Source organism: Lepisma saccharinum, chromosome 5 (assembly GCF_977018435.1).
Source record: "Lepisma saccharinum chromosome 5, izLepSacc3.1, whole genome shotgun sequence".
NCBI lineage: Eukaryota > Metazoa > Arthropoda > Insecta > Zygentoma > Lepismatidae > Lepisma > Lepisma saccharinum.
In genome coordinates, this window is record NC_139233.1 from 42,683,413 (window position 1) to 42,827,591 (window position 144,179).

The 144,179-nt window shown below is 39.3% G+C and overlaps 1 protein-coding gene across 1 annotated transcript; it reads right to left on the reverse strand.

The window, feature by feature from the left end:
- Positions 1–6,101: 6,101 nt before the first annotated feature.
- On the reverse strand, positions 6,102–105,121 carry kek2 (leucine-rich repeat, immunoglobulin-like domain-containing kekkon 2 protein). The gene is made up of 3 exons (XM_083123210.1): positions 105,076–105,121; positions 48,176–48,227; positions 6,102–9,983 (listed from the first exon to the last, which is right to left on the reverse strand). The coding sequence occupies exon 3, from the start codon at positions 9,136–9,138 to the stop codon at positions 6,580–6,582; it is 2,559 nt and encodes an 852-aa protein (XP_082979336.1). The 5' UTR covers positions 9,139–9,983; positions 48,176–48,227; positions 105,076–105,121; the 3' UTR covers positions 6,102–6,579.
- Between the last annotated feature and the right edge of the window lie 39,058 nt (positions 105,122–144,179).

Below are 144,179 nucleotides of genomic sequence, written 5' to 3' on the forward strand. Positions count from 1 at the left end.
GCAAGTGTACGCCTCGGCTTTCTATATGACGTCACAGACTCAAGACGAGGAATGCGCGGAAACATTAACGCAACAAATGTAACTAGGCAAACCTATTTCTATGATTAACCGAAGAATCAACCCATAGGTTGTGTAAGTTAGGCCAGTTATGTTTCGTAATGTTCATTATTATGTGTGCCAGAGATTCTCACAACCTTCGCCAGACCACGGACCGGAAAGTTCATTTAGTTAAAATGCAATGTATAGCTTCCAATGATTTTAATCATAAAAACCGTTCTAATCATTCAAAATTTATGTATTCATTAATATCTACCCTTGAAATTTAATGCCAATAAATAAATTATGCTATAATCAAAGAGTAATAGTTCCATTATTTTTAGGTTTGTCGACAAATATAAATATTTATTAATAAAAATTGCTACTCAAACAAAATTACAAATTTCAGGACAACCTCTCGCGGCCTGGTACTGATGCCATGGCCCGGTACCGGGCCGCGGACCGGCGGTTGAGATAAACTGATGAATACGTTTTGAATAGGTTAAGCTAGATGGTATTTCTGTTCTCTTGATCTTTTATGCAACGTTATGCATCGAGGGGCAGAGTTCGTGTAACACTTGCGCGTGTAAAACAAAATTCATGAGAAAGTTTGTTTTGTGTTCACTCTGTGCTCATACAGACTATTCTGGAATAGACATATACAGTGGGAACTACTTTGGAACGCACCTCCACCGAGATAGCTACGCCGATTACAAGGTTTATGTTTATCGTAACGGTGTTACTATTATTTTATTTATCGAACTCAAGGAGGAATACCTGTACGCATGTGTGCCCGTTCCGCTCGCGAAATTTCGTGAGACATGTTGGAGGCTCTTATAAATTTACAATAAAAGACAATCCAAAGAGCATTTTTACAATCAATGCTATACAACGATAACACAAACTTAATTAAAGCACATATTCTATATCACGTTAACTATTCACGTTCACTGAGTACGCCTGACGGAAACACATATACTACTTAACCTTGAAACTAACTACTGTAATACCGGGTGTCTCAGAAGTCTTTCCCTGATTACCAACTTTATTCATATCCGCTATATGCAATGTAGATGTGTGAAAGTGGTGCCAAAATGTTGGAAAACTAACCAAGTTTATTTGTTGCAGGTTTCAGTAATGTGGCTGTAGTGTAGCAGTGTCAGTGCCAAGGAATCCGGAATTAATGCTCTTGACATCGGGTGGCATCTTTCCATGCAATGTTTCTTGGACTTGACAGGATTTGGGAATGAAGATAAATTATATTTTTTAAATATGCACTGTTATTGGTGACCGGATCTCGTGATACCATAGGACATGCTGAGCTTTTCCTGATTTGTGAACATTTCCGGTTTTCTGGGCACTGACACTGCTACACTACAGCCACGCTACTCAAACCTGCAACAAAAAAATTGGTTAGTTTTCCAACATTTTGGCACCACTTTCACATCTCTAACTTGCATATAGCGGATATGAATAAAGTTTGTAATGAGGGAAAGACTTCTGGGACGCCCGGTATTATTGTATGTCTACTTACCCCAAGCGAACTGGCGAAGCAACAGTCAAGAACCTGCATTCAACCGATGAAGCGTCTGCACACGGTATTCATGAAGATAATGAAGTAACCTTCGACAGCAACACTTTCACATTGGCTCCTTCAGAATTCCACGGCCTTGAAATAACTTGACTTTTCTGCTGGTTCAAGTACGAGAACTATAAAGCTGCTGATAAGACTAAACGAACACACTCGCTACGCACATTTTACTTAAACAACAATCTGTGAAAAAAGCATGTTGCCCCTAGCGCCATCTCTTGGGTGTGAATAACCGCAGTAACAAATTAGTCATAATTGTAACGCTCGAGTTATAATATACTCGTACTTGATGATGATACATTCCTGTAGAAAGGATCCAAATTATAGACTTATGAACACATCCCCAGTTTACGTGCAAAAAATTAGCTCAAAAGAAAAGAAGAAATTAAATGAAAGAAAATGAAGAAAATATAGAAAAATGTTAAAAAAAAGATAGTAAATAAGGAAAATTATAAACACACTAAGATAGCGACAAGTAATCGACTTTTGATCATCAGATTCAGGATTCGAATCCTTGTCTGGGCTTGAGTGATCTTTGCAAATTCCACTTTCATTCAATCATTACCCATCTTCATCGTCGCGTTTCGCAAGAAAATGTTGCAGAAAAGCTACCCTAATTAAGAAACATAAATATGAAATAAGTACTTCAAAAACTTGTTATATCACATCGCGCTTCGCGAGTAGCCAAAAGTGGCAGAAAAGTGAAGTCAAATGAACCAAATCAACCAATCAGTCAAACACTTGTTTACATACTATTATTTACTGTACACAGAGGATTTTTACATTTATATCCCTTAAAGTGGTAAAGTTAGTTACATAACCTTTATCAGAGATTGAAGAGGAGGGTATGTGCCCATCTGCAGATGACACACTGTATCCTCCACCCCGACTAAATTATTATGATTTATGTTCATGTTCAGCAATAATTCGTTTCCGTTCAAATAAATAAAACTCATAATTTACTACTAGATGGCAGATGTGCTAATTAAATTACATTAATCAAGTTTTGTACATAAAGGTTCTAATACTCCGTGTGTGTATCTCCACGTAAATTTAGTGAATTAGACTCTAATTAACTGTCGACAAAGATGCAAGAACAATGTTTTGTACTTAGCAATGTCTCGTGTAAGAAGCAGAACACATTATACATCTGCACGAAGAATTACTCTCAATATCTGAAAACAAACTGGAATCATGGCCAAAAAAATAGATAAGATTTGCGATTTGGATCGACTTCCGTGACGGATTGTTTAGCACAGCGAGTAATGACATGAGGGGTCCCTGGTTCGAATCCCGGCCTACGCATGGATGCTCTTCGTTAGTCTACTTTCATCAATTTCATCATATCATCAATCCTTATCATATTTGAGATTAGCTAAAAGTGCAGAAAAACGCAATAAAATAAACCATATCAAAGATGAATTGACATGTATATACTACAGATAATAATCTGTGTTTATACTAACCAAATTATGCACGTCATCAGGTTAATGGCGAACAAACTTAACTTCACAGTGATCGACCTTATGGCCTGACTTAACCACAAGTTTTCAATGACTTGCACCATTCACCACACTGAAATATATTGACACTTCTTCTTCTGTTCTAAATGCCAACAATACTTGACACTTCTCTTACCTAAGTCACACTTTCATTTACCCTTCTAGTGACAATAGCACGAAGGAGCTCCCAAATATCTACCCAAGAGACATCTGGATGCGCTTCATTAACATGACAATCAACACTCCTCACTAAAGGGCACACCCTACATAAGAATATGCCAGTTTTACAAAATTAACTTTTATTAACAAGCGGGGCATTCATTACATTGCATGTGTTGCCTCTCCGATGTCGTAGTAGTAGTGTATCTCGGGTTCGATACCCGGCGGAGGCACATAGAGTTTCGAATCCAACCTTAAACTGTAGGCCCAAACCCGATTGCCATATATGTGAATGAAAGTGGACTTTTGAGGTTTTGTTTTAAGACCACTTTATGTACTTAAAGTAGGATCCAAAGTACTAAGTGCCTCCACTGGGTATCGAACTCGAGTTCTTGATTACAAGGCAACAACGATAAGCAGACTCCAAACTCTTGCTTAATCATTACACTGTGTGGAACTGTCTTCAAACCTTTTAAATGGAATGTACTGTGCTTCATACGTCAATGCACATTTATTCATTTCCTTTGTGATATCCCTATTAGAAAATATCCGTATGGGGGACTCATAACTACGCAATGCAAGTGGCGTGCCCAAAGGGGGGTTGGTGGGGTCATAACTCCCCTTGGTCCTGAAAGAAGAACATCAAAGGCAGGAGAAGTCGGCAACTTGTACAAAGCAAGCAGAATTTGAGCAATAAAGCACAGCTAACAGCTGGTATACACACAACAACTCAGTTATAGTTTCTACAAGTGATGTACTCACGGAGCCTTGTCTTACACTTCCTTTGCATGATATCCGATCCTGTCAATTTCTATATGAGTTTGTTTGTGTACATATATAATTGATTACCATGCAGATTAATTATTAGCCGTTAGATGGTGTGCAAAGTAATATGTATGGAGATTGATGAAATTATTTATTATAGTCACAATCGCGCGGGAAGTGCTGTCAATAAAAATCTATGAGAAGAGACGGAATATATATAATGTCACAAAATAATGCAAATAGATCAAAACAATAGAATACGTGAAAGAAACAATCAATCTCTCTATGGAGAGATTTTTACTATTATTTTCATATCTTGCTTACATTTTTTCAGAGTGTGTGGACTAACTTAACATCTTATACCGAGTGTACACAAATATATATCGGAGTTTTAAACTTGTATATTTTCTATGCTATACACATTACAAATATGAACCATATATGAAATGAGAGTAACTGAACAAGTTTAGATTCTACGCATGAGCAAAATTTGTTTCCTAACTCTGCCGCATGGCGGAGCCATTTGTAACGATGGCGACTCCAGAGCGTAAGTCTTTTTGTGTGTTGGAACTCGTGAGGTCTATTTCAGTTGTTACAGTTCAACGGGCGTATCGGCAAAAATTTGGAAGTGACCCTCATCTGACAACAACATTCGTAGGTGTTATAACCAGTTTTAGACGACAGGATGCCTGTGTATCAGACGAGTGGGTGGAAAGCGTTAGAACGGGTTTCACTCGCAGTCCTAGAAAACCTGTGCGGCGGTCGAGTCAAGAACTAGCAATGCCAACAATGACAGTGTGGAAAGTGTTAAGGAAAATACTCTTACCAAAGACCGCACCGTCTGCAGCTGTTACAGGCACTAAACCTTGCAGATTATTTGGCTAGTTGGAACTTCTGCACACAAATTCTTAATCAAGAAGATAACGATTTTCTTAGTCGTGTGATTGTCAGCGATGAATCCACATTTCATCTAAGTGGAAAAGTGAACACACACAATGTTCGTATATGGGGGTCGCAGAATCCACGGGAAACTCTGCAGCACGTACGGGATTCACTCAAAGTTAATGTCTTTTGTGCAATATCGAAACAACAAATTTATGGGCCGTTCTTTTTTATGGAAGAAACTGTTACTGGAATTCATATCTAGACATGCTACAAAATTGTCTCTTTCCGCAACTGGAGGATAAACAACACGTCATTTGGCAACAAGACGGAGTTCCCCCTTTCATAATGTAGTGTGGGAATGAAGTTTTCCCCCATCGTTGGATCGGTCGTCATGGTGCAGATGACTTGCATCTTCTCCGGTGGCTTCCAAGGTCCCCTGACCTCACCACTATGACTTTTTTCTGTGGTGCTATGTAAAAGGTCGTGTTTATGTACCACCGTGACCTGCCAGCCTACCTGAGTTGACGCGCACGATTGTTGCAGCGGTAGAGTCGATTACCCCAGCTTTGATAAGTTTAGTGTGGGAAGAAATGGACTACCGGCTGGATGTGTGCCGTATCACGAATGGTACCCACATTGAACACTTGTAAGGTAGGTTATGAAAACTTGGTGAGTTACTCTTTCATTTCATATATGGTTCATATTTGTAATGTGTATAGCATAGAAAATATACAAGTTTAAAACTCCGATATTGTGTATCTTGAATTTGTGCTGCTTTTTACACGTATCTGTACAAAAACCTTTAATTTCTCGATGTAACTCATACTTCATAGCAATATCATTTACTTGAAGTATTTCTGTCTTGCTTCTATGCTTGTACTTTCTATTTGATTTGATTGAACGTATCATCTAATTGTTTGCAGAATTGGTATAAAAGGCTTCGTGATAAAATCCTGCATAAGGTATCAATATTCAATATTTATGTCGATATTGGTAGATTAACGACATCCAAATTCATATCAAACTTTCGGTATAACATACGTACTAACCTTGTTCATGATATCAGAATCTGTAAAGAAATGTTCTTATACATCCTTAACCTACCTAAAACAATAAACAATAACTTATTGTGTTTTATTTTATTACCAAATATATCAACACTATTATTTCTTCCTGTACAATAAGACATTCAAAGGTACTGTCACTAACGATTTCTAATAGTCTTTTAGTGACAATTAACAATAGAAAACGAGAATATAGAAAAACCGTCGATGACTACTCTACTGGTTGCTCTCCTCAGTTCTCTGTAAACGGTATCAAGTTTTGTACAAATATTTTTTTTTTTTGGTATAACAACAGTTTTATAGTGTTCTTTATGTTTCAAAATCGATCTCAAAGTGATTTCACAATATGTTCTCAATCAGAAATGCGAGCACTGTTAATGTATATTTTCGTTTGAGCTTGTTAGGTCTAGAACGCACACTATGTTTGAGTAGCTTCGGAACACATGCCAGTTTTCACCGCCTGAACGCCGTCTTTGGATTGTGCCAGCGGCGGTGATTGCGTCGACTCGTCCACACCTACTTTTCTCAACACTGATATGGGAGGCCTCTTTGCGACTGGGGGCTTCCCTCTCTGACGTCATATCTCCGTTCCGTCCCCTCCTTCATCCTCGTAACCCTCGTCGGGACTTTCCTGGTGAGGACCGAGAACTTTAGCTTGGAGCGAGTTCTTTAGGTCACTCTCTAGTTCCGCTTGCGTCGAGGCGTTCTCCGTCACCACGCCACTCCTCTTTGTATCCACCCCGCAGCATGTCGAGACACTAACACCGCCGTCACTGAAACACACAGGGGGGATGTCTTGAGGGATGCCTCCGGGGGTGGAAGGCTTTTTGTAAGTGTGTGCATAACCGGGCCATGGGACCTCACTAACAGGCGGCGGGCTTATCGCACTGTATGGCACAGTCTCCACGGGCGAGGTCGCTGACACTGTCTTCAGACCTTGAGGAGACATTGTAGGTTCACCCTTGTAAGGGGCTGGCGGAGACGGCAGGGTGGTGAAAGGGTCCGCTTCGATATTATCGTTGGAGTACATAGGAGGGGATGGATGGGGTAAGCCGTCAGCCGAGTATCTAATATTTGAAGGGTCGATGTAAGGATCGTAGGAGCTGGGTTCGGGGATGTAGTCAGGGAGCGGTGGTGGAGGGTAGGTGGTTGGCGAAGTGTGGCTTAGGCGACCTCTACTGTGAGGTAAGGTCCTGTAGAAGCCCTGGTGCTCGGGCGGTTGTTGGGAAGGAAGCGGTGGGACTTTAGGAAGCCCAAAGTCCAGAGGATACCCGTCACTGTCTAGAAAACGGCCAGGAGCCAGATGTACGTCGGCAGCATGCTGGTATCGATCTTTGAAGTTGCGTGGAAGAGTAGCGGACGGGAGCGGTATGTCCCTCAAGGAAGAAGGAGGACTAAGGTTGGCAACCCTGATTCTTCCATCTGGAGCAATGGCGAAAGAGTCGTCTCTCCACTGTGGCGCCGGAATCGCAGGTGCCGTAACTTTTGATTCTAACTCATCACAGGTGTGGTATTCGTCGGCGGCATAGTCGTCAATGATGTTCTCCATGGCTTCCTGGTAGCTGTTGGGCCCGCTGTTCTCCTGGTCGTGCTCCACCTCCTCGCCGTCGCCGTCTTCACGGTGGGTGGTCGAGACTCGCTGCCGACGTTCCTTCCCAACACTCTCGGTGTCGTTTATAAGATCTGGATTCTGCTCCTGGAAGTTCCGTGACGGACTGATATACGGAGCGCATCCAGCCAGCGGACCTTCCCTCTCGTTCCTCTCCTGGCGACGTTCGTTTACAAGGGTGCCGTTGAGTTTGGACGGAGCCTGGACTCCTACTTGAATATGCTTCGGCACTCTCGTGATCTTGTTCTCGGAAACGCCCACCGATTTTCCTTGAAGCGCGACCGTCTTGCTCCGTTCTTTCTTCTTCCGACGTCTTCTTTGTCGGCGGCACTTGATAATAAGAAGAATTAAAGTGATGAGAATGAGGACCACAAGAACTGCTATCGCTGAAATGATGGCTATCACGTACTCGTAAGGGAAAACAGGGATCACAATATCTTCCTTCACAACTATACGAACTGTGTAATTCGACTGGGATTTACCAGCCGGATTCTCAGCAACACACACAAAGGTACCATTGTCTTCAGTGTTTGTATTGTAGATGAACAACTCACTTTTCTTCTCCTCGGCTCCCTCCTCCACAAAATAATACAAATGGAGTCCTGGAGCTAGGAGGGAACCGTTCTGGAGAACTCTCCCCTGGAACCACCAAGAGACTTTGGCTTCTGGAATTGAAGATACGCTACACAGCAAGGAGAAGTTCTTCCCTTCCTGGATTTCTAAGTACATTGTTGTCGGAGACACGTCCGGAAGACAAGCAAAGTCCTCCATCTCTATGGTCTTAATAATCTCATCTTCCAGTCTCTCTGGAGTGACGCATCTTGGCTCAATGGAGTATGGGATATTGTAGTTCAGCAACCAAGATCGAAGCTCTACCAGATGGCAGTCGCAATGCCAAGGGTTTTTGTGAAGATCGATACCATGTAGTGATTCGGGTATGATGTGCTTTCCGCCGATTGTAGTGAGCCTATTAGCGTCCAGCTTCAGCCACTCTAAACTGTCCAATCCGCTAAACGCACCATTGTCTATTGTGTCGATCTCGCACCCACTAAGTTCTAATGTGATCAGGTAAGACAGTGGTTCAAATGCACCGGGGAACAGTCGCCTGATAGGATTGTTGCTGATTGTTAACCTCATCAATGTGGGAAAGTCCCTGAATGTCCTGCTGGGAACATTGCTGAGTCTGTTCACACTAAGATCAAGCTCCACAAGGTTCGTAAGACCCCTGAAGGCCCTGTCGTCTATTTCACCTATGTGGCAGTTCGATAAGTATATTCGCTGGAGATTGATCAGATCCAACGTGTAGAACCGCTCGTGAGGAATAATGAGCAGACTGTTCCAGGACAAATCTAGCACCTGGGTCCCATGGTCCAGCCCGTCCGGGATAGTATTGAGGTTCTTCTTGATGCACTCCACCGTCTGCTTACCACCTTTCCATTTACAGTCGCACATCGGCTTGGGGCAAGAAAGGCACAACTGGAGCGACCACTGAAGCGCTACGAACACCACCCACTGACGAAAAGACATCGTCAATAACACTGGCTTCACTATGTAAGTTTTTAATTTAAGTTCCTCACATCTCAGACATTTGTGATTGTCGGTGCTTCTGCTTTGATCGCCTCTTATTTCGCTTGTCTTTTGTTTCGGAGTTGTACTTGCGTTAATGGAGGATTGCAAGTATGTGGCCAGACATTAGGCTTTGCACAGGAATGTGGGGTGACACTCGAAGTTTCATCACACATAATGGTAACAAGTATGCTCTGTTCGTTAAAACATAGATCTTGTTCACGGTACCATAAGATATAAGGAAAGACTTTGATGTGGTAAGGTTTCTTTGCAGAAGTGATTATAACACTATCGACAGTTCCATTACTGCTCCTCCAAGCGCCTTTATTCTTCGGTAGACGCTTCCAAAGAGGAAGACGAAGAAACTGGGCCAAACAAAAATTCGTATTGGTAGCCTGGAGGAACTCGCCAAGAGGACGAAGAACAAGAAAGAAGAAAACAGGGGGGTTGGCTGTGAAAGAGAGTTTTCGATCTTACTTTTCACTCTTGCGGAATACCCTCAGGCTTCTTTTTCTCGAAGAGACCATCCCGTGGTTGGAGGCGATAACAAATGGGCTCTTCAGTGATTAGCCGTGGGATATATCTATCGATCTGGAAGCGTTCTCCCAATGCGGCGCTGGTTGTTCCTTGTTGGTTGACCGATTCGCCGCTCGTCCCTCCCTTGCACTTGTGTTGTCCCGCGAGGCTGCTGACATGCGATGCTCAGAAGACCCCATTCAAAGCGGCTACAGGGCAGCAGTTTCTATGGTTACCAAGCGGAGCAGTTCCGTCCGGCTGGGTACGACAGAGTGGGTGCCTCGTTGTGTCTGCAACGAGAAGGAAAAAAAGTGTCTTTTTATATTCTCCTCTACGTCACTTGATCGAAACATCAATGAAAATCTTGCCGTTAAAGCGGCCTGACAGATACTGAAAATATCAATGCACCGACACGACACATTCTAAATTGGAAAATGCCAAGGAAGGTACATAACAGGTAGATCATTCATACATCATACTGATCCAGTAACAGAAGAGAAACGTTAAGAAAATGTTAAGCTGAAACATCTGTATTCTTGTTTTATGATTAGTAGAAGGTCTTTTACTAATTACTAGAGCCTGGAATTTTCCATAAATACCTATTTTCTTATTGTGGACAGATTCGTAAGGTTACAGTACACATGTATTTTTTTCTGGGAACAACAATCATTACCTATAAATCCTATCATGTCTGAAATGGCTTATGTCGACTGTACAGGACCTATATCCATTATTAGTGTCCACAATGTTGTAAAAAGGGTAAAAAGTAATTTTTCAGGTGTGTTTTAGTTTAGGTTTTCCTCACAGGAAGATTAAGGCTATAGAGAAAGTTCATCTACTTTGATGGATAGAACGTGACGTCATTGTAAGTGTTCATAGGAGGTGACAACTAGGAAAGAAAAGTTCATCGCCTCGCGCCTCAAGAGAAAGCCCAACTGTCACTGCTTGCTACCGTTATGTTCATCGGGAAAGTTTCAAGATAAGAATTCTTTGTTAATTGCAGTGGCATAATAATTGTGTTCTTTCCGAGAGCATATTCACCTGCTATATTCATTGAAATTTTATTGTTATAGATGTCGTAGAGAAGGGCGATCGTTTATTTGAGAAATTTTGAATCTTACGATTTTCATTATTCACAATATTAAAACTTTATGCTTACTATATGCTTGTTTTCATATTTAGAGTCTATTATTTTGCCTTTTTGCTTGACTATTTTTAATATCTAGACATCCAGGCACCACTAACTAACATTATAATTGTTATATGTAATACCGAATTTCGCAGAGTGATTTATTGTTTGCTTCTTTATGATTTAAGTCCACTATTATGCGCAGAGAGGCTAATTGGGAACTGGGCCTACAGTTTAAAGTAGGATTCGGATACTATGGGCCCCCACCGGGTATCGAACCCGGGACCACTTGATTGCAAGGCAACGACGTTACCACTAAGCCATCGGGGAGACCGCAGAGTAATTTTTTGTAAAACACTTAAGCTAATTACTCCACATTATTCAGTATCATAGCACTAGTGGCTCATTCTTAGAAAGTCGGACTGCCAGAGGTAAACTCTGGGTAGATATCTTGAGCGATGAACTGTTGTAGGAATTTTTCTGTTGCTATAAATGGATCTGATGCTCAAGCATCAGCCAACAAAACCTAACCTAATGCTGGAGTAAAGTCAGTGGGTGGTGCTGAGCACGTAATATACACTATAACCGGGATCGAAAATCTGTGGAGCCATATCTATTTCTTTCGTGGGTATAACTAGAGTTTTCTCTTTTTTAATTAACCGCTAATAATATTCAACGAAAATACATTTATTATCTGCGGAACATAATATTTGGATGTTGAAAAACTGTTTCTATGCCAGAATATACACAGAAAAACATTGATGCAACACGTTTAGTTAAGCTTTTTAATAACCACAAAGTAAGTATTTGCTAGCCTTTACTAAATATGATAATTTTAACTAAATTTTGGATAACTGTAAATAAATATGCACGATTCTTAAGGCAAATTGATTCTAGTAAAGAAATGTATTTGTCGCCAACTTAAACAAAGATTTGGTTACCAATACAATTTTTTTGAATACTTCAAACAAACATTTTTCTCTGTGTGAACGTCACGAGAAACAGAATGCATTTTTCATTTGGACTATACAATGGCTATTCCCACACAAACTAAGTTTTTCACACGACTTTGGAAACTACACCACCATGTAACAAGCTGCTTGTGGCAGCTTTAGCAACTTGGAGACATAAAGAGCACCAAATCTGACGGACCTAACCTATTCAGACAAGTATATACTGTCTGGAATAAACAACAATAATAAGTAGATTATCGTTGCGTACAGAGTAGAAGATAAATACATGATATGAGAATAACAACTGCTCAAAATATTCAAATTCTTAAATTGTCACTAGCTGCTCGTTTGATGTTGATTAGTTATAAATAGCACCACCTGATGGCACTAGCTATTAAACTTTCAATTATACCAAAGCTGTAACATTTGTGAACATCCTTTTATCAATTTGTGCAACTTGGAAAAGTATTACAATCCGACTTTCGATATTCGTCTGTTTCTAAATGTTTCAATGTGGTGTTGATATGTAAGGTATAACATTAAAGAAAATCTTGAAGTTAAAAGTACTGTTTATTTCTCTTATATTTATCGTGCTAAATTAACTAGAGTTCAGAATCGATCGCGATGGTATCGCTAGATCGATCGGTTCGAGGATCGCGCCAATGAAGATGAGTGATGATATGGTGAAATTGATGAAGGGACAGTCACAAGGAACACCCGGGTCGGATTTCGAACCGGGGACCCTGGCGTCGTAAGCGCATACTTTTATATTAGATACTGCTCTGTGCCTCACACATCACATCACCAAGAGATCGGTTCGTGGATGGCGAACGAATCGCTAGATCGATCGGTTTCGGGATCGCGATCGATTTGAGGATGGCGGTAAACCCGATCGATCGGATTGAGGATAACGATTAAATCGAAGGACCGATCATCTAGGTGAAAGCGTATTCCGAGATTTATGCGCGCTATTACATCAAACTTAATATTGATATAGGATTTTAATCGGTGCGTATTGAAATTAGATATATTTAGGGTGTCAGTTTTCACTTCCCTTTAACCACATTCATGCGTGTCACATTGCAACAGTCGCCAAGCTGAAAGTTCCAATTAGATGTATAGGATTCAGTTGCAATCATTAGTGAAGCGTTTCCTCCCCCCTATTTTCCATCCTATTCCCAGGCCGTGCAGGATTTACCATTAACTCCGAAATTACCACAGCTGTTACGAGATCAAAGGAGCCTATGGTATAGATTTTTTTTTTGAAGCAGGTATTAAATAGGGGCATGGGCTATTTAAAATTTAAAATTTCCATCAGATTCGTCGAGATTTTACAACGAGTGGAAAGTTCTTTTTCCTTTTTTTTCATTTCTGTCCTCTATGTCTGAAATAAGTATGTTCCCGATGATGTTCTTGATGCATAACGAAGATCTAAGATGATACCAAATCAATCTTGGCTGAATTTCGTCTCGTTTCATGAAAAAATCAGCCAGTTTCGTTGTTGGTATTGCTTGCACATTTGAACGTCAGTCTGGTTCTCAAATCGAAGAACTACTGCGTTTGACTACTTTATCGTAGGGAAAGTGTCGATCTAGTTTCAAAAGAAAAAACTCGAAGGGATGCATGTTTTAATTAGACAAACATTAAGGAGACCAGAAATGTAACATTACACATTGCCATTTGTGAATCAACCAATGTTTTGAATACTTTGACCTGCAAGTGACCACCTTGGCGACATCGATACTCAGCCATCATCCTTTCCATGCTCGAAATAACACCGATATTCTTTTCTAATGTTGACTGCACAATCACCATTTTTATAAAAGTCCCTATATTCCGGGCGCCAAATGCCTAAAAGTCGCATAACGTTCAATTGAGGTATGAATAAAATGTTTTGACTGTTTTTGAAAGCTTATGTTATGTACATGTCAGATCCGATTGATGCCACTCTGTCAATCTTGAGAAATTTGAGAAATTCAAGATGGCGTCCAATATGGCGTACTTCCTAGTTAATAACCTACATCTCAGTAACCGATGGTCGTAAACAGAAAATCTTTTTTTAGTCTTGATCCTCATTAGATGGACTACGAAAAAGATTATGTTTTGTTTTTCGCTAATATCAGTAGTTTTACCGTAATTTAAGAAATAATCTTTAAAATATGCATTTTTTCTAGCACTTTTTGAAGTTTCTGCTTTGTAGCTTTTGAATAAATAAAATAACATGAAATTGTTTGGTATGAAAGTGGTAGCCCAATTCATAAGCTTCAAGACAATAAGTTTAAATGCATTTGAATGAAAAGTTCGCTATAAAATGTGTCCCAAAATGGAGGATAGTGCCAAAAAATGTCTTTATTACAGGCCGGCAGCTAAGTCCAGAATCATTGAGAGGCCTCCCCGATAGTAGTAGGAAAGTATATAATATAAACTCGAGAAAGTATGAGCCCCCCTCAGGCAGATTTGGCTACACTTAAACCTAGCTCAAGATGTGCATATGAGCTTATTGCTCAAGTGTAGTACTCTGTCTAATCCAAGATTTTTGTAAAAATGCCCTCGGGAATTTCCCGTGAAAGTATGAGCCCCCTCAGATTGATTTGCCTACACTTATAAAAGGTACTTCAGTGAGATTGTTGTCCATAAGCTTGTTAAAAATATGGCCCTCTTGATATTGTTTTGGATACACCTAAAACTAAGCCAAGATGCTCATAAGAGCTACCCACACCCACCCACACCCACACATATTTACTTCCGGTCCACTTCCGGTTTAAGTTCAATTGGGCACCAGGCTCAACTTGCATATCTAGTACTAAAACAATGCAATATGCAGAAATCTTCTAGAATTGCTCTGTGACTCTCTCATTTCTTACATCATAAACATATGATTTTTCACCTATAAGAATAACACTACATATGGTGTCATCAGGGAGTGTATCGTGGAATTCACAGATAATTTTAATGTTTGTCCTGTCATTAACCACAACTTGTTTTCTTTTTGAAGTGTTGATGACAAACATGGGTCTTTGTGCTTTGAATTCATCTGGTGTGTAATACATGTCAGTATTGCCAGTAGTGACCCTTTTGTATGCTGTAAATGCCTCATATAATTTAAGAAAATCATCCTTGGACATGTCTAAATTATAATTTTCTCTAGGAAACACCTCATTTCTGCCATTTTTAAGATAAATGTTCTTGATGTTGCAGCTATCAAACTTACTTGAATTTTTTTCTTGATTATTGTGTCTTCCAGTCTGAAACAGTACCACCACAAAATCCGGCATGTCATATTGTATACTGGAGAATGAATTTGTAGCATCAAATTCATAATAGCTACCAGTGGCAGGCTTCTGTACACATTGATATGTATAAAATTGTAAAGGTGCCTGTGGATTTTTTATTATATCTGCTTTGTATTTAAGAGCATAACTGGCTTCATATTCAACAACCGGGATTCTTAGCTCCATAGTCTGAATAATGCATTTGCCTTCATCAGGTAGGGTATTAGGCAGAGCTTCCCCGGTAGAGTTTAATGTACTGTACCTCATCAAAGCATTATTATCATTGGCAGCTCTTCTAAATGTGATTCTTAAACCACCCTTCCACATAATTTCTTTGTAATCCGAGAAGAATCATGGCAACAGGCGCATTGGAAACAGTACTGTGTGGCTTTTAGATAATATTTGATCACCAGCCTCAAATCCACCTATTTTGTAGTAAGAAGCCTCGGTTTTGGATAATTTTAGTGTGGCCAAAGCTGTGGAGGTAATGCCGGGGTAATCTACTCTGTTTATAACAACACCATGTTTTCTGATCTCAATTTCAGAGAACAGATGTGGCACAAAATTGTCTGATTTTTTCAAAAACATGTATAACAGCCAGGAGAGTTCAAATCTTAAACCCCCGTGCTTGTCACATGCATCATTTTTGAGTTATTCAAGCACATAGGTAGAATTACAAGTTTTTTGAAAAAATTATAGAGGCACAAAACATAGAGAATTGTATATGCATGACATCTGAAAAGATTCCAGGTCTCCCTCACTTATAGTTTCTGAGATAATCAAATTCAAAAAATTATCCATTTTTTCAAAAACATGTATAACAGCCAGGAGAGTTCAAATCTCAAACCCCCGTGCTTGTTACATGCATCATTTTTGAGTTATTCAAGCACATAGCAATTGCATGCACCACATGGCATATGAAAACATTACAGGTCCACATCACTTATAGTTTCTGAGATAATCAGAATTCAACAAATTTTGAGTATGTTGTTCAATAGGGTACCACAAGTTTATATCTCCCTGCTGGAGTGGCACAAAATGCATAATTCTCAAAATACTGTTAATGCTGCACTTTTCATAAAATTCTATTTATAGAACAGACATAAATCAGAGATTTACAGCTTAAATATTGCATATATCAGGAAAATTATAGAGACAAAAAATGTAGAGAATCATGCCTAGAATATGCCTACAAAAGTTTAAGTCTCCAGCACTGATAGTTTTTGAAAAAATCACAAATTCAAAAAATTATCGATTTTTTAACAAAACTTCTAAACAGCCTCTAGATTTCAAATATGCAACCCCCATGCCTCTATCTTGAAAAATAGGCAAGTTATTCAAGATCTAGAGAACAACAAGATATTTTGAAAAATTTATAGAGATGAAAAAGTTGCATCTTGAGATGCACATGAGAAATCACCAAGTCCCATGTCTCTAGCATCAATAGTTTCAGAGATATGAGAGAAACAAAATTGTTGATTTTTTTTTCAAAATTTGAGTATGTTGTTCTGTGAGCCATGCCGGGTCATCCCATCGGCCCAGAATGAAATTATTTGTATATGGGCACCTGTGTAAATTCTGAAATTAAAACTGTAGGCCCTAACTGAGTCTCTGGATTGAACATGTGTCAAATTACACAGCAGGCAGGTTATAATATTTTAAGACAGAACTGAGAGTAGAGTATCATGTTTCTGGATTGAACATGTCTCAACATTATTACACAGCAGGCAGGTTATAATATTTTAAGACAAAACTGAGAGTATCATGTCTCTGGATTGAACATGTCTCAACATTATTACACAGCAGGGAGGTTATAATATTTTAAGACAGAACTGAGAGTATCTTGTCTCTGGATTGAACATGTCTCAACATTATTACACAGCAGGCAGGTTATAATATTAGAGAGTATCATGTCTCTGGATTGAACATGGATAAACATTATTACACAGCAGGCAGGTTATAATATTAAAATTATAGGCCCGGACCGAGAGTATCATGTTTCTGGATTGAACATGTGTAAATATTATTACACAGCAGGCAGGTTATAATATTTTAGAACAAAACTGTTTCTGGATTGAACATGCATCAACTTTATTACACAGCAGGCAGGTTATAATATTAAAACTATAGGCCCTAACCGAGAGTATCATGTTTCTGGATTGAACATGTCTCAATATTATTAAACAGCAGGCAGGTTATAATATTTTAAGACAGAACTGTTTCTGGATTGAACATGCATCAACATTATTACTCAGCAGGCAGGTTATAATATTTTAAGACAGAACTGTTTCTGGATTGAACATGCATCAACATTATTACTCAGCAGGCAGATTATAATATTTTAAAACAAAGCTGAGAGAATCTCACTTCTCTGGATTGAACATGTCTCTGGACTGAACATGCATCAATATTATTACTCAGCAGGCAGGTCATAATATTTTAAGACAGAGCTGAGAGTATCATGTCTCTGGATTGAACAGGGGTAAACATTATTACACATCAGGCAGGTTATAATATTTTAAACAGAGCTGAGAGTATCATGTTTCTGGATTGAACATGCATCAACATTATTACACAGCAGGCAGGTTATAATATTTTAAGACATTGAACATGCATCAATATTATTACTCAGCAGGCAGGTTATAAAAACAAAGCTGAGAGTATCACGTCTCTGGATTGACATTATTACTCAGCAGGCAGGTTATAAAAACAAAGCTGAGAGTATCACGTCTCTGGATTGTACATGTCTCAACATTATTACTCAGCAGGCAGGTTATAATATTTTAAGACAGAGCTGAGAGTATCATGTCTCTGGATTGAACATGGGTAAACATTATTACACAGCAGGCAGGTTATAATATTTTAAGACAGAGCTGAGACATGTCTCTGGATTGAACATGTCTCAGCTCTGTCTTAAAATATTATAACCTGCCTGCTGTGTAATAATGTTTACCCATGTTCAATCCAGAGACATGATACTCTCAGCTCTGTCTTAAAATATTATAACCTGCCTGCTGAGTAATAATGTTGAGACATGTTCAATCCAGAGACGTGATACTCTCAGCTTTGTTTTTATAACCTACCTGCTGAGTAATAATGTCAATCCAGAGACGTGATACTCTCAGCTTTGTTTTTATAACCTGCCTGCTGAGTAATAATATTGATGCATGTTCAATGTCTTAAAATGTTATAGCCTGCCTGCTGTGTAATAATGTTGATGCATGTTCAATCCAGAAACATGATACTCTCAGCTCTGTTTAAAATATTATAACCTGCCTGATGTGTAAGAATGTTTACCCCTGTTCAATCCAGAGACATGATACTCTCAGCTCTGTCTTAAAATATTATAACCTGCCTGCTGAGTAATAATATTGATGCATGTTCAGTCCAGAGACATGTTCAATCCAGAGACGTGAGATACTCTCAGCTTTGTTTTAAAATATTATAACCTGCCTGCTGAGTAATAATGTTGATGCATGTTCAATCCAGAAACAGTTCTGTCTTAAAATATTATAACCTGCCTGCTGAGTAATAATGTTGATGCATGTTCAATCCAGAAACAGTTCTGTCTTAAAATATTATAACCTGCCTGCTGTTTAATAATATTGAGACATGTTCAATCCAGAAACATGATACTCTCGGTTAGGGCCTATAGTTTTAATATTATAACCTGCCTGCTGTGTAATAATGCTGATGCATGTTCAATCCAAAAACAGTTTTGTTCTAAAAATATTATAACCTGCCTGCTGTGTAATAATATTTACACATGTTCAATCCAGAAACATGATACTCTCGGTCCGGGCCTATAATTTTAATATTATAACCTGCCTGCTGTGTAATAATGTTTATCCATGTTCAATCCAGAGACATGATACTCTCGGTCCGGGCCTATAGTTTTAATATTATAACCTGCCTGCTGTGTAATAATGTTTATCCATGTTCAATCCAGAGACATGATACTCTCTAATATTATAACCTGCCTGCTGTGTAATAATGTTGAGACATGTTCAATCCAGAGACAAGATACTCTCAGTTCTGTCTTAAAATATTATAACCTCCCTGCTGTGTAATAATGTTGAGACATGTTCAATCCAGAGACATGATACTCTCAGTTTTGTCTTAAAATATTATAACCTGCCTGCTGTGTAATTTGACACATGTTCAATCCAGAGACTCAGTTAGGGCCTACAGTTTTAATTTCAGAATTAACACAGGTGCCCATATACAAATAATTTCATTCTGGGCCGATGGGATGACCCGGCATGGCTCACAGAACAACATACTCAAATTTTGAAAAAAAAATCAACAATTTTGTTTCTCTCATATCTCTGAAACTATTGATGCTAGAGACATGGGACTTGGTGATTTCTCATGTGCATCTCAAGATGCAACTTTTTGATCTCTATAAATTTTTCAAAATATCTTGTTGTTCTCTAGATCTTGAATAACTTGCCTATTTTTCAAGATAGAACCATGGGGGTTGCATATTTGAAATCTAGAGGCTGTTTAGAAGTTTTGTTAAAAAATCGATAATTTTTTGAATTTGTGATTTTTTCAAAAACTATCAGTGCTGGAGACTTAAACTTTTGTAGGCATATTCTAGGCATGATTCTCTACATTTTTTGTCTCTATAATTTTCCTGATAGATGCAATATTTAAGCTGTAAATCTCTGATTTATGTCTGTTCTATAAATAGAATTTTATGAAAAGTGCAGCATTAACAGTATTTTGAGAATTATGCATTTTGTGCCACTCCAGCAGGGAGATATAAACTTGTGGTACCCTATTGAACAACATACTCAAAATTTGTTGAATTCTGATTATCTCAGAAACTATAAGTGATGTGGACCTGTAATGTTTTCATATGCCATGTGGTGCATGCAATTGCTATGTGCTTGAATAACTCAAAAATGATGCATGTAACAAGCACGGGGGTTTGAGATTTGAACTCTCCTGGCTGTTATACATGTTTTTGAAAAAATGGATAATTTTTTGAATTTGATTATCTCAGAAACTATAAGTGAGGGAGACCTGGAATCTTTTCAGATGTCATGCATATACAATTCTCTATGTTTTGTGCCTCTATAATTTTTTCAAAAAACTTGTAATTCTACCTATGTGCTTGAATAACTCAAAAATGATGCATGTGACAAGCACGGGGGTTTAAGATTTGAACTCTCCTGGCTGTTATACATGTTTTTGAAAAAATCAGACAATTTTGTGCCACATCTGTTCTCTGAAATTGAGATCAGAAAACATGGTGTTGTTATAAACAGAGTAGATTACCCCGGCATTACCTCCACAGCTTTGGCCACACTAAAATTATCCAAAACCGAGGCTTCTTACTACAAAATAGGTGGATTTGAGGCTGGTGATCAAATATTATCTAAAAGCCACACAGTGCTGTTCCCCATGCGCCTGTTGCCTGGATTCTTCTCAGATTACAAAGATATTATGTGGAAGGGTGGTTTAAGAATTACATTTAGAAGAGCTGCAAATGATAATAATGCTTTGATGAGGTACAGTACATTAAACTCTACCGGGGAAGCTCTGCCTAATACCCTACCTGATGAAGGCAAGTGCCTTATTCAGACTATGGAGCTAAGAATGCCAGTTGTTGAATATGAAGCCAGTTATGCTCTTAAATTCAAAGCTGATATCCTAAAAAATCCACAGATTCCTTTACAATTTTATACATATCAATGTGTACAGAAGCCTGCCACTGGTAGCTATTATGAATTTGATGCCACAAACTCATTCTCCAGTATACAATATGACATGCCGGATTTTGTGGTGGTACTGTTTCAGACTGGAAGACACAATAATCAAGAAAAAAATTCAAGTAAGTTTGATAGCTGCAACATCAAGAACATTTATCTTAAAAATGGCAGAAATGAGGTGTTTCCTAGAGAAAATTATAATTTAGACATGTCCAAGGATGATTTTCTTAAATTATATGAGGCATTTACAGCATACAAAAGGGTCACTACTGGCAATACTGACATGTATTACACACCAGATGAATTCAAAGCACAAAGACCCATGTTTGTCATCAACACTTCAAAAAGAAAACAAGTTGTGGTTAATGACAGGACAAACATTAAAATTATCTGTGAATTCCACGATACACTCCCTGATGACACCATATGTAGTGTTATTCTTATAGGTGAAAAATCATATGTTTATGATGTAAGAAATGAGAGAGTCACAGAGCAATTCTAGAAGATTTCTGCATATTGCATTGTTTTAGTACTAGATATGCAAGTTGAGCCTGGTGCCCAATTGAACTTAAACCGGAAGTGGACCGGAAGTAAATATGTGTGGGTGTGGGTGGGTGTGGGTAGCTCTTATGAGCATCTTGGCTTAGTTTTAGGTGTATCCAAAAAAAATATCAAGAGAGGCATATTTTTGACAAGCTTATGGACAACTATCTGACAGAAGTGCCTTTTATAAGTGTAGGCAAATCAATCTGAGGGGGCTCATACTTTCACGGGAAATTCCCGAGGGCATTTTTACAAAAATCTTGGATTAGACAGAGTACTACACTTGAGCAATAAGCTCACATGCTCATCTTGAGCTAGGTTTAAGTGTAGCCAAATCTGCCTGAGGGGGGCTCATACTTTCTCGAGTTTATATTATATACTTTCCTACTACTCCCGATGGCACAGCGCTAGCGTTGTCGCCTTGTGATCAAGGGGTTCCGGGTTCGAGACCCGTTGGAGGCACACAGTGGTTCGGATTCCACTTTAAACTTTAGATCCAGTCCCGATTAGCCTTCCTGTGCATAAAGTGGACTTAAAACACCAAATCAACCAACCGACCGAATCATTAACTTTTTGATAATAGCAAGGGACTTAGTAAAATTATTTGTTATATCATTGAATATATTTTCAGTCGAGTAGCCAATCGATATCTGCGCCCTGACGGCCGCTATCTTGAAAATAATCCGCCATATTGGATATTTTTTGATCTGATATACTCGTATTTCGGGAACCGTATCCCCTATCAATCCTATCCTCCATTTTGGGACACATTTTATAGCGACTTTTTAATCAAATGCATTATTAAACCTTGTATTGTTTTAAAAGTTATGAATTGGGCTACCACTTTTATACCAAACAACTTCATGCCATTTCATTTATTCAAAAGTTAGATAGCACTTGAAAAGGTGCTAGAAAAAATACATATTTTAAAGATTATTTCTTAAATTACGGTAAAACTACTGATATTAACGAAAAACTAACCAGAATATCTTTGGTAGCTCATCTAATGAGGATCAAGGCTAAAAAAAGATTTTCTGTTTACGACTATTGGTTATTGAGATATAGGTCATTAAAGGAATGTCTGCCATATTGGACGCCATCTTGAATTGCTCAAATTGCTCAAGATTGACAGAGTGGCATCAATCGGATCTGACATGTACATAACATAAGCTTTCAAAAACAGTCAAAACATTTTATTCATATCTCAAATCAAGCCTTGAGATTTGGCACCCGGTCTACTATAGGAGCTTAACGTCTCGAAACATGTCTGCAAATGCGTAATTTTCCTGAACTGATGACTTGTTGCCGAACTCCACGAGGAACAATTCCCCTCATCAAACAAAAAAGCCTGTTTTATTGAAACACTGTTATCATATAGGGCTACAGGTTGTTATTCACCAATATAAGTAAATGGATTAGTTCCTTATACTAAACGAAAGTTAGTCAGATACCATAAAAGTAACCATGTGCATCGCCTTATAGTGACCTGTTAGTGTTACAACTAGAAGTACCCCGCAACTAAAAGTTAATCGAGTTATAAACTCATCCCACTAACTACGTTACAGTTGCTTCCACCAAACGTAATTGAGTTACTTACTCACCCCATTATGAAACTGTGAGTTACTCATCCTTGTTTGGGACAAATATTATCCTCTTACTTTGAGCTCTTATTTAATATTAGTGCAGGATCAGCTACTATCTATGTCCGTAACGATTCTGTGGCAAAATTCACCAAAGACATCTCCTATTTGGTACGTGTGATTTCTCTGTTTTATGCGTCATTTATAATCCGCCACTACATTCGAAGGATCGTTAATAGTGTTTCTAATGTAAAAACACTGACGAAATTAAATGTATGCTTCAAATGTACCTAATATAATATCAAAACGAAGTTGATTTATTGAACTAAGTTATTTACGTCGCTTTTCTGCCACTTTTGGCTAATCACGACGATGAGGAAAATTGTTGACGGGACATTCACAAAGAACACCCCATGCCGCTGGCCAGGATTCGAACCCGGAACCGGTGGCGTCATAGCGCGCTGCGCTAACCACTCCGCCATGGAGTTTGGCTCAAAACGAAGTGTTTCTTTATGTAGCTTAGCGTTAATAATGACTACGTACAATAAATTTTATGTATCGTAAAGCCTCTACCTTCATAATGTCTTCATGAAAACGCCAAACACAGTTTCCTAATTTTGACCGTCTGTATAATTAAACTACAGTATAAGTAGTTTCTTAGCCTGTTTCCAGGGGCCTGAATGCCCAACCCCTTTGTGGAACGCCCTTGTAAATACATGTGACGAGCGCAAATGTTACAACGTTGAGTTATGATGACTTTACAATGTGAATTTATGAACGTGCATGTCTGAAAACAACTGACAATCGTAGAAGTCAACACTTGGTGAAGCGTTATGCACTGGGTATATTCTAGCGATCAATACAGTCATGTTATTATTAAAATCTACTTTTATATTCATTGAAGTTAATGGCTTTATACATGACAGCAAATTCATTCATTGTTTAAGTTTTGTACACCACGTCATCAGGCTTTAGGAACAAAAAGAACAACCATTTGCCAAGCCTTTGACGATCATCCGCCATGATGGAAAATGAGAGACTCGTTACACACATTTTCAAGAACATAGAACGATAATATTCGTTCGAAGGAATAATTTACGTCGAGTCAAGGTAATGTTGTTAGTTTTAAACTTCTTACTTAAAGGGGGGCGTACAATGAACGAGTACGAGGGGGCTCTATCTCCCACATTAAATATTCACGCAATTTACGCCGGTGGGAGTTGGAAAAGCGCAAGCGGCGTATGAAACTTTCAGTAGGCGAGCCTTTCTGTTTAAGGGAAAGAACGTTTAACCTGTTTTTATGATTTTGTTCTCGACAAGAAACGCGAAAGGGGGAGATGATAATGCCATTTTGCACTTGAAAGTAAGTTACCGTCCTTTTTCAAGGTTTCACCGCGCTAATCAGGAAGGTTGATGGGATGCTCTTGTACAGAGTGATCCTAAAAGGAGCATCTAAAACTTAGAAACATGTGCTACGGCCAGAATCAAGGCAAAGAGTAAGCCTACCTGTGAGGAACATGGCTCCATTACTTGTAAACCCATAATTTTGTATCAAGAGAACCTTTTTGGGAAATTATTGTGTTATTATTGTATGTACAAGTCAATTTACCAGAGAGTAAGAAAACTAAATTTTCTGGTTACCTGGGTAAAGTCTTAATCTCATTACTAATTTCGACTATGTTATTCAGATCGAAATATTGTACTATGTTTGCACTTTCGAATTACAATTTAACATTATTGTACCCATCCAAACAGCATACAGTGTAACTCATAGTTTTGTACCACTAAAATATCTTGCAAAATATTACACTAATTTTGTACTACTTAGTACCACTATTTAAAGTGGCGGGAAAATATCGGTTTGCAAAGTAATGATTGAACATCATAATCGAAATCGCCGAGTACGTTTTGAACAAACATCTTCTAGATATACAAGTATATCTCAATCGTTTGATACTTTCTTGGACCAATGTTGCGTATGAATGAAATCTCCAATGAAAGTACGATTGTAGCATGGTTCAACTAAAATGTTTCAGAGTTGACACGGAAAATTGTGTAATTTATATGAAATTTCGTGCTTTTGCCCTAAGTGGAAAATTTACATAAATATTATTCAGTGTTTCCAGAAACGTTACAAAAAAAATTGTAATTCTAAGAGCAATGTTAGTTTCTTTCGACGTTTATATCATAAATACAATGCCAAAGTATGGTATTACTTATTCGACCTTTGGATGAAATTTCGCTTGTCGTTGTACAGGAAAATCAATATTTTTATATTGAAAAATACCTTGCATTTATGAATATTTAAATTAACTGGTACAGAAAACATGTTCATGATGATATTTTGGTGAATGTGCAATCGCAAATGATAGTATGTTTATCATGAAAAAAATGTTAGAGATGTAAACAATTACACTATAATGACCTGTTAAGTAATGTTCAACGGTTACGAAATATCATCTGAAATGAAATTACAGTTATTAAGTTAATTTTACTCTTTTTTATTTTGTACCAACGTAATTCCTTTATATATTTATCTGATTCGATATCATTCAAACATTATTTCATTCACCAGCGTCATCTTTTATCCCTTGAGGATCATCCTTACTCGCGCCCGTAACATTAAAATGAGACATTTTGGAATTCATTTTTTCAAGGACATTTTTTTTTGTTATTGTAAAGAAAATGTTCCGAACTTAGCAGACAATTTTAAGCAGCAACTGGTTACCGGAGAATTGGCCTACATTGACCTATAACTGTTTTTGTGGCGGAAAAGGTGAGGCCAGTTGCTCCCCTTAACATTTTTACTTGGAACTTTAGTATAGAGTAATTTTATATGCGTTAATAAACATGGATTTTCAAGGAACATGGGTAGCATTATTATTTATGCAATTGGATGTAAAGTACTATGAACCAAGTTTAAGTGTAGGATAGGATATTTTCGTAAGACTGCAGTGTTGGACCAAGAAAGTTCCATATGCAATCCAATGTTTGTAAATATATGTATATTCACCTAATACAAAGTATACACAAATGAATGGTGCGGTTATAAATGTAATTAGAAATTTTATTTTTAAACTTACGTGGTTGCAGCAAACACTGTTATATTTGGAAACTGTCCCAGTTTTTATATGAGTTAAAATTATAGTCTTTTTAATACGCTGATTCAAAATATGGCCTCCATTTTTCGCTATCACGTAAGGATTTCCCACAAAAAAATCACATTCTCCCTTGGTCCCCTCATTCCCCGGATCTTACGCCGTGCGGTTTCTTTCTAAGGGGGTTTATTAATAACAGGGTTTATGCACAACCAATGCTAACTTCCATCCAGCAACTTTGTGATCGGATAATGCATGCTGTGCAGGACATGTTACACCGTGGCTGGAATGAGTTTGATTACCGCGTTGATGTGTCTCGTGTGACCAGGGGAGCCCACATTGACCGCCTCTTAACAGTGTTTGCTGCAACCACGTAAGTTAATATATATATATATATTTTGGCATTTATAACCGCACCATTCATTTGTGTATGCCCTGTATAATTGGGGGCAGGCGTGTGCAGATTTTGGCAGCTTAGGGGAGCCACGACAACAAAAAGTTTGAAAAATCCGTGGCCTAACTCAAGGAAGCTACTGTGCGGGTCAAAAATATTAAGCCTTCGGTTCACGTCCTTCTAGAAGTACACTCCATGGGATGGAAATTGTTAAATATACGTTATTTTAAAGCTTCAAGTATCCATTTCTTAATAACCGTTATATGGAATTTATATACTTCTATTTCATCATGTTATCACCCTTTGTCATCTTCGCGATTATCCAAATGTGGAAGAAAAGCGAAGTAAAATAAACCAATCGAAGACATTTATTTTTCCCATTGGACGTTCCTCTATAAATGGATAGCTAGGGCAGAACTCCCCCAGCAACAATTTTGAAAATCTTATTTTCTTAGAAGCTCTGATGTATTCCCATAATCATTTATTTACCACGTGACCTTGAATTATATATTTTTTAAATTTTCTTACTTCCAACCATATATGTTTACAAATACAACAATGTCAACATCTAGCTAATATTATTACTCTTCTAACATTACCATTATGATGGTTTTAGCTGGTACCACTGCAAATAAATCCTCCAATCAGACGTTTAGGCACCAAATTGTTCTAGGTGACCATTTTGTTCAACGGTAATCAACAAAATGGTGGTTGTCTAGGTTTTATGTCAGGAAACAACCATAAAACCTACATTTTGAATGTTACAGTGTACTGGAAGTTCCTCAAGTGGTAGCCGAAAATAGAAAACGTGAGAAACTTCAGCTGAATAAACAATAGGTCAGAAGAGACTTTCCCCCAAAGTGAAGACCAAGAACGGAGAATGGCGGAAACGCGGTTGGTCCTTGACAAGTTTCCTTCTTCGATTTCGCTTCGCTCATTTCTTGTTCTTGGTACTGACGGGCCGTTCCTTCTACCTGGTCGTTGGCTAATGCCAAAACAAAAACATTGGCTTCGAAACCAGACAGAGATTAATGGGACGCTGGCAGTCGACCAAGAACGGGCTTCTTTTCAGATGCTCTACGGAAGTACCGAGGATAGAGAAAAAGCAGGAACAGTTGGAAGTTTCCCTGAAAATAGGGATAAAACAGAACAGTACACCCTCGTTGCATGTTACCATCTTGGAAATTTTAAAACTAAATTTTCTAAGTCTTTGGAAATATGCAAGAGAATGTTCCAAAAGTTTTCCAGCTTTCCTAATTATTTTACAATTTCTAATACATATCGACCATGTCAAATCAAAAACTGTGGTACGAGGTCTGTTAAAAAAGAAACCGAAAACTTCCAAAATTATTTAACATGTTATACGTCACAATGAGATTGTACCCGTACAAAGTACCCCTGCAGTGTTCGCAGTGTTTCTTCCATATTGGAATGCCATCTGGTATGGGTTTTGTGGAATAGCCAGCAGGTCTCTTATATCGCCTGGGAACGACCTCTTTTCAGAGTGGAATTCATCCTCGGAAACAAAGAAATCCGTAGGAGCCAAATCAGGAGAATAAGGAGGATGGTGTTGCGTTACGTTTCACCAAAAAACTCTTGGAGCTTTTGAATAATGCATCATCCGCGTTTTGTTTACCCACGCTTCAGGCCTCAGAAACTCGAAACGATGACGGAATACGACTCTCACATGTACCCTTGCAGACTCGAAATAAAACAACATAGGGGGACAGAATAATACTTCTAGAAAGTCTCACTAGGTGGAGCCAGAAGCTGAAGTGACACTTTAACGATTTTTTAAAAAATTCTGTTTCTTTCTGGACAGACCTGTAGAATATCAAAGGTAAGTATTATTACAAAAATCCCAAATATTATGATCTCCTTACATACAGTAGTACTTTTTTGCAGAAAAATCCTTCCATAAATCAACAGGTCTCACTACAAAAACATTTAATTTTTGACTTAAAGGAACAAAAGCCCAACCAACTCTAACTTCAAATTGCCTTCTATTGCACACATGAATAAAGTTCGCGGACATTACGAATGGAATGTAAGTTCAAGGGTAGGTAAGTTGTTGAAAGGATAATTCGAGATAAGCTTTTATTTATTATTAAGAACATAAAAGTAAATAAATGCATTAGCTTTGTAATAGAGTGACGTCATTCGTGCCGACCTCAGTGGTGAAGTCGTTATAACACCGCACTACAAAGTCAGGGATCAAGGATTCCAATCCCGGCCTCGGCGTGATGTTCTTTGTGAGTGTCTATTTCATCATATCATCACTCATTCATACCTTCGCGATTACCCAAAGTGTCAGAAAAGTGGCGTGAAATTAAACCAAATCTATCAATCATTTGCACCTTACGTTATAACCGCTGGTATTGGAGATGACTTATGTATTACTAAACATTTTTACACGAATACACGCATATAAAACATATTGTCATCATTAGTATTTTCGTAAGAAGTTAAGTGGGAGGAAATTATTTGCTGCTATTCGCCATATGTAACGTAGAGTAAGAACAGTGGCGGCGATTGGGAGGATTTGAAACCCCAATTTTGGCACCTGATCGCCGATGCTGATTAAGTCCGAAGGCTATAATCCATGAAACAGCTTTAGAAATAATTCTCCGCTTGACAATTGTGCATTTTGTGGCGTGTTCAAAACTTATAATTCAATCCGATCAGTTCGGGAAAGTTTTATTATGAGATGTAAGGTTGCATGATATTTTTACATTGTTTTCCCCTGTCATTTTTAAATATTCTGTAAGGAAACTATTCAAAGATTGATTGATTGATTTGATGTTTTATGTCCACTTTATGTACAGTAAGACTAATCGGGACTGGACCTACAGTTTAAGGTGGGATCCAAATGTTCCTCCAGAAGAAACTATTCAAATGAGAGTAAAGTGTGCAGGAGGGTTTGTCGTAGGTTCTAAACGTCTTGAAAATGAAAATTTATTGAATTATCACACATATACTTTTCCTCTGCTTTCACCATATTCCCCCATGTACCGAAGTAAGGAATCGCACTTAGAGTAGTTCCAAAAGCCCTCAACAGATGACTCGTTACAAAACCTCAACCGAGAATTCATGTTAGCCACAATGTAGTGTTAATGTAGAATGCTTGTGGGTAATATCCACTTGAGCAATTATTTGTTTATAAATAAATTTCAAAGCTTCTGTATTACTCAGAAATTAGCTTTAGAAGCTATTCGCTGTTTGAGAATGATGTAACGTTAGGTACTTAAACGAGGCTATAATTTCTAACTGGTCTACGTAACGTCACACAAAGCACTGGGGAGGGGGTCGAAAACAATAAACAGGGCATCTATCTCTATAGTGAATTAACGCATCGGGTAGCCCAACAAACCGGCTTTCAATAAACGTATCTGATGTTGTTTTGCGTTTGTCGGAAAACCATTGTCCATTATGTCGACATGTGATATGAGAGTAACAAAGAAGAGGACAGCATTTATGGACACTTTGACAGGAGGGACATGATACTGCTTCATTCAACCTTTTGTAAGCCTAGGATGTAGATATTGCTTTTTAAAGAGTCTTCTTATCTATATCTCTGTGCTACCGTCCTGTGAAAACAATTGCGTGGTATTTGTATTCGATAAGGGTGGGAGTGAACTCGAAATAATTGTTTATTGTATAGAATGGGTTCATCAGTAACTAACTGAAATATTTACCATAGTTATATTTTTCTTGTTTTACATTGTTTGTCTGTGTTAGACAAAGTTATATTTTTCTCGCTTTACGTTTTCCTACATTGAGCATAGTTATGTTTTTACATTGTTTTACTGAAAAACTCAATATGCTGACCAAGGCAGAAATTTATTTTATTATAAAACATAAACTAAACGTAACGTTTCAACCTTATAGCAGGGTCTTCTTCAGACTCTGTACCAAGTACAAATGTAACAAGGTACACAACAGGACGATATATATACACAAAAATACTCCCATCCAGACTATTAGAAAGTAGTTCTGGAACAATCTAGCAGCAGAAGAAGAAGACACAATGAACTGGAATGGGGGACTGAAGTTAAACAAAGAATGGAAGAAGGTGTTAGAAAGAGTGGAAAGGACAAGAGAGAAGGAGGAGAGAAGAAGGAAGAAGAATGAAGGAAATATAGCGTGAGATAAAGAGTACAACCACATTCTCTTTCAGGTGAAAGTACAGTTGACAAGGGAAAGCCACCTGCTAGAATGTTCCAGAACTACTTTCTAATAGTCTGGAGGGGAGTATTTTTGTGTATATATATCGTCCTGTTGTGTATCTTGTTACATTTGTACTTGGTTCAGAGTCTGAAGAAGACCTTGCAGAAGGTTGAAACGTTACGTTTAGTTTATCTTTTGTAATAAAATAAATTTCTGCCTTGGTCAACATATTGAGTTTTTCAAATCATGGAAACAAGGCTTAATGGTGTTATAATTGTTTTACTGTATAAAGTATAGTTTTATTTTTGATGTTTTACTTCATTTTTCTATATTGAGCAGTTATATTTTCTTGTTTTACGTCGCTTATCTTTCTAGGTTAACCGTGACGATAAAGATAAATTGTTAATCGAAGTAATTAGCCATCAACTGTTAATGTGGGTTCAGAGGAATCCGCTAGTATTTACTATTTTCTCAGAATTTTGTAGTATCAACACAAACTGATAACTGATATCGCGCTACGACGCCAGGGTTCCTGGTTTCAAATCCCGGCCGGGGCATGGATGTTTGTGAGTGTTTATTCATCAGTCATCCCCATCTTTGCAAATTAGCCAAAAGTGGTGAAAAAAGCAAAGCAAAATTAAGGAAATCAATCAACTAAACTGATAAATCCAGATTCTCTTTTTTGGTGTTAGACCACTTGCGAGTATTTACTTTTTTCAAATTTGCTTTTATACCATCGAAAATACACTATTTCATTCATCAGATCCTACCATGGAAGTCACTTAACTCTGTATACCTTATGTGGATTTTGATAGAGGTAAAATTTTGTGTCATTAGTTACGTTGGTGGATTGTGAAATCCAAGCATGTTTGATCACGATAATAAATCTATAGTTGTAAGAATCGTGCTATCTGTTGGGTTTTTTTGAACTAACTTAAATGGGAATGCTTGTTTGGACCTTGAAGTTTGTATAAAAATGTTGCATTTGTCTCGACGCTATAAACATGCAATGTTGTCATTTACAAGATCAAGCTAATTTTCTTTAACGTCTATTGAAAAAAACCATCCAGTTCCAAAGGGAGACTTCTTAGTTCCACTCGTGACGCAGAACAGAAGCGCCTTGGGCGTTGACCAATGCCCCTCCCTCTTTCATAGTCATCAGTCACCTTCTTCGTTTGACATACAAGCCACAATTTCACTTAAACGACCATGAATATTCATGATGCCTCGTGATGAATCGAGGGTTCCTCTCAGTGTAGAAAAGTCGGTAACAATGTTTGGTCAGCTCTGAGCGATTTGTCCTGATGGACCTAAAAATCGGCAGTGTCGCATCAAATTCATGGAATTCTAATGGCTTCGATCAAAAATACTTCAACTTCTACTTTTCAGCGCACCAGTACTACAAGATTACGTATTAAACGATGTTAAATATAAAATATAAGGAGGTTACGTGGGTCGATTATAGAGGGTAGTAACTAGAAGATAATGTATAGGGAAACTTAGGGTGAATAAGGTCACAGGGTGAATAGAGTCACTTTTGAAATTTTCTCTCCCTACACAAAACCAAAAGAAGTGAAGGACGTTCTTCGATCTGGCAGTGACGTTTGGAACTTCTAGTATCTGCTGAACGTAGAAACTACCAAGAAGTAGTGTATTTGGAACCACGGGTGCCCATCCACCACAAGGCCTATAACGCACTCCCCCCCAAAAAGTAGAACATTCCACTTGCCCCTCCTTTATGTCGAATTATTTACTTAAATTATTTTGGTCAGACATAATTTGCGGAACAATATAATACAGACTTTTTTTTTACTTTAGGTACTGTAGGCTCACTTTCATGTTTGCTAACACAAAACGTACAAAACTGCTCAGGCTCACTGCCATTGTTAGTGTACTGAATAATATTCATAACAGTTTGTCTGATTGATTAACCTTATATTAATGCGAACAGCAAGTTCCCCCCTTCCAAACCGATTCTAAAGGCATGAGAGGTGGTGCTTCATTTCAACCCCATCGTCGAGATCACCCACAGGTAGGTAGAAAAACTGTACATAATAACAATAACTAAAAATTAATAAGAGTCAATCAAAGAAACGATCCCCCCCCATTTTTTGTGTGAAGATATATATGGAATTGGTATAAAATCATGTCCCTTCAAAAAAAAATCCCATGATGCAGGCGCGTCATGAATCCCCTCTGTGGGCACCCCTGTTTGGAACTGACGAGAACTACAAATAATATTCGTGTTAATTGTGAGCAGACGATTAAAATTGTGTTCTAAAAATGGCTATGTGTATTTATTAGTGCTGTACTGCTCAATATGCAATCTCGTATATAAGAATATTTGTGGGTAACATGGTATTTAGTTATCGAGAGATTTCAAGATTTCCCGTCATTGTTACAGTCTATCCAACTGATGAATAGAAAAATGTTGCACTTTTGGGCGAATAGAGTCACGAAAATCGGGTGAATAGTGTCAACACATATGCCCAATGACCTGACCGAGGCCTCTAAATTAAATTGTCTTCCACAGGTGGGCGAATATACAAGGAAATCGTCTCTTCGTGGAATGAGAATGAAATGGAGAAAACGATGAAGGCATTTAGGGAAGGTACCAACGACCAAGAACTGTTTGGTGTTCCCCTTCGTATCTCGAATACAGAGAGCCCAAAACAAACCACTGAGAAAAGGGAGGAGGGCGGGGACTACTTCACCGTAGACAGAATGATGAACTGGTATATTACTTCCTAAAATTCTGTTCGTGTTTTTGGCCTCGACTAGAATAATGTAAGAAAGGTTGCGTTCGAATTTGCGAAGTCCAGTTTCATCGAAAATATTTTAAAGAAAAATTAATGTCTGGAACAGATTGGCTGCATGATTTCAAGAAATAAAACATTTTCAAGTCATCGACTCCAGCGGTTACAGAGAGTGGTTTCGCATGATTTTATGACTCCCACAACACCAGTACTACCAGAAAACAAAAATGGGGATACTGCTCAGTGCATCTTCTGTTCCATCGATATCAAACACGTTCCATAATCGCTGTCGCCTCCAGTAAAGAACATACCACCACCATACCACCTCAGAAAGAAGAAGAAAGCAGTGATTTTGACATCCCCTGAAAACATTCAAGGTATCCAAGCCAAAACGGAGTGTCAGAGGCAGATGAAACAAAGTAACGCATCTAGGAAAAGAAGCGTGGCAAGGGTACGCACGCTGCTATCATCATCATCATGGAAACGATACCGTTTGTTGGTTCTGTAACGTGAATTACTAATACAATGATCCTATTTCTGAAATTGAGTCATTGGGTACAATGCCAAGGAAAATCTAAAGAGTGATATCACGAGAAATTTGTAGGTGGACAAAGGAGAAAAACTTATATTTGTGGAAAATGTGAGAACGAGAGATAAGGTCTGTCTCTGAACGTAAGATTTGTTTTGGTTGATTGATTGATTTGTTTGCCACTTTTGGATAATTTGCGAAGACGGGGATGAGTGATGACATGATGAAATTGATGAATACACTCTCACAAACATCCATGTCCAGACTGGGATTCGAACCCGGGACCCTGGTGTTGTAGAAATTAAAGACTAATATTGAATATTCTAATGTTAAGTAACTGAACCCGTTTCACCCTGTGACCCGGTTCACCCGAACTCTTAAGGGTGAATAGGCACATGCAGAGTTGTAGTTTAAATGCTGTGGGCTAAAAAAGAGAATATAACAAAATTATTAGTTACTGGAAATTATAGTTCAAGGATCGATTTATTACTATATGCCCGGCAATATTACATTTAAATGAAATTATAACAAATATTTACATTCTTTGATTTTTTAACCCGATTCACCTTAATACAGAATTATGGAAAATCATTGAAAACTAAAATAGACACATTAGAGAACAATGAATACGATGGTTAGGACACGTGGATTTGGGGCTGATTCTAGAGAAGATCTAGTCTCATCAAGGTCTTTGTCATGCCAAACGGCGAGAGGGAGAGAGAGAGAAAGAAATAATGAAAGAGAAAGACATACTAACACACACACACAGAGAAAGAAAAATATAAAGACAGAGAGAAAAGTACAGAAAAGGAAAGAGACGCAGAAGAATGACAGACAAGAGAAAGAAGGAGAGACTGAAGGAGAGAGAGAAAGAAAGACACACAGAGAGAAAGAGAAAGACAGAGAGAGAAATCGACAAAAATAGAAAGACATGGAGAGAAATACAGAGAAGGAAAGAGACGCAGTAAACTGACAGACATCACAGAGAGAGAGAGAGAGAGAGAGAAAGAGGGACCAACATTAGTGTTGCCCACGGGACGAGACGGGACAGGCTTTTAAAAATTCGAGACGAGACGAGATTGACCATGTGTCATAAGATAAACGAATATTTTCGAGACGAGACAGCATTTCCACGAGGCTCCACGAGACGAGACAGGCCAAAGTCTCGTCTCGTGGGCAACACTAACCAACATTAGGAGGAGAGTAAGAGATAGGGTGGAGGAGAGTCATTTAGGGAGAGAGATTATGAGTATTACAGAAGAAAGAAGAAGTTTTATACAAATAATGGATTGGAATAGGAAGGTAAATATCAAGTGTAACACGTGCATGTATGTTAAAGACCTAGAGGGAATTCGAAGTACACTCCAACTGAAAATACTAATTGCTTGAAAATATATAAGTATTAGCAGATGATACAAAAACCTCCAGAACTTGCAAACTGGTTGGAATTTAAAGACCTGTGCTTAAAGTAATATCACAACTGCTGTTACACTGTAGCTGTGCTTCCACAATTCGCAAGATTTAGCAGCCCCAATGTCTCTCATGCATTCTCAGGAATAATGGCAAAGGGCGCCGGCATACCAAATAAATTTGAGACAAGCGTGGTCATTTGTCTCCGAGGAGGCAGCGAAAAAAGGAAAACAAAAGACTCAGAAGACCAGAGACTGAGAAAATGGATGTGTCCACTCGCAGTCTCACGCTCCATTTCATTTCGTTTACAAAAGGCAGAAAAGTGGGGTCAAGCAGACGAATTGTTTCATTTATGGGGCACGGCATTCCCTGCTTCAGAACACGAGAACAACCACAGCCTTCCTCTTTGCTTACAGTTTCCAGGTATCATGTTTCCGGATGATGTGGTTTTGTTCTCAGGGAAGTCAGCAGAGTAGAAGCTGTGACGTTCCCACGTGTTTGTGTAACAGATAAAACTCTACGCTCCATTTGGGCAGAGTGTTGAGACTTTGCCAGTCTGTTTTGAGACTTCTCAGAGAGCAGGTTAGGGAAATCTAATGTGACACTCAAGTCAATAGCACAAGTAAAAGATTGGATCACGCCTTATTCCATGAAGATCATTTCTGAGGTAAACTCTTATGAAACTAACGTACAGAACTTATCTATTGCATTTTGATTGCATTCAGTCACTATTTGTACTTCTCTATTTATACACTTGATATTATCAGTTGTTGCATTATTTATATCTGTTTCTGAAACCTTTAGCTGCGATTAAAATCTGATGTATCTATCGCTAATAATCTGGTCCAGCTGGCAGTTGTAGAGGGAATAAAGAAAGTGCGTTCGAAAGTCCCCGCACTCATACTTTAAAAAAATGCTACTAAATTCTACTGAAAATGTTACATTCCTCTGGATGGATAAGTAGGCAAGCCCCCCAATAGGGATTTGTATGACCTTGAAGAACGAGTTTATGTTATATTATAGAGCATATTCGATGTTACAGTCCTCGGTGTGAGACGTACAATCACAGTTTGTCAACATGGACGTCCGTAGGATATTTTCGAGGGAGGGGCAAGCAAGGTATTTTTTTGCCAAAGTATACATATTTTCCTCCAAAATAGTGATGCCCTCTCAAGAAACACTATTTCAATCTGAAATTATCATGTTTAATCAACGAATTTATAATAATTAACATCAATTACTGTGATTGAAATGAAACTATGTGTGAAATATATAATTTTTAGAAACACATTCATTTTCCAGGGGGAAGGGCCGTGCCCCCCTTACCCCCCTTCCGGACGCCCATGTTTGTCAACAATGCCTTTTAAGCACATCGCCCACTGAAACGCGGAGAACCGCGAAAACAGAAAGCTTCTGTTCTCTACTTCTTTTGAAATCTAATGGTGTAACGCCCACTACAGGGAAACACGCAGAACCGAAGAGCGGAATTTCCGTTCCAGAAGTCTGCAGGTTATCTTGACGGTTATTGCCCCCTGAGACGCCAGAAACGCGCACACAACGAATCGCTATGTTGTAAGAATATTTTGAGTATGTCATATGAAAGACGTGTGGAGAAATGGAGATGTCTATTTCCCGATGATCCGGCACCAGCTAAAATCGCAATGGATGATTGTTTCAAATTTAGTTTCAATATTCTTTTTGGGCATTTCAGCGCGCGGTTGCCGTCTTGGCAGTGTGTTACCGACCTCAGAGATTCCAGCATTTCTTACATTTATAATAGTTTACAAATTATTTTTTGTGTATTTCAAGATATAGTTAACAAATGCATGTATTCATTACGTTAACAAGTTCAATAAATGATAAGCAAGAAATTCTTAAACTTTGAGTGCCGGGACTTTTCGAACGCTCTTTAGTTTTACTTTATAGATCCGCTTTATGCACAGGAAGGCTAATCGAGACCGGACCTACAGTTTAAACTGAGATGTGCCTCCAACCTGTATCCCGCCCAGGACCCCCGATTGCAAGGCGACAACGTTTCCTCTACACCATCAGGGAGGCCCCAAGAAATGGTAAGAATACGATAATGAAGTTCGGAAATATTTAATAATTAAATCCAGAAAATAAAAACACTATGATGATGGGGGAGAACACGAACACATATTTTTCCACACGTATATTTCGTTATTACGATTGTATATTCAGTCATTTTATTTCTCCAGTATCTAGCCATGTGCTTTTTTGTAGTTTGTCCTATTAAATGTTGCAACTTCCAATCACGGTGCCCTAAATGTCGAGAATACGAACATTATATATTGAACACACACAAAACAAAAACTTTAAGCTGTTGATATGAAACGTAATATGGTACTCATCTCAGTAAGATATAAATGTAGTATTTAAAATTAGCACATATCATTCGAATTTACTATGAGTATTCCCAGATGGACCTCATTTCATTATTTTTGCTACTTCTCATGCTAGTTCAAGTTTACATTTCTCGATATAAAAGTTCCTGGAATATTAACATTAGGCTTAAGACACAAATCTGTGCTTTTCCCGCGCATTATTATGACATAGAATCGAACACATGATTCAAGTAGCCAATCGTCTTTCGCTGCTCGCTGCTGGAACGATGCTGATTGGCATATTCACGGTAACGTTCATTATTGGTCGTTGTTTTGGCGGGAAGGTGACGTGGCGGAGGCGCAGGAGGGTACTTTTTGTGCAGCCACGCTGGAAGAGACATCGTGCGGTAAACCCGTCAATCGTTTCCGCAAATTGCTGTCCGTTTCCGGGCGATAATGCGACACACATCCGAGAGAGAAAAAAAGGAACGTCGATTGTTGACACACACGCACACACGGGAAGACTCCCGCCAAAAACAGGGCCGCCCAATTATATGGTAACATGTTTGTGGAAGCGGGACACTTTGTTTGGGCACTCTCGGGCTGCGAGAGTGTCAATACCCTGGCAATCAGACGCTTTGTATCCGCTTGCCCCTTGATTGGATGGTCTTGTTGCATGTTGGTCGGAGCGAGTTCCAGCAGAATCGGGAGCTTCCAGCCGATTTCCAGGGGAGGACGCGCTCGGTTGGTCTACCGTGAACGTGTCCCTGCAGCGTGGCCACATTGGTTCGCTGGTCGTTGGGCAGAAGAATTTCAGACGGGCTATCCTGTATTCCCGAGGGACTCTGTCGGGAACAAAATGCCACCGGGACTACATTTTGCCGCGGAATATATCGATTTGTCCCTTACCGCTTGTGTGAATGTAAAAAAGATAATGGCGTGATTTTGTGCTTTTCTTTTTAAGTCCATGAACTGGCAACATTAATTGTTTGTTTTTTAGTAAATTATGCTCAGTTAGGTCACATCTAGATCCCTACACTAATCATTAAAACGGTGATACATTTCAGGCATAATGTTTTCTGAACTCCGCCACATTTCTTTCAGAACATTAGCAATGTATAAGTAACAATGAGAAACAGTGTTGTGGCCGGAAGGGAAAATCCCTTCCCGTGGAATCAAGATATGAACTGAGTATTTTTTTTAAAAAAAAATTACTGATTTAAATGACTTTAAAGAAATAATTTATAGGTTAATGTATATAAGGATTTTGTAGATATCAGAATCACTTTTGGTGAAAGTACATTAATCTCGTAATCATTTAATGATGTTTATTAGGCTCTAAAAAAGGAAATAAAGTAGATGTACTGATGGGGTGAAGCTCATATGAAATGAAATGTAATATAATACTGTAACATCCTTAAAGTTCTCTTGACTTAAAATTCAGTAATTTTTATAGGTAAAAATAGCAAACATTGTGAATAGAATAATATTTAAATAATCATGTTAAACCGTGAATTGTGTCATTATCATTAAGCTGTAAATAAACATGGCAGATAAAAATTTGCAAATTATGATTTAGAAATCGCCAAAATGCAGTTTCAAATACTATAAAATATTTTAAGATCAATTATACAGGGTGACCTGTAATTAGATGTATTCCCTGAAAGGGGTTAAAGTAGAGGCAATTTGCAAAAAATTTGACCATATGATACCCCGTCCGAAAATTAGTAGTTTGCGAGATAATCGAATTTCTATTGTTTTTTTAAATGACAATTTTCCACATAAAAATGCGAGATAATGGAATTTATATTGCTTTTTTAAATGACAATTTTCCACATAAAAATGCGAACTGAGAAAAAACAGCTCATTGTATGGCACATATTTCAGCGCTTTCTGATAGATAAGAAATAAGTGGTTCGTTGGAAAAAAGATTGTCCCAAATAACAATCACATATAAGTAACGGGTGGATCTAAACTTACAAGTGGTGATAAAAAAATCCAATCTTAGTTTACTTGGCAACATACTAATAACAAAAATGGTATGACACGAAGCGTACAAATTACTTAAATTACTTCCTTGCTTCATCAGCTATCCAACAAGGTACAAATGTTGCTAACATTCACATTTGTGTACAAGAAATAATACTTCATTCTTCTTCATGTGAATGGAATCAATGAACAATACAATTAAAGAACATTACACGTCTTGCTCAAAGTGGGCACCTCCGTTACAAATGCCGACAGGTATTTACGAACATTTGGTCTCGTAACTCGTGATGTGATGGTGTACTTGATGTGTTGACCAGCTGTTAAGATCCTCTCCCTGAGCTCTTCTTACGAGTTTACCGGTATCTTGTAAGTCTTTCATGTGGCTCCAAATGTAGAAGTCACAAAGCGACAAATCGGGGGATCGAGCCGGCCAGGGAATCGGGCCGCCTCGGCCAATCCATTTCCTTGGGTAATTTTCATCCAGCCACTGTCGCACGCCCAGGCAGAAGTTTGGATGAGAGTCATCAACAATCATTTGATCGAGCCATTTTTCCTGCCCCAAATCTTAAATGGCATCAATTATAAACATTTTTTGAGGAACGGGATGGCAATGTTGTTGGAGGATATGCCTCTAGCTACAACACGTGGTACGATTTACCAGAATGATGGCTGACCAGCTCGATCCCCCGATCGATTTGACGCTCAATATATAAGTTTCCGTATGCTGTAAAAAATATATATCTTTAAGATACATTACAAAACTATATATACATGTGTAGCAGGACCCTTCCTCACTTCTCCACATAATCCCCATAGAAATTCAGGCATTTGTCCCACCGTTGCACCAATTTGTCCATACCCTTTGCAAGAAAATCTGGGCTATGGCTATTGAGCACTATTCTCACATTCCGCTTCACTTCTTCACCTGTTTCGAAACGGTAACCTTGCAATTCAGACTTTAACACCGGAAAAAGATGGAAATCACTCGGCGCTAAATCAGGACTGTATGGAAGGTGAGGCAGTCGTTCCCACCCCAATTCTTCAATTTTGTGTTGTGTTTCCACTGCTGAGTGGGGGCGAGCGTTATCGTCAAGAAGAATGACACCAGTTGACAAGAGACATGGTCGCTTATATCGAATTGCGTTTTTAAGTTTATCCAATGTTTGACAATAACGGTCAGCATTAATTGTTCTTTCTCGTTCCAAAATGTCCATAAGCAGAACGCCCTTAGCATCCCAGAAAACGGTCACAAGCACCTTCCCAGCTGATCGATCCGTCTTGAATTTCTTCTTCACAGGAGACTGTTTGTGCTTCCACTCCATGGATGTTCTCTTGAATTCGGGAGTGTAATAATGGACAAATGTCTCATACCCTGTCACAATGCGCATGAGGAATGCATTGTCATCTTGCTTGTATCGCATTAAACCTTCAAGGCTGCAGCCCATTCTCATCAGTCGATTACCGCGACTCAGTTGATGAGAAACCCAACGCGCACACACTTTGCAGTATTGAAATTTCTCGTGAATGATGTGATGGGCTGTTCCAACAGAAATGTTCAACCTTTCTGCAACCTCGCGTACCTTCACTCGACGGTTTTCTTGAACAAGTTCATCCACCTTCGCAATGTTCTCATCAGTAGTGGCACTCGAAGATCGCCCGGCTCGAACGTTGTCAAAAATGCACACCCTGCCATCATCAAACAACTTGCACCAACGCCTAAACATTTGCACTGTCATTACGGAATCACCATAAACAGCAACAAGTTTCGTATGAATGGCACCAGGAGATAAGCCATTCAACCATTCATATCGAATGACAGAACGAACTTCTTCTTTACTCCAGCTTTCCAACACCCGTGCACCATCCATGCTTCTGAACTCCTTATGACGCGAGCCCGCGTTTTCCGAACAAGCATTTACTTTTCGCCCTTGAGCGCATGCGCCTTCACGTCTGATAACGAATCGATTGTTGTTCGTTGTAGACGAAGGATGGCGCTTGTCAACCATGTGCTTCTTTTTAATGGCATTGCTTTAAACAATATTTTATAGCACAGGGAAACTTATATATTGAACGTCCCTAGTAATTTAAGTAATTTGTACGCTTCGTGTCATACCATTTTTGTTATTAATAGGTTGCAAAGTAAACTAAGAGTACATCTTTTTATCATCATATGTAAGTTTAGACCCACCCATTACTTACATGTGATTGTTATTTGGGACAAACTTTTTTCCAACCAACCACTTATTTGTTAGTTATCAGAAAACGCTGAAATATGTGCCATACAGTGAGCTGTTTTTTCTAAATTCGCATTTTTATGTGGAAAACTGTCATTTTTTTAAAAAAAACAATAGAAATTCGATTATCTCGCAAACTACTAATTTTCGGACGGAGTATCATATTGTCAAATTTATTGCAAATTGTCTCTACTTTAACCATTTTCAGGGAATACATCTAATTACAGGTCACCCTGTATAGTACATCAAGAATGTTTTATTTTCACTGGAAGAAAAGTTACTGAAATTATTATGGTTTCATTAACACACTCAACAAATATTTCCAGAGTATGTTCATATGTACAGTATCAGAAACATTAAAAAGTAGTATATTAACATATAAGTTTTTATTTGCTTTAATCAAACTGTTCTCTACAAAAAAATATCTATATGTACCCATAAAGCACACAAGCAATTTTATTTTTTAAAAAAATAAAAATCGATTTAAAACAAAACATAACCAAAAATATTTTTATAATAAATTTCATGGTTTTTATCCACCCCTGGCTCTGATAGATTTCGAGTTCTGGGTTCAGGACCACACGTGTGCCAAGCAATTTTTACTGCAGAGAGACCGATTAACGCGTATTCAGCAGTGCTGTTCTTTTCGCGCAATCGTCCTCGGAAGACGAACGAGGGAGGGATTTCGAAGCGGTTAAAGGGAGAATCCCCCGTCGTTTTTCCGAGGCTTCGAGCAGGGATGTACGACGTAATGAGAGTAATCCGTCTTCCTCCCATAAACAGAGTAACAAGCTTAAGCACAGAGCAGATAGCTGAAGGGACGTTTTGAACAAGCGCTTTTTTGTCACGTGACTTAGAAAGAGAACTCTGGCTTGAGAAGCATCTCTAACCACCCATGAACAGCTCATTGTTCTCATACGCAAAGTGTTGGGACATTTTTCATTTGGCCTCCCATTGGTCCATCGTTGCGAGAGCTTCAGGCAACGTGAGGTCACATTTCCCAACAAATAATGCAAAAGGATAAATAATTTCGTGGTTCTCCTCAGAGACCAGGTACGTAAAAACATTCGCGTGAGTACCTTGTCTCTAAGCAGAACGACTAAATTACCCAATTTTTTTTTTTTAAAAATGTAGAACTATTAATAAAATAATGAAAATAATATCCGTGTTGAAAAGTAAGGAATTTTGTTTCATTTGAGATAACCCTCCCTCTCTATCTCTCCAAAACAATGTAATATTGTTTACAATACTCACACAGTAAAGAAGATTTTTTTCAATTTATAAATCGCACAAAGCTCCTTCGCAAATCAACCCACACTTCTCCTTCTCCAGTGGAGGAAGCCAAGGTTTTCAGTACCAGAGACAGAGTGAAAGAAAGGAAGAGAGAGATAGAAGAAAAAGAGAGAAAGAAAAAAGAGAGATAATAATTAGAGAGTGAAGATGATTGGAGGTTTTTGTTGAAGAAAGCCAAGGTTCGTCAAGGTTTGTGAATCCAGAGACACAGAAGAGGAGAAAGAGAATAACAAGTAACATAAGTGACCCACGGTAAGAGTTGGAAGAAGATAAGGATAGTCTGAACGATAAGGGTGAAAGGGAAAGGTAGAAAATGAGAAAAGAGAGAGAAAAATTAGAAATGGAGAGACAAGTAGTGTAAGAGTGGAAAGGGAGAGTAAGAGATATAGGGAGACACTGTGCGAGAGGGAGAAAGAACAGAATAAATTGAGAAATAGAGTTAAAGAAGGAAGTGAAAGATAGAGAGTTAGATTAAATGATAATAGAGGGACACACAAGCTGAGGAAGGAGGTCAGGAAAAAACGGGAAATAGGTAAAGTTAGAGAGACGGGGATGGGGGAGAACAACACAATGTGAAAGGCTGAACGAGAGAAAGAGAGGTAAAAGAACAGCAAGATAATCGGATAACACACACACACACACACATGCACCACACGCACAAACGCGCACAGAGAGATAGAGAGAGAGAGAGAGAGAGGTGCGGGGAGAAGAGGATGAGAGAAAGAGAGATAATAAGACAGTGTAAGAGGAGGATAATGAAATGAAGAGAGCAAGAGGTAGTAAAAATAAGGAAAATATAGAAATACACGTATTGCGATGGAGAAAGGGATATATATCTCGTATGTATATATATATATGTGTGTGTGTGTGTGTGTGTGTGTGTGTGTGTGTGTGTGTGCGTATTTGATAGATACCTCGTGTGGGGGAGAGAGAGAGAGAGAGGAAGAGAGAGAGAGAGAAAGAGAGAGAGAGAGAGAGAGAGAGAGAGAGAGAGAGAGAGAGACACACATATTGGCCAACAATTAATTCTCAAATGAACACAATGTTTCTTCAGGGGAGAACATGCGGTGTAAAATCCACAAATACCAACAATAGTTGAACGAAACCAGCATGGAACTATACACGAGGTTTCATTGGACAAGTATCGCAGTAGAAAATCATCCAACAATAACCTGGGGGATCCAACCTATTCGCAATACAATGCAGCATTGTTAAGAGGACTTCCATTGTTCCCAGTGTTCCTTTGCCAATCTCTAGTCCGAGGTTGGAGATAGTTTAGGAAACATCGGAGCAGTTACTCCTTTCAGTTCATCGCCAATCTTGTCTTCTGGCTCTGCTGAAGGTTTGATGAGCTCCACAGGGAAATTGGATGCAGAGAGAGAGCGCTGATGGGGGGTTCGATGGGGGTCGTACCCCCTAAAAGGAGGAACAGGCAACACAACGAACCTAAGGTTCACAATTTTCAACTCATCATGATTCGGCCCACAGGCCTCCGCTGCACTGTAATTACGGGAGGCGTAGGTCTGAAACTAGTTCCCTACCAGCCCGCCCCCCAGACCCCCTCGCCTTGCTCCCTTTCTCGCAACAAATCGTCAGACGTCTCGTCTTGTGGATAGCTTCTGGGGCTGTGCTGCAGCATCCCAATTCTCCAGCCCATGAAACAGAGCATCTGAAGAGGATGCTTCAGAGTTGCCAAGTGCTTTCTGATTTTTCTTTTTATCATAACAACACCGACTGATTGCGTACACCCTTAGGGTGGAAAGGCATTTCTGTGTCACTGTTAACTAACGAACTGTAGGGTGCTCCAAAAGCATACTTTCTCAGTAAGAAGAAAAGAGTGCGTCGAATCTATCATTACTACATTAGTCACAAAATAATTTAATTCTTTCGAGCAGGAATCGTTCTCCGGGAAGCCACCAAGCCTATGCAAGCCCAGGCACCTGGCAACCTGTCGGATGAAAACGAGAATAGAAGATATCTGAATCCTTTCCTGCTTCCACCAAACATAGTTGCTAGTTAGGCTGAACTGTTTGTAACATTTTTTTGCTTTAATTTATTTGTGATAGTTTTTAAACATACGATGGGAAATGATATAATCTTGGAAAAAATGCTCGACTTTTATCCTAATGATGTTGAGAGGAACATTTGGACGAACAAGCACAAAATTTAACAGAAACAGCATAAAAAGATATATTGTTTTCTTCTCAAAGGTGTTGTTCTTCCAAATGGAATTTCAAGGTATAGAAAAAGCTGCCACCTGTCCGTAAAATATACAACTAATTCCAACCACATTCTGGAAGCTCAGAGCAATATTTTCTCGTCTTAACAAAGGGTCACCTCTTACATTCCAGTTTCTTGGTCATGTGAACACTAGTAACACACTGCTTACATCAAGATATTGGGGTAAGCCCCCAGCTTATAGGTATCTTTGAAGTTTTGGTCATAATTCTTGTGAGACCGGGACACATTATATTAAGCGATGCAATTACGTGTACCCAATATGCCCATAATATTCCTACGAGTCAACTAATAACAAAGGTATTCAATTCAATGCGTACGCATGTCAAGTTCATTCAGATTCACAATGTTTTTTTCACATTACCAACACATTGCTTTATGTTGCACAATAATTCTGCTGATGTTAATTCAGACTCAAAAAAAGGTCACGTGATATATATATATATATATATATATATATATATATATATATATATATATATATATATATATATATATATATATATATATATCCAGATGGCCAATAAGTATCTTGGCGTGTATTCAGATTCATAGTCATTATCTTGACATTTAATCAGCTATAAAGAGAAAGAGAGAGACTAAGCGCCGAGGGAGACTATCTGGTAATATTTCTTCCAACGCCCAACAAATCCATCCACCTATTATCTGTTGGTTATACTTAAGGAACTTATCTGGGACTCAAACTCGGGGCTACTTGATCACAAGGCCGTTAAATAAACCGCCACGTTAACGTTGAGCCCAAAAAGTAACAGCGACAACACATTTGGAACATTAACCAAGTTTGGTTCCACGTTCTTGCAATTGGCAACACTTGCTCCCTTCCTTTTCGTTCTTTTTAAGTTTACCGTTCACTCATTGCTGCTAGAACTCACGTCCGTCCCAAAGAGAAACAATTAGCTACGATTGAGGGTTCCTGCAGTTGCACAACAAGGCCCTATCAACGAAAGAGAACATTAGGCCCGAGTTCCAGAGAACTTCCAAACTGGGAGTGTTCTGGAGTCAACGGAGCAGGCTGGAATTAATGTCCTTTCTGAGGAACCAGGAAAGATCCTGATCTCCCGTGTTCCCGCGAAGATTCGTGGCGGCTCCTGAATGTGAGAATAGGAAAAGTTTCTCGACAGTCATTTGTTCGAAATATTTTCTTCCCCTGAGGTGCGAAAGTGATTGAATGCTGGTTTCATCCCTTACAATGGCTTCTGTCTCTATTTTTGACGTGCTTCTGAAAAACGATGCAGAAAAAGAAATTTGTTCGTGTAAGCTCAAATAAAAATAGAAGCAATTGTAGCATTTTTGTTTGTAGAGTCGATATGGCAAATGTTCCAGAATTCCAGTTAATTATTACATTTGAGACTTTTTTTCAGTTCAATCAAATCACGATCATTACGTTGATGTTTAGTACATAACATTTTTTGTCTTCAAATTCGAAGTCTTTCCTTTGGCGTTAATTTAATTCACAGTCTGTCCTTTGGAGTTTATAAAATTCATAATCATTCTTTTAGCATTTATTCCGATTCTCAGTTATTTACAATTACAGAACTGACGTTCTTCTTGTTTAAAAATTCGCAATAATCCTTTTGGAGTTAATACAGTTACTCATGTAGTCTCCTATAACTTCTTCAGTTCCTCAGTAATCCTCTTAAAGTTTATTCAGATTCGGCCATCCTCTTAAACGTTATTCAGTTTCTCTTTAATCCTCTTGAAGTTTATTCAGAATCTGCCATCTTCTTGAAATTTATTCAGTTCCTTTGTAATCCTCTTTAAGTTTATTCAGAATATGCCATCTTCTTGAAATGTATTCAGTTCCTCTGTAATCCTCTTGAAGTTTATTCAGAATCTGTCATCTTCTTGAAATTTATTCAGTTCCTCAGTAATCCTCTTGAAGTTTGTTCAGATTCAGTCATATTTTCGTAGGATATTAGAATCACCGGTTATCCTCTGAGAGTCTCCAAACAACCCTCTTCAAGTTTATTCAGATCCCAGCAATTCCTTTTGAAGTTTATTCAGAACTTCAGTAATCCACTTGGAATAAATTCAGAATATACGTAATCCTCTTTAACTTTATTCAAATCTCCAGCAATCCTTTGTGTTTATTCAATCTTAGCCATCCTCTTGGAGGATATTAATATCCACAGCCAGCGGTAGAAAAATACATTATATATTTTTGCACTGTTGCAAGCCGAATTTTAAAATCTGCAGCGATATGGTATAGAATCGGCAACATGTTACAATGCATTGCACAGTTATTCATGCTGGTACCTGTTAGTCCATCTTTAGGAAGGCCACTCCGGCGCAAGAATTAAATACTTTTAATCCAATCTTGTATTAATTAATAAATTATACTTTCAAGATCACATTTCACAGCTTATCAGTTATATTCATGGCTTTCTTAGCCAGAAATTTTAAAGAAAATGTTTGTTCTTGAGAAAAGTGGTCTGGCACTGAATTTGTTCCTAGTCCTTTTGAATTTATAGCAGGTTGACTAGGCCTGATTAAAGTAGCTATATTTTCTTTTCCGCTAGTGTATATCTTGGTACAGAAACATATAACGCTCCAAATACATTCCCTATGAAGATTTATTCGCTGAAAATATTCAAATAAGCTAGTTCTGGGGAAACATTTTGGATAAAAATGAACGTTCTTTACAATTATTCTGAAAGGAACCAGTATTTAGTTATTTAAATGCTAGTTCCATCTAGTGTGAAAGAGACAACCTTGTGAAGGGAAATCAAAAAGCCATTTTAAATTAAACCCAGTGGTTCAAAATATAAACTAAATATGAGAAGTGAATCTAACTTACTATCAGTTACTTACATCAAGTTGAAGCCTGGCGTATAAGTATAACGTCTCCTCAGCTCAGTGGGTACTGAAAAATAGAAAATTATCAATCAATGTTTTTGTTATTAACTCATACTAGTTCAGATTTTGAATTAAATAGTTTGTATTGTTACATAAATTGTTAAATGATCTTTTGGGTTCGTGGGGAAAATAACATTTGGCAAATAATAAGTTGAATGTGCTTTTACTTGGATAACCGCGAATTGATCCATGGGTACTAATCAGGACATTGGAGTAGCTAAAGTTTATTGGTTAAAGAATTTGTAACAACTGGCCAATGGGGAGAAGTTATATCTTGACGCAATTGCTTTCTCAGTGATAGGATCTCCTCATAGGGTTATTTACCTAGGCGAGCGTAGGTCACTGTGCGATTGTTGATTTCTTGACTGTTTGACTGTCATAAAGACATGTACATACACTCATATCGAGATGCTTATATCACATAAGATTATCATCACACAGATGTTCCATTCCATTCTTAGTACTTTCTGAGTAATTGGTATTTATTAATTGGTTTCTATTGTTGATTAGAACACTGTAATGGAAGCAGTGGCGGCGATTTCGTTACAAAACTAGGGGGGCAAGGTGACATAAGTAGGGGAAGAGCTGGCAAGGACAGATTACTTTACCTTGTTAGATAAGGTTTAGCATAATGTGGGGGCAAAATGGCAAAAATTTTTGGAGGAGGGGCAAGCCCCTCCCCCCCTAATCGCCTAATAGAAGTGTTAATTAATAACACACGTTGTACAACTTACCAAGATTACTGTATATATAGTTGGGATGATTTCTGACATATCGCAATTCGCATCGTATATGTTGGCTTTCAGCTGTAGACAAAAGGGTGAACCAACTGAAATAATTGTATCGTCTTAAATAAATAAATTTTCCATTGTCGCACTAACTGGTTTTTGAAATATAGGCAAGGAACTTCTTATCTGTTGTTGTCTCTCACGCTCAGATAGACAGGTCGAGTGAGTTAATTTATCCTGCTTTGATCCACTATTTGGTAGGTCTATTAGTACACTAAATTTTGTTTTTGTAAGTCTGGTAGTTTTCGAGGTACCAATAGTAATCACAGACTAATCAAGAAGACTATCGCACCACTTTTGCTGATTAGTGCGCTAAAACCGGAAGAGAAGTATTGAATCAACAACCTCGAAGTAACACAAGTTACTTTCTAAAAGTAATTGAGTTACAGTTACTCGGATCAAAAAGTGAATGAGTTACAGTTACTTGGATCCAAAAGTAACTGAGTTACAGTTACTTGAATCAAAAAGTAACTGAGTTACAGTTAATTGAATAAAAAAGTAACTGATTTACAGTTACTTGGATCAAAAATTGAAAGAGTTACAGTTTATTGGATTCAAAAGTAAATGAGTTACAGTTACTTCAATCAAAAAGTAACTGAGTTAGAGCTACGTGAACCAAAAAGGTAATGTGTTACAGTTACTTCGAACGAAAAGTAACTGAGTTTAGTTACTTGGATCAATAGGTGACAGAGTTAGGGTTACTTAGATCAAAATGTAACTGAGTGACAGTTACTCATTTTTAAAAGTAACTCAGTTACAGTTAGTTACTTTTACAGTTTCTTTGTGCCGGAAATTTTCCTAATGTTTCATCATCGTCATTGGCACGATGCGATTGTGAGATGTGGTAGAGAATAGACGGAAAATAATTAGCTACTTGGTTCACGTCCCAGGAGAGAAAAAATGTGCGGAAATACTAAAACTACCAAACATAACAAAGTACCGAGAACATTGGTATATTTAATTGTAATGTTAAGATCACCAAACCTGATTCACCAAACTCCCATGTAGTAAGCACACAGAAGCATTGCACATAGGAATTTGGGTCCTGAAATTGAGGAATGTGTGTAATTCGCTAATGCTTCTAAGCTGTCTTGTCATCAGCAACTAGATACGAATGTTGAGCATGATAGTTAAGATGTAACATGTATCAAAGGTGTCATGAAGGACAGCAGATCAATTGGTCCCTGTTTGATATCTCTGTATCATGGAAAATTATAAAAAGAGAAAGAACTGTTCATTTACAAAGTGATAGATGTTAATCGGAAGGAAACAAGGGTAATTGCTATTTAAATAGTGGACTGAAGTTTGAACTTTACAACAAAGCCAAGGCACTTTCAATTCAATTTCAATTGTATTATTCGTAACATAATAATAATAAAAGGTAAAATATAAGTTTGCGTGACTGAAGGGCAAGATTTGATATCTTAGACTGCTCTTTTCCCCCCTGAGAAAAAAATAATGCAGGAGCTTTTATTGAAAAAATAATTCTTACAGTTACTTACTTCTAAAAGTAACAATTTACAGTTAGAATTCCTTTATTGTACCACTTACTCTTCCCGATACAAATTGTCTATTCAAATAAATTAAGGTTAATAATACTGTGTAATATCCTTGCTTTTTTTCTACTTTTAGAGTGCTCGTCAGTAAAGGTTCAAAAGAAGAATCCACATTTGAACTGGATATACACAAGATACAACAACCATATACTTCGCAGCACAGTATCGTAAATATTTTTAGTAATTTTATTGTACTTCTGCTATATTTCATACATATAATTTTCAATTATTGTGACACCTTGATACGTTCTTTCAATTACTTCACGCGTATTATTATACTATTAATATTAACTCAATAATACTCAGCGGTGAACGATGAGACTCGGTGAAGTACACAGACTCCTCTCAGGTACAGGGATAGTGTTAGGCAAAGACAATATTCACAGCACAGAGAAATAAAACCACATTACTGCAGTATGTATAAACTGAAAGGTTTTATTCTTTATTTATTGCAATTATAATGCAAATATACTTGAGACGAAGGCGAGGATTTCGCTTTGTCAATGAATTGACTCAATTAAAACGCATAAACTCAATGCGTGGCTATCGGCATGCCTATGATCACATAGACCTAGCTTGCGCCCCGAACTACCACACCAAGAGATATGCAATGATAACTGAGCCAATATTTGCTCTTTAGCCTTTTATTTCCAAATTAATCCTTAGGCTAACTTTTTTATTTGACGTAGAATGGTTGCAGTATTGTGCATATCAGTAATGCATGGCTATCGGCGTACCTATGATCACATAGGCCTAGCTTGCGCCCCGAATTACCATACCAAGATGTATGCACAACACCGAGGAGTTCTTTTTAATTTTTAAAAGCTTCGTCGATCCGTGGCGAAAAAGTGTGTTGATCCTTACGCGATATCCTCGCTTTTATACTATTTTCGAGAACACAGATTAAAGTACAGATGAATCATTCACTATCTACAAAAGGATACTATCAACAAAACTGACATCTATACATCTTTAGAAATACAATAAACATTAAACAAAAGATATACATTACAAACAAGGTGCAATATTACATAAAATAACAAGAAAATTACGCTTTCTTTCACAAAATAAATATATTAGTGACATATTTTCTACTGGTGACGTCACATAAGAATATGGATCATATCATCCTTAAGGAAAATTTAAAGAAAAAATCCAAGCCAAAGTACTGAGTAAACCAAGTCTTAATATTTCCAACATCTAGTTATGGAGTAAACTTGCTTTCGCTAATTGAATGGGCATAATGAGTGTATTTGTTTTCAAGCTAATACAGAGCCATCTAGCGTGCTTCAGAGCAAACCAACGCTCAAATTCCTCGTTAAACCTGTGAAATACCAGTAGTTTCAAATTCCACCTACACGTCGAGCCTTTGCAACACCTCTTTTTCTCCCGTAGTGTCGATGTTGGAGTTTAGTAACGATGAAGCGCGTTGCAAAATGGTGAGTGAGTGAGAGAAAAAAGGGGGCGGGGGGCTTGACTCTCCTGTTCCCCAGTTGCATAATTGGGAGTAATATCCGTATAATAGGGCAACTAGATGAAAGGAACCTGCTACGTGCAGCTTTTAATTCCAGCTTCTCGCTCCAGTAAACCGTAGGGCAGCGTACGTGGCTATTCAAAAACTCGATTCTAAGGCCTTTTTAATTAGTATCCGATCTGTACCCTCAGACCCAACCCCGTAACACCATAGGCGCAGGAAAAATGTCTTTTTTTTCACTATTTCGTCCCTAGAGAGCACCACCGCTGTCTCGTGCACATGTGAACTTGTATGTAGCGTACCGAGTGATAAAATTAGCATCAACAGTCAAATTTAATTAAAATTGCTAAGCTCTTATTTTTCCTCGCTCAGAAATAAAAGGAGAAGGAAACACGGAATTTGGTGACGTCAAGAACGCCGTGTCTTTTGTTGACCAATTATGTCAGCCTACAAATGAAATTGAAGAGCTAAGCTGCATAATTGTGTCTGTAGCGAGAGAGGGTGCTAAGCAAATTGCATTTCGGATCCTTTTTCCCTCAAAGTACAAGGCTGTTTCATACACGTAGGTGTAACTGTTTAGAAGCGTTGCAAATTTTCAAATGTACGGCTCGACACAGAGACAATAGACACGACGCTGGATGCAAATGTAATTTTCTCGCTTTCCTTTACGCAAACCCAGTTCAACAAACATCAGTATGTAAAGACATGAATATCACTGCGGGTATTTGGAATACAGGGGTAATTATCTTGTAGCTTGAATTGGGACTCCCTAATCACGGTTGATGAAAAGGATGTGTCGCGTTCTTTATCAAGAGAATCATGAAGGCGTTCCAAGGACTTGAACACAAGAGTGCCATTATAGCTCTTCTTCAGAACTCACCCGTTCGTTAACCCGAGAGAACTTCTTCACTTCAATCGCTGAAGATAAGGATAGTATTAGCTCTTGAAATTTCACAATCTTCTTCACAACTTACTGGCCGTTAACCCGAGATAACATCTTCACTTCATTTGCTGAAGATGAGAGAGAAATTATCTCCCTGAACTTTTAAATCTCTTTAATTTATTTCGTCGTTCGGAGAATATATTCATTTTGTAAAAGTGATACAACCAGATCAATTTATTTGGGTAGGTAAAATGGTAGACAAGGTACAGTGGTAATGTAGAAGCCAAGATGACCTAAGCTAGATTGTTAAATTACATTTTCTTTATTTGAAATTTTATTATGTGGGCTACTGGAAAGTGGGCTATGACAATTTTACGTGGTTGACAGCTTCCAAAGCCCTCTGGTGACTAATCTTCTGAACTGTCTGAGAATGATTTTTAATTTACATTTGAAGCCAGTAGCTACGATTGGGTGTCGAAACTTGGGGAGGGGGCAAGGACAGTTTACTTTTCGTTCGTAGACAAAGGATTAGCATTAAGAGGTCGTAGTGCCAGGATATAAAACAGCACAAAGTATGGTGCAAAAGGCACCCCACGACCCCCCACCCCGTCGCCGCCACTGTTTGAAATAGACAATACGAAATATGAAGCACCATACATTTTACTGCTTCTTTAAAAAAACAAAAGAAACGTGATCAACCATAAATTATAAATAGAACTATATTCGCACTGCTGATTAATAATCGAAATATACAATTAATATGAATGCTAGATGCGTTTGGGGAATATGTGAAGAGTGAAATGAACAGTGATTAGGAAGAATAAACTATGATATAGAACATGTGACCAAAGTTGACAAATAAAAAAGATAGGGCCAAAAGAAGAAGAAGAATGGTAGAAGCAACAGTGCTCTTAGAGGCCCAATTATCTGTTCGTTGAAGAAAGATGAGCACTTGTTATTCAAAAGCTGCATTACATATGGATGTAACGGTGGGGTTATTATTCTGTGCTACGTTAGACCACAATTCTGGAATATGTAATCCGCATTATAACAAATGGATTTCAGGGATTTGTTTCTAAATAGCAACACTGTAAATATGCATCCTAGATGGCGCTGGTTGTTGAGTAGATATTAATAGGCTGTTAGATCCATCTTCATGCACAAAAATATAAAATTCTGTATGAATTTGATATCAGTATATTTTATAGTACCACCGTAAAGTCAGGCTCACAAAACAGCAGGAAATATGCTTCATAATAACTGAAATAACAGGTAATTACACTTTAAAAATGTGGTAACAAATCCTAAAAAGCACCTATCCTTTCAATGACAATGCTATTTGGAATCTTAAACATTATCAACTTCACGTCTCTGTGATGTCACTTCAGCCGGAAGAGTCCCAAGACCTTCCCTACTCGCCTGACTTGGGAGTTAATCACGATCCATTTGGTAAAATTAAGTAGCCAAATTTGAAGAAATCATTAGCTCATTAGAGATGCGGTTAAAGAAGTGCTTGGAAGACTGGCGCACAGCAACGGTGCCAATGATGTCGATTTGTGTGCGAAATTTTATGAAAATATGTCATCATATTGCGACAGCGTTAGCCACTACGCTATCTGGGAGACAGAAAGGAGGCTGGAAAGGAGCGGTTTAGTTGCCAGGGTTTGATGGGCCTCAAGGTTCGAGGAAATATCATCGGGTGAACTCTACTCCGTCACTATGGTTGCTACATTTCTTTATTTCTATCTTGATCCGTTTTTCTATCCTTATATTTTATATTGTTTTGGATTTCTACTATTGAGTGTCGTTTTTGACTAATCACTATGCAGATTCGAACATGCGACCGAAAGTGGCGAGTTTGTGAGCCCAGCACTCACCACGCTCAGCCGCAAAGGTGACGACTCTTTCTATTATCCAGTTTTCTTCCTGTCCTTCTTTCTCTATCTTTCTTTTTTTCTCCATTTCTTCTATCTTCTTTTATATCTCTCTCCCCACCTCGTTTTTCTTGTTTCCTTTAATCCCTTCTTCCTTTTTTGTCATTACCTCTACTTCTATCTACATTTCTTTCTTTCTTCCATTGATTTGTACATTTTTAATTCTGCCTTTTTATTTCTGCGTGTATTTCCGCCACTTAGGCTATTTGGGTGAGCAACAATGTGGGGTAGAGCAAACAGACACATCCAGTGACATCGCCCCCCCTCCACCTCACACCAGGAAAATGACAACCTCACAGATTATTATTATGGCGCCATAACATCCTTAGCCTGCAAGAACACAGCATCCAGCGTGGGCTTTAAACACACATTAATACTGATCTCAATCATTGCAGGAAAAAAGAACTGTTTTCAAAACCTGGCATTGAAATTCAGTACTCACTGGCGAATTCCGATACAACATCCCAAGGTATATTGACAGATATGGTCGAACAGTAGCGCTGAGCCTCTCCAGAAATTTCTACTAGACCGACCGCAGTGAGGTTTGCTAACAATGCATTATTGTTTGTTCTCGCAATCTCGAAAACAACCGAACCGTGAACCCAGACCGCCAACTGTTGGAACGCCAGAGCCCTCTATGGGGGCGGATTCCGAGAGATCTACAAATCGCATATATACGGGATTGTTTGAACAAGTGGTTTCGATTCAAGGGATTTTGCTCCTGCACGGGCAGGTTCCCACGGTCAACAGGTGAAAGGGTACAGCTGCAATAATTGCTTCTCCGATCCTGACCTTTTGAAAATTTGCAGTTGTGCTGACTCGAACGCTGCATATCCAGGATTTGGGAGGCTGGTTACCCCGTTTTTTGTTGTTTTTGAGAACAGATGAACATCGCACCGCGCACAGGGTTTGCTTGCATAACTCATCATCTCGTATACGTAAACGGGTATGTGGTTATGCAGCATCGTAACTGTGATTGGCCACATGCGCTTCGTGAACTGACCTTTCATTTGGTATTTGCTCGTCCTGTTTGTCCAACGAACAAATTGGATAGTGTCATGTGTCAGTGTGAACTAACCGTAGGTGGACGGACCACGGGTGTGTCAAGGGTCGTCACCAGCATGCAATGTTAATTGGACATTATCCATTGTCTGGTGCTTTAATTAAAACTATACTTACTTTAACACTACGTTTGAAGAGAGCACGCCTTCTCTAGTCTTCAGGTGTAAAAAAACATATTTTACCGGGGTAGGAATCGAACCTACTACTCCACGGCTCCCCCAAGACATCTGCACACATTTCTAGCTCCATTTATGCTACTATTTAAAAAGTTTTGATAGTATTATATATTTGGTTGAACTCTATACTGGGCTTCCTTCATAGTAATTGTCCAAAACACAATAAGTCAAACAAATAAGGCCCTTTCTCCTAAAAAAATAGAAATAGTAGCATAAACGGAGCAAATATTAGTAGTCTAGAGCACCGGATTTGTAATAAAATCACAGGTCTGTTGTAGGTTCGATTCTTACCACCGGCAGAAAAACATTGTTCACCTGAATACGAGAGAAGAGATTCTCTCTCGAGACGGAGTGTTAGTGTATAACTTAAAGCACTACACAATGAATAATGTCCATTTTACATTCCATGCTAATGTAGTGCAATACTGAAGAAAGAAACATGTATTGACTAGAGTGTTGCTGGAAGAAGATATAGATCGAGCGCAAAATAGTTCGCACGGACGACGCTAGATAGCGTACGGAGTCGAGAGCTTCTTCGCTGCAGCGAATAAAACTCGAACGGGCAAAACGAGCGATATAGGCTCGAAGGCTTTGGTAACGCGTATAACTGTAATATCTCTGTGATAGTTGGCCCTCAAATACGGATCGTGAAGTGAAAGACGCAGTTAAATTGAAACTTAAGTGAACGTACTCATTATCTCCATGTTAAAATGTAGTTTAATGAATCTAAACTACATATTTACATATGTAAATGAAAGATGACCGTGGGCTGAATCTGCCAGGATGGATATTTTACATAGTGTATATTCCATTGTATACGCGTCAGCATAGAACGCTCGAACATGGGAACGGGTACGAGGGAGCGGAAGGGGTTCGTTCCATGCAGTACGCTAGCATGGACCCATCGACCCCCCCCCCTCCGGAAACTACGTTGTAGATATAATCATGGGAGTGATAGTGTTTAACTATTTATTTTATGTTGGTTCCATCAATTTTGTTATATTTCCAACACAAACAATTACTAAATATTTAAAATATTAAAAATCAGTACTACTTTTTTTTTAAAAAAAAATACAAGGATTATCGTGTTTTAGAAAGTACCAGACTTACCAATAATAGAATTGTATCTATGAATGAATGAGTTGAATTGTTATTTTCTTGCATCGGCATATAAGGCCATCTCCAACCCTTCCAAATATATGATGAAAATCCCCCTTATCTAAAGTAATTACCTGAGAGTTTCTTTTTAAAAAAAGTGTAAAGAGCCCCTTGACGAAAGTTAGAAGTGCAAGGCAGTAAAGGGACCGGCGCAGGACATCCACAACACGTTAAAGAAGGTAAGTAGGCACTAAAAACATCCTCCGACACAATGTAAAAGGTCCAGTCTTCTCAAAAGCTAAAAACATTATTTTAAACACTGTCATCATCTCCCAACATGGAGCATGAGGAGTTGGGAAGGTTAATTGTTTGTCAGAGAACAGTAAAATGGACACATTCGAGAAGAATATGCTGAACAAACATACATAGCACAGTGGAGGGCCAAGCGCTTGCAGCCAATTCTCAACCGGAGGGACGGTGTGAGGAAGGCCATGCATCTATGGTAGGTTTAAAGCTGCAGAGTTCGTTGACCGTCACCTCATCCCGCTCTTCCTGCCACATGTTTCAAGAAGGCAAGAATTAAACACTTTCTTCAGGTCACTGTCTGGCAAAAGTTGAGGCAGCACATTGTCAATTGCATCAGCAGATTTGGCATCATATTCTACCACTGTTCTTTCTACAGCCAGACACTAACAACTACCCAATTAGGAAGGCGAAAAGCCACTGTGGAATTATACTATTATTTCATAGGTGCTGAATTGGATGTTTAACAATTTGAGCTGTGGATATGTCACTTGATATCGAGTTTCATTCGTCACAGCTAGAGAAACAAATTGAGGAGGTTTCGTTTTTATTAGCAAAATGTATTAGTTCACCAAATTTTAAATTTGAAGGTGAAGCTTTTTCTGAGATACCGACGGAAAGTAGAAAAAATATTAAGCCCATATTATATATCTTTCGATACACCAAATTATATATTTGTAGTTCTATTTGGTTTTGACACGTAGAAGATTCGACAAATATTGATTGTTTACTTGCTATTGTTTGATTGCATAGGGAGACGATCAGCAAGCCAGATGGACATGAACGTATATCACGGTATGTTAGAGTTGTCAGTATATGTTTCTGTAAACCGAATTTTAAGTTTCCTTCTTTAATGGTTTCTGAAAAATTAATACGTATTGAATTGACTTTATTGCTGGGCGATCGATTGGTTTTGATAGTTAACCATAATAGACAAATGACCGAGGCGATCGAGTATATGCATATGGCTAAACAGATAGTAATTCACAGTTATATCAATTTGTTAAATTTCACACTTATGGATTGAATGGTTTCGGAGTTATCCCGGTGTTAAAGTTGTATAGTAGTTGCCTTTCAATTGTTTAATCCCCATGGACAGATGGGAGAACCAATCAAAATAATCCTGTAAACTCTTCTTTCCTCTACCATTCTTTTCACATGGCCTGCCCATCTAAGTCTTCTTCATTTAATTATTCTACGTAATAATATCTGGACATGAATACAAATTATGAAGTTCTAATCTATGAAACATTCTCCACTCACCTATCTCATCCCTTTTAGGCCCAAATATTTGTCAAGGCTTTTATTTTCAAATACTCTTAATTTATGTTCCTATTTCAATGTAAGGAAACAGGTTTCATATCCATATAATACTACAGGCAAAATTACTGTTTTGTATATTTTAACCTTTAGTTTCTTAGATATTATATGATAAGATAAAAAGTTTATGAAGAGAAAAGTAACAAGCATTTCCTGAATTAAGTTACTTCCTCTTTAATACGTACCATTTTCATTTGTGATAGTTCTTAAAGTTCCTGAAATATCTATAGTTGACACGGAGGAACGGACGGACACGACAATCGCAGGAAAAAAACCTTTTCAATCTTTGCCGAATAGTGTTCTAAAATTGATCCGCTCGTAATGGTCACCCCTCGTTTTCTGAATTTTCCACAATAAAATGGTGGTTCTGGGCCAGAGATCCAAGCGATTGTCGGTTTGGCGTATATTGAAACAAGTTCTGTATTCGCTGCGTGAAATGTCGAGAACCTCCGAATCATCTTTGAGCAACTCGACGTTTCGTAATCCCCTTCTAAGTGGATTTAGAGGCAGTGTTGATCTGAGGAGGAGAGTATCATTTTGACAAGCTTAATACCTCCCTCTCGCCCCTCTTCAACCCCTTCGCTCCGTTCTCGAAATCTACCCCTGTAAGCTCCACTTCAAATCAGTGGAGTGGGAAAACTGGCTGGAAATGGCGAGAAAAGAAGAATTCTGCAGAAATTAATATCCCTGAGCTGTCTAGCAAGAAGAGTGGTCAGCAGATGTCCCACTTTCGAACCTTGGTTAAAGCAGGAGCCTACCAAGGGACGAGTTTCTGGAGAATGGCGGAGGGGTGGTTTGGTGGAAATAGGAGGGTATTGAGGTCGGAGTGATCCTTTATTTTTTAAGAAAATCAATTTGATTACCACAGTTAATATGAAAGTCTAAGTCATCTTTTTTATTAACATAAAGCAAGTATTGGCATAACACATATTATGTCTCACAAAAGGAACTGAACAAGTTAAAGAACATATCAGTACTATGACACAGTCTTACATCTAGCTGGAAAAAATCTAAATTTTCTCTAAATGACAAAATCTTCGTAACATTAATCAACTTATCACAATTTGGAGAGGAATGTGAAGAAGGAACTTTTCCGCAGGCACTTAGAAGTTAACCTTACATTAAAGTAGCATTACTGCATTATTGCAGGCCAACGATGCTCTGGCGCCTGAACCGATAATCCTACCTGGCATTTATGATTTAGTGACGAAATCGCGATCGCAGATTTCGGGTTCGAATCCGTACCTGTGCATCGGTGTTCTTTGTGAGTGTCCATTCATAAATTTCATCTAAATATGACTCATCTTCGTAGAAGCTACAGAGTATTACCTGACATTCGTTACGAGACTCGGCGGTAAGCTGCCCGGCATCAGAGCTTGTCTTTCCCGGTGAACGGGTCAGCGACAGTCGCTAGAGTCGGCTATTAAAATTACAGTTTTCATATTGTGTACTAACCTTGACTACAGAATGTGTTGAAAATGATGTCCCTCTGCTGCAACACATTCCTGGCATCTCCGAAGGAAATTGGCAAGTTCGTCTACTGTAATTCTCCCGAGTTTTCGTACAATACTCTCTTTTAACTCACGGATGGTGTGTGGATTGTCTTTATATACTTTATTTCCGCATTTTTCTTTCCACGTTTATTCAGAACTGTCCCTGTTACTGTAAACGTTTTTACGAGGTTTAATATAAGCGACTGTCCCGGACCCGTGCACCGGAAAAGACAAGCGCTTGCCGCCGGGCCGCTTGCCGCCGGGCCGCTTGCCGCCGAGTCTCGTAGCGAATGTCAGGGAATGCTCTGAATTAGCCAGAAGAAATGGGTCGCGAAAATAACAGAAACACGTGTATTGAGGGCAGCGATTGGCATAATTCCAACTCTCTGTGTATGCATAAAATATATCTTCTGTTTATTTGCTTAAGTCCAATTTATGCTAAGATAGGATAATTGTGACTGAAGCTACACTTCAAAGTCGAATTAGAATTAGATATCCAAAAGTGGTCCCCTGGATATCCAAAATTGATATCTAATGGATATTCAACACAGGAGAGCTAAGAAACTGCATAATTGATTGATGGATCGGGTTTATTTTACTTCGCTTTTCTGCTACTTTTGGCTAACCGAGAAGATAAGAATGAGTGATGATATGCCCATGTCCACCCCGGGATTCGAACCCAGGACCTCCGAAGTATATAAAAGGACGTCCAATGGATAGCCTGTACTAGATATCCAAAAGTAGATATGTAATAGACGTCCAATGGATATTCAGTAATGTATATCAAATGCATGTCCATTGAACTAAACAAACTCCAAGCTCAACAGTCCTCTAAGGGCCAAGGTCCGCAAGAGCAGCTTTTTTCATTGGGTGACGCGTGGTCAGCGCCTCGAGTCCCATCGCCGCTGTGTTCTGGCTTTCGAGACCGGAGCCCTCTACTTCTTCTTTTCAAGTAGCTCACCAATTATCTTTACGCCGTAATTTTCGGGTCTTCCACCGGGAATCGTACCCAGGACCGCTTGCACCAAAGGCGATAGCGCTAGCCATTTTGCTACGCGGGAACCCTCTATTGGACGTCCATTGGAAATCAATAATATCCATGGATCTGACCTGAACATTGTGGATGTGAAATGGGTGTCCCTTGGAGATTTGTGCTATATGAGAATGCGCTTACAACAGGGACCAAAGCCGGACCCCTTCAGTAAAAGAGCGTTGCCATATATATCTGTATGTGTACAACGAAGTCGTTATTAATTTAAAGATATTCAAAATAAATTCTCTGAAACTGGGATGGAGAGATTAACCCACTCACGCATTGCAAGTTACGCTAAGGGTGGCAGCTACGTCACTGTTTCTGTAACATTGTTCGCTTCTTATGTTATTACGTTTCCTACGTTAACAACTTTCTTAGAATTGTTGTTTGAGAAAACAACGATGGAGCTTACTTTTAACGCCGAAAGAGGTCTGTTTTTGTTTTATCTCGCGAAACACTTCTCGCAAGGGAAAGGAAGGGGTTGGGGGGGAGAGGAGAGGGATGCGTTTGATATCTGGGTCGTTCGGTCTTTGGAAACTCAACGCCGATGCTGGGGATGCATCTCAGTTGGCAGGAGAAACAAGACGTGAGAGAGAGAGGAACTCTCATATCAGAATATTCCCGGAAGCATCTCTAGACGGGATTGCCCCATCTAGAGATGCGCACGGTGGAGAAGAGCGGGGGATTTCGGAAGATCACGTTCCTGCAGGAACCTAAGAATAAAAGTATCCGAGTTTCTATTGCATGTGTGCGTTTTCTATTCCTCAGGGGCTTAGCAAAAGGAGGACCTCGCATTAACGTTGATGCAGCAGTTTCGATTCTTACTCTTTCCACATCTCGAAGCTGCCTCCAGGCAAACGTATCTAGATCCGCAAGATCATTCCTTTTGTTTCTTTTCATTTTTTATCTCTCTCTCTTTCTCTCTCTCTCTCTCTCTCTCTCTCTCTCTCTCTGATCTGTGCTGTTTTCTTACTCCTTTGTCATCCTATCTTCCTCTCTGCTCGTCTCTTAATATCCTTCCGCGAACTCGGCAACAGCTGGGATATCGATTTATTTCGAGGCTGGATCCCTTCCTTCGGAAATAAATGTGTGTGTTTGCGACTGCCATTACATTGGCTGCTCCGGTAAGGAATCCGGACGCTTCTTGACACGTCTATATTGAAACGTGGAGAATGGAAAGCGTTGGAGCTGTGCTCACGTCCGCGGACACTAATCAACTTTATGACAGGCGCAGGGACCTCCAGTAGCGTCCTCGTTGGACAAGCACGTTCGGTGGCCGACTCACTGTCCCATTAAGATTCGAGTATCGGCCTGGTCAAAGGTGTCCCTTCATCAGCCACATCTAATTATCATAAATTCGTATAGTCCTGATTAGCCACAAGTGATGCAAATAAAAATACAGAAAATATATGGCCTAATATATATTATGAATCTAGTACAAGCGAGTTCGTGCTTCAATATCCTCAAAAGAACACAAAAGTGTAATATTTGAGTCATTTGAAACACCTTAAATATGTTTTGGTAAGAATCTTGCATACGTTTGGTTTACAGTTCTCCACAAATTTCAATTCTAACGAGAATCTGACATATCGCTAGTCGAATTATAGTTTTTTCTATTCAAATTTATCTTATAACTGAAATTGACGATAAATAATATACTCAATAAGATAGTTAATTACGAAAATATTAATATAATGGAAAATATTTCCACAAGCAGGCGAAGCATGATCGAGATCAAGAAGGTGTGGAGCCTTATTTTAACCTTTTCGAATAGGACTCACTCCGGGAAGCTATCACATCTGAGGAAGGCCAGATACTGGCAAAAGCATTGGTCAGAATGAGACAAAGGATATTACTTTAAACTTTTTCTGGCCCTTCCCCACCCCCCGGCAACATCTGGGCTAGGTAGTCTTAGGAATTAACTGATTACACAAAGTCAAGTTCCGGTTCGAAAAAAGAAATCTCCTTGCTCCACATCTGTGTGATTTTCATGGCCAAGTGAAACACTCAATGAGAGGTTTAACGTTTTTTACATTTATTAATATATACACTCAGGAATAATCATAGTTATCATTTTACATAATAAAACAAACGAATGGGTCAGAGTAAAAACAATTGCTTCACCTTTTATGAAAATAACGTACATGACAAGAAAATTCAACAAAAAATATTCGGCTTACACGTGTGTGTTTCATTTCGGCGTCATCCTCCAGGAAAGACAGCTCTCGAAAACAAATGAAGTTAGCATCATGCATTCCAATATCGATCTGACATGCATTATGACAATTTCGCGAACAAATATTGAACCGGGGTTGTTTGGTAACATAAAAGCGATTGGAAAGCAGGGTTATCCCGTCTGTAATCTGCATTTTACTTCCACTGCCCCTCCCCTGCTACTACCCATTTCCATTGGTTGACGGACTGGTTCGGGCATCGTCCAATGCCAAAGACGGATGTGATGTTGCCACAATGTAATGTCCGCAAACATAGCTGATGCATTTGTCCCATTAGTGCGTTGGAAATAGGCCGGTTTTCAAACTGAAACGGATTACCAGTCACTTGGCGGATTTGCCGACAGATGGAGCGATTGTCGCAGGGCGGAGCACATGGCAAGTGCTCGTGGATTACAGCTAATGGTTATGGTTTTCCTTCGGTGTTTTCGTGGAAATGCTTAGCAATCAGGATTTGGCTGTTCTTGCAGAGCACTGGACACTAATGGGCAAATCTTGCAAAATTGCTTTCATAGCGGTCGCATGCATATGTTACAAATTCAATATCTCATGATCCTGTACAATCGTGGACACTTCTGAGCTGTAACAATCTTACTGAAAATCAATAGTATCGTTGCAAACGAGAAGTGTCTGTGACTGTACAGCTGGGCATATCATTGTGTTATTTTGTGTTTAAAGAAAAATACACGAAGAATAACTGTCGCAGCCGCAAGACATTCTAGGAATATTTCCTGTGAATGTGATGTACAGGGAACGAATTTATATAAGTAAATACATTACATATTTATGTATGAAGCTGAAATCAGTTATACTTTATGTTTTCTTTGCACATCATGGTATGTAGACTCGAAAAATTCATTTTAATTTTTCCATATTCGCATATATATATTGCTTTCGGCTCGTGTTTTACATATGTGAGTTATTTTTACATATTATTTCCATATTTCAGAAGATTTATCAACATATATTCCATGTTCGCGCAATAACTACATCTGTTGTACTGTTGTATCAACACGGAAAACTCATCTTCAGGAAAGATTTTATGCAGCCAGTCAGTCATTCTACTATCTTAGAAATTGGTATTTTGTTGAGGTTCAGCCCTATTAGGGGCAATGTCTCATTGTATGAGTAAATTTGGTCAGTCCTTTGTCATGGCGGTATATCTTGGGTCTGCATCTGTCCCCTGCAATTGTTGCAGGGACAGGGATGGGATGTTTGTGTAGATAAAGGTTCAACATGTCGGAGTGGTCAACCTTGACTGGTTAAGGTAATAGGCGAGTTGAAATGCTGTAATTATTTACGGCCAGCTGACTGATTCTTTATTTGACGGTTGTTTCGTGGAGTCCCGCCTTCAACAGGCCTGGGTCCTATTTCTTCCTTTGTCGAGTTAACTATTGACGTGAGTTGGTTGTACTTGTCCTTCTTTTCCTTCTGCAACTGTCGCTTGGTGGATGCATCTGCGTTGTGGTTTGTTTTGGTTCCGTTAGAACCGTTACATTGTGGTCCTTGAAAGGGCCTGAAATGAAAATTCGTTTTTGGTCCTAAGAAGGGCCGTCTTGTTTTTTGATGTCGTATTTGTGATAGTTTTAGAAGTTCCCTGCTGCGACAATGTCTAGGCAGGCTTCCATCAGGAGTGTGGCTTTGTCCTCTTTACTTTGAAGTTGTGACATCTTGTTTCTGGCACTCTTTATCCTCTGTAGGATGTTGCCTCTGCGAAGTTTCAGAAGTAACCACTGGAGTGTTTCTTCATCTTCTTCGCTGTTTAGTTTCTTTGGTTCTTGGTATTCAGATCTTCTCTGTTTTGGAGTTGCTGCTATGGCATATGTAGTGCCTCCGCTGTTCTTTCGTTCAGTCTGTGGTGGTGTTTCTCTTCTTGGCGTTGACTTTTGAAGAGGCTCAGCTGTTGTTGGTTTTGAGGCTGTTTGGAAGCTGGATCTTCTCTCCCGCAGTTGCAGCATTTAGCGTTTAAGCAGCGGTCCTTCTTCTCGCATTCCTTGGTCAGATGACTCTGTGCACATTTTACACATCTAGGCGCCGCTTGGCAATTTCTCTGCGTGTGTCCGACCTTCTGGCACCTATGGCATTGAGATATTCCAGGGGATCTATATGGCGTAACCTTAACTCTGTAGCCTAACAGGTATTCTTTTTGGCGAATGTCTCTAGCTTTCACTGTTCTTCTGATGGCAATCAAAAATAGAGTCATCGGCACTTTGACATGGATGCGTTTGTCTCTCATTGTCATCTGGGAGGCGTCGAGGAAGTCGTAGGTCTCTGCAAGCTCTGCTTTGATGTCTTCTACAGGCGTATCTATTGGCAGTTTTCTGATGACGATCTTCATTGGTCTGTCTCTTTTTGGAGTCGAAGTAGCATACTCCGTGTCGCTCAGCTTGCAGTATTCTGTGACTTGGTCAAAAGCCTTTTTCGTCTTGAGCTGTACCCTTATGCCATCTCGGGTTATCTTCACCGTCGGGTTTTCCTCTGGAACATTGGTGATGGCTGTGGTGAGTGCATATCTATTCTTAGTGTGAGATAAGAATAGTGATGGAGGCCATTTTTTTGTTGTCTCTGAAGGTCGTTCAGTGATGTCTGGCTCATGGATGTTCAGAGGTTGGAAGATATTATTCGTTTCAACCGTAGCAGGTGTTGATGTAGCGTTTCCACTGACATTTGCTATCTTCTTTGGGAAGATGAAGTCTTCATCTGCCGTTTTTTCTACTATTGAAATATCCACGTGAACTTCTTCTTCCATTTTTTCTGCTGTGGGTGTATCTTCATACTCTCTTTTTCTGATTGGTTGTTACCTACTGATAGAGGACTCTGTCTGAATGCTGGATTTTACATCGGTAGTTTCTCCCTGTGCATTGTCATCTGGATTAGCGAGATACCGCATGATGGTATTGCGCCTCGTAGTGTCATCTAAGTTGGGGAAGAATACCTCGCCCATACTGTGCAGGAATGCAAATTGATCGCTTGTCTTCGTCTGGCGTGCCTGGTTGGATTCCGCCGTATCTTGAGGTTTCTGGTTCCTTCCGCCTTGGGCTCCGCTTGCCTGTTGGTTCTGGAGCTGTCTCCTGACGCATACCGTTTTCGGCATCTTTGTATCTCTGGAGGTCGCCAACGTGAACAAGGGTTCTGCTCACCTCGACTTCCCAACGATGGATGACGGCCAGCAGAAATAGACTATCTAAATGCAGGCCAAACTGACACCTCTTACAGGCATTTTCTGTTACATGCACTTTCTCTTCCTAATGTTAGTGCTTTCTACCAATCTTGGTGCCAGCCGCTAAACCTTTCCTAAACAATTTTTTAGACTCCATAAAACAATGAGAAGAAAATTCTAATTGTTTCAAATGGTATGAGCTGTAGGTTAAATTTGCTAACGGAAAATCCAAAATCATAGATATTTGAAAACAGGTATCTTTCGGGAGCTCTGTCAAGTTACTGGTACTCTGTTTCGATTTGAAAATCGCCCTGTTTCCAACGCACGAACGGGACTTATACTAATACTAATACTACCTTCCTTCTTCCCTGGAATTCAAATTTTTGCCTTCTATTGGAACAGGAACACATACTTAGCAATGTAGTGTTGGAGGCTCTTATAAAATTTTTGGTGGTCAAGTGTAAGACTATGGTTACTGTCAGTGGTGGCGATTGGGTAACAAAACTGGGTGGGCAAGGAGAGCTTACTTTCTCTTGACATTAAAAGGCCATAGCGCGGAGGCAAAAAGTAGGATAATCTGCTGCCACTGCTCACTAGTGCAAAATTAGTGAAACGGAAGCCAGAAATGGTCTATCGTCTGCTTGAAGGCCTTGCCAACTGTCACGTGGTAGCTTCCACCCACCACGAGGAGCGCCTGAGGCAGCATGTAATTTGTTCTCATCCAATGAGAGCTCGCTGTTACCTGTGGGAGGGGAATTTGAATACTTGGTTGCCACATTCGCAGCGGAGGGGAGGGGAAGGCCACCGACACACAAGACAAGCAGAAGGTATTTCAGATTGTGAGAGTAAAATATTTTGTCCTCTAAAAATTTGAATAGGTCATTGATATTATTACCTTGCCCCTTCGTAGGACTCATACAACAATCAGTTGTCATGTGGGAACAGCCCGCAGACGGGAGACTACTCAGTGGCGGGAACTGTACTACGATATAATTTAGGACCATTTTTCATGCGCTCTTAGGACCAGGTTAGGAATCCATCGGCACCAACTTCATCTGTGTTCACGGGAAAGGATGACATGAACTATGCCTTACTTGGGCGATCAAAGAGTTTGCATAATAGGAATACTTAAACTTACGGTTTTTGTACAATTTATGAAATAATTTGCCGATATGGACAAGAATTGGAGTCCACAGTTATCCACAACTTGGGTCAGGAAGAACCACGTCGCAGTGCATCTAGAAACTGCATTTCATATCAAGGCAGCCGGCGGGATTTTTTCTCAAAGGCAAAGGGGGGAAGCAGCGGCCATAGTGGGGTGATACTATCCCTCCAGTTAAGAAAATTCTCACAAAACATCCCGAATATGACAATTTGCAAAGTCATCTCCCCCTACTGCATTTACTTCATGTTTATCCTTGCAAGATTCCTTAAACTTTCCACAAACTGGTTTTTCCAGATATCTCAGGGGAGTAAGTGCCCCCTGGCTCCCCTCTGCGGACGCCCTTGCTTCATATCGTTCGAAGTCATCGTCTGCTTACATCCACTAATAGAAATAACTCACCACACTCTTCTTTTGTTCTACATGTCAGCAACAGTTGTCACTGCTGCCATCTGCCTTACACTTTCCTTTGCCCTTCTCCTGAAAGCATCAAAATGGAGCCATTACATATGCACTCAAGCATCATCAGGTTATGCTGCATCAGCACGACAACCACAACCTTAGGTAGCAAGACTTCCACTCGACACTCCTCACCAGGGCGCTCACCGCGACAGGGAGAGCCGAGTAAAGTATACATGCACACAAACTGAATGTCGACACAGACAAACTTTCATATATCTGCCTTGGCCGGGTTTACGAACTGAAACGGATTATAATTATCAGTAACTTCGTAGAGTTCTGGAGAGATGGGGCGAAGTTCTCGGTTTCCAAATACCTACAATTTTTGTTTCCTGTTAGCAAATCTGCCACTCAATGGCCCAAGAAATGTTAGAAAATAATTTTGGGCAAAATTTGGTGAACAACTTTTCTCCAAAAAAAATAATTATGTTCGTAAAGGGCTTACGTTGATCCTACAAGCCCTCGAAGAAAGTATTTTCTATTCTGTATGCATGCAGTCACAGTCAGAATTTAGCACGTAACACATCATACTGGTTATTTGGTATGCTTCATAGGCACGAGAAAACAAACGACTACCAATATGATGTTAGCCTTGATCAAGTTCACCCTGTGGAATAGCCCTTTCTGCTAAATTTCTAATTAAGCTTAGGGGCCTATCTAATTCATCGCTATCACTAATTGACATGTAAGTATAAATATCTATCCAAAATGCAAAAATCGGGGAAAGTCGGAAAATTTTCCACATCATCATTATATGGGTTACGTATTGCTTGCATTTTCCAATTAAATACTAAAACATATTTAGTAGTGATTGTTTCAGAATGGTTCGGGGGTTATTGTTATTTTAAAATAAAGAAGGTAGACATTTGTCCAGTAATGGACGTGAAACCACATTGTACATTGGGGGACGTAAAAATTCGAGTAGCTTGTACAGTCATGTACAAAATCTACAACTAATCCTCCATCTTCACCACGTAGCCTTCATAAAAATAACGAAGGGCAGCGAGAGGTAATTAATGTCGACTAATAGGGGATGAAATAGGTGGATGTTCATCCTTGGCAACGAAGGAACGCCTACGAATTTACGTAGTCGAATTACAAAATACCCATTTATTCCCACATTTCTAATAACTGGTACAACAATAGACAAATTCTCCTGAAATGGATGCTATTTCGTTGCCGACTCTAATCCAACTGCTCTACCCTCGTTTTTCCTATTCCACCAAAACTACGACCATTCACCTCTCTACGTCAACACCCTTCCCACATCTTGCACTCGCACCATTCGGCATTCTACCTCGTGTTGACGCTTAAACTTCCTCGTTCCTCATTCTTTCCAAACACACCACACTATCATACACGTAGAGATAACGTCAGAATAAAGTCTTTTAGTTTCATTCTCCCCCTAACATTATGCATGTGTAGTCACGTAATATGTTTATTGTACCCGCACACTCCATCAAAATATTTATTCATTTTCCTTGGAGGGCAATATGGAACTCTCCCTCGCACCCATTGTTCAAAACCATCTCGTGTAAGATCACAGGATTTTTTTTAAAAAATAAGGCAATTTTGATAGACAAATTTCGTCCACATAATTTTAAATTTCAGTTTGAAAATTCTGTTAGGTGACTGTAATGCACAGATTGGCAAAGAAGAGACATTTAAACCCACAATTGGTAAAGAAAGTCTTCATGAATTAAGTAATGATAATGGTATAAGGTTGATTGTTTTGCAATCTCAAAGAATTTAATTGTGAAAAGTACCACTTTTAAACATAAAGATATCCATAAATATACCTGGTCTTCTCCAGATGGTAAAACTCATAATCAGATAGATCATATTCTCATTGATAAGAGAAGGCATACTAGTATAATTGACGTTCGTACACATAGAGGTGCTGACTGTGCCAGTGACCATTATTTAGTAATTGCTAAATTAAGAGAAAGACTCTCAGTGATAAATCATAAGCAACAAAATCTAAAAGTTCTAAAATTTGATACAGGAAAGTTTACTGATGAAAGAATTAAGAAAGATTACCAAATTAAACTGTCAAATAGATTTGATGATTTGCAGGATTTAAATGATGATGAAAATATAAATGAAACAGACGTAAATAAGAATTGGGAGCACATACGTAATGCAATAGAATCAGCAGCTAAAGAAAGTATAGGATACCATAAACCGAGAAAAAGTAAGCCATGGTTTGATAATGAATGTCATAATCTAATAGAAATAAAAAATCAGGCTAGACTTAGGTGGTTAAATAACTCTGATGATACAAATCTAAATAATTATAATAGAATAAAGCGAGAAGTTAACTGCACGTTTAGAAGTAAAAAAAGAGATTACTTGAAAAGCAAAATTAACGAAATTGAAACAAACAGCAAAAACAAAAATATCAGAGATTTATATAAAGGTGTAAATGAGTTTAGAAAGGGGTGGCAACCTAAAGTAAACTTGATAAAAGATAAAGACGGTGATTTTCTTGCTGGCACAAGCGATATTCTAAATAGATGGAAGAACTACTTTAATGACCTTTTAAATGTCCATGTAGGAGATAAATCAGAAGTGAATGAAGTCCACACAGCAGAACCTTTAGTTCCAGAACCTAACTTCACTGAAGTTGAAGATGCTATTAAAAGGCTAAAGAATAACAAAGCACCTGGCATTGATTTAATACCAGCTGAGTTAATTAAATATGGTGGAAATCATTAATATGTCAAATTCATAAATTAATTTGTTTAATATGGAATAAAGAAGAAATCCCTCAACAGTGGAAAGAATCCATAATTGTTCCTGTGTTTAAAAAAGGTGATAAAATGAACTGCAATAATTACCGTGGAATTTCTCTACTCTCAACAACATATAAAATATTATCTAACATTCTTTTAACAAGACTAACCCCATATGCTAATGAAATTATAGGTGATTATCAATGTGGATTTAAACGCAACAGATCAACTACAGATCAAATTTTTCACATCAGACAGGCACTTGAAAAAAGTGGGAATATAATCAAAATGTCCATCAGCTATTCATTGATTTCAAAAAAGCATACGATTCGGTCAAAAGAGATAAATTATATAATATATTAGTAGAGCTTGGAATACCTAGGAAGCTTGTTAGTATGATAAAAATATGCACCAGTGAAACAGAAAGTAAAATTCGTGTGGGTATAAATATGTCTGACAAATTTACAATTCATGATGGGTTAAAACAAGGAGATGCATTATCTCCATTGCTCTTTAATTTTGCCTTAGTATATGCTGTTAGGAAGGTAAACGAAACTAAATAAGGACTAAAATTAAATGGTGTGACTCAGTTGTTAGCATATGAAGATGATGTAGACTTACTGGGGGATAATGTGAATACAATTAAGAATAATGCTAAAATATTTTTCAAAACTGCTAAAGAGATAGGTTTGGAAGTTAACAAAGAGAAAACTAAATATATGCTTACAGGCCGAAAGCAAGTGTTAGGTAATAATCAAAATCTAATTATTGATAACAACTCGTTTGAAACAGTTTCCAAATTCAAATACTTAGGAGTAATATTAACAAATGAAAATTATATTAAAGAGGAAATAAAAAGTAGGCTTAATTCAGGAAATGCATGTTACTTCTCTCTTCATAAACTTTTGTCTTCTCGTTTAATATCTAAGAAACTGAAAGTTAAAATATACAAAACCGTAATTTTGCCTGTAGTATTATATGGGTGTGAAACTTGGTCCCTTACATTGAAAGAGGAACATAAATTGAGAGTATTTGAAAATAGGATCCTTAGGAAAATCTTTGGACGTAAAAGGGATGAGGAGACAGGTGAGTGGAGAAGGTTACATAATTTAGAACTACATAATTTGTATTCATGTCCAGATATTATTAGAATAATTAAATCAAGAAGACTTAGGTGGGCAGGCCATGTGGCACGAATGGGAGAGGAAAGAGGAGTTTACAGGATTCTTGTTGGGAAACCTGATGGTAAGAGACCAGTAGGAAGACCAAGACGAAGATGGAGGGACAACGTTGAGATGGACCTAAGGGAAATTGGTAGGGATGGAAAAGAGTATATAGATCTTGCTCAAGATAGGGACAGATGGAAGGCCTGTGTTGCTGCAGCCATGAACCTTCGGGTTTAAGAAGGCTAGAGAGTTAGTTAGTTAGTTAGTTAGTTTATCACCATCAATAAACATGTTGCCTGCCTCATTAACTCTTCATGGTTATCTAGCGAATGATGAAGCGACTCCAGAATACATGTGCTTATTTACTTACATCATCTACCTAAGTTTTATGTTCAGCAGCTGTTTCTCTTCTGAGATCATGAATTTAGGCCGCATCTGAACATTTTAATACATACAGGTTTAAGGTCTTTGGTTACATGTTACTTGACCTCAGTACATAATAGTACAGTCTGAGCAAAACGTTTGCCACGTTGGGAAACACACTACTAACCCATTTCGCTGATTTCTCTTTAGGTAAAATTTATCCTTAAACGTTATGCAAAAAGTTTAACCAGTATGCGATTCTGATTATCTACCTTTAATTTTGCTGATTGAACATTTAAAATTTTTGTTTCTATAACCCCTTACCCCAACAAATTCGACTCGATCCAATATTTCCAAACCTTCCAATTGGCAAACCCTATATACGAGGGGACAAAATTGTGTGCGTTCAGGTGTGATAGATCGAAGAAGGTCAATTCCAGCAATCTCTTCCTGCAAAACTAAGTTTATTCGAAGGATACGTTTATTCGTCATTGATCGAAAACGCCATAGATTATCCTCGAAGACTTCATGAATTCCAAATATCCACCATTTCACCCTCCATCCGTATCATACAAAAAAAGGTCCCCCACCCCCTCTTGTCTGGAGCACAGTTTGCAATGGCACTTTCGGTACCAACAGCCCGGAATTAATATCTCTGGATTATTGATCGTCATAAAGCTATATGCTCTCTACTCGAAATTGGAGTGGACTCTTTCCCCCCCCCCATTCCTTTATCGTTCCGTACCCCCTCCCCTCCTCCGCCGGTCTTCTTTTCCCTTGTAATTTGTTTCTTTCTTTGTGATTCGTACCATATCCAGCCCCGAGGAGAAATGGAGAACAGAGATTGCAACAGAACTGAAAAAGTTTTTTTTTCCTTGTAGTTGATAGAAGGGAAGGAGACCCTTTCAATTGCTCTATATCAAATAATCCTAAGAATGACTCGCTTTTTGTTGACAGAATGCTAGAACCCGTTGCGGTTTGCAGAAGTGGCTAGTTCTGCTTTTTGGGAACAAATTACTTGACCTCAGAAAGTAATAGTACAGCCTGAGCAAAAAGTTCGAGAAGTTTGGAAACATGTAAAAAACCATTGCTACAACTATATTTACCCTTGCTACTTTCACTATAGGAAAAACCTATCCTTGAACCGTATGCAATACGTTTCACTTATAGGCCTATATAGATCTCATTGTCTACTTATAAGAATGCTGAAAGAGTGTTAAAATTTTGTTCTTTGTGACTTGTCCCAGGGTCCTCCTTCGTGGCCGTGCGGGCTAAGGCGCTGTGCTTTGGACTCCGACTGCGGGACGGCATAGGTTCGAGTCCGCCTGGATTCAGTCTCTGGGTGCTCGGCCTCTGTATAGTACCGGTGGCAACCAACCATCATGAGGAAATTAGGGATCTATGAGTGAGTATCGTAACCCGGTCTCGGAAATCTCCTATAACGGTTGTAACTTGTAGCAGTGTTCACGTTACAAATATGTATATAAACTTAAAAATTTTCTTTGTTTTGTACTTATAATTATATATGTTAATGGTTAATTACCAAGGAATGTGGAACACACCTCGTATAAAAAAAACCCTATACATCCTGGTGTTAGATATAAGTTCCAAGAGTTTGTTTCTTTCTGGAAGTTTATTATCGGTGACAACAATGCAGGAAAGCTAACGCTGTTGTGTAAGAGCCAGGCAGACTCTACCTTATGAAAACGTTGTCCCAGAGAAAAGACGAAAGATTAGTCTGTCTTTCCCACTATGTATCTGTCGTGTCCCTTGGCGGACAATAATTAGACTTATATCATAATAATCCCTGATTCTTTAGCTGAAAGACAGTAATTTCAGAATTTAGTTACGTTAACGCAAAAGAAAGTTATGCCCGTGCAAAACAAAACCTGTATATAAATATGTTTGCTTAACATTTTGACGTATATTTTTTTCTTTCTTTGTTGGCATATCGCTAGGCCGTTGCAGGGAGAGAGGGGAGTTGAAAGAAGCCATACTCCCTGGTCAAATTAAATACTGAGTGTAACAATTAAAATTCTATTGCATATTTATTATTTACAAAAGGGTAAAAATAGTAATTTTTACATGTAACTAGTTATGTTGCTCGTTGATAATTAATTTGTATTTTATTGTGATGTAAAATTGGTGTTAAGATAAAAGTTTGTAAATCCATCACGGCACCGAGAAATGCTATATAAGCAGAAAAGCTCGGTGGCCCGTGGCCTTTTGTATTCGAACTTCTGATAAATACGGAACTCGTATAACCGTCTTTTCTTTCAACGCTCGAACTTCTGCTTTTACACACACTTCGATATTAGAAATTTGTTCATTCTGGGATTACCTTAGGACAGTTACTTAGCTCTTCTGGTCAGAAGGCTTATATTCTCTCGGTTCTATGCTCCTGGTCAGGAGATATAATTGAGAGAGTTGTGATTGTCTTGAGATATGCCGGAATTCGGGATCGGCCGATACTGTTAGTAGTCAACGTTTGTAGCCCTGGTCGGGGCACACCTTTTCTTATTCTGTGGTCACGGAAGAATTTTCGGTTCTCTGGTCAGAGGCTGGAAAGAAAAGGAAGTTGGGTACTTAACTGGATATTGACAGAACCTAGTGGGAAGAAGGATTGTCGACTGCTTGTAGAATCTTGGTCAAGATCTATAAGTAGATTGAGAACCTTTGACCTAGAATTACGAGGGACCTTACATCGAGATCTGAAGTAGCCGGATTAACCCGAACCTTGAGCCGAGGAGATTCAAGCCGCGAAGAATTACTGAGCGTGAAGCCGAGGCTCTATAGACCCATCAAACCAAGTACGATGCAGGGCGGATCTTACACGGTAGGGGGTTCGACGTGCTGACCCCACGTCGCCCCATTACCGGTTGAGATCTCCACACCTCTAGGTAGGATTGTGGGAGAAAGACTGGCAGTCGGGAGATCTGCCTAGGCCCTTCAAGGGCTGTTGAGCAACGGGTTATTATATTTTATGACTTGTAACAGGCAGTATTTTTTTCTTATAGTATACTGAGGATAATAACTATCATTTCTTTTCTTATAGTATACAGAAAATAATAACTATCATTTTTTTTGTATACTGAAAATAATAACTATCAATTAAGAGGAAAATTCACCCACTCAAAAAAAATGGCAATGGGTGAGCTTCGTTGAAAACACTATCTACCTGTCTTCTTCCTACACGCCTTTTTTTTTGCAGCTTGACGATGCTCTGGCGCATGGACACGCAGACAGTACACTGCCCTGTGAGATATCTGTTGTGTGCTTTTCATATGTGTTTGAGGGCCTCCTCGATAGCGTAGTGGTAATGTTGCCGCCTTGCAATCTTCGGGTTCCGGGTTCTACAACCGGTAGAGGAACATAGGTAATATAGCTCCAGTTCCGATTAGCCTAAAATGCATATTAATTATACCAGTGGGTTAAAGAAATTGTTTATTGTACTTTTGCTTTTATGTTTAATAAGCAGAATCTAATTTTTAAACAATTTCTTCATATTCTCGCGACTAGCCGAAAGTGGCAGAAAGTAAAATAAAGTAAATTATGAATACACAATATGTATCTTCACCTTCATTTGTTCTTTCTTCAACACATTTCATCCTCAATATTTTTCTAATTTTGTTCTCAAGAGCTCATGATTTACGTTTCTCTTTTAGTGTAAGGCATCACGTTCCACAATTTATTTAACTACCTGTCGTTTCCACCTTTGGAATTGGAATAATAAAGCCTTAATTCTAAGTGCCCTATAACCCGTTAGCTTTAGAACCGAAAATACCTGGAACACACAGAGAAACACTGCTAATTTTAAAGAACGTTAACCCTTTCCTCCCCCTACAGTTCTACATAATGAAAGGAGATCCGCTTTAAATGCGATTCGCTCCTTACGTAACGCGATGCGAGGCGACGCGTTCATTTGAACCCTTTTTTGATGAAACCATTAGAAGGAGAATAAATGAGAATATTTCATCCTGTCGCAGCGTTCGAAATTGCGTGAGGGTCAATGGGCAAATCTATTGTATCTCGGAACTTTGATGGCAAGGGGAGGGGGTAGGGATCCCTCTCCCGAACTTCGTCCTCTCTTTTTTCGACGAAATTTGATTTCCTCGAGGAGCGTAAATCACGCTCTCGACGAACGCTTCCACTTTCAGTTTTGGCGGCGAAATTGCTGGACGATAAACGTGGAAATTAAACCAACACTTTGTATACTCTTTTTATTTAGGAAAAAGCCAAATTGGGGTTATGGTAGTCCAAGAGACGATAAAGGACCAATTTAGCCAGGAAACTAACCCCAATCAATAGAAAGGTATTACTAAATTCTGATGACAGCATGATCCATGCCTAATATGAGGGAGGTGGAATTGTGGATTCAACACCCCCGAAATACTGTCAGTAATAGCACAAATAATAAAACATCAATTGCCGTCCTCATTAGACCATTTATATAGATCTCCGCAAAGCACAACCATGTCGAGATGTATAATATACACAGAGACATCTCTCAACGACTTTTGTTTATAATATAAGAATACATGTATTAGGTCCAGGAATTTTTGCTGTACACGTACCAAAGTAAATAAAGTATAACACACCCTCCCCCCTTAGAGATTGAATTTCGGAAAATGCCTTATTAGTGGTTATACACCCTAAAACTTTAAGGTTTCTAAGTCCATGGATTCTGGCTGTGTGATAATGGGTCTGTGAGTGATGACAAACTACTTTATATATTAAGGCTTCATTGACAAAAATAGCTTGCGAATGTAGAATAAAAAACAAATCATTTGATTGTATGTTGAAATTCAAAGAAAAGATAATTCAGTAGTGTGATAAGCACATTGTAAGATGCTGACTAATATATTTATGTTTACCTCACTGGTTCGTCTATTTCAGGGAATGTATCTATTACTTTGAATTTACCTATTAAGACAGATAAACGTATTTGAATACGTTTATCTGGTCTATTATTATGAAACTCTTTAATAGTCATGAAATATCTGTATGGCAATTAACAAGAGCGACGACTCTCTATATTTCTAACTTCAGTCAGTTTGTGTGTGTGTATGTGTGTGTGTACATATAGTATATATTTATTAAAACACAGGCACAATGAGCGACCAGTAAACTATGTTCTAATGCTGTGCGCATCACCTTCTCGTAGTAGCATAAGTTTAACATTCCTATAACATAGAAAGTAGATACCTTACAATGATTGTATGCAAAAATGTTATTTATTACAGGTTTCAAACTAGAGCATCTGCATGAAGGTACTGAAAATGGAAAATTGTGAACTTCTTGCCGAAATAAATCCATGAGCGCTTGGTACAATCTTCTGGACAATTTGCTCCATCATATCCTAGTTAGATAGTTCGGTAAGTTCAAATGTGCCAGATAGTCATGCGAAGATTCCCATGCAGGTGGCCCACCAGTGACAGTTACCACCCAAGAAAGCATTGTCAAGATTTATGAGACGATTAAAGTAGGCAGATGAGTCAAGCCAGGTATTAAGCGGAGTGTACAGCATTATCAACGGGCGTAATGCATAATATATTAACAAGCATTTGCTTTAATTGTTGTTCAAAGTCTATTTAATGCACATATAGGATAATCGTAACGCTCCCGTCCACAGGCCACGTGCTGAGATGTCTGCTACTGAAGCTGATGGATTCGAAGTGGTGGGTCATCATCCCCCTTATCTACCCGACCTTGCCCCTAACGACTTACACGTGTTAGCGATATTGAAGCAACATCTCTGTGGACAGACTTTTCCGAATGACAATGACGTCATGGATGATGAAGATGCATGGTTCATGTTACATGGTATAGGCATGAGGGGGAAATGGTTTTTAGCATATGTTACCATGATAACAACTTGAAGTGCGTCATCTTGGAGTCAACTCTATTTCCTTAAATGGAAAGGTGGTGATGTGGGATATCAACATGGTTTGGTATTTAACGAAAAATACGTTGGTGTGCATAATTTCAACATAACTTTAAGCCTTTTCCTACTGGAGTCGTGATGTTTTTTTGTGGTCCATAAATGTGGAAACGCTCGTTTAAAACAAATATCGATGTAATGAAACATCTTGGTGCATGACGTAGGTATGTTGCTCATATGGCGGGTATCTTGATATGCAATGGGGGATTATGGCGCAGGTTGCGCCATCGAGATTTTTCGGGGGGATTTTTCCCCTTCAAATAATACAAAATTCAACATTTGTATATTTTCCAAAATATATATAAAACTTTTAAACTTTAAATGCAAAATATTTAATCCATTAAATGAAGAAAATAAAGTGTTTAAAGGTATTATTAAAGGTGTTGGTGGGGTAGAGATATCCAACTTTTACATATTAGGTCTTAATTGACATGTGGGGGGGAGTTCTGAATAATTTTTTGGGGGACAGCATACAGTATCCCATTCTACGTCTTAGATTATGGCGGATATTTTAGTTAGAGGGGGACTGAGCATTAAATTGAGGGGATAACCAATTTCTTGTGTATTGCTATTGTCTTAGACTGTTGCGGAAATTCTGGTGTAGAGACTGAGAACTAATTTTTTGGAGGAGGCAATATCCACTCTTCAATATCAACTAACTAAACTAACTAACTGTCTAGCCCTCTTAAACCCGAATGTTCATGGCTGCAGCAACACAGGCCTTCCATCTGTCAATATCCTGAGCAAGTTCTATATACTCCTTTCCATCCCTACCAATTTCCTTTAGGTCCATCTCAACATTACCCTTCCATCTTCGTCTTGGTCTTCCTACTGGTCTCTTACCATCAGGTTTTCCAACAAGATTCCTGTAAACTATTCTTTTCTCTCCCATTCGTGCCACATGGCCTGCCCACCTAAGTCTCCTTGATTTAATTATTCTAATAATATCTGGACATGAATACAAATTATGTACTTCTAAATTATGTAACCTTCTACACTCACCTGTCTCCTCATCCATTCTAGGCCCAAATATTTTCCTAGGGATCATATTTGTAAATACTCTCAATTTATGTTCCTCTTTCAATGTAAGGGACCAAGTTTCACATCCATATAATATATTTTGTATATTTTAACTTTTAGTTTCTTAGATATTAAACGAGAAGACAAAAGTTTATGATGAGAAAAATAACATGCATTTCCTAAATTAAGCCTGCTTTTTACTTCCTCTTTAATATCATTTTCATTTGTTAGTATTACTCCTAAATACTTGAATTTGGAAACTGGTTCAAACGAGTTGTTATCAATAATTAGATTTTGATCATTACCTAACACTTGGTTTCGGGCTGTAAGCATAAATTGAATATTGAAAAATATTTTAACATTATTCTTAATTGTATTTATATAATCCCCCAGTAAGTCTAGATCATCTGCATATGCTAACAGCTGAGTCACACCATTTAATTTTAGTCCTTCGTTAGTTTCCTTTACCTTCCTAACAGCGTATCCTAAGGCAAAATTAAAGAGCAATGGAGATAATGCATCTCCTTGTTTTAACCCATCATAAATTGTAAATTTGTAAGACATACTAATACGAGGGTCACTATTTATATTTTGAGCCTAACAATGAAAAAACAGGAATTTGGCATTGAAAACTGCTTTATTGTTTTTCGAAGTATTCTTCTTTATGGTCAATACACTTTTGCATTCGTTCGAACCATTTATCAAAGCAGTTTTTCCAATCTTTTGAGACACCTCCATAATATGGTTCTTGAACGCATCAACGGCGTCTTCCGCCGACGAAAATCGTTGTCCACGCAATTTATTCTTGACATTCGGGAACAAGAAGAAGTCATTGGGTGCCAAATCAGGACTGTACGGCGGATGACCCATCAATTCGATTTTTTGACTGTTCATAAAGTCGGTTGTTAGACGAGATGTGTGACAGCTGGCATTGTCTTGATGAAGAATGATCCGACGTCGTTTGTTTGTTTTCCGTATTTGACCGAAGACCTCTGGCAAACAACTTGTTGTGTACCATTCAGAGTTGACCGTTCTACGTTCCTCTAAAGGCACAGTTGCCACATGACCAGTTTTTTCCGAAAAAACAGGCGACCATTTGTTTCGATGTGCTTCGAGCGCGAACAACTTTTGTTGGATTGGGTTCATCTTGAAACACCCATACAGTCGACTGCTGTTTACGTTCCGGCTCATATGCATATATCCATGATTCGTCACCTGTTACAATCTTATATTCGTCACCTGTTACAATCTTATATACGTCTTTTGAAGCACCACGATTGTATTTATTGAGCATTTGTTTGCACCAATTGACGAGAGCGTCTTTTTGAGTTTTTGTCAAATTGTGTGGGATCCAACGAGAACATACCTTTCTCGCAGCTAAATGATCATGTAATATTTAATATATGCTGGTGGAACTAATGCCTATGGTTGCCTCAATCTCACAGTATGTCACATGACGATCATGCAGTATTAGGTTTTGCACAACATCAATGTTTTCTTGAACAACAACTGATTTTGGACGACCTTCGCGAATCTCGTCGGTGAGCGAATGGCGGCCACGATTAAATTCGTTATACCAGCGTTTCACAGTGGCAAAGGATGGGACTTCATCGCCAAATGTGGAAGTAAGTTGATCGATGCACTCTTGTCTTGATAATCCATGTCGAAAATCGTAAAATATCATCGCACGAAAATGTTCACGAGTTAATTCCATTTTATTGTTGTCGCGCAATCTCCAAGGCAACATAAACAACACAAATGAAGCTATTGACAAAACATTTGAAGTACGTTATGGTCAATAATGCCAGACGATTCCGTGCAAACGTCAAATCGCGCCTAACTTCAATCAGTGTTGCCAAGGCTCAAAATATAAATAGTGACCCTCGTATCCACATGAATTTTACATCCTGTTTCACTGGTGGATAAGCTTATTAGGTATTTCAAACTCGACTAATATATTATATAATTTATATCTTTACTGAATCATATGATCTTTCAAAATCAATGAATAACTGATGGATATTTTGATTATATTCCCACTTTTCTCAAGTGTTTGTTTCATGTAAAAAATTTAATCTATTTTTGATCTGTCACGTTTAAATCCACATTGATAAACACCTATAATTTCATTAGCATATGGGGTTAGTCTTGTTAAAAGAAGATTAGATAATATTTTATATGTTGTTGAGAGTAGAAAAATTCCACGGTAATTATTGCAGTTCATTTTATCAGATTTCTTAAACACAGGAACAATTATGGATTCTTTCCAGTGTTGAGGGATTTCTTCATTATTCCATATTAAACAAATTAATTTATGAATTTGACATATTAACGAATTTCCACCATATTTAATTAACTCAGCTGGTATTAAATTAATGCCAGGTGCTTTGTTATTCTTTAACCTTTTAATAGCATCTTTAACTTCAGTCAAGTTAGGTTCTGGAACTAAAGGTTCTGCTGTGTGTACTTCATTTACTTCTGATTTATCTCCTACATGAACATTTAAAAGGTCATTAAAGTAGTTCTTCCATCTATTTAAAATATCACTTGGGTCAGCCAAAAAATGTCGTTTTTATATTTTATCAAGTTTACTTTAGGTTGCCACCCTTTTCTAAATTCATTTACACCTTTATATAAATCTCTGATGTTTTTATTTTTGCTGTTTGTTTCAATTTCGTTAATTTTGCTTTTCAAGTAATCTCTTTTTTTACTTCTAAACGTGGGGTTAACTTCTCGCTTTATTCCATTATAATTGGTTAAATTTGTATCATCAGAGTTATTTAACCACCTAAGTCTAGCCTGATTTCTTATTTCTATTAGATTATGACATTCATTATCAAACCATGGCTTACTTTTTCTTGGTTTATGGTATCCTATACTTTCTTTAGCTGCTGATTCTATTGCATTACGTATGTGCTCCCAATTCTTATTTACATCTGTTTCATTTATATTTTCATCATCATTTAAATCCTGCAAAACATCAAATCTATTTGACAGTTTAATTTGGTAATCTTTCTTACTTCTATCATCAGCAAATTTTCCTTTATTAAATTTTAGAGCTTTTAGATTTTGTTGCTTATGATTTATCACTGAGGGTTTTTCTCTTAATTTAGAAATTACTAAATAATGGTCACTGGCACAGTCAGCATCTCTATGTGACCGAACGTCAATTATATTAGTATGCCTTCTTTTATCAATGAGTCTGATTAGGAGTTTTACCATCTGGAGAAGACCAGGTATATTTATGGCTATATTTATGTTTAAAAGTGGTACTTTTCACAATTAAATTCTTTGAGGTTGCAAAAGTAATTAATCTTATACAATTATCATTACTTCATTCATGAAGACTTTCTATACCAATAGTAGGTTTAAATGCCTCTTCTTTGCCAATCCGTGCATTACAGTCTCCTAACAGAATTTTCATATCATTCTGAGCAAATTTATCAAAGACCCGTTCTAACTCTGCATAAAAATCATCTTTAGTATTATCATCTTTATTTTCCGTTGGTTCATGGATGTTTATTAAAATAATTTTGCACCACCTACCTTGTAAAACTGCATATGATATCCTATCTTTAATAAATTCTACTGTTTTAAGGGCCGACATAATCCTATTGTTTATGAAGAAGCCTGTTCCAAAATTATGATTTTCAGTTCCACCATAGAAAAAAGTATAATTTTTAGTTTTACAATTACCTTCTCCTGGCCACCTAACTTCCTGGACAGCTAATATATCTAATTTATACTTAACTATCTCATTAACTGTACAATGAAATGCCCCAGGCCGGTAAAGACTCAGAACATTCCAAGTTCCAAATTTAATATCCTTATTCCTAATGTAGATCTTATCATTAGTCCAGGGACCTCCCAAAGTAGTCCCCGCCAGGAGATCCGAATGGGGGACTATTTTAGCTCCGGAATATTTTACCTTGGGATCATCCATGGCCTCATATTGCTGATTCTTGACATGTCTTTTTACAGTGCAGAGTTGTCAGCTCTACGCCTAACCCCCAATATGAATGGAGGACCGCACCTGTCGTTGGTCAGTGGATCTCTCGGATATAGCTAGGAGGATCACATTGTAGTCCACCAACCATACCCCACTTCTGCCAATTGTGGGACGCTCATAGAGCCATGACAGGACAGCTCTGTATATTCAAACAGAGCAAAATTGTGACCATATCACCCTATTGATTGACTAACTGCAGTGAACTAGCCACTGGGCGATGGGCTCGACACATACCTTATACATGTATAATTCTAATAACCGTATAGCCTATCTAGGTCAAGCAAACCGAAAAATTTCACAAAGACTGGAAAGAATTGGAATTTAATTCCAACAATTACATTTGCAACAATGCTCATCGAGGGTAAATTAGCATGGGAACAAAGAATTATTTGAATATTGTTGCTATAGTTTAGCTTTATTTCTAATATGAAGTTAATAATTAAAAAGCAATAGCTTACCATCAAGGAATATTGTGTGTTGCAAAAAACCTTGACCTGTAAAGGGGTTAGTAGAACAACTTTTTTATTACGTTATTTAGGATTATTGTACTCTGTTCAGGAATGACAAAGTATTGATTACTTATTTACAGATTATAATCAATAACAGTTATTGTAATTACATTCATAGTTTCAATTTTGAGAGCCTGGTACTAAATACCTTTACCTCCCTCCAAAAATACAAAAAATCAATATCAATACAAATATCAAATGTAAAAATCGGAACGTTATTAACTAAAAATGATCCCTATAATATAAGTATGATATATATGTACTAGTAAAATGTATAATATGAAAGAAAAAGTTTCAAAACATGAAAAATGCACAAATCTAATGGAAAATATAATCCTGCAATTAGATTACTTCCATAAAGGTATATAAATCGAAATAAAGTTGCTCTACGTGAGAAAAATTTATGTCAAATATTTATTTCGCCATCTGGCGACTTAAACTAAAAATAAGCCTCTGTCAAACCATAGAACGTGACGATCCTTTCAGCCTGAGCACTTTGCTGATGCAAATGCGATTTTTGTTTGGCTGAAATTGAACTTTCCTTCGCCAGAGGCGCTCAACCCCGACCCGCGAACAGCGAACTTTGCATGTGCACCTGTGTGCATTTACGCTGGTAGTGAGTATTTTCAAGGGCATCAATTCTTGGAAAATGCTGGATGGGCTCAAATAATCTCATAAATTCTTCTTTCCTAACACTAGGGTAAGTATTCTTTGCAACACTAGGAGGTTTCACGGGAAGTGAATTTTCTTAAAGCATATTTCCAGTTGTAAAAGCCAGGTGATAGGGAGATGCCAAAATCGATAAGCAACTAAACAATCACGTGCCCAAGGAGGGCTGATGGAGGTCATAACCCCCTCCCCCCTCTCCCTTTGATTCAGAACGTCAAAGGCAGGAAAATATGCCAAAATGAGAACTGGATACTAAAAAAAGTATACGTAACTCCCCCCTTTTCGAAAATCCTGGGCACGCCTATGCAAAAAGTTATACAGAGTGGCTCAAAAAGTCACTTAACACCCCCGGTACAAGGCCACTGCAGAGTGCAACATGGAAATGGTGATAACCAATCGTTGCCAGGCCAAGGGGGAACCACACTGACGCCACCCGCACGGTCGGCGGCCACCTTGATGCCATCCATCTTGAATTCAACTTTAGAATTTTAAATGGGAATTGGGTGATATGATATATCAAATCAGGCTAGAATTTTACGAGAAATGCAATGGTGAAGGTTTTTTGATGTAACATCTTTAACCAGTAAAAAGTTATGACTGAATTTTCGTACCAATTTGCTCCTTTTCGAGGTGTTACAAAAATGCCTTAAAATTTGTTTAGCGCATCGGTAATGCATCAAGATCAAAGTGACGTCTAGGGAGAGAAGTTTGCATGCCATTGCACAAGATTTTAATCGGATACATCCATGAAGAGCTGTGCATTATGAATGGTTGTCGCGAGCAATTACAGTGTGACGCTTCCATTAAATGAAAAGTCCTTCACAGTGACAAGGTTAATGTTTATGTTCATAAGGAAGTTCATAAATAGAATATTCGATGCTTTTTATCTGATAACTCATTTTCGACAGATCAAAGCTGAATGGTTAGTGCTGGTAAGTTAATGGTGTGGCGTGCTGTGTGGATAGTCAATTTTCCATCAACGGAACCTTAAATGCTTAGGGCTACTTGGATTTGTTAAATAAACAGTTCTTTTCATCCTTACTTATGGAAGAAGGTACTGTTTACAGAGGGTTTTTTTTTTCAATAGGGAGGAACACCAGAACACTATGAGAACGTTGTGAAGCATTTTCTGTCCAAAGTTAGTTATCAGATGACAAGGGTCGCATATTCTGTTTATGAACTTCCTTATAAACATAAACATTAGCCTTGTCACTGTGAAGGACTTTTAATTCAATAGAAGCGTCACACTGTAAATTGTTCGCGACAACCATTCATAATTTCCTATATCTTCGAATCCGATGCACCTACCCTGGGTATGGAGAAAGGAATGAGCGTAGCTCTTCGTGGATGTATCTGATTAAAATCGTGTGGAATGGCATGTGAACTTCTCTTCCTAGACATCACTTTGATCTTGATGCATTACCGATGCGCTAAACAAATTTTAAGGCATTTTTGTAACACCTCGAAAAGGAGCAAATTGGTACGAAAATTCAGTCATAACTTTTTACTGGTTAAAGATGTTACATCAAAAAACCTTCACCATTGCATTTCTCGTAAAATTCTAGCCTGATTTGATATATCATATGACCCCCTTCCCATTTAAAATTCTGTAGTTGAATTCAAGATGGCGGACATCAAGTTGGCCGCCGACCGTGCGTTTTCGTCAATGTGGTTCCCCCTTGGCCTGATAACGATTGGTCATCACCATTTCCATGTTGCGCTCTGCAGTGGCCTTGTACCGGTGGTGTTAATTGACATTTTGAGCCACCCTGTATTCTGTTTGTCTATAATTCTCTTTCGTGCAATGCCTCACGGGGAAATGAAACAATGTGTGTCAATAAGAGCTCGAGTAAGCTAGATATGCAGTTTTATAGCCATTTCAACGATCAGTAGGCCGTTTTAGTAACCAATAGAGATCCACGCGTCGTAACCTGGACAACTAATTACTTCGTAAATGTATCACTTGTTTGAATACTTACTAGCCATGTCTTCAAACTGGTTAAAGTCAGGGATTGCATGTGGCGCAGCCTCTGATAAGTAATTAACTTCAATATCAACGGTAAGTCTAAAATTGATTGAGGACTAAATTTAAAGGGGGAGATAGAAAGTTCTTGATAAAGTGTTAAATCTTAGATTGTCAAGGGATTTCTGTAGTGGAGAGAGAGTTCGAACATAAAATTTTGGAGACTGTATTTAGCGATATGATATCCACACGTTTTCGACCTCGAACGTGCCAAAGGAGAAGCTGGAAAAGACTAAGAAAGTATTGACATCCTATTAAATTAATATTCTGAAAGCCTGCAAAGAAATGGATGTAAAAATGTTCTTGCCCGCTTCGCTCGCAGTAATGGGTTGCTAGAATACATGATTGGCGCTTTAATGAGGTGTTTTTATACTATAGATGCATTACAAGACAAGCGATATTTTCGATTATAATCAACGATTGTAAGGATGGTCTTCAGTGATGGACCCCCCCCCCCCCGTTTAGGGAGGAGGGGCCGATCAAGTATAGTGTTCAGTAAAGCTAAGGAAAAAGTTACTTTCGGTAGACCCGCTGGTGTAATTAAACACTTTCTGCGGATTACGATATGGTTTGAAGGCTTGAATGATATGATTTGGAGGGTGGACGCATGACATGATTTGGGGGGGACGCGTGACATGATTTTGGGGGATGTTCCATTGGCCTTGGGGGGGATGGGCACCCCTGTTCATATCAGATATTTTAGAGACAAATCAATTTATTCAAATTGCAAGATAGGTGTACATTTCAAAAATTGGTTAGAATTTATGATTTTTACAATGTAAGATATGTACTCGCCACACCAGGTGTCAGGGTAGTACTCGTGGTTACACTAGCAGAACACGGCGAGTATTGAAGAAAATATGTAACGAGAAGAAATTAAGGTTGAAGCTGGCTTAGTGGAGATGATTTGTAACGATTTAAGACACCCCGTTCAGCATAAACGCCGAAAGCAAGGGGGAGAGAGATCTGTAGGGGGAAGGGGATTTCAGAATGGAAAACGTTTCTGGGTAGGGCGGAGGAAAAAATTCCAAGAGAAGTGGAGGAAAAGTGACTTTTCCAAAAGAAAATGGATTTGAAAGAAAGTCGAAAATAACCGAAGAAAAGGGGGGGTAGAACCAGACGATACCCCTTCCCATTTTCCCTTCCAAGTCTCGAAAGGTCCTTTCAAAATTTCATAAGATCCAAAGAAACCAAAAGAAAAAGGACGCAAAAATGGACGAAAACGCAGTAAAAGAAGAGAGAGAGAGAAAAAAGACGAATAGTTCCATTAATTCCTACAAGAGGCCATTGAGGTTTCGAAAATAATAGCTAACTATAAATCTCAAGCTCAAACAATAATTCATGAAAGAGAACGACAGTTAAAGACGAGAATGACAAAGTGTTTTAGAAGAACTAGAAGCAGAGAAGTGTATTTAAGTAGTGAACTTGTAATAATAGAGATGAAAATAGAGTTTTATAGTAGGATTAGCCAGATACAATATTAATATTTCATCAAAATAGAACGCATACATATGTTTTAAATGTACCGTTACTGGTATGCAACTTGATTTATGGCGTAAAGCTATTGAAAATGAGTTCTTACTTCATATCGTAAATGTATTCCAGAGAGCGCTTCGTATTCTTACAGCTGGTTATAGGAGTAGGCTATATTATTTGTTAAACAGATATACAGCGTGCCTCTTAATAGATTAAACAACTTATCATGTTTATTGTTAAAAAAATATCTTAAACATAATAATAAGGTTTGTTGTACAACAATGGGAAAATTTAAAGTTTTGTTTTCATGCGGAAGACTTTTGTAAACACGGCCATTGTGGCTCTGGTGTAGTGTCAAAGAAAATGGCGACTTTCACAGGTTCCCAAACTTTACACCCTTAGACATCTGCATTTATTTGTGGGTTTGAGAAAGACAAAGTCCACGTGCCACCTATGCCACAGCATGTGCAATAGCTAAAGTAGAGCATAAGAAACGCCATTGCTTTGGTGGACGAGGAGTTCTTAGAAAAGTGTGGCAATAACTGGAATTTCGATGGGATGTGTGCCGCATAAGTGGTGGAAGCCTCATTGAACACTTGTAGACATTCATAACAACTGCTTAAAACATAACAAATATAATTGTTATATTCCATACAGTTTAGTCGAAATAAACTTATAAAGTTGTTACTTTAATATGATACACCCTGTACATAAATATGCCATTATTGTTACCTATTACTACCTGTATGATAGCGCCACCGAATAAGCAAAATATAAAGTTGGCAAAAAGGAAACTAAATGTAAAACTATTGGCTTTTTTTTAGCAAATTAGTATTGCTTTTCATTTAAATATAGAATCGGGCATTTCCTATTGTGTAGTGTTTCCTTACAATCAAGGGGTCTCGGATTCGATACCAAGTGGAGACACATAGTGGTTTGCTTCCCACTTTAAACTGTAGGCGAAGTCCTGATTAGGCCATGTGAGCTTAAAATAAACTTTAAAAACGGAAGTTTGAAAAAGAAATAGATTTTGTAAATATCAAGATGTATCGAATGGTTGGACTGTGGACTCCAAGATACCAGTAAACGGTCCTATCAAGAATATTTAAATGAATTATTTTTTTTGTTTGATATATCTCTAGGCAGACAAAAATCCATGTTTTTTTTTCCTTTTGTTATGATGTGATGTGATTTTTTTTATTTAAAGTGTAGCTAACTATTCTACCAGCAGAGCGGAGAGTGAGGAAGAGTGTTAGCGATAGGTGAGGGTTGAGATGACGTTATAGGCTCGCATATTGATTGGTGTCTTTGGAAGTTATGACTCGCTTCCAAGCTGCAAATGTAGAATATTCATATGTGTTACGAAAGTAATGGTACTCTACCAATCTCCAGCAGTTTTGCAAACTTTAGAAGTTATTGAAATTAATTGTTACGATGAAAATTCCAAATATCACACAATAACAGAAAAGTAGAGATTGTGGGTTTGAGTAGAAGCACATTGTTATACAGGGTGTTTGGGCTAGAGTTATACAAATATACACATATATATTTTAGCATCTGTAAACTGTATTAACTTAACTTTCTTGTCCAGGTTTTGTACAAAGAACTCAGAGAGCTTTTATGTACGCTGGCAAGCCTCAATACGGGCACCACTTGTACCTTGACAGATATCCAAACGATACTCCACCAGGTGCCAAGTGTTGACCGGAATTTGAGGCGTTGTTAGTGCAACCGCTTCAACGATTGCTGTCTCAAATCACCCAAATCGTGAACTTTCCGCGTGTAGAAAACATCTTTAATGAAGCCCTATGCAAGAAAATCTAATGGTGTCAAATCTGGTGATCTCGGTGGACAGGCAGTTGAGCCCCCTTCTTCCGCTCCAACGTTCAGGAAACGTTTAATTCAGAAACGTGGTAACATCTTATGAAATTGTGGTGGGGCACCATCCTGATGAAATGTGAAATCTGGGATTGATGTTCTATTGACTGAGCTTCACTACGAGATAATATAAGAAGTAGTTTTCGCATTATAAGCAGTTATTTTTGTATACCTCTATCCGGACACCCTGTATTAAGAATAACGTAGTGTATACTGTCTAAAAGATTGTACTGTAGTTGGAGTGATAAATCCCACGGCCCTCATTTAGGTAATCTAAAGCCTATAGGAGCGCCTTGGTATTATGAAAATATATCGAAAACGATGGCTGCCGAGTCAGATAAGAATATAGATGGCAGTGCAATCGGTACTGAGTTAATTTTGTTATAAAAGTAATGCAGCTTGGCTTGTTTTTAAAATACATTACATAATTTTGGTCTTCAAAGGCGGTAATGAATTTGTATAAACTGTTATATTTGTTGATTAATTTCCAATCACGAAATTACATTAATTTGGTAAGAAACATAACTTATGGTCTAAAGAGCATGCACAAAATAAGCAGCAACATAGCAATGTCACGCTGAACGTCAAATTGGTTTTATTCTGGAATAATGCCATATTAGAAAACAAGGGAAAATCCTACAAAGATCGATGTTCCGGAATATCAATAATTTTTGTTTGCATTAATATCGACTTGACTGTAAACAACACTATGATTTTTTTTACATATATTTACATCTGCCCGTTTCTGTGGTGATGTAGTTAGCGTGTTGTCCGTAGGATCAAAGTATCCTAGGTTTGAATGTAAGTCAAGGCATGGAGAGGACGTCCTACTGTCTTTCATTCTTCAACAATGGCATCAATTCATCCTCATCTTGGCTGTTAAGCTAGAGAGTTAGAGAAGTGACGTAGAATAACAAAAATATTCAAATGTATTCGCAGACAAACGATGAATGAAATACCACAACTAACTCTTCCAGTATAAACTGGAATTCCACTTCAAGTGGGCTAATATTTCAAGCGCAGTACGCTAACCGTTAGGCCACATATGACGGTTTCTGCGATACGTAAGGTTATGAGGTTTAAACACTGTACCGCTAATATGGACGCTCGTCATTATGTTTACCATCCCTGGGTCATAACTCAAACTAGTAAAAAATATAGCTGGAATAACTCGAATAATTCTTACAAATTGGCGCACACGTTATCAGCACTAGCAAACGCTCATTTCTACTTCCAACAAGATATCAACTCATGTTACTACCCGTCTGGGTGTCGTGTATATTTACATAGTTTCATCTTATGAATCACAATACCGAAACTGAAAGGTGATAGTCTACAATTAATTTAGGACAACACACCTCCATAACACTTTATTTCCGTGTGATAAAGTCACAACTGCTAAAAAAAGAATAAAAAATAGAATTTTCTTGTTTATCGTGTGGTTTATTTTATTTGCTTGTTTTACGTTTTCGCTAGGTGAGCATAGACAGTGGCGACGTTCGTGTAACAGAGAAAAACAAAAATGTGAATATTTTAGCTGAGTTCTAAACTCAAAACATACTTTCTGCCTACAAAAGGCAGTACTTGACAAAAAGTACACATAAAATCCGACAATATTCTGGATTATGATAATGTGAATATATATAATGTATTTGTAGGGAAAGATACAAAAATATGCGAGAAACCACTATTTTTCTCAGTTCAAATTATTCCATGTATTCTTAAAAATTACATAAAATACGAGTATTTTTTTTCTTCATATTTCATGAAAAACTAAATATGCTGACCAAGGCAGTAATTTATTTTATTAAAAAACATAAACTAACGTAACGTTTCAACCTTCTAGCAAGGTCTTCTTCAGACTCTGTATCAAGTACAAAAGTAACCAGATACAACAAGAAGGGTAATATATATACACAAACATTACTCCCTCCAGACTATTTAGAAAGTTGTTTGGAACTTTCTAGCAGATGACTTTCACTTTCCAACTTTACTTTCACCTAAAAGGCTAAACACAATTACTTCCATATAGAAAGTGGTTGGACTTTTAATCTCACGCTCTTTTCCCTTCATTTTTCTTCCTTCTCCTCTCCCCTTTTTCTCTTTGTCCTTTCCACTCTTTCCAACATCTTCTTCCATTCTTTGTTTAACTTCAGTCCCCCATTCATATTTCATATATATATCTCACCATGCTCAATACCAATACGGACTTTTAAAATATTAAGTTATCTACCCTCTCTTATTCTCAGTAAAGTTTCACTTGTTATTTTGTGATTGTTGGAAAGTCCATTTTTGTACACATAACACGAATATGTAGTCACATCTTACTTCAAATGAAATGTAAAAAAATAGCAACGAAACGTGATACCATTTAGTGTAACGTAAATTAATATGCAAGTATGTATTTTTAAATTCAATAGGTGGCAGGCTTGAGCATCCAGCAGAATGACTTTCTAGTGATTCCAATTTGCCAAAGTGTGATGTAAGTGATCATGGAAGTACGTGTTTTTCTTGCATATCAACGGTGTCCTTCTGATCCTTAATTTATCTTACAATACTGAACACTACAAGTAAAAGTTATCAAACTCAATTTATATAATGCCTCTTATCAAGTTCTGAAAGGGACCTAAATCCAGCAGCCTCGTTACAGTATGTAGATGCGCTGCATATCCCTATAATCCTGAAAGTTCTTCTTTAGGTACGCTGCCTTTACGTATGGAGTCCATGGTAGCATGGACAGAGTTGCTTCTCGCAGCGCTGGCGCTATGGCACTCCAGTGGCCAATTTTGTAACCCTCCGTCAGTGGTCTTATATCCTTCTCGGTGATTTCGAGCCGTAATTCGGAAGTAGGAGAGAGAGAGAGAGAGAGGGAAAGACGGAGAGAGGAAGAAAAAAGAAGACATTCCGGTGCGAGGATCTTGAGACACTTCTGTACCTTCAAGGATGGGGAGGTGTGTAGCGTATATAGTTCCTGAGATCAAACAAACGTCGCACAAGAAATGGACGGATGGCCTCTACGCTTCACCCTCTTCGTCACTTCCGGTTTTTGCCTGCGAGAGTCGACGGGGCCCTCCAAACGGCCCTGCAATAGCTCTTCCCTCTCATCCCATCTCCGCAGACGGCAATTGGACTCGCTTTTTGTTGCCAAAGCGACGAACGATGAAGAGAAGGGAGAGAGAGAAGGACTAACTGAAAAGCAAAAATGTCCCCTGCAAGAGACGGGTGACTTATTTCCCCGGTCCCGGGTGGAGGCGGAATGTTCGAGGGTGCATTATTCATATCTCGAAATCTCCTGGTTTGAAGCCCTTAAAAATGATGACCTCAATTTTACCGTGATAAATTATTACAAGTTGTGTACGGGAGAACAACTTACTAGAAATCCAGTTGGACTGCTGGAAGAACGTGGGTAAAATAACACACAACCTGAGAGGGCTCTATCGTGAAAATTAGCCAACGGTAATACTGATTTCTGTTGTGCAACATCAAAGGTTCTAAAATCATACACACATTTAAATGATGTATAAGGTTTATCCTTCGCGCCGTCACTCCACTAGCAAGCGCGGGACAATCACATGTCATCTCTGACATATCTTCCCATGATAACAAGTGTTTTAATAATAGTGTTGGCAGTGGTGCCAACTTATATAAGTCCTTGGCGCCAGAGCTCACGCAATAGTTTGTTATGTTATTGTTATTATTATATATTCGTCATTGTTTTTCGTAGATTGCTTATTGATATAAGTAAATAACAGATATTTTGTTTTTAAATAAGTGGAGATACATTCATTGTTTGTGTGCACTTTATTTGTTTTTCCCACAGCCAGCCAGTCGTTTTCGAGAAGCCGGACTGTCAGACCAGTTGATCTGGCGCGCGGCAACAATGGACAAGTGTCGACTTTCTTGGGCGAGAGAGGAAAGCTGTTTACCAAACACAACTCTCAAGAAACGAATCAGTTGAAAAAAGTTTGGGTTTGCCTGAACATTGATGTAATGCGCTTGTGGTTATCTTAGTGTCATTTATCATGGATAAATTTGCAATCAATGGACCGCGGAAATTGATTAATCAATTGATTGGCTAAACGCGAAGATGAGGATGAGTGATGAAGTTGATGAAGGGACAATCACGAGAACACTCATTCCTAACCCGGGATTCTAACCCTGGACCTGTGGCTTCAAAACGAGTGACGGAGGCAGGCTGCAACCGCGGAAAACTATTGATAAAAAACAATTAAGTTATTTCATCAAAGGGGATCCTTGTTTAATTTCTTCTGGTTCTTCAACTTGAAACATGCTTTAAAAATATCCAGTTCACATGAAACCTCCCAGTGTCGGAAATAATACTCTCTACAAGTGTTATGAAGTGAGGATTCATGCGATGTTCATGAGATTTTGATCCCACCCAATATTATTTTCAAAAGTTGGCGCCCCTGCTGTTGAGTATATAGAAACTAGTTTACGGAAGTAACTTTCTAGATAGCCTGATATAATCGTTCAGTAAAGTCATTGCTTCATCTCTTCCACTAACTCAAAGCGCAGAGTTCAGCAGTACCTCCAGGTAAGACAGAGTGTAATAATCAGTGCATACTATCGTCACAAGAGAACCTCCTTGTAGCAAATTGATTTGCTCATTTACTTTAATGTACTTTGCTTTTCTGCCACATTTTGGGTAATCGCGAAAATAAAAATGGGTGATGATATGATAAAATTGGTGAAGGAACACTCACAAGGAACGCCCATGCCTACGCTCGGATTCGTACCCGGGACCCCTGGCGTCATAGCGCTCTGCTAACCACTCCGCCACGGGGTCGGTTCCTTATAGGAAATAACACTTGAACCGAAGTATGTATAGACTATATCCAGCATCATTACTCCACATTGCTTCGAACTGGTTCCGAAGTTTCTGAAATATCCTGCAACATTATGGAACACGCTTATCTCTTGTGTATTGCTAGGTTGCAAGCACTTAAGGGGTACGAGGAACACCAACTTCTTGCGCTCACTGTACAAAGACAAAACAGTAAAACTAACCAAAAATATCCTTTTAATTCAACAGCTGGGCTGTATCCAATAGGATTCGTCGCTTAGATAAACTAATTTAGAATCCACATTCCTCTTCCTTCGTACCCTATCCCCCATATTTTCAAATTTCGAGCTCTCGAAGGAGTCATTTTGACCAAGCTGTTTCGATTTTTCTCATGTTGCGATAAATTGGAATATATGACTCTTTTCTTACAGGGATGGTGAGGGAATTTTGGTTCCAAGACAACCCAAGACTGGTGGGGGGAGGGGAAATGTGGATGTTTAGAAGACAGGAAAAACATGGACAATTTGATGTGGGCGATAAACACGTGACAGGGAATGGCCACAATTCCCATTTTTGCATTTTTTACCCCAGCCCACTCACGCTTCGAGCTCTTTTACTTATTTACGTAACCTGTCCAAAGAATACATGAAGGAAGCCTGGGGGAGGGGGCAGCCCTTGGGACTTCCCCCCATTTCGTTCCTTATACTCTTGGAAAATATTTCATTTTTATCCCCCAGTCTATTTTTATCTTTTAAAGAAGAAGAAGGGGGAGGGGAGATCTGAAGGGGTCTGGTTTTCTGTTTTCATCGGATACCGCAAAGAAACACCATATTTTCGCCGAAATTAGAGCAACGTTTCCAACTCGCAGTCAAGATTTTCACCAAGTACGATATAGACTGCAATCTATGTTAAAACGATCTGGTTGACATTGAGATCAACGTAATTTCCTATGCCTTACACGTAGGTTATGCTATCATGGAGATAAATCTGGATACCGCGGGCAAAAGTAAAGAATTCTTCAAAGCAATTCCATACACAACATTCCAGCGGGATTCTTAACAATGCATACACATCGACTTCTGTAAACAGTGTAACGCACTAGGAAGCCGCATGTCGCAGGTTCTAACTTCGTGTCCCTGCAACATTGATGAACCTTCCCGGTGTGCAGAGGACATCTTGACGAATAAATTTAATTTGTTACTGTTTTCTTGTTAACGCTGCATCCATTTAGAAACGCCATTTTCTATTCTGTACATAAGGTACAAATTAAAGGTTGCCAGTGGCATTTTTTTTTAATTTAGGATATTACACAACAAGCAACAATTGGAGTTTGAATTTGTTTAAATGCACAGAAACCAGTATGTGCCTCCACAGGTTATCGAATCCGAGACGAGATGCTTTCAAAGTGACGACGTTACCACTACGTCACCGGGGAGGTCTAGTACGAGCTATAATATCATACGAATACTGCTTGGTATTGGTATTGACAACTCCTTTAAAATCATACATGTATCAGCATCCATGTACATGTTGTAGTTATATGTTTTTGCTTAAATACAGAGAACGGGCGTTAGTCAATTACTTGCACAGTTTTTTCCGTAGCGGACTAAAAAATGTCGTCGAACAGAAAATATAACTACCAGTGGCAACCCTGCATAGTGGCTGTATGGTTTCATACATACGTAAAAAACAGAACGTTACTTTTTTCTACGTCTTGTGGCGTTTAAATATATATATATATATATATATGAGATTGCCACTTGAAAATAATGTGTTGTTCAGTAACACTCGCTAGGCGACATATTAATAAAAATCATTAATTTGTTTGGAAAATTACACTCATGGAAGTTATCTATTGATCACATAATCCCATAATTCTGCTTCAGAATTGGAGTTTGGAATTAATATTAAAGCATCGTTGCAACCTCGTTCACTTTCAGAGTTAATAATCCTTTAGCCTCCATGCCAGTTAAATTTGTATAACAGCATTAATGATTGCGAAGGAAAGAGTGATTGCGTACTGGGCACTCTATTATCCGAGTTTTCCCAATGGAGTAAATAGCATAGGGGCCCTTGGCTGACATTTACAATGTTCATGAGTTAATTCTTCATGTGTGGCAGTTTCTGTCTCCTGTCTCAAAGTATTTTCGAAACAGTTCTTTCATCAGTTTTATTTTATCATCATCTTCATCGTCGCGATTTGTCCAAACTGGAAGGAGAGCGACGTTAAACATATATCGAATTCATTAAAACATTGCTCACATTTTAAACGGTGAAACTGTCTACCAAGGAGGAAAATATTATTAAGAAAAGTTGGTAGTCTTGATAACATCTGTACACCGTCATACACGCGCACCCAAACATCAATCAGCAACCACATATGTTCAGAAACCGAAATTAATTGCTATTAATTACACATCGTTAGCTATTATCAGGTTTGGAGACATTTGCCCCCAGGGGTTCCCCATTGACATTCAGAGAGCCTTTGACTGTGTGCCGACCCAAGGGGTTCTCTGCAATCTAACCGAACTTGAAACCGAAAGCCCATGTGATAGCCTTCGAAACTGCGCCAAACATTTCGATGAACAATTTCCAGCGGAAGTACGGACATGCAGTTCAATTACAGACCAGCCTAGGTTTTCTACTTTAAGTTAGCAATGATTATGCAGAAATAAAAATTGCATAGAAGGGCTGTGTTTCGGCAATCGCAGAGCAAACAGTAAGTACACTGGTTCAACTTACGAGATTTACAGCGATTACTGCCAATATTGTGTTTATTTTGTTGCTATTATGTCAGGAATGTGTAATGCATAGCCTCATTCTTCTTCGCAGTGATGACATTATACATTAGAGTGAATAGATATTCCTTTAAGGAGCTTACATACCCACCCTTTCGTGGCAAGTAAGTAGGCTACTCCTTGCGGCGGATAAATTCTCCCTTCTTATGGTTACATTTACTCTTCCGTGAATAAATTATACATTGCAGAGTACTACATTTTCCTTTGCGGTGAATTTTATTTAATTTATTTTGATTTGCTTCATTTTACTTCGATTTTTGTGCCACTTTTGTCTAATTTGATGAGTGATGACACGATGACATTGATTAATGGACACTCCAAACATCCAAGCCCAGGCCGGGATTCGAACCCAAGACCCCTAGCGTCGTAGCGCGATGTGCTAACCACTCCGCCACGGGGGCCGGCTTTGCGGTCAGTAAATCCGTTATTATTACGGTTACATTACTTCTTCCAGTGAATAAATTCTCCATTTCAGTAACTGTATTATCTTCCAGTGAATAAATTCTCCATTGCAGTAACTGCACTCTTTCTTCAAGTGCATAAATTATACGTCGCAGTAACTACATTCCCTCTACCAATGGATGAATTCTCCGTTGCAGTCACCACATTCCCTATATTGGCGAATAAATTGTCCTTTTTCACCGTTACATTCCCGCTTCCAGGGAATATATTCCCCATTTCAGTAAGTGCATTCCCTCTATCAGTGTATAAATTCGGCTTTTGGCGTATAGAGTTTATTTTTGCTTTTAAGGAACCCTCACTTTGACCCTATGAGTCTTCGAAAAACGACCTTTTCTATTCTACATCTAAGCATCCTAGCAACACACGTTCATGGTGAGCAGCGGCATTTACTTATTTTCTCTCCGGAAACTACAAAGACAGTGTACATAAGTGAATAAATTAATGCAATGGCCACATTTTTGTAGTGTGAAAATTTCTAAAGCAAAGTAGGTAAAGTGTGTTTAATGTAAGAGTATAAAAGTTAGAACCAAACCAGGGTTCAGGGTTTATACCTTGAGATACACACTGCAGGCATCTCAACAGGTAGTTCGTTCCATAGTGTACTTTTAGTAAAATGTTCGACAGAAAAATCGACATCAGTGGCAATCATGAATCTGCGATGCGGAATAAGAGTAACATAGAGGGCAGTGAATGCTCGTTCTTGAGGGGTAGTAAGGTCGAAATAGTCTCTCTCTCTCTCTCTCTCTCTCTCTCTCTCTCTCTCGTTATGTGTGTTCAAATTCAGATCACAAACATGCGAGTGGGAAAATTTTTCAGTCCCTCAAACTTCACGAAATCCTAAACTAAACCTGCAGATATAGCAATCTATAGGTCAATGCAAGGGAAATTCTAATTACTGCAAAGAAGCTGCAAGGTAAAATTTTCTCACTGTAAAGGAGCATTTATTCATTGCAAGAGAGAGCCTCCTCGATGGTGCAGTGGTAGCGTCGTCGCCTTGTAATCAAGGGGTCTTCGGTTCGATACCCGGTGAAGGCACAGAGTTGTTCGGATCCCACTTGTAGGTCCAGTCCCGATTAGCCTTACTGTGCATAAAGTGGACTTAAAACGCCAATTCAATCAATCGATCATTGCAAGAGGGAATGTAGTCATTGCAACGGATAATTCATTTTCTGCGAGAGGGAATGTAGTTATTGTAACGGAATACTGACTCACTTAGTCACTACATAGTACAGTCACGGACACTTCTGGGTTGTAACAACTCCATTGGCTTTCAGTGATATTATTACAACCCAGAAGTGTTTGTGACTGTGCAACAGCCCTATGAGAGGCAAGGCTTATACACACCATAAATATTATACAGGAACACCTTGTATCCAATATTAAATATATATTTTAATGATAATACAAATCCTATTCGATGGTTCATGACTCACAGAAAATGAACTCCACACTTGTAATCGTATCCGTGAATTGGATACCTCTTTACTGCAGGCAATTTATTTATTAATCTGTGTTCCATATGATGGACGTAAAATTAGATACACATACACCATTTGAACTACTCCCCTTCTTTTAACCAAATTTAGTAAATAAAGCACTGGGGTAGCAACACTGCAACTTTGGAGCTTCCGCTGTATATTATCCATTTTTTTCCTTCGTCAATTCCAAATTCATCGCCACAAATCCTTGAGGAGTTAGATACAGTGTCCCTCCCGATTCTCTCTGGCTTCTTAAGAATGCCTTGTTCGTTCTCTACGACTTACTCTTCCAGACGAAGACAGGAAACAGCGGATAGAAACAAACTACATCGGGGGAATTGCTGGAGCAAGTCTTATCTTTTCCCCCCTCTCTGTATCTTTTCTCCCCCATCTTCATTTTTCTTGTCTTTCATTCAGGGTTACTGAAATTCAGCTGACTGAGACAGAGGCTTACTGTCGCTTCGTTGGACATTGTGATATTTCAAATGAAATTTCAACGGGACCTGCAAATTAATTGTAGGCCCACTTACAGAACCAGTCTCTCAGAGGAGCATATGCGGGAAATAATGAATATCGTTAATTAGAGGGTACAGTTCTGATGAGAAAATATTTGCTTTAGTCATCAAGTCATGTGCATAAAGGTTTCACACACACATATTCTCCTTTGCATTGAATATATTCTACTTTGAGTTTCTAGTTTTGTTTTAAGTAAACTTTTGTGTATAGATAGAATACAGTTTTAAAGTGAGATCCGATCAGCTATGTGCCTCTACCGGGTGTTGAACCCGGGACCCCTTGATTACAAGACGATAAAGTTACCACGACGTCATCGAGGAGGTTTATTTTCCTTTTCTATACCTAAATTTCCAAATGGAACACCTAATTCCCTACACAAACATACACATATGCACAAATACTATATGTTTAATTCACAAGACTATCCTATCATCTCATGTTTCTTGATGATTTCTTTTTAGCTTTTGCCAATTATTCTTATGTTGAATGATATGAGTTACAAGTATTGGTCGTTAAAGGAACCAAAAAACCCTCTTTATTGCCTCACGAATGTGAATCTTCCAATAACCATCATATTCGTTTCCAAACTTTCGTATTTTACTTACCCAATCCATCCATTTACTCATGAACAGAAACATTTCTAAATAAATTGTAACTATATGGAACTAATTAGTTCTGCTCATAAATTCTCAAGTTGGTGAATGTATTGTCACTTCTTTGAAGTGAACCAAATTTCTCTTGGAGTGATTCTATTTTCGTTCTTCCAGAAACTAAATTCCCTCTTTCAATACATACATTTTCCTGGCAGTGGATAAATTCTTCCTTCCGATGAACAAATTCTTCTATGCAGTGAATACATTCTTATTTGTAGTAACAAAATCTCATTTGCAGTGAATAAATTTATCATTACAGTGAATAGAGCCTCCTTTAAAGTGAATACATTTTCCTGTGCAGAAAACAAATTTTCTCTTACAGTGAATAAATTCTCATTTGCAGATAATAAATTCTTCCTTACAGTGAATATATTCTCTTTATCAGATAATAAATCCTTCCTTACAGTGAATAAATTCTAACTTCCAGTGACTAAACAGCTTCAGCGATTAATTTCTCTGTGTCTGCATTCTCTCTATGTTATTCACATATTCTATTTTAAGTACAGATACTCATCAGGGAACCCTTCAGTATAGTCTGAAAGTGACGCAACTACTTCCTGTTAAGTGAACGTATTCGTGCCAGCGTGAACCCGTATCGTTTAACGTAATGCCCATGGTCCATTCGCTGTTTTCGAGCAGATTGTATTTTTTTCCCACCCCCTTCCCCATCATCCACTCATTGGCCCTCTAGTTTTTTTATTTGCCGGCGCGACAAACAGTTGAACTCGACGTTGATGATTGATACAGCCATCTAGCCAGATGATTATTACAGTCTCTTTCCTCTGCTAAATTAATATTCACTTGGAGTGGGAGGAGATTTGATCACTTTGAACGAGGGAGAGACAGATGAATAAAAAGCAGGCTTCGATTTTTTCCCATCCGTCGCTTCCTCTCTGCGCAAATTATGAATTGAGCCGCCTACAACGAACGCTTCTCAATATCAAACCATCGGGCTGGAACGGTTAACGTAGAAATTATGACGGGTTTGTACACATAAATGCAAGCAGTAGAAATGAATTTGAATTTTCCGTCACTCTTGCCAGAATTATATATATATATCTGAGTTGAAGTTTGAAGCTGAACCAGACAGCCGTGGATCAGTGCAGTTTAACAAGAAATATAGCCTTATCTTTGAATTTAAACCTTGAAGCATTGACCAGCAAACGAAAAGTGGACTGAAGAGGGAAATATGGTCCACAGCATTTCAATGGATAGTAGCAATAATTGAATTTTAACCCCGAAGAGTTGAAGTGAACAAAATTTCTCTTGGAGTGATTCTATCTGTTTGAGTTGAAAATTACGAGTGCATAGTGGCAAGTACTATCATTAAATATATACGTATATATATATATTGTATCAGCACATACTAGCAAGATATATGCTTGCTCCTTTCCTTCAACTTATACATTAGGATTCAATGACCACAGTGCTATAGTAGTTAGTGGCATTAAATATGTACTTATCGTTGAATTTAAAACTTGAAGGATTGAACGACAACAGTTTATCATTGACTTGATTTGTTGTTTTAAGCTCACTTTATGCAAAGAAAAGCTAACTTGGACTGGACATAAAGTTTAAAGTGGGATTCGAACTACTGTGCTATATGCCTCCACCGGGTATCAAACCCTGGACCCCTTGATTACAAGGCGACGACCCTACCACTGCGCCATCGGGGAGGCCTGGCAACAGTTTATCAGGGGTGAGTAGCAAAAATATATTTCTTTCCTTTGGTTTTACATATTCACGGGTTCAGCGACCACAGTCTTCCAGTGGATAGTAGCAAGAAATATGTTTCTTTCCTTGATTTTACATATTCACGGGTTCAACGGCCACAGTCTTCCAGTGGATAGTAGCAAGAAATATGTTTCTTTCCTTGATTTTACATATTCACGGGTTCAACGGCCACAGTCTTCAATTGGATAGTAGCAAGAAATATGTTTCTTTACATCTTTGTTATATTGCGGTTTCAACGACCAGAATGTTTCAATGCATCTAGTATATACTGTGAGTTTCACAATAATCAAGTGCGTTTCCGATGATATTATTGTCATCTAAAAGCACGAAACTATACTTGCTTCACAAAATAAATTACATCTTTAAAATACTTTTATGTATTGTTATGGGTAGGAGATAATATCATTTCTGCAAAATTACCTTTACTGCCAGGGACATTTTGGTCTTGTGTGTGTGAGGGGGACTTGCATGGAATCTTCACCATTCATTTGCACCCTCTCTTCAACAAGTTTTTGTTTCTTAGAATAAGGACCAAACCAAATTGACTAACCGGGACTCGAACCCTGACCAGGTCTCATTGGATGTACACCTAATTCCTTGGCTACCTAAAAGGCTGCAGCGATTTTCAATGCTCTTCCGTCTCCTCAAAGTCTTTTCTGTTCTGTCCATTGACACAAAATTCCCGAGACAGTGTTTAAATGCCTTGAGTAATGGTTAGAGGCGAGTCATTAATGTGCGGAGTAGGGGCGCAAAGGGATGCAATAAAGCTACAGAAAATTGGAACATAGTTCTGCAAAATGATCCACCAAATTGGCAATACCGTTAAAGATAAAGTGATCAACTCAATTTTCAAACCCATACAGAAAGAGACAGGGGGTGAGAACAGTGTGAAGGGCGTTCAAATAAAGCAGCGATGAATGTTGGCAAATTATCTCACCCCTTAGCCTTTTACCAAGACCGCTCTTTTAACTTTTTTTCCAGCCTCTTATTCTACCGCCTTCTTCTGCAATGTAGCTCAGGGATACAGAGCCTCGTAGGGGTAATAATAGACAATATCGACAAAGAAGGAAGAGAGGGCTGTCTTTTGGGGGTTCCTGCTTTCAAAGATAAAGTCTCTAACCAGCTATTTCCATTTCCAGCACCTCCTGGACTCCTTAATATCCTGGAGAAATCTGTACTTACCTGGAAGCCAGGCTAGTGGGCTTGCTCCCTGGTGGAACGTAACTGAGATTGAAGTTCTGAATTCTTCCATTTAAGGTTTCCCCTAAGTTCTTGTTCTTTTTTTATTCTAAATTAAGTCCCTGCTTCCCTTTTTTCCTGAGGTAGGCCTATTAAGCATGGAAATAAGGTGGAGAGGATGAACAATGTTCTATCCCCCTTCTCCTTTCCTCTGGAATTTTTTCCCTCTTCGCCTCTGGGTTTTCGAAAGCTACCATAGTATAAGTGGAGACACCTTCAAGTATGAGTGACACACAGATGTATATACTGCTTGGACCGTGTATGTAAGGCCTGGCCAACCAGTGGTATTTGTGAAAAAGAGTGCTTTTGTATATACATATGGACTGCAGAGCGCGGTACTGTAGTTGTGAGAGGGTAGAATGAAGGGATTGAACAAGGCAAGAAGCTTTGTCAGTCGCATTCGTGCATTGGGAAACCTCTCGTGTCATCAGAGTAACAGTGTAGTGTGGTATTGTGATCAGGAAATAAGAAATGGGAGCTGGTTCAGTAAAAAGGATGGTGCCTTTGCCGCAGTGTATTTTATCTCTCAACGCAAACTGTTTCCGAACCGCTGCTTAGTGGTCTTAAGTTACGGTTTGCAGGCGTGAAGCTCGCACAGAACGGGTCGTTTGATGAAGTCCTGGTAGGAATGGCATGAGAGAGCCTTGTACAAATCGAGACAAGAAGCGAGGGAAAATATGTCCGATCATATTACAGGATTTTATTACAATGGTCTAGAAAGACAACTAACCAAATGTTTTAGTAACATCTAGGTTAGCGTACTGGCAGCAGGTATGTGTCTTACAAAAAATAGTGTAGTTCAAGCAACGTGTGTAAAAGTGTTGCAACGACACAACTTTACAACACATACTTAAGATTTTTCAATCAAACACCTTCAAAGACTGGAACCAAATAAGGACATTTGAAACCCAATACCTGAACAGTCCATTAGTTGCTGCATGTACTCCTTTAGCACATTTGATTTCCTGACACGTATGGCTAATCGCGAACATGAGGATGAGTGATTACATGCTGACATTGATGAAGGGACACTAACAAAAACACACATGTTCAGGCCGGGATTCGAATCCGTGAACCCTGGCGTTGTACAGTGCTGTGCTAACCACTCCGCCGCGGAAGTCGGCGCCTTGAGGTAAATAACTTGTCCATCTTGTACATATTACGAACCCAGAAACTTGGTACCAGACAATAATCGAACAATTTTGCTAAAACAAGCAGCTCAATAACAAAGAAATGAATTGTAAACTTACCAGATTATCATGTACTTAATTGTCCAAATTTTGAGACTTCACAACCTGTAAAGATAAAACATGATACATTAGAAAACTTAGAAAAATCGCAGTTCTTTGACGATTATCTACATTGCTGTATTTTAAGTGCATATATAGTCAGGGGTGTCGCCAACGTTGGGGTAAAGGTGGGCACTAGCCCACTCTAAAATAGCCTTAGCGTATATAAAATGACGTACATGAGGAATGTTCACACGAAGAGAAACAGAAAAGTAGTACAAGAGGAAGGAAAGAAAGGAAGAATAAAACGAGAAAGAGAGAGAGAGAGAGAGAGAGAGAAGGGAACATGGAGAAGACGTAGAAGGATGTGAGTGTTTCTTTGAATACACAAAAATAGAGAAAAATACATTTTTTCGATCCTTTTCTGACACAGCCTAGTGAACATGAATCTTCGGTCAACTCTACACATATATCGACTCCACGTTCACCCGATGTGTTATATCTTCCAGAACAGATATGATACAGACAAGTGACACGTATTACTGCGTTTTTATCTCTCAATCGGGTGAAGGGAGGATGTTTGCGTGGGAGTTAGCAGACGCAGAATGTTGACCGATGTAGCTATGGTTGGTTGGAGAAAAACTGGATGCGGCTTTGTTAGAAAATGTCGAGAGATAATCTATTTTCCCCTCACGGTGGACAGAGAAGTAAAAACAAAAAAAAAAAAAAAAGAAGGAATGACCAAATGTGGACATAGGGAGTATTTACGTTCAAACATTTTCGCACCGGTCGTAATCCCGTTTTTTGAACAAAAGTTGGGCTCGTCCGAGAACAACTTTACTCTTGCAACCCCCTTCCCTCTCATTCTCGGTCCATTTTTTCACCCCTCCCCAAATGTTCAGCCCCCTCCCCCGTTAGCTTCGCTCTTCTTCTTTCTCTCAGATTTGTGTCACGGGCTAGCGCGATTTCAAACACACCGGCTCGAATCAACACCTACGAAATTTACACTGCAAACACAAGAGGGGGGGTCGAGGGGGAGTGAGAGGGGGGATGGTATGTAACGGCTGGTAGATTCGCACGAGGTGGAGCGAATTTTTCGATTGGTCAGAGGCGGCTGGATGGACAAAAAATGATACGAATCAATAACCATCAGCCATGTTCTGGTACATCTGGTACCCCTGTTCTCCCATGCATACCTGCACTGGAACCTCTCTTCAAAAACGAAGCGAAAAACCATTTATCCCGATCTCCCCCGTGAATTCGGGTAAAATAAACTTACATTTGCGAACTCGTCGTGTTCCAGAGTTTATCAAATATCGTGTGGACATAGAGTTCAACTCATCCTTTCGCTCTGTATCTCTTGCACTAAATATAAAGAAACGTTTGGACAGATTTTCTCAAAACCAAACCGAAACTGTATATTCAGAAATGATTTTCTAGTACGTAGGCATACTTCGTGAACCATAAGTTACTCCGATGGCGTAGTCATAACGTCGTCGCCTTGTAATCAAGGGGTCCCAGGTTCGATGACCGATAGAGGCACATAGCGGTTCGGATCGTACCCAAAAAAACTGGGTTCGGACCTGATTAGCTTATCTGAACACAAATTGGACTCAAAACAAAAAATGAAACATAAACCATTAAGTATAATAAGTGAGTTCTCAATTTCAAAACATTCACATTTACAAGCGTATGAGGCCAGGGATCCAAGGTTCGAATCATGTGTAAGGCATGGATTTATCATTGGTTGTGTCCCTTCCAATTCATTTCATCACCTCATCATTCATCCACACGGCAACGATTTACTAAGTAAGTAGAATGTGTCATCAAAGTTTGTTACAAGTCCATTTAATGTACAGGTAAAGAAAACGGATTTGGGCCTACAGTTTAAAGTAAGATACGAACGAATATACTGTCACGAACAATAAAAATAATACTCCTGAAACCTGTAGGAAAGCCAATACGAAGATGGAGGGATAACGTTGAGATGTACCTAAAGGAAATCGGTAAAGATGGAAAAGATTGGGTTGATCTTGCCCAGGATAGGGACAGATGGAAAGCTTGTGTTACTGCAGCCTTAAACCTTCGGGATTAAGAAGACTAGAGAGTTAAGTAGTTATTATCCTGAAATCCCCTCTTCCTCGCATAGAGTTATGTGTGTTGTCTAATTCCAGGGTGATAGCCGATTTTTCTATTGAAAAGTTGCTATTGACGTTGGTGGGGTACAGAAGCAGGTATTTCAGGATATAGGTGTCCAATTTGTTTATTTCCGGTGACTACAATGTGCCTCCACTGAGAATTGAATCATCCGTAACCCAATGATAAGGAAAAAAATGTAATAGGCGGAGGAGGTACGTCACAGTCACAAATGGGCAGGCCCAAAGCGAAAGTATATTTCAAAGAAAATATAAAAAAAACTGAAAAACCAGAGCATACAACGTCGCAAAGTTTCGTACAAATCCAGTAAGCCCGTGAGGCAATGATGTGACAACGTAGCAAATTTTAACACACGCCAAAGTTCGTGTTTCTGATTGTAGCCCTTGATCAGTTGTATCTCTGCAGGCGACCTTGGCTATGAAGCGCTGATTCCTCTAGTTGCCACCTATTCGCCGTTTGAGTGGTCGACAGCAACGCAAGGAGAATGATGCGCAGTGACTAAGACACCATGTAGCTCCTCTTGCTACTGCTCAGCCAGGCTTGGTCAGGGTTCATTCGCAAATATACAGCTCATCAAGTTTAGAATTCAAACATTAGTGTGCACAAAAATGAATGTTATCTTGTATTGTATTTGTATTGATTTGGTTTGCTTTATTTTACTTCGCATTTTGTGCCACTTTTGGCTAATTTGCGAAGATGGGGATGAGTGATGATATGATGAAATTGATAAATGGACACTCACAAATATCCATGCCCAGGCCAGGATTCGAACCTGGGACCCTTAGCGTCGTAGCGTGATGTGCTAACCACTCCGCCACAGGGTATTGCCTCGCTCCTGTGCCACAATTTGGATAATCGCAATGATGAGGATTAATTGCGATCATCTATTTCTTTCTTTTTCTTTCTCTGCCTCGCTTCTTTATGTCTCTCTTTCTCTCTCTGTTGGTTCTCTTTTTGTCTCTAACTGCTTTATTTATTTTGTCTTTCCTCCCTTTGTCTTTTATTTTCATGACTCCTTATTTCCTGTTCCATTCTTTCATTCTCTATCGATTCTTTCATTTCTCAACTTCTTTAAAACATTTCTTTCTTCATATTAAGAATTAAAGTTTTTGAGTTTTGTCCCATTTGAAAATTTTTAAGAACGTCTGACTGCCATGCGAGGGACCCGGGTTTGATCCTCGACGAGGGAGAGCTGGGATTTCTTCCACATGTTTACGCGGCTCCGGCGCCCACCCAGCGTCATTTAAAGTGGTACCTGGAGGAAACTCATGGGGGTAAAGGCGGCCAGGGGCATGGTGCTGATCACATCACCCCCACTTTTGTGATCAAAAAGTGTGGGTCCCTAACTCTACACCACCTATACGCCTTCATGGTGTAGTGCAAAGCACAGGGGACCGCTTTACCCTTTTCTTACTTTACATCTTGTGATATGAAACCTTTCGTACAATTCTGTCTGATTAGAAGTGAAGCATTTTTGTATCTTTCCTGTTCCAAAGCAGCTTCTGCCAATGTACAAAACTTCCTAAAGAACTACAAGATACAGAAATCCGTACATTAACAAATTATGATTCCAAAATTTCAATTCCAACATGCAAACACCTGCGTAATAATAAATTAATCCAATTACCTTTCCTTTGTTACGTAATATACGCAGTCAGTTGACTTAATCAGGTGTAATTGCTCATTATTCTTTCATTATCCATAAATTGTAGAGCAATTTGTTTAATGAATAGCAAGGAAGCAAAGATAATTAATTAAATATTGAAGAGTTAATAAAACCTTCACGTTCACAGTGAATCGTTTATCTCAACAGATTAAATCAGTTGGTATATTTAGCTATTTCGAAATAGATATTTACATAATAACAATTTGTAGCCATTGTTCTTTCCACGTCCTTTTTAGTTCGTTGGAGGGAAATGACATGCTAATTAATTTTAACCGATTTAAAAGCGGTTAAATTTCAAATAATTAACTAATTAAGCACATTTGAGCTGATTTATTATTACAATACATTAAAAGGTGTCTATATATGTTTTAAATAATCCATCCCAATATATTAAAGTAGATGTTCATAGTGGCACTATAGTAATAACTGAATTATCTTATGTCCAATATCTGTTCTGGCAGTTTGGGCTCACAATCATCTGTTTCATTTTCATATGTCACTGTATTGGTATGATAGACTAAACCACATTTTATCATGGAGATAATGAATATGTTTACTTAAGTTTCAATTTCACTATGTCTCTCACTTCACGATACATATTTGAGGGTCCACTACTACAGACAAACTACGGTTATGCGGGTATTACTGGGCTTCGAGCGTATACCACTCGTTTTGCCTCTACGAGCCTTATTCGCTCGAGCGAAGAAGCTCTCCATTTCGTACGATATCTAGCGAAATCCTCTGACAGTAGCACTATAATGTTTATACTACATATCTGCAAATGTCTGCCCATTTCGGCCTTTCTCTATTTATCTTATCTATTTTTTTTGTGCATGTGTGTGTGTCCCTGCTGTTTCTCTCTCCAGTTCTCTCTCTCTCTCTTTCTCTCTCTCTCCTTCTCTCTCTCTCTGTCTCTCTCCCTCCCTGTCTATCTCTCTCTCATTCTCTCTCTCTCTCCTTCTCTCTCTCTCTCTCTCTCTCTCCTTCTCTCTCTCTCCATGTCTCTCTCTATCTCTCTCCCTCCCTGTCTATCTCTCTCTTTCTCTCTCTCTCTCTCTTTCTCTCTTTCCTTGTATCTATCCGCCTGTATTTGTGTGTACCTTCTCTCTATTTCTCTCTCACCCTTTGTATCGCCCTCTCCCTTTCCCTCTCCATTTGCGTGAGCCGTTTTTCTTTCTCTCTGTCGCTCTTTGTCTTTTTCTATTTCTCTCTCTCCATTTCTCTCTATTTGTTTGTGCCCTGTTTCTCTTTCTCTCTCTCGCTCATAGTCTTCTCTATTTTTCTCTCTATTTGAGTTTGCCCCCGTTCTCATTCTCTCTCTCGATCTGTCTCTTTCTAGTTCTTTCTCTCTACATTTCTCTCTCTATTTGTTTGTGCCCTGTTTCTCTTTCTCTCTCTCTCGTTCTTTTTGTCTTTCTATTTTATCTCTATTTGTGTTTGCCTCCGTTTCTCATTCTCTCTTTCTCGCTCTTTGTATCTTTCTATTATCTCTCAATTTGTGTCTGCCGTGTTTCTCTTTCTTTCTCTCGCTCCTTGTATTTTGTTTTTCCCTCTCTCCTTTCTCTTCTATTTGTGTGTGCCCAGGTTTCTATTTTTTCTCACTCGCTCTTTGTCTCTTTCTACGTTTCTCTCCTCATTTTTGTGTCTCAATTTATCTTATTATAATAACTAAACGTACGAGTATAATGTCAGTACTGACAGACTTTCTCCTTCATATTTGCCACGTTAACCTTTTTTGTTATTGCACCATATACTTTCAAGGACAAGAACGACCGAAACCTCTTTCATTTTGTCAATATAATTACTGCAAAATTTACGTCCAGTTTCGGAAATATAAACATCAGAGGCGTCCGGTCATCGGGAGATGCGGCGATGACCAAGAAAAATAATTAAAATATTGTATTTTATATATTTTAGAGAAGAAATTAAAGAAATAAGTCAGAATACTCGCATATTTGTGCGAAATAAGCCAAGCGACAGCATGAAACAGCTCGAAATACGCAAGAGATTCGCTAATCGTTGCGCATGGAAATGAGGCCCCTTGCGCCGAACCCTCCCGCCAAGTTTCCTATTGAAGGCAATGCTATTCGACGGCCCAGCTCATCGCAGAATGGTGCGAATCTCTCTGGTCTCTGCCGGTGCCGAAAACAGCCGAACGCTTCCGAATAAGCAGACACCGTACTTGGTCCAACCCATCACCTGTACTTTCCCCCACTCTTGAAGGTCTGGGTCATAACAGGCTATTTTTTCAGCCCCCATCCCCATGTTTAAAGCCACGACAAGGTTTCTCTGAAGTCATCAAGATTCTTCCGAGTGTCTAGTGGCGTGCTCAAGGAGGGGTTTGTGAGGCATATAATCCCTGCTTGGGCTCAATATTCTTTTTTCAAAAAAGGAGGAAAGATGGCAAAATGACTACTAAAAAGTACACGTAACCCCTTCCCCTTCGAAATCCTGGGCACAATACTCGAAGTCTCGAATGTCTGCTATTTTCACTTGTTAAGAGGAGAAGCACACATTGCACGATATGAAATCTGCTTTTCATTATAAAAACAATTGGTGACGAACCATGGTTCGCGTGGACCTCAGCTTCGAGGTGAGGTAAGCGTCACCGCGCTCTAGTCGCGTCGGGTGTGAAAAACGGAACACTCACCACTACGCTTGCCTTCACCTGAAGGGGAGCTTAAACAAGTCCTAGACGCATGGCACGTTGAAAGTAAATGAAGCAGAGCTCGGTGACGCTTACCTCACCTCGAAGCTGAGGTCCACGCGATTTTCGTGGACCATAGCTTCAAGGTGAAGTAAGCGTCATCGCGCTCCAGTCGCGTTCGGTATGAAAGAAAACGAAAAAATGGCCTAAAAAGCTGATTCTTCTTACCTTTAAACGCGACAATTGAGATGTTTGCATTTCAGCTTCCATAATATTTAATAATTCTCGTCGTAAGGGATAGAATTATGTGTCTTTTGTAGTCGTAAGGTCTGTGGTATGAATTGGCAATGATCTTTGGCGTTTATCGCAGAGAAATATTATGACCTCCTCAGTTGAAAGATCGACCCTGGCGTTTGGGAAATCTTGCAATGACTACGTAAAAATCGACCCTGACGTTTGGGAAATCTTGCGATGACTACGTAAAAATGTCACGCTTCGCCACTGGTAAAAATATACATTTCTGAAGAAAAAAAGCTGTCCTTGACGACTAAAAAACTGACTACAATTACTCATACAAACAAGTAAAAAGGTCCGTGTAGAAGTTATTCCATTTGGAAAATATGGTATTCAAAACATTACAAAAACCGAGTGCAATATTCTTGTATCCAAGGCTGTATTCTCTTCATCTGTTATCATCATTCATACGTATGAATGTGTTCATGTATTTAAGTTTCTTCCGCTAGGCTGATACCCCATTTAGAATATGAATAGCAAGTACTTGGGTAGTGGAGTCTTTTTATTTGTTTTGCATCTACACATGCAATGATGACAAGTGAACTCATGTTTTCTTGCTGCTACTTTTGTTGACGCGAGGTATTGTGTGTGTGAGAGAGAAATGTGGACCAAAGTAGAAAGAGGAAACATAGAAGTGAGAGGCATAGGAAGAGAAAAAGAGACATACTAAGAGAGGAAGTGAGGGGCAGAGCAAGTAAGCGACAAAGCAAAAGATAAAGAGGAAGGAATAGAGAAAGGCAACGAGAGAGAGAGAGGGGGATAGAGTTACAAAGAAAGAGAAAAATAGAGGAAAGATTGAGAAGGAGAGAAAGAAGAAAAACAGAGAGAAAGGGAGAGCAATGAGTAAAAACGATGAAAAAGTGGGGAGAGAAAGGGACTGATATAGAGAGACAGATTGAAAAAACAACAGAGAAAAAGAGCAGATGGGTACTTATATAGAGACAACAGAAGGAGATGTATAATTTGGGACACAAACACACAGAGATAGAGGGAGAGAGAGATATATAAAAGAGAGAAAGATAAAAGTTAGAGGGAAAAAGAAATACAGGCAGAGTGAGACAGAGAAAAAATAAGATTGGGAATAAAGAGAAGAGCGGCAGACAGACAGAGCAGAGCACATACCACACACACACGGAGAGAGAAAGAGTAAATTAGAGAAATGGATGGAAAAGCAACAAAAAGAAGGAGACAGATTAAGATAGATTTAGAAAGAGACACGCCGATACGAGGAGGGAGCGTGAAATAGAGAAACATAAGAGAAACAGAGACAGAGAGAAAAAGTAACACGCATAGAGAAAGATAGGGAGCAGCGGATGCAAAGAAAAAAGAAAGAAAGAGAGATTGTGAGAGAGAGAAATTCAGATTAAGTTCATTTTCTGAACCATCATTTCTACGAGCAACATTTTCATACTTCTGGTAGAAAACCTCTTATTCTAACAAAGGTAGGACCCACCACACATAAATCCTACAGACCAGCTCATAAAGTTCTTTGCATTTCCTATGCATTATCTTACAAAATCAGACACGTTAGCGATAATATTCAGAGCAAAGAGACACCGAATTGTTGTTTCTATTAAAGCCATTAGAAGAATTGGATTGCTGCCAACATGTAACAAACCCAAGAAGTAGACCAATAAGGCCGGTACCACGCCCGAAAATGAGGTATAGTGAGGTACACAGTGTTGCCAACCTCTTACTCGAAAAAATAACCAAGGTTTTTTTTTTGGTCTAACCTAACCTCAAACAAGGAGCTGGCAATCTTGCTTGAGGCTTTTCTCGCAGTGTTGCCAGCTGGGGCTCGGTGGCGCTCGCAGTGTTGCTAACTCCTCACTTAAAAAAATCACCAAGGTTTTTGTTTTTGGGTCTAACCTAACCTCAAGCAAGGAGCTGGCAATACTGCTTGAGGCTTTTCTCGCAGTGTTGCCAATATTTTACTCGAAAAATCACCAAGGTTTGTTTTTGGGTCTAACCTAACCTAAGGCAAGGAGCTGGCAATACTGCTTGAGGCTTTTCTCGCAGTGTGGCCAACTCCTCACTTAAAAATCACCAAGGTTTGTTTTTGGGTCTAACCCAACCTCAAACAAGGAGCTGGCAATACTGCTTGAGGCTTGTCTTGGAGTATTGCCAACATTTTACTTGAAAAGTCACCAAGGTTTTTTTTGTTTTTGGGTCTAACCTAACCTAAAGCAAGGAGCTGGCAATACTGCTTGAGGTTTTACAGTGCATAAAGCAATTTGCCAACCTACTGGTTTGCCATAGCTTTTTTACAAAAAAAAAAAAAAAAAAAAAAAAAAAAAAGAGAGAAGAGAGAGAGGGAAAAGTTAAACAACCGATAGTGTTGCTAATATTTACCTACAGCTTTTTTTACTTGGTAAGAACTTATACTGGTGTAACATACACTGGGCAAGAGAGCCGGTAATAAATATATATTGCCGTAAAAGAGAGAGGGATGGATGGATGGTAGCACAGTATGTGTGTGCGTGTGTGTGTATAATATGTAGCATTATTAACTAGAGTGCGTTGGCAACCCACCTATAACTAAAAAATAGAGATGCCAATGTTGCTGTAAGATAAAGAGAGAGACTAAGCTGGCAACAGTGGTGAGCGAATATGCCTTATTTCCAAGTCCCGGGGCGCTAATGTATATCGGGATTTTTGTAAAAAACCTTATCGCGGGAACGATGTGCTGCACATACGCGCGCGTGCACCTGTATTGTGACGCAAACAAACAAATAAATAATTGTTGTTTTTTAGGATGCCTGGCCCCTAACCCCGCCAGGGTGCGTGGTGCCCAACCCAAAAAGGTTCTAACGGCTGCGACTCTAGATAGTCGCACCTCTGTAGGGTTTCACGTGTTTTTTTTTTTATGGTAGTGGTGGTGCCCGCAATAGTGGGGGGGGGTTAATTGTTGTTGTAGTATTTTGGTTATTTGGCAGAGTGCTGCTAGTAACTAGAGGAGTTAGCGTGGGAACGTGAGGCGGTGGCGGCTGTTTGTCTTCTTCGCCATTATTCCCACCCGAAGGTCTGCTCCACCCAGTTCCGACCAGTTTTTTTTGTGCGAGTGACCTCGGTGATATTTGTGTTGGTTTCGCTCGCTGGGCACGCCAGTGACGCAGAAAGCTCCAAAGGCTGCGATCCAAATCATGATAAGCGTGGGAACGTGAGGCGATGGCGTCTGATTGTCTCCTCCGCTTTTGTTCCCACCGGAAGGTCCTTCCGGCCCAGCTCCAGGTGGTCTTTGTGCGGGTGACCTCGGTGATATTTGTGTTGGTTTCGCCCGCTGGGCACGCCAGTGACGCAGAAAGCTCCAAAGGCTGCGATCCAAATCATGATGGACGGGTGTGTTGTTTTTTTGTTATTATTTATCGTCACGAACCAACTTTGGAATTTTAGCTACCGACAGGTATAAGTTTCTATTTAGAAACCTCGCCCACATCAGTTGCAGTCGAGTATTGCTACTGGGCAGTCGCATAAAAGTGTACGCTATACCAAGTGTAAATATCAAGTGTAATAGAAGCCGAATTAGTTTGGTCTGTCAGGTGAGTACCATATCAGCATAAGTTATACGCACACAAGTTGCTTGACTAGCTATAAAACTAAAATTTACGCAGTAAGGCTAATCGAAACTGGGTCTACAGTGGGATCCGAACCACTTCCACTGGGTATCGAACTTGGAGTTTACAATTATACAAGTGTACAGGGGAAATTTTATTTTTTTTGAATTTGTTGATACTCTCGATTGGATTTTGTTGTTTTAAGTCTATTTTATGCATAGTAAGGCTAATCGAAACTGAGCCTACAGCGAGATCCGAACCACCTCTGCAGGATATCGAACTTTGAGTTTAAAATTATACAAGTGTACAGGGGAAACTCTATTTTTTTGAATTTGTTGATACTCTGGATTGGATTTTGTTGTTTTTTAAATCTATTTTATGCACAGTAAGGCTAATCGGGACTGGACCTACAGTTTCAAGAACTACTTGTGCGGGTATCGAAGCCGAGATTACAAGGCTATTGCAGTGCTATCGCAGAGGCTGGTGGAAGTACTGATTGATTTGATGTTTTAAGTCTATTTTATGCACAGTAAGGCTAATCGGGACTGGACCTATAGTTTTAAAAACTACTTGTGCGGGTATCGAACCCGAGATTTCTTGATTACAATGCTTCCACTGCGCCATCGCAAAAGCTAGTGGAAGTACATAGTTATTCGAATCTTATTTATTTAGACCTACAGTCTAAAAAAATATCATGGTATTATTATTTCTGTAATTATTTGCAATCTTGGCCAGAGAGAGGAGAGGAGGAAAAAAATAATATTTTTGTTTCAATATCGAACCTATATTTTAAATTTATACATGTGTGTATGCGTGCAGGGAGTATTTTTTTTTGATCGGGTGGGTTGTAAGGTGAGTGAATATGTAGGAAAAATACTGGTATATTAATTGATTGATTGATTGATTTAGTTTATTTTATTTTGCGTTTTGTGCCTCTTGGCTAATTTGCGAAGATGGGGGTGAATGATGAAATTGATGAATGGATATTTACAAACAACCAAACCCAAACGGGATTCGAACCCGGGACCCTTGGCATCGCAGCACGATGTCCTAACCACTCGGCCACAGGGTCGGACAAGTACTGGTATATGCATAGACCAAAGTTACATGGTTCTAGGCCCCATAGGAGCCGAGAAAATCAATGTCTTGGAAAATGTCTTAAGACAAATATCTTAATCTTTAAGAAAGTCGACTTCCGGTATCTCAAGATGTTACTTCCGGTCTGTCAAGAAAATTTTCTTAAGACAAAAATCTTAAGATGTTTTCCAAGACATTGATTTTCTCGGCTCCTAATTGAGCTAGGATGATGATTTTAGGTTTGTTGGATAGGATTCAACGAGAACTATTCGACTGGCAAATAAAATCAATTCCACCCCCTCAAGTTTCGGAAATACAGACAATTTTTTTATTTTTTGAGAAACTTGATTTGCTGGCTTAGTTTTTACCCTATTTCGAAAATTTTAATAGTATTCGATACAAAATTAGAAGTACTCTACAACCTAATGGAGGGATGATGACTAGTGCCTGCTGTTTTTGAGTTATTTTGGATTAAAATTTCAAGATGTAATTTCTAAGATGTTTTGTAATTTATAAACTATGGGTTGTAGGAAAACGATTTTTGCTCTATCTGCTATTGCCCGACAAATACTATAAACACAAATAAATTTTTTAAAAAAATAAAGATCGAAAATAATTTTGTTTTCTGAAAATAAAAAATATGTGTATGGAAAAAAATACGATTGTGTAATTTTTTATGATGTATGTTTGCATATAAAAATAAGTATACCTGAAAGTTTTAGAATTTCAAAATAACTATATATATATTTGCTATTATATCAGCCAAAACAAAAAAAATATATATAAACAAGTATATTTTCATAGTTTCACACCTCTACTAGATTGGTGGAAAAATATACTAGTGGGCAATAAAATCTGAAGAAAATTCGTGTCTAGCGAAAGTAAGCTAAATAAAATTACACATACATACAATATTTATTGTGTTTTTTCCATCTACAATCATATTTTTCTTATATATTTTTTTATATTTTTTTATAGAGTTGATTAAAACACATATTTGAGGAAGACAACGCTACCCATATATAAATAAACATACCCCGAAAAAATGCCCTCTATGAAAAGTTGCCCTGTGTGCAAAAAAACTATATTAAGCAAAAATTTTGCAAGACATTGTCGCACCTGCGTGCCAGACAAGCATTTGGCTGCCACTGAACTGTGTTCCGGATGCAATAAACATATTACGATTGCGTATGCCAAGAAACATAAGCTTACTTGTCTAAGCAAAAATACATCTGGGGCACAGCCTTCGACCTCCACCAAGAGAGAGGCAGAAGCAGCCACCATCAATGCACCACCCGCCAAACGTGTCAAGCATGTGGCGAAAGCGAACCAGTCTGCTTTCCAGCATTTGTTAGAGGACTTTCCTTTTACTTCGGAGGACTCATGCGACGTGCGTAGCTTTTTGGAGAACGTGCAAGCCCAAATTATTTCCATTCTCGGCGATGCGCTTGCAACGCACTCTACCAAATTCTACGCATCGCTTTGTTGCTGGTACAAGAAGCCGTCTGATGAAATTTACAGCTTCTGCCACAACACCAAGGCGAAGACGCTGCATTTGGCGGACGTCGACAACCTCGAGGACATCTACAACAAGTTTGTCGAGGAGCTGCTGGCAAAGCAAGAAGAACATGAAGCTAAGGGCTCGGGGGGTTCGCTGTGTGGCGAGCCTCACGAACTGCGCGTCAAACTTTCCAAGTTTGTGCCTCTCTCCGCCTCCAGCTACGTCCGCTTACCAAAAGCAATTGCGGCAAAGACGGCCGTCCTGAACATCCAAAACAGTGACGCCAAGTGCTTTCTCTGGTCGGTGCTTGCGGCGTTGCACCCTGTTCACTGGAAAAACCATCCACACCGAGTTAACCACTACCTACCCTACGAGCCAGAGCTGGAAGATGCCATTGCTGGGATTGACTACCCGGTGGAGGTCTCGGACATTCGCAAGTTCGAGGCCCGCACACACAACCCTCGGTTGGCCATCAATGTTTATGGCCTCACCGACAAAAATGTGGTGTACCCCATCCGGGTGAGCGACGTAGACAACAATGATGCTCGAGAAATCCATCTCCTACTCATCAAGAACGAGACCCATCACCACTACACTCTTATTCGCTCCCTCTCTCGGCTTGTTTCGAGCCAACGGAGCAAACACGAACACCACATAGAAGTTTGTCGCAGGTGCTTGTCAATATTCGACGGACGGGATCAACGCAGTTACCAACATGTTCGAGGTTCCAACATCGCTGCCGAGAAGCTTGCTAACCACAAGCTCTACTGCAATGCCAACGAGCCGGGGGTGGCAGACTTGCCCGAACCTGGCACCGTGGAGCGTTTCCACATGCACGGTGCCATGGTGGAGCACCCCGCTATCATCATCGCGGATTTCGAGGCCTTCCTCAAACCCCTGTCCACTTGCGATCCCGATCCTGAAGTTTCTTCCACCACCCCTTACCAACTCCACGAGGCCTCAAGTTACGCCTACGTTGTGGTGCGACGAGACCAGCACATCGCCCCCGAGCCCTACGTGTACCGTGGTCCCGACGCAGCCAAACACTTCCTCGAGAGGATGGTTGTGGAAGCCAACGAGATAGGGAAGGTGCTGTTGGCCCCCAAGTCTATGCTCCCACTGTTTCATGACGATCAACGTAGACACGATGAGGCCATCGCTTGCCCTGTCTGCGTTGAGGAGTACACCGCCAACAACTATAAAGTCCGACACCACGATCACTTTAACGGTAGGTACGTTGGTCCTTGGTGCAACGACTGCAACCGCTTGGCCCGGGACCCGCGCTTCATCCCTGTGTTTTTTCACAATGGCTCGGGGTACGATTTTCACCACCTGATCAAGCATCTTGGATACGACAATGCAAGAATCAATGTCCTGGCGCAGAACGAGGAGCGTTATATTAGCGTCAGAAAGTGGGTGCCGATCCCCAACTCAAAAAATAGGAGCATCGAGCTTCGCTTCCTCGACTCCCTGAGGTTCCTCCCGGCCAGCCTCGATGCTCTTGCAGGGAAGCTGAGCAACGAGCAAATGCTTATTACCTCTGCAAATTTTCCAAACTTGGACGCCGGTCTCTTCAGGCGTAAGGGGATCTACCCCTACGAATACGTCACTGACTCTACCAAGTTTGCGGAGACGTCGCTACCTCCCCAGGCGAACTTCTACAGTCAGCTACGAGGCTCGAACATCACCGACGAAGAATATCACCACGCCCAGTCCATGTGGTGCGAGCTGGGGTGTCGAACTCTCGGAGACTACCACGACGCCTACCTCAAACTTGATGTGACGCTCCTCGCCGACGTGTTCCAGACATTCCGGGCGACCGCAATGAACATCTACCACCTGGATCCCGCCTACTTCTATAGTCTCCCCGGACTGGCGTGGTCAGCCATGTTTCTGGTGACGAAAGTCGAGCTGGAGCTTCTTTCGGACGTGGACATGATGCTGTTTGTGGAACGCGCTATCCGGGGTGGAATGGTCCAGGTGTCGCAACGGCACGCGCGCGCCAACAACCATCACATGGCTACTGGGTACGACTCCACCCAACCGTCGAGCTACATTATGCACACGGACGTGAATAACTTGTATGGGCACTCCATGATGCAGCCACTCCCTTTTAGAGGGTTCGAGTGGGCTGATCCTTCCCAATTCGACATCGAAAGCTTCGACGATTCGGAACATGGGTTCTTCGCCGAGGTGGACCTTGAGTTCTCCGAGAAGCTGCAGGATTTGTTCTGCGATCTTCCCCCTGCACCCGAGTTCAAGTGTCCACCCGATTCCAACCAGAAGAAGCTCGTCATGGATTTCGAGCCCAAGAAGAATTACGTCCTGCACTACCAGAATCTCCGGTGGTTGATGCAGCGGGGGGTCACGGTCCACACAGTTCACCACATCCTCAAGTTCGAGCATTCTCCATGGTTGCGTCCATATATTGAAGTCAACACCAAACACCGCACCGCAGCCACGTCCGAGCTTGATAAGGATTTCTTCAAGCTCATGAATAATGCGGTGTTTGGCAAGACCATGGAGAATGTACGGAATCGCGTGGACATAAAATTGGTGACGAGGAAAGAGCGATGTCGTCAGCTTGTCGCGAGTCCATTGTTCAAGTCTCGAACAATCTACCACGAGCAGCTTGCTCTGATTCACATGAAGCAAGGTGTGGTGAATCTCACCAAGCCCATCTACGTCGGAGCCACGGTTCTGGATCTGAGCAAGCTCCACATGTTCGAGACGTACTACGACATATTACGTCCACACTACGGCCACAACATCTCACTTCTCTACACGGACACGGACAGCTTGGTGTACCACGTTCGCACAGCCAACGCATACGAGGATATAGCCAAAATTCCATCTTTGGTTAACCTCTTCGACACCTCGGACTATCCCCAGCCGAACCAGTACGGTATCCTGGCCCGCAACAAGAAGGTGCCTGGCAAACTCAAAGATGAGAAGGACGGAGACGTGATTCTTGAGTTTGCAGGTCTTCGCGCCAAGGCCTATACCATCAAAGCCGAGGGTAGCGTTACCAAGAAGGCCAAGGGTGTCGGCAGACAGGTGGTTCGGGAGCATCTCACATTCGAGGACTTTGTGGATTGCCTCAAGACCAGGTCGTCGGTTCTAAGAGCAGAACAGCGCATCCAGAGCGTCGACCATGTGTTGACCACCAACAAAGTGAGGAAGATTGCCCTGGATCCCAACGATGACAAGAGGTGCGTCCTCGAGTGTGGAATCCACACACTGCCGTGGGGATACTATCGCTTAGCAGAAAGCAAAACCTGCAACATATGCCCATCTTCAACAGAAGATTCATAAAACAAAACAAAAAAAAAACAAAAAAAAACAAATCATTTTGTTAGTCATTACAAAAAAAAAACTTTGACCGTATTTAAATAACCAGCATACCTATGAATCTTTTTGGTTTCCGAAAACAATCCAACATGGAGACTGTACACCGCGCGACGACAGATCATGAATTTCTACCTTCCATGTTAACTAAACTCAACGGTCTACTGATTGTTCACCTTAACAGCATTTGGACGAAATTGGATGACGATGTGGGCAAGATGTTTTACGTCTTCAACAACAATTTACATTTTTACAAAATTCCGATCGATGGAAAACTTCAAATCACCGTGAATCCGGAAAACGTAGGCGAAATCAAAATATCTACCGGCAAGAACATTTTTCGAATCAAGCACGACAAGATGCTTTCTAACATTACGTACGATGTTTCTGCAGGAGATTGTTTATACGTCGAACTCCTAGGAGATTACGACAAACTCATTCCTCTCTTCGTAGAATTACGAATCGTCTATCCTATTATAAATAACCCGTAACCAAAATGCCTAACGATATTTTCGGCAACACTAAGCGTGTAGACCACGCAGAAGAGATTCTCATGTTGGACGTCCGAATTAAAAAGTTGAGGAGCGATTTGATCGCTTTGCAGGAGACCTTAAACAAAAGTTTAGAGTCGGAGATCGCTACGCTCCAAACGCAATGTCTCGACCCCATTCTGAAAATCGATTCCGAACTGAAAACGCTCATAAAAAATTATGTCGACGTACCTTCTTACGACAACGTTCAAAATATACAGTTGAGCGTGGATAAGCTTCAAAATGATTTGGTCAAATTGCAGCAATTTCAATCGAAAAATGAAGATTTGGAAAAATTGAAACTCGAAATCGAAGAACGAACTTCCGCAATCGAAAAGAATTTCTCTGAACTTCAAACCGTCGTGAAAAATATTGATGTAGAACGCTTGCATGTTGTTGTTTCCAAATTACAAGAAGAATTCGCCAGCACGTTGGAAGAAATTAAATCCAAGTTACAGACTTTGGAAGATACCATGACGAACCTACCATCGTCAGACGAACTCCAAGTCATCAGCAAAAGCGTCGCGAACATAAAAATTCAATTGGAGGCTTATCAAGATTTCGAACACATTCAAACCACCATCGCTACGCTTCAGGCGTCTCTGGAGTTGATCAACGAAGAAATTAAAAATATTCACGCTGAAGCCAGTGCGTTGACGAGCATACAAGACACGTTGAGCACGGTTCAGCAGAAGATCGAATATTTAGAAAATTTGAACGTCGAATCGAACCTTGCTCATTTTCATCACGTACTGGACAACATACAGGGTGACTTGGAATCGTTACGGACGAGCGTACCTTCGAGCGAAGATTTGGAAAAATTGAAAACAGCGGTGACGGCACTATCCGATTCGAGCGACATCAAAAGTTCGTTGAGCGATCTCGAGAGTAAGGTGGCCAATCTCCCCACCTCAAAAGAATTACATGCTTTGAAAAGGAGCATATCACGTATGCTGAAACGACTAGAAACGGAAACGGTGAACGTGGAACAGATTCGAGACGAACTTGCTTCGTTGGTGTCGACGTTGCCCACTTCGCAGAGCGTCGCCGACCTTCACACGCAGTTTATCGAGATGCGAAGCATCGTGAACGATCTCACCGAGAAGAGCTCGAAATTAAATCAAGTCGAGAACCTTCAGAGTATCGTCGTCAACATTAGAGATCAAGTTGGAGTGCTGGAATCCACGCAGGAATCGACGCTGGCCTCTTTCGGTGCCAAGTTGCAAGAACTCAACGAAAACTTCAAGCAGTTGAACGTGGAAGTGAAAATCAAACCGTCATTTTCTACAGTAACGGATACCATCGTCGAACATTTGTTGCCCGTACAAAATACACTGGGACAGCTTCACAGCAACCTCGTTAGCGTCGATACTAAATTCGCTAAACTGCATTCTCTGCAAGCCATCGAAATCAACAGCGTACCCAATCAACAGAGAATCTCCACGTTCGTCGAAGGTAACAAACTGTACATGTTACATCCTTATCATCCGTACTACAAGTTTCTCCTCGATGGCACGATTCAGATAAATGAATTTTCGTACTGGTCTCACGGCAGAAAAGCTAGCGTTCCCACCATGACCTTGATATCGAATCGTGGTGTCCAGAAAGCAGGAAACATTCCTCTGGCACGTTGGAACGAAACGCGCAACGTATATGAAATACACGAAGACGAAGATCTTACCGTTTTTGACGTGAGTGCCGGCGATAAGCTGATCGTTCAAAACACGAGCGAAGTGCCACCCTCTTTGAATCCCATCACGCTGGTGCTTCTCTTCAAACGTAATCTTTAAAAATGTCTAGGCAAGCCATTGTCGAAGAATTGCATAAACCTGCACGTCGCAACTACAAGCGTTTAGCTGTGGTAACCAAGGGCATCGATGACCTTTGGCAAAGTGACCTCGTGGAGATGAGTAGCGGCAATCTAAAAAATGTGCATAAATTGAACAAGGGCAACAAGTACCTCCTCACCGTCATAGACACGTTTTCGAAATTCGCATGGGCTCTACCTTTGAAAGCCAAAACGGGGACGTGCGTCACGGAAGCATTCAAGACAATTTTTCGCGAAAGCGGCAGACGACCACGGTTTTTGCAAACAGACATGGGGAAGGAATTTTACAATGCCGTATTCCAAAAGTTTATTCGAAAACATGGCATTCGACATTATTCAACCTTCAGTCACATCAAAGCCAGCATCGTGGAAAGATTTAATCGAACCTTGAAAACACACATGTGGAAACAATTCACGCTTCGAGGAAATTACAAATGGGTCGACATACTGCCGGAACTCGTCGATACCTATAATCACACAGTACACAGAACGATAGGCATAAAGCCAGCTGACGTTACCAAGTCCGACGAGCAGCGATTAATTTCCAGCGTTTACTGTCCAAAGTACACGCCCACGACAAAAAAACCTAAATACAAAATTGGAGACCAGGTGAGGGTCAGTAAATTCAAACGCACCTTCGAGAAGGGGTTCACAAAAAATTGGAGCACGGAACTTTTTACGGTGGTTCGAGTTTTACCCGGAAACCGACACACGTATATAATAAAAGATAGTAGCGGCGAGATTTTGAAAGGAAGATTTTACGAAGAGGAACTCTCTAAAACAAAACATCCCGACACGTACCTCATCGAGAAAGTATTGCGTAAGAGAGGCGACAAACTGTTTGTCAAATGGCTGGGACTTCCGGAAAAAAGTTGGATCGACGCGAACGAAGTGATCTTGTGAGTACGTGGAACGTGGTGAAGCGTCTACCGGATTCGGAAAGTCAAACAAAAAAAAAGAACGGCGAGTTGCTTCCCGACAGCATCCGCTGTCTGATCGTAGGTCCTTCAGAGTGTGGGAAAACCACACTGCTCGTGGACAATTTTCTCCTCGCACCGAATTGGTTAGATTGGAAGAACAGGCACCTGTACGTGTTCTCGAAAAGTTTGGAGCAATCCAAATACCAGCAACTGATGAAACTGTACGATGGTCTGGACATTGCAACGTTCTCTTCGGAAATAATGCCACTCGACGATTGTCGTGAAAATTCAGTTGTTGTGTTCGACGATGTCATCCTGGAAAATCAAAATGAAATTCGCAATTTTTTCACGCAAGGTCGTCACAAAGGAATAGATTGCTTCTTCCTGGCTCAAACGTTTTCCAAAATTCCAAAACAGTTAGTACGCGACAACGCTAATTTCATATGTTTGTTTCGTCAAGATCACACCAACCTCAAGCACGCGTACGATGACTACGTAGGCGGAGACATGAACTACAATCAATTTTCGGAACGCTGCTGCTCCCACTGTTGGAACAGTGACGATTTCGGATTCGCGACGATCGACATGACGAGAAAACCCAACGACGGAAAATACAGAAACAAAATCAACGACTTTCTAAACGTTGCAACGTTGTGAGAAACGACGTGTATAAATAACGCTATGACGAAACGAAAAATCGAAGACGAAAATCTCAAGTTGCGAAACTACCTCGCGAAACGCTTCAAAGGTTGGAAATCCGAGAATCGCGGATTCTACGAAGAGAAGAAACGTCAAGATCAACCTGTGATCGACGCCATCAGCGATCTAGGTAAAGAAATTAAAGGCGTCACGGAACAAAATAAAAATTTGATCAACGAACTCGTACCACTTGCAGCTAAAAGTTACACCGTACCCACGCCCATTTCGAGCATTCCTTCGACGCCGTTCGAACTGAAGGACGTACCGGCACGACATCGAGCCATAGGTAGCACGCCGTCGTCTTTGGATAAAATCGAGTTGGGACCTTTGGCACGAGACTACCTGAGCACAGGGAAATTCGACAAAGATGAAGTGTTCGGATTGTATCCGAGCATGGAGAGTAACGAAGGCGGCGGTGTGGTTTGGAAGATTGGAAAATCGAAAGTTACCTTCGAAGGCAACGATATTAAAGTTAATTTAGGCGAGAAGAATAGTTGGAACAGGTATCCGGGTACGGTGGGACTGTGGGAACTCGTTGCCAAAAAGCAGCCGAAAGATTACACCGACGAAGATTACCAAAGTTACAAGGAAATTTTGATCATGACGGATGCCTTGTACCAGAACAACGACGCCTCGCAGAATAGGGTGAAATCGAGCAGCGGCGAGAAGTACAGAAATCTCATCAAACCGATTTGGAACCAGGTCAAAACAGGCAGCGGCGTCAAACTCTACAACACGTTACCCAAAGAATTCGTTTGGGTGGACGACGTGCGCAAGCTCATAGACAGGTTGTTGGTTATTGCAGGAGAGGAGAATGCAGGCAATCGTAATTTCTACAACGAGAAGGTTGGCATCGTGGACATGATCAGCACCAAACTTTCCAACTTCATCGTGAACGACGACAAGGGCATAGGTTACCTCATCAAAATCATCAACACGCTGCCTCCGAGATTCTGGAACGTGGCCGAAGGAAAGGGACTCGTGAACGACATCATCAACAAGTTACCTTTCGAGATGCATTTACCCGGCTACCAGTACTGCGGACCGGGTACCAAACTCGAGAAAAGATTGAATAGAGGAGACAAGGGCGTGAATCCGTTGGACGCAGCATGCAAAGATCACGACATCGCCTACAACACCACTCGCACCGATCTGGATGCGCGTCACGAAGCAGACAGAAAGTTAGAGCACGCAGCTTTCGAAAGATTCGTTAGCAGAGACGCTTCGCTGGGAGAAAGAGTTGCAGCACTGGGCACCACCATCGCCATGAACACAAAACAAAAACTTGGGTGGGGTATATAAATAACATACAGTAAAAAAAAAAAAAAAAACATGTCTGGTATAACCGTCTTGCCACACGAACTGTTGTGTAAAATTTTTAAACACGCAGTAAACGGAGATGTTAATAAACTTTTAATCATAGCGAGATCAACGCCGGAATTTCGCATCCCTTGTGAAATGGCTGTTAAGGATTATCTTCGGGAGATCGGTGGCATGAGGTGGGGTGATCTCGACACTCTTCTTTCGGCTGCAGGGGAAAAATTAAACAATAGGTTAGATGATCTGCACGAGGCGAGGAAGGGAAGAAGACGATACACTGATGATTGGCACAAGTCTAAACAAGAGACGGAAGATATCATCACGCACATCATTGCGTTTTCCGAAGCACGAACTTTCTTCCTCTAACGCACACACATAAAAAAATCTTCGATGCAAATCGTGAAAAAAAATATATATAAATAACACACATTGTAAAAAAATCTTTGGTATATATAAATAACACACATCGTGAAAAAAATTAAATTTCTCTAACACACACACTGAAAATTTCTCTTCTTCGATATGACGACTGAAAAAATAAGTGACCTCCAAGCATTAAAACAAATGCTAAATTTGTCAGTCGAATATGTAAAAATTCAGGAATTGGAAGTGGACAAACCTTACACGATAACTTCCGGTTCAATTGTTTCTACCCAGTATGGTCCCAAGGCGCGTCTGTTGCTCAACGCACAATACAGTCTATTTTTACCAGATCGATACGCCAACATGTTATCCGACAAAAAGCTAGCTATTTTAATCGAAAACAAAACTCAAATCGTGTACAAGGGTACAAAGGAACTTCTTGGTAAGAAAACAAAGCACGTAATAGAATTTGTGTAACGGTTCTGCGCAAAGTATATCCTTGAAAAAAATTACACGGAACAAAAAAAATCTCAGAACATTTATATATAAATAACATACCAAAAAAATTACACAAAACAAAAAAATCCTAGAACATATATATAAATAACATACCGTGAAAATAACATATAGAGCATCAACATGAAGCCCAAAGGTGTCGTGTACCAGATACCATACTCCAATCTGAAAAATCTAGGTGCCCTCGATGGGTTACTCACCAAAAAACAACGCGAAAAAAAACGTTCTTGCTTGACAAAAGGACACGGAATGAAATTGCTTCTCAGCACACCTCAATTGAGACGCTTGCAGCGTTCGCGAAAACAGCAAAAAATCGGAGGTTTCATATTCAGCATCCCAGCCATCCTGGCAGCATTGGGGGCCGTTGGAAGTTTGGCTGGCGGAAGTGCCGCCATCGCGAAAACCGTCATCGACTCGAAGAAGAACAAAGCAGAATTGGAAGAACAGAAACGTCACAACATGGCTATGGAGAAGAAAGGGAAAGGTATAACCAAAAAACAAAAAAGCAACCTCGATGCTTTGAAGAAATATAAAAAAAAGAAGAAGCCCTGTCCAACTTCGATATTGAATCTCTGATCGAACTGTTGGGAATAAAAAACTTCAGGGGTGTTTTCATGTCCGATTCTCTACCCTCTACTGTGAAGAAAAAAGAGTATGGCGTGGTCAACCTGGACAGTTACAAAAATCCTGGTACACATTGGATATGCTACCTCAAAATTAACGATAACAATGCATTTGTTTTCGATTCGTTCGGTGGCACACCACCTGCCAGGTTGGTGAAGTATCTCAGTGTTGCCAACCTCTACTACAATGACAAACGCATCCAGGGTTTCACCGATGTTAACTGCGGCCACCTATGCCTTTCCGTTCTCGCATACATGTCTAAAATAAATAACCCGTCGGTGGAACATTTTCAGAAAGCATTGTGGAACCTTAAACACGATGGGCGTGTTCCATCTCACGAGCGAATCTTCGATCTTGAAACTCACGCTGCACGACGACATCGTCTATCCTAAATCCGTAGCTCTGCGTGCATTCTACAGCATGTACCTCATACCTAACGTCACGCAGCACAACAACAAAATTAGTGTCGGAAGCGAACACATCGTCGTCACGCCAGGCCAATACAATCTTTCCACTTTGCAAGCTCAGTTACCCAAAGGCACGTATTTTTCTCAAAATTCGGTCACGCACAGAGTGGAAATCGTGTCGGCGACGGAGACCGTGAACCTGGGCACCATGGGAGAACTTTTAGGTTTCGAGAACAACACAAAACTCGAAGCTGGCATCAAGCATACGGCAATCAATATTCCTAAATTTCTAGCCATAGAAACTCTAAACGTTCACTGCAACGTGGCGGAAGGCATGATCACGAAATCCTCAGACGGGGGGTTGCTGGGAAGTCACAAGCAGACGGGGATCATAGCCACGTTCAAACCAAGTTCCGAATTCATGGAACCGATCATCTACACACCCTCTTCGCCGATCTATTTTCCAGTATGTCGCAACCGCATAGACGACATAGAGTTGGTGGTGACAAACGAGAAAGGAGACGTGGTGGATTTCGCAGGTGCCACTACGACAGCCATCGTGGAGATCAACATATAATAAATAACATGCATAGTGAAAATGGAGCAAATCGAAAGTTACGAATTGCAATCTTTTCCTCCCAACCGTCGCACGTTCGCCAATCTCAACGAAGCGAACAGGGAGATCGAATACGACGTGGACGTAGGCGATGGGTTTGTTCATCCTCACAGAGCTGACCTCTACCTTCAATTCGACGTGGTGAAGAAAGAAAGCGAAGACGCGTTTCCACCCAATGCAAATTTGATACTCGTGGACAACTTCGTGCCTCACCTGTTCTCGCAGGTGGAGGTGAGGAAACACAACACCGTCATCGACAGAATAGATTATCCAGGCATCACGTCGACGGCAGTGGGAACATTGAAATTATCCAAAACGGATGCGGCATACTACCAGGCGGGAGGATTCGAAGCGGGGACGAAAATATCGGCGAGAAGTCACACGGTGCTCTTTCCCATGCGTCTGCTACCGGGATTCTTCTCCGACTACAAAGAAATCATGTGGAAGGGGGGATTGCGCGTCACTTTTCGAAGAGCAGCCAACGACAACGACGCACTGATGCGATACACCAACTTGAACGCCGACGGCACGCCGATAGCCAACACATTACCCGAAGCAGCCAAGTGCGTCATCCGGAGCATGGAATTGAGAATGCCGATCGTGGAATACGAAACAAACTACGCCCTCAAGTACAAAGCAGAGATCTTGAAGAGTCCGCAGGTACCGATTCACTTTCACGGTTACCAGTGTGTGCAGAAGATGGCATCGGGAAGTCACATGGAATTCGACGTGACGACACAGTTCAACAACATACAGTTCGACATGCCAGATTTCGTCGTGGTGCTCTTTCAGACCGGGCGCGATAACAACCAGGAAAAAGATTCCAGCAAGTTCGACGACTGCAAAATCAAGAATATTTATCTGAAAAATGGACGCAACGAAGTTTTCCCGCGCGAGAATTACAACCTCGACATGACCAAAGACGATTACCTCAAACTTTACGAAGCTTACACGGCTTACAAGCGCGTGACCGAGGGAAACGTGGACATGTACTACACGCCCAGCGAATTCAAAACCCGCAGACCCATGTTCGTCATCAATACCACGAAAAGGAAGCAGGTGGTGGTCAACGATCGAACCAACATCAAGGTCGTCTGCGAGTTCAACAGTCCGTTGCCCGAGGACACCGTATGCAGTGTGATCCTGGTCGCCGAGAAGTCCTTCGTCCACGACGTGAAGAACGAGAGGGTCACAGAGCAGTTTTAACAAGTTTTTAACCTTTTTTCTTGCACAATAAGAAATTTTTGTACTAGCACAATCAGTTTCAATAGCACAATGCAAAAATTTCACTAGTTCAAAATCAGTTACAATATTAATTTCATCAGTTATGAATTACAATATCATCAGTTTTTGCACTATAGCACAAGACAATCAGAAATTTTTTGCACAAAAATTTTGTTGTTGTTGTTGTTGTTTTTACATGAGAAAATTAACAATAAAATTTTTTTTATCGTTTCAGATGCTGTCGAACATCAAAAACACATACACACACACTAGAAAAAAGCATGCAACTTTATTTGTAACACACACACATACATTCTCCATCTTTATCAAAAAAAAATATTATAATAAACATAATTATTTTTATCTATATCTCACAATAAAACTCTATATCCAAAAATATTACAACATCAAATAACACTAGAGTCGTTAGTACACGTTGCATGCATTACGGAGGTCCTCTGTAGGGTTTCATGGAAGTTTGGGGGAAAAAAAAAAACACGTGAAACCCTACAGAGGTGCGACTATCTAGAGTCGCAGCCGTTAGAACCTTTTTGGGTTGGGCACCACGCACCCTGGCGGGGTTAGGGGCCAGGCATCCTAAAAAACAACAATTATTTATTTGTTTGTTTGCGTCACAATACAGGTGCACGCGCGCGTATGTGCAGCACATCGTTCCCGCGATAAGGTTTTTTACAAAAATCCCGATATACATTAGCGCCCCGGGACTTGGAAATAAGGCATATTCGCTCACCACTGTTGCCAGCTTAGTCTCTCTCTTTATCTTACAGCAACATTGGCATCTCTATTTTTTAGTTATAGGTGGGTTGCCAACGCACTCTAGTTAATAATGCTACATATTATACACACACACGCACACACATACTGTGCTACCATCCATCCATCCCTCTCTCTTTTACGGCAATATATATTTATTACCGGCTCTCTTGCCCAGTGTATGTTACACCAGTATAAGTTCTTACCAAGTAAAAAAAGCTGTAGGTAAATATTAGCAACACTATCGGTTGTTTAACTTTTCCCTCTCTCTCTTCTCTCTTTTTTTTTTTTTTTTTTTTTTTTTTTTTTGTAAAAAAGCTATGGCAAACCAGTAGGTTGGCAAATTGCTTTATGCACTGTAAAACCTCAAGCAGTATTGCCAGCTCCTTGCTTTAGGTTAGGTTAGACCCAAAAACAAAAAAAACCTTGGTGACTTTTCAAGTAAAATGTTGGCAATACTCCAAGACAAGCCTCAAGCAGTATTGCCAGCTCCTTGTTTGAGGTTGGGTTAGACCCAAAAACAAACCTTGGTGATTTTTAAGTGAGGAGTTGGCCACACTGCGAGAAAAGCCTCAAGCAGTATTGCCAGCTCCTTGCCTTAGGTTAGGTTAGACCCAAAAACAAACCTTGGTGATTTTTCGAGTAAAATATTGGCAACACTGCGAGAAAAGCCTCAAGCAGTATTGCCAGCTCCTTGCTTGAGGTTAGGTTAGACCCAAAAACAAAAACCTTGGTGATTTTTTTAAGTGAGGAGTTAGCAACACTGCGAGCGCCACCGAGCCCCAGCTGGCAACACTGCGAGAAAAGCCTCAAGCAAGATTGCCAGCTCCTTGTTTGAGGTTAGGTTAGACCAAAAAAAAAACCTTGGTTATTTTTTCGAGTAAGAGGTTGGCAACACTGTGTACCTCACTATACCTCATTTTCGGGCGTGGTACCGGCCTTATTGGTCTACTCCAAGAAGAGAGGAAAATGATAATTGCCCACGAGGGCGGAACAGTTGTACCGAAACACCCCAACAACATTGCCAAAGGGCTCTTTGTGCTAATTCCAGGGATAGACATTAGCAATTAAAATCGGCAAATATTTAGGATCACGTGTTTCCGGGTGACGCATAATTTAACATCGATTCATCCCTCATCAGCCCACTTTCCAATGTCGGTTCGTTCCAGATATTAGATTCAAAGCGTATGCAGTGATCCGGGAAATGGAATAAGTACATAAACGCGGTTGGAATAATTGTTCATAATTGGATCTGCTAATGCGTTGATGAATTGTGGCCTGAACCATGGAAACCAATAAAGCAATGCAGAAAGTATGTGTAAAAAATTCTGGGTCTTTTTTGTGGGAGAGGGCGTTGTGCTAAACGTTATTCATGTATGAGGAAGTTCAAATCTGTTTTGGTTCACTACGTCGACTGACAACTCTGATGTTCCTTAGGTCTTATCGGAATGGGATATTTAAATATGATAAAATGCTATGTTTCTAAACTTCTACATCCCAGAAAAATCTCAAAATCTAAACGATGTACAATAGCCAGCATCTAGAAGGCTTAGGAAGCCTGATTTTGAAACCTTTTCACAAATTTCAAGCGGCCTGCCCACCAGAACGCAAGGAAAGGTGATAATAGTCTGAAGTGATGCTGTAGGACAGCACGTTAACACAAAATATTGCCGAAAGCAAGGCACTCTGTGGGCACACTTTGGGTAAAATTCAGGGCAAATTGGAGTTGCTTGATAAATTTATCAGCCCAATTTTGTTTGTATAAAACAGACTGTTCTAACTAATAACAGATTGTGAGTCCAAAGTTGGCGATATATACTTAAACTTTCTCTCATATTGGACACCAAGACAATTTCAGAATCAAGTAACCGAAGATATTTTGGTTTCGATATGAAATAGCTATTGCATTCTTTATGGAACATCAAAGCTGACGATAGGAAGGGAAGATTGTAGCACTTTCTGTCTTATTTATATTTTCATTATCATACTTACAAAACACTGTGTTGAAAGAAACTTTTTTGAACTTTTTCATTTTCCTTTTCAGCACATACACACACCACATTTCAGAAATATACAGATGATTAAATTTGGCTTTAATGTTATTTTTAGGATATAACGATATATAATTTTGTAATCATAATTTTAATCATAATTTTGAGGGAGAGTCAAATAATAACCTTAAAAGTCCGGAAGAAATTACAGGACAGACTACAAACAGCTCAAATTTACATGAAGTATCGACCGCTATTTACAAAACTACCTCAAGGCTGCAACACTGATCAAGTGAGCTTCACAACACCATTTCTGTCATTTAAACATGACTCGTCCTGCATACACATGCACCTCGAAGAGCAGTGGTTTCTTGCCCTCTGAAAGCCTAAAAATTATAGACGTTCTACGAAAAATGAAAATTCAATATCTCTATGCAAGCTTATAAATAGGGAAGGAAGTTCAACAATGGCCTCATTCCGTACGCAGATGAGTGAAAAGAATTTCATAGTGGCTTATAAGCGAGTACACATAGATTCGAAATGTGCTTCTTGAGGAACACAGACACTAACTCAGACTTGAAAATATATGTGGATCAGCAAAGGGTCTACGCTAAAATGCTGCAAACTTGTACAACTTTACATGCAGAACTCTACTAGATAAAAAACAAAAAAACAAATGAAGGTTTTAATTTGACTGTTCCTTGTAGTATTCAAATCATCGTATTTAGGCGTTCCATTTACAGTGGTGGCATGACAGCAGGAATGCCTTACGTCTTGTATTTCCAAAATTATAAGATATGCTGGCTTTTTATCCTTGCTCTGATAGTTGTGATTCGAATTCTCTTCCCTGTTTTATTTTCAAGCATGGTATGGCATTTTAAGTTCAGTGAGTACACAACAAAGGCAGAGACTACATATACTCGGTCGTTCTTGCCAGTTGAAGAAAACTTAAGCTCTGAGTAGGTGAGTTGGAGGTACATAAACGTAACTTTTCGCAGTGGTATCGCCAGAGAATTTCTTTTCAGGTGGCAAGGTTACTAAGAAATTATAATTTTCCTGCCTTTCTATTCCTATCTAGCGTTTTCTCTTTCTCCTTTTCAACCGTTCCTTTATTCCATCTTCTCTCTTCTTCATTCTCTGTTACTGAATCTTTTCTTTATCCCTCTCTCTTTTCCCCCGTTTCTCTACACTCTCACCTTTTTCTCTATCTTCCTCTGTTTCTCTGCTCTAGCTTATCTCTTTTCTCCACCTTCATTTCTCCCTCTATTAGTTTATATTTTTACTTTCTATTTCTGTAGCATCTCCCTCTCTTTCTCTACTTACTAGCTTATGTGTTATTCTCTATCTTCCTCCGTTTATCCAACAGCTCATATATATTTCTCTCTACCTTCATTTGCTTCTCCATCTCTTTATTTCTACATTTTTCTGTCTTTCCATCGTGCTATTTCTGTATCCTCTTATTATTATTCGTCTCTCTTTCTTCCTGTTTTTAAATACTTCTTTTCTTCCTTCCTCTGTTTCTCTATTTATTTCTTCTCCTACTTGTGTCTTTTGTTTCCTCCCTTTCTGTCTGCCTCTTTCTATCCTCTGTCTGAGTGTGATTCTATAAAAACGGCTACTATGTTGTTGGGCTGAAAGGAGCTCGAGTCGACTCTTAACCACTAGATGGCGACACTCCTGGATCTGTATAGTGCACAGTTTCATGATGGACTATACGTTCTTTGAAAAACACATTCTTCTGTATAAATCAAACAATTTGCCTTTAAATGCTATTTTTTACATGTAGTGGGATATAGTACCTTCCATTGTAATGATATCAAATATAATGTCTTCAATATACAGAGAAACATTACAATGATTATTGTCAATTAATTTGACAAGACATCCTAAAGGCTCTGACCTCAACACAAACCTCAGGCGTAGATGGTATTTACACAGCTGTTGCATGTAGCCTTGCAACCTACATAAGTGGCCCCTGGCAAGACAATCTGAATTCATTGTAGCAAACAGCATATGTGTTTATGCTGGAAGTTCCTTGCGTGAATATTCGCATGTGTGCTAATTTCTTTTTTGTGTGTAAGCATATGTTGCAGTATCACGAAATACTCACACACATACACACGAGTAAACAACTATAGAATGGCTGACATTCTCGAAGCTCTGCAAATGGTGTGCCAATGCTACTGACAATTTAAGGCGTTTTTGTAGCAGTTGGCGCTGTGACGGTATTGTTCAATCTGGAAAAGTATGGGCGAATATTTGTTCAGCGTGTATGGTTTAATTACATTTGGGACGATGTGCCGTTTCGATGACTCCACTCTGCATTTTTATAGCATCTAGGCACTTTCTCGAAAGTCTTGAACATTTAACCGACTCCTAAAAACTATTCACTGCGATTCCAGCTCGAAATCCCTCTACTCATCACTTTTTCAGGCGAACAGGACACGTCCTCACTGAACGAAGTCTCTCTTCAGACTGAGCAATGCGATCACAGCGCCAACTACAATGGAAACGCACATGGTTACCAGCTACCAAAATGCGTAGCAGGGTTGCCACATCGCAACCTCATTAATTACAATGATGTGATCCTGAGTCGACAGTTCAACAACTTGTTACCATTCTTTATTGGTATCTATTTTCATGACTTATTTATTTTGTTTTTACAAGTGTAGTCAATTGAATATAGTTAAATTTTCTCTGGTAAAGAAAGAGCTTAAAAAATGTGCGAGATAGGTAGAAAGAAAGAATGAACAAACAAAATAAATGAGAATCTAAAGAAGAAGATAAAAGAAGAAGGGTTTACTACAGGCAGAGAAAGAGAGAGAAGAGACTTAGATATGAAAAATCTTAAATAAAGGAGAGGAAGGAGAGAAGATAATATAGAGGAAAGAAAAAATAAGAGAAGTACAAGAACAACAAGAAAGAATAAGGAAACAACACTATGTAAGGGAGTAGGAAGGCTACGAGAAAAGGAAAAGCAGAATAGGGATAAAGTGGATATAGGAGGGATTATAGGAATAAAGAAAATAAAACAAGGAAGTAACGTACTGATGATGAATGTAAAACACAAACATATGAAAAATTATATTTTTTCGGGCCTGAATTGTCGACTTTCTTAGGAGAAAAACAATAAAATGACGACTTATTGTAGACTGTGATCCGCATGGAGCAGATGTTTATGTAGTGTCTGTACAGATCTTAAAACATCATGGAGGCAGCTGAAAGTTTTTTTTGACCATCCTAAAGATCAGAAAGATGGCATATAAATCATGTATTTGAGCTAGCTCGAAAGAACTGCGATAAACGACCAAATCAAATCCCAGAGAGAAAGACAGCCGCCATAAAACAAATGAAAGGGATGGTGTAGCAGAATGCATGACGGATAGATATATTTCACGTGACGTGCTATGAATCACGTGGTCTTTAGATAAAGGTCACCATTCACCCGAAAATTTACAGTCCTCAGCCTCCCCAGTTTTAGTGGCAGGGGGAGGGGGGAAGGATGAGTAAGGGGAAAGGAAAAATATGTTATAAATTTCATCACGAACGCTATTTCCGGATTTTCTTTTACTCTCTTTCTCTCCTAAAAGGAAGAGAGAGGGGAAATGAGAAGGGGGGGAGGGGAATGTCCAATCGATCATCGTTTCATTCCTTCAATTTCCTAAAGTCTTAACGGTGTATGAGACTTCGTGATGAAGCCTATGAAATTTAAGTAAACGCATTTCGTCTTTCTTCTTACTTTCTTCGGATTCGCAATGAATCATGGTTACTGTGGTTCAACCATTACTGCAGTTACAACCTGCTTGCTATTCATGGACCTCCACAGAGAGGGTGAAAAGAGTGGTGCCACTTCCCCCTTTGATTTTTTGAAACTGTTGTTTGCTATTTGTACAATTCTTTCGTTTATTTTAATTGTTTCTTACTTTCTAGATTTCTGTCTTCATTCCTCTGTATTTAAACCTTTTCTCTCCCTTTCTCTCTCTCTCTCTCTCTCTTTTGTTTACTGCTCTACTCTCGTTTTCTACTTTTCTCTTACTATGTCTCTGTGCTTGTCGAGATTGTGTCTTTCTTCCCTCGAGTGTTTCGTTTCGTTTCGTCTCTCTCTTTCCGTTTCTCGAAATCCTTTCTCTTACTTTTTCCCTTGCGATTTCTTTCTTTATTTCTCTCTCGAATTACTTTTCGTCTCTTGAATCATTTTCCTTACCTCTACGGAATTATATTTCTTTCCTCTCTCAAGCTTCTTTTCCTCCATTTGTATTATTTCTCCAACTGTCTTTCTTAACTTATTTTACGATGACGTGTAAACATAACAACACCGTCTGCAAGCCACTCCACGACACATTTCTGATTTTAACATCCGCTAGAAACATCTTTCGACCACTCATATTACCATTGCTGATCTAAATTGAGACTGCACTTTTCAAAATATTACTTCGTGTTTCTTATTATATTTTCGGGTTTTATATCTTATCTCCAGGCAGAAAATTCAGCGGCGAAGTTGTGAGGTGTTGAAGATGTCTTAAACAGAATTAAAAAAGAACAGATGGAACAATCACAAAGAAATAAGTCCACGCCTTCAATCACTTGAATATGAAAGTGAAGAAATAAATGAAACCTTTCACACCGCAGTGTAGCGACACGCTGCACATATCGCTCGTCTTTCGGAGTCACACGGACCGACTCCTTTTGGCTATAGCGTGCATTGTGTCGCCTCTGGATTTTCATCGCAGATGCACAGTTAATGTTCTTTCTTTGTCAGACTGGAGTAGGGTAGGGTGGCCACTCTGATGTGTAGTTTGCTGTGAAGGGTTATTTGACACTTGTCACTTTGGTGTAAAACCGCTCTGGTATTAGACATCACTTTGGTGTGAATTTTTCCTGGTTACATCATCGGAGAATTTCGTCAGTGTGGAATCAAAAGCGAACTGTTTGTAGTTATACGATTCTCTTCTGTTTCGGCGGAGTGGATAGCACAGAGCCCTACGACGCCAGGGTGAATGTCCCTTCATCAATTTTATCATATCATCATTCATCTATTAGCCAAAAAGTGGCAAAAAGCAAAGCTAAATAACAAGGAAATTAAATCAAATGAAATATATTATTTATTCTCTTCTGCCGACCTCCGGGCGTAGTTAGTACAGCGCGCTAAGACGCCAGGAGTGTCGGGTTTGAATCTCGGCCAAAGCATGGATGTTCCTTATGAGTGCCACTTCATCAATTTCATCATATCATCACCACTCATCCTCATCTTCGCGATTAGTCAAAAGTGGCAGAAAACCGAAGTAAAATAAACCAAATCAACAACTTTTCCCTTTCTATCTCTCGTTTTATTTTTCTTTCTTCTCTGTCTCTGTCATTCTATTTGTTTCCTCTTTTCTTTCTCTTTCCTTTCGCTTTTCCCCTTCCAATTTTAATATTCTACCTGTTCTTCTTATATCTCCCTCTTTCTTCTTTATCGCTATTTCTCTTCTTTACTCTTTCGTTCTATCTGTCAACTTAGTTGCATTTAATAAGTTTAGCGATCATTTCTTTTGCACGCACACATCCTTCGGTCATGTCTTTGTCTAGTGGTTCATTTTCTGGTCATTCTTTCGTCGCGAATCCATTTCGTGGTAATTTCTTTGTCTAGTGATTCGCTTGGCGGCAACATTCTTTGGCTAGTAATCCGTTTCGCGGTTAATCCATTTCTCTGTTGTTTCATCACCTCATTTTTCCCCATAAAATGTTACTTTTTCAAGCCTTGCTCTCAAAGGTTATTTAATAACGCATTATGCAATTCAATTTTATTGCTTTTTCCCGCTCGCTCTGTGTGTGCCAAGTAAGTGAGATTCCAATAGGTGCCCACAGAGAGCGCCACTTTGCAGCGAATGCGGCTTAAGCTCCCGGACACGGTAGCCACAACCAACTGATCCCTGTACCCAGAAAGGAATATCTCTTTTGATGAATCAGTTAGGAAGGGGGGGGGGGCGAAAACAAAAAGAATCGTGTGCATCGTGCTAATGAGTCAACCTCTTTATTCTTTTTTTATGGAATCCAAACCGAATCCACCAGCAGCCATTGTCAAAATGGGTGGTTTCCCCTGGGTATTAACTCGGGGAAACTCCGATCCCACAAAGGAAGGATACCCTTGGAATAACTGAGCTCACAAAGGTTATTACCACAGCCAACTGACCGTAAACCTTAATGACTTAAGTGGTCACGAAGTTATGCGTTGCTGGAACAGTCTACATTAACTGAATTAACGGTAGGACACTTTTTTCTCCCTACACACTCAACCTACCTATTGCGTCATTTTCAGAAACTTCCTCATCGTTCGATAACATCTACATGTGAACTTCCTAAAAAAAAGTGTTAATTTGCTGATGATGTCCCTGTTTCCAACCTTAATTGCACCAAACTAAAGTGTTGCTAAAAGAGGGCGTTAGAATTTTTTGCGAGCACGATATGAGTCATTCTATGCCAAATCAACACAGATATGTGCAATTTTTAACCTGACCATCTCCGATTTTCATGAAATTTGGGGAGTTGAAACTATGCATAGAACTTAGTAACTATGAAAATTTTTAGTCTCGTGCGTCTTGTAATTGTTAAATTATTCAAGGTCAAAGTTTGCAGAAATTGCCCTTTTTGAGCCCGCTTAACTATACTAAATCTGCTGTAACTCCGCCACTATTTTGCCTAGGAAGCTCAAATAAAGCTTATTGTACAGGGAATTGAACAATATTTCCAGTGATATATAACAAGCATAACTTTGGATAAAAATATAATTTTGTCACGTGACCTTGACTTTTGACCTTGAATATCTCAAAACATGGCATCACCAAAAATCGTGAAAAAAATATATTTGGTCCCTCATACCATACTATAAAACATAACAAAAAATAATTCTGGGACTGCAATGGGATCAGAAGATACAAAATAATATGTGTAACTATGTGACTGATAAAAGCCCCATCACATGAACTATGAAGAGTCAAAAGTCCCTTAACACCCCCTACAAAATGTGAAGGAGTTATCCTGGGTATAATTGGTCATAAAAGAAATAGGTTAGGCTCAGGGAGATCCCTAGCCGTGTGTGTCAAGCGCAGGTCCGGCAAATTGTTGACCGCCATATTGAATTCAACGCAAAAATTTCAAAGGAAAGGGGGGTGATGTGATATCAAATGAGGCTAGAATTTCACGAGAAATGAAGTGACGAAGGATTTTCCAACATATATTTAACCAGCAAAAATTTATTACTGCATGCTTGTAACCATTTTCTCCTTTTCGAGGTGTTAAAAACAAAGCATTGGAATGCTCCTAACGTGTTATGAACTCATCGAGATCACGCTGACATCTTGGGAGAGAAAGAAGTATACGCACCATTGCATATGATTTTAATCAGCTACATTCACCAAATAGTTGAATAGTGAAGAATATTGGAAAAAGTATCTCAAACAATTACGTGACACTTCCTTTGGAATGAAAAATTCTTCAGTGACGAGGCAAATTTTTATGTTCACGGTGAAGTTAATAAAAATAATATGCAATACCTGTGATTTGCTCAGTCGAATGGTTGTTGCTGGTAAGCTAATTATGTGGTATAATGTATGGCGAACGGAAATGGTTGGTCCATATTCAACAACGGAACCTTAAATGGTGAGGGCTTCTTGGATTTGTTAAGTGAATAGGTTTTTTCACCCTTGCTTACGGGATATGGCACTTTTCGAGAGTTTTGAAACAGGACAGAGTGTGACCACACTATGTGGACATTTTCGCAATTTCTTCATGGTAATTTTCTAGGTAGATTGATGGGCACATGGGGATCTATTAAAAGGCCTGCACATTCCCCAGATCTAACATCTTAGGGGGACTTTTACCTTCAGAAACATTTGAAGAGAATGGTGCATGCATTAAAAGTCCCTGATATTGACCATCTGAGAGAAGGCATAGTTGCTGCTTGCGATGTTGTTGCACATGCTACATTACCAAATGTTCTATGCGAGTGTGAGAGACGTCAACGAGTGTGCTCACAGGAACATTGACAACATTATAATGTGCATATATCGTAAGTGAAAGATATGTGTATAACTTTTTGCTGGCGTAAGATACGTTGGAAAATCCTTCGTCACGTCATTTCTCGTGAAATTCTAGCCTCATTTGATATATCACATCACCCCCCTTTCCTTTGAAATGTTTGCGTTGAATTCAATATGGCGGTCAACAATATGCCGGACCTGCGCTTGACACACACGGCTAGGGATCTCCCTGAGCCTAACCTATTTCTTTTATGACCAATTATACCGAGGATAACTCCTTCACATTTTGTAGGGGGTGTTAAGAGACATTTGACTCTTCATAGTTCATGTGATGGGGCTTTTATCAGTCACATAGTTACACATATTATTTTGTATCTTCTGATCCCATTGCAGTCCCAGAATTATTTTTTTGATATGTTTTATAGTATGGTATGAGGGACCAAATATATTTTTTTCACGATTTTTGGTGATGCCATGTTTTGAGATATTCAAGGTCAAAAGTCAAGGTCACGTGACAAAATTATATTTTTATCCAAAGGTATGCTTGTTATATATCACTGGAAAGCTTGTTCAATTCCCTGTACAATAAGCTTTATTTGAGCTTCCTAGGCAAAATAGTGGCGGAGTTACAGCAGATTTAGTATAGTTAAGCGGGCTCAAAAAGGGCAATTTATGCTAACTTTGACCTTGAATAATTTAACAATTACAAGACGCACGAAACTAAAAATTTTTATACTTACTAAGTTCCATGCATAGTTTCAACTCCCCAAATTTCATGAAAATCGGAGATGGTCAGGTCAAAGGCTGTGTTGATTTCGCATGGAATGACTCTTATATTTCATTAACGAGAAACTTTAGTGCTGAAGTCGTGCTAAAGATAAATTAATAAAGTTGAATTGTTCTTATTGTTCATCTTGGAAGAACATCCTTTCTAAAAAGCACGCACTAATGTTTCATTGAAATATGTGACATTTCGCATTAATACATAAGTGTTTTCCAGAGTAAAGTTCAAGTAGTTTAATACGAGTAAAATATACAGTACTTGAGTTTGAGTTAAGTCTGAAGTAACTTTAATTTAGAATATTCAATTAACTTTTCTAAAGCAACTTGTTAACTTGCCTTTCCTTTGTACAACCTAACTTGAGATCATCGTACGGGTGATTTAAGGGTGGCAATTCTCTAAACAAAGTTTTAAGAAAAACTGGGAATTATATGCCGCATTTCTACTTCATGATAAATTTTAAAAAAACATTATTTGAAGTCCATGTTAATTTGAACCTTTAGGAGCAGGATTCATTCAGGAAACCACACACACTAGGAAAGTGCAGAATCCCGTTTGACGAGAACAGGACAAGCATGTACCCGCCGAAAATAGGCAAGAGCTGCTAGACTAACTAACAGACTCTGCACCTACACAGTTTCTTGTTATTAGAGTTCGTAATAGTTCTACGCTAAACGTAAGTAACTCGTTTGCGGTTGTACCTAGGTAGAAGCCATCGAATGCCCCTTTCCGGTGAGATTCCCGCCTGCAGACTGAACGAACGAGATTCGCCCCTGTTACAACGCTATGTTACCACTGCTCATTTAAAAGTTCACACGTGCATAGGAGAGCGCTCCTTCGGAATTACAGCGAGTTGCCCAGTCTTGTTCAATGCGCTCTTATCCTGTTAGTAGTTAATTTTCCAAGAAGATGCAAGTGCCTTTCAAAATAACTTTAAAGCTACACTGCAATAACGAGTAATAAATAATGAGTTTAAAGTAAAACTTTATTTAAAGCAGCGTTCACTATTAACGTTCATGCTTTTGATATGCTTTCTGTTTCCAGATGTCTTTAGTAAAGTTCGATATTAATAGGAAATCTCCTAAGTGCCATCTAACGACTAGTTCTGTATTTATAAATTTCTAGGAGGTGCAACTGTTCTGTTTGACCGTTTACTTCCATGAGATGTCACTAGTGATAGAAATAAAATGTTTTCCATTTACCTTGGATCTTCACTTCTTCTGCGGAATTAGCAACATAAAGAAAACTAATATTAAAGAAATATGCAGTCAGTTAAAAACCGTGTTTCAACATCGCAGCATAAAACGGACAACAAAATTGTCTTTTCTCATCTCCATTCACGAATATCTGTGCAAACATCACCACAAAACTCCAGGAACGGACGAACATTCATCATCTTAACAGAAGAAGAGAAGATGGTGACAGTCGTCAAAAAGAATTCTATAGATATTGCCTGCAGTTTAACATGGCCATAAAAAAGGATTCACTCTGTATGTTTCCTCTCCGTCAATACCTCCTTGTCCCGCGTTCAATAAGGGCGAGATTCGCTTGAAGTTTAGAAAAACCCCTGGGGTTGGAGAACGAACCAATGGCTTGAAGATGGAGGAAGAGGTATTTCCTTGAAGATCGATGAAGAATTCGCAGAAATCGAAAATCTAGTTTAAGCCAAATTCTCTTCTATAAATTTTCTGAGCGACGTGATGGATTGTGAGAGATATATGCTTCGCGCAGTTTTCAACGTGGGACCATTCCATTTCGCACGTCTTTTCTGTCCAAAAGTGCTGGTACTAAAAGGAAGGACCCGATTTATTGCGTCATCATACTTCGTACGTGTAATGGCCTCTTCTATTGTTTCTCAAGTCGTGTTTCACCTGTGGCTGATTAATGTCTTTCACTCGTTTGGCGGATTAACCTTGTTCATTTGTGAATTCTTAATGGTTTTTGACATCTCGGTGGAGAGTAGAGGCACACACATGCACACACACACGTACACACAGAAAACGAGAGAGGGTGGAGAGGGAAATAAATAAAGAAACGAGACACAGAGAAAGATAAATAAATGAGCCAAATACACACACCGAGAAATAAAGAGATGAAACAGGAAGGGAAAAGGGAACGAAGAGGTGATGGAGACAGAGAGAGAGTAAAAGAAGAGGGAGGGAAAGGCAAATGAAGAAGTGATGGGGAGGGAGAGAGAGAAATGTAAGGGGAGGGAAAAGGAAAATAAGAAGTGATGGAGAGAGAGAGGGGGGAGGCGGGGGGAGGGAGAG

Bases quoted from the DNA above. Each gene is read 5' to 3' on its own strand.
- kek2 (XM_083123210.1), bottom strand. From the start codon at position 9,138: ATGTCTTTTCGTCAGTGGGTGGTGTTCGTAGCGCTTCAGTGGTCGCTC.